Source organism: Actinia tenebrosa, unplaced genomic scaffold (genome assembly GCF_029948245.1).
Source record: "Actinia tenebrosa isolate PJP-AT-01 unplaced genomic scaffold, QUT_ActTen_1.0 PGA_scaffold4__44_contigs__length_22323623, whole genome shotgun sequence".
NCBI lineage: Eukaryota > Metazoa > Cnidaria > Anthozoa > Actiniaria > Actiniidae > Actinia > Actinia tenebrosa.
In genome coordinates this window covers 20,524,381-20,646,226 of record NW_028292581.1, presented here as the reverse complement: position 1 = coordinate 20,646,226, position 121,846 = coordinate 20,524,381, and the positions used below count along the sequence as shown (strand labels likewise).

Below are 121,846 nucleotides of genomic sequence, written 5' to 3'. Positions count from 1 at the left end.
ACACTCATTTTGTCTCTTCTTTTTTCTTTCCTCATTTCTTTTTAATTCTCTTCTCTTTATTTATTTTTATTTTTTCTAATATGCAGACAGAAGAAATGAAATATTCCATTTTTCTTTTCTTTTTATTTCTTCTTGTCACTTATTTCATCTTCTCTTTCCCATAGTTGTCTCCTTCACTCTTTTCTTGTCCTATCTAATCACTTCACATGCAAATGTATTGATTTCCCAATGAAAAGCCATCCACCCGTATGTATCGCCGCCCCCCACTCGCGCAAGGAGGGACACGTTCCCCCCTGAAAAAACTTTTGTTTCGGCACCAAAATTTAATTACTCCACGCGGAATTTCTGTGGATTGGACGAGAAAATGGTAATTCCCCCCTCTCCCCCTACAATCGAGACCTCGCTGCGCCCCTCTTTTATATAACACAGTACAGCTGATCCTTAAGTTGAATGACCATTTTATGCCATATTATACAAGTATTACTTGTATTATAAGTCTACGAAGTTTTACATTGTTTAGTTCTATATATATTGAAATTGTTATCTCTCGATGTAGCACTCAAGAATGACATCGAACAGTTCACCAATAAAAAAGATCTACAACTTTTTATTTTTACTTATTTTAGCTGAATACAGATGAAATAGTCCCAATTACGAATTATGCCATGCACCTGTTTAGTTAGGCGTCACGTGATTTTACTGATCCCCGTTAATTACCGTCAGAGTGGCGCGAAACAGTTGCCACTTGCAACTTGAGCACTTAACCTTCCAACTATTTGAATATTTTCTAAGCGTTTTCGAATAATTTTCACCCGTCCACACGTATGCGTTCGCGACAAGTGGAGCTTCAAAGTGGCGTATACTTCGGATAGGTGTGGACGGAAGGCCAGTTCACACACAAACACAAAAAACGTTTTAAAAATTATTCGGATACGTATGGGCGAGCCCTAATTCTTCGGGGGGCATAAACTTGAACAACACACATTATATTCTTGGCTTCACCTACGTCATCGAATATTGTTATCAGGACTTATATAGAACAAAACTTCTATAAGCCAAAAGAGAAACGAAAACCAAGCATCTCAACGGAAGAACTAGTTAAAAGAAGCTTTAGATACGGAGATACAAGCGATTGATTATACTCATAATTGAGATGAAATTATGGATCCGCCATCCGCCATCTTGGTATTTCATTGAGGGACACAAACATGGCGGCCAAATCGCGAAGGTCGAAAATCATGTTTATATTGAAACTTTAGTTTTTCAATACCAGTAATCATCAAAATGATGTTAACCATCATCTTCTAAATTTAAAACGTATTGCTTTAAATAAAATTCCCTACTTCTACTGCTTTAAAAATGCGTGACAGAATTGCGTTGATAAAGTCACGCATCACACCCTGTAACGTATCAAATTTTACACTACGGTAGCCAAATATTGAATCATAAGTGAAAACTATAGTCGATGACTGAGTGGATTCTTGCACAATATGACAGCAAATCGAACGATCATAAAATCACGTGACACTAGGTTAAGGTTCATTAACAAATATTCTATTCCAGGCTGCAGCAGGAAAATATTTTAGTTAACTTGACGAGTACTTAGATCTTGCCGAAAAGATCATCTATCATAGTGTCTTCTTTCTTGAAATGGGAATCGAACGACCTCTTGGAATGTGCTGAAATTAAAGGAAAGGACGAAAGGTTTTAGAAACTGCGGGAGATCTTGGATTTAAATCCTATTATTATTATTCTATGGTATTGTAATTATCACGATGGTATGATATAATCCTCATGATTAATGAAATGACAATAATGGGATTTAAATATTTAATAGTGGCATTTCCACAGAGTGGCTCTTATTCTACTGAAATACTCAAGTTTCGAATAGACCGTTTTCTCAAGGTTGCGTGCGCATCCAACTTGACGGGCCACAAAACTGAAAAACGCAAATTCAGTAAAATTGAGAAGCCAGTTTTATATTTAAAGAGAATAATCGATTTTATGAATTCTTATCGAAAAATATCTCATAGAAATGTATGATGATTCTCATAATAAAGCTCCTGTTCTGGTATCGTGGCCCATCAAGTTTCTTAAATTTGGATGTGCACTCTACCTTGAGAAAACGATCTATTCTCTGGTTTACAGTGTTATTGACGATTTCGTATGGAATTAATTTGAATATGTGTTGCAGTGAAGGTCAGTGGAATTTCAAAGTGTTTTTTTGTTTTTTTGTTGAAGTTGTGCATTCTTTACTTTACTGTTGGTATTTGTAAATATTTAGACACTGATACGAGGCTAACCCTGTATAAACGAGTCCGTGATAAAGGAACACAGCGGTATTTGAGTAATTTGAAAACGGTCTATTTGGTTAATATATTTGTACGGAGGAAGGAAAACCAAATAATCCGGAGAAAAACGCTCCAAGCACAGGAGAGAGCCAGTTAGAAACTCTACTCACATACAACACCGAGTTCGGGAATCAAAAACAGACCGCATTGGGACCCGGTAAATACATAAGTTGTTTTAAAGTTTCTGGACCCGGTACACCCACCGTGCTTCCCAAAACTTTGAACAAACTAGCTCAAAAATTGTACATACGTCTGGAGACTTTGTAGACAAAGATAGACTTGTCTCCACCAGCACACTTGACAGAGTTTCCTGGACACGGTTCAGTGCCTTTGATGCACTGGCTTGACTCGCCGTGTTTGTTGTACGTTGAGTGACCATCAGGTCCTCCCCAGCAAGTGGCTGAAATAGGAAAGGATTGTGTTACCAATACAAACAACGGTCTGCTTACCCCGAAATAACCAGTCAAAACCGAACAACAGCAAGCTAAATATAAATAAATAAATAATAATAATCCTATCGATAATTTTCTAAAAGGACTCTAAAGCTACTTCAGGGTCCAACCAGTCAAACCGACTGATAAAAAGAACGTAGCGTTACCATTATTATAGACTCCAAAAACTGAAAATCCTTTCTGTTTTGCAGCCCGAGCACACCGACACAGTAGACTAGGAAACTGTTTGTCCCATTCTTTAATCTCAAATACGTTTCCTCTGAAGACCCTGCTCGTAGGATCGATCTCGTTCTGTATCTCAACACCCAGCGCTCTTGAAGATGGGTTCTCAGCAAAGCATCCGAGAGGAGTTGTATTAAGTTCACAAGGCACTTCTAAAAACAAACAAAAAACAAAAATAAAATAAAACAGATTTATTTATTTGAGTTATTGTTGAATAACAGGGGCTTGGCGAAGGGGTGTGAGAGGGGGCGGCTGTCCTCCTCCCTCCAAATTCTTTCGGAAATTTTCGCGCCAAAACGCGTGTGCTCTCTGGGCTCCTCCAACTCTGGTACTCTCACTACGCCGCTGTTGAATATTGAGTTTTTACAAAGACGCTAGCGCTCTGTTGCAAATTAGATTCTGAATTCTAGTATTACCATTGCTTGGGTTCGAGAAACAAACCCTTGTTTAGGATAGTGAGACTAACTTATTCAGTACAGTAGTTGTTCTGGGAAATTCTTACCTGGACCAGAGAGGCGATAGACGTAGTTAGCGAACTGTTTTCCAGAGCAATATTTTTCGTAGGGTTTACAAGGTTCATAACACTTGTCGATACAGTTCTTAGACGATTTATCACGATCATACGTATAGTCGGCATTGTTGCCTGTCCAACATTCACCTATATGAGCCCAAAATAACATACAATTAGTGAAATAAATTCAATAAATGAAGTTTACAAGAATGACATAGATAGTATGTTCTTAATCTTTTGTTCTTCTTTTTTCTTTTCCTTTTTGTTTACTCATTCTTTTCTTTTTTTTCTCGATCAATCATTCATTCTTTATTCTTTCTTTTTCCACCTCTATCGGCTCTCTTTCTGGCTTCCATTTAACGGTTTCATCTTTCTTCTTTCTTTCACTCCACTTTTTCATTATTTCATTTCTTTAGTGTTTTTCTATCTATCAAAATGTTCTTTCTTTTTTTCCCCTTCTTTCTTCTTTCATCCTCATTTCCTTGCCATGGTTATATCTGTTTTCAATCTTTACTCTACTCATCTCTAGTTTTTACCATAATACTGAACGCCGAACGTGGTATGTCCAAGTGACTTGGCTTTCTTGGCACATCGGCAGGCTAGTTGAGGCATGTAAGTATCCCAGTTACGCCAGTCCAAAAGGACATGTGTGAAGATGTCGCCTCTGGTGGAGTCGACTCGATCTGTCAAGACGTAATTTGGGAATGGTCGTGCTCCTTTAATGTGGCGATCACTATAGCAACCAAGGCTCTCGATTGGGATATCGCAATCGGGAACTGCAAGACAAAGAAAAAGATTTAGACCATAAAAACAAACCTTGGCGACCTCTGACCTGATCTAAGTCAGGGCATGGCTAACTCACAGATCAAACAATGAAACAACCTCTGGACTGATCTAAGTCAGGGCACGGCTAACTCACAGATCAAACAATGAAACAACCTCTGGGCTGATTTAACTCAGGGCATGGCTAACTCACAGAGAGAACCCTGAAACAACCTCTGGGCTGATCTATGTCAGGGCATGGGTAACTCACAGATAGAACCCTGAAACAACCTCTGGGCTGATCTATGTCAGGGCATGGCTAACTCACAGATAGAACCCTGAAACAACCTCTGGGCTGATCTAAGTTAGGGCACGGGTAATTCTCATACTCATAGTAGATTCAGGAATTGGAAATTACCATGTTAGGTTCAGTTGCGAAGGGAATAAAAGCCAGAGAACAAGGAGAAAAACCCTTTGCCCATTTATATACGAAGGGATCACTTACTTTCAAGCTGAAATAAAATGGATTGTAAGCATATCTTTTGTTTTTACCTACCGATCTCATAGATAAAGTTAGTGAACTGTTGTCCAACACAGTGTCTACTGAAAGGAGAGCATGTCTTGTATTCATTTCCAGTACATTTCTTATTATCCGCCTTGCCAACTGCTTTGTAACTTTTAGCATCCGGGCCACTCCAACACTCACCTAAACACGACAAAATCATGGTAACCACCTTGTTAAAAATATCCATAAATATTATAAAATAGACCTAGTGTTATTCCCTAGAGTATCATTTCTGATAAGATGAGAAGACAAAGAATGTTATTTTCAAGGGAATGACACGTGTCTGAAATGGGAAAGCATTACGTCCGAGGAGCTCTATTGGTTGCCTAAATTCCCCAGCCAGGAGCTCTTGTTAAAAAGTTCAAAGATGCGCCCTTTACCCCTTAAACTATTAGACTTAATTATAACGTGTATTCAAAGCTACAGAGAACATAGAGAAGTCGAAACAGACGTAGAGATCCTGAGGATCGAACTGTGGACCTCTAGCTCCAAAGGCCGCGTACTAGCCAACTGAGCTACTCCTGCTTCTATACAGGAAAAGAAATGGCTACACTTGAAGAATAATTTATTTATAACCAGATGGTGAAGTACATAATTAGCTTACCAAAGAACTGTAGACCAAAAACCTTGTAACCAAGACTTTTAGCTTTAGCAGCACATCTACAAGCAAACCCAGCAATATAGTTATCCCAATCGTACCAGTCAATCATGCGGTGACCAAACACTTTACTGGTTACATCTCGTTCATTGAGGATCTCACGGGGGAGGGGTCTCTGACCGTCATCTTTGAAACAACCAACAGCTTTATACTGGATTTTACATTCAGAACATTTCCATTTGCCCTCAACCAGCACTGCAAAGATAGTCAGATTTATATTAGTTTATTTTATTTCAAAAAAAAAACAACAAAAACAACAACAACAAAAAAAAAAAAAACGCTAGATTAACGCCAACGACGTAAAAAAATACATTTGATTCGGGTTCTTGACTAGCTGATATTTTTGTTTACATTTAAGAAATTAACGAAATAAGAAATTTCTAAATGCTAATTAAATATAACGAGAGTTGATACTACTGGAGATACTGCGGTGAATTTGTAAAGGTCTTGGACTGATTCATTTACGTGCGGGCTAGCTGAATAATTTTTTTTTTTTTTTTTTTTTTTGTTTTGTTTTGTTGTTAAAACAAGAATAGAACTACAAGGGAAGGGGAAAAGAAAAGAAAAAGAAAACAAAGAAAAAGAATAAGAAAAAAATAGAATAGCAAAGAAAACAATGGAAAAGCAACATGAAATAGAAAGAGCGACTTTTGAAACGATTCTTAAAGTTGCATAATCTTGAATTAAACTAAACCACTATACCTACAAGAGAAAACTTATTTTACTCGATTGAAAAGATGATAAACACCTTGATGAATATTCATCCAAGCTACTGTGCGTGAAAGGGAGTGGATGGAATCAATAAGAAAGATTCCCAATATGAGATTTAGCACAATTGCCAGGCTTTTTGACCAAGAACAAAACAAAAGCGAAAAGAAAAGAAACCAGTATATGCAATTCTAATAATTAGTAATTGTACACGTTAACTGTAGATGATTATTCCCAATTACGAGAAAATATGTTATTTATTTCAATAATAGAATAAGAAGTGTCTAGTAGTGAGCCACTGGATTGGAGTTTGATTCACAGGAATTATCCTTCCCGTCCTAAGAAAAAGAGATTCAATAATTCAATTTATACCTTATATATAAAAGTGTTACTTATTATTGCACCAAAAATCTAATTGTTAGAATTAGCTCGACCTTTAGATATAGGTGTTTACAAATAATTAAATAAACAGAAGTTACTTCATGGCGGCAGTAAAATAAAATGAAATTAGGAGCCTTAAACGAGAGGATGTTGAAGAATAGGATTTAATTAATTAAGAAAGAAAGAAAGAAAGAAAGAAAGAAAGAAAGAAAGAAAGAAAGAAAGAAAGAAAGAAAGAAGAAAGAAAAGAAAAGTAAGGAAAAACGAGAAATACAAATTATCGGGTTGAAAAACTTTTGTTTGGAATATTGATTGATTAGTTGTAATGCGTGTAGCCTGACTTTTATTCTAATTCGATCTTTGGGCTTTCACCTAGTTTGGAGCCTAGCTCTGTTGTGATTGTCCCACGCTGTTATTAACAGCTAAAGCTAGTAGATTTTTTTAGGCCGGGTTTTTCTTTTCTTTTCTTTTCCTTTCTTCCTTTCTTCCTTTCTTCCTTTCTTCCTTTCTTCCTTTCTTCCTTTCTTCCTTTCTTCCTTTCTTTCTTTCTTTCTTTTTTTTCTTCCTTCCTTCCTTCCTTCCTTCCTTCCTTCCTTCCTTCCTTCCTTCCTTTCTATTCTTTTTTTTCACTGATAGGTAGATAAATACTTTGTTTTAAGCAGGATATCCCATTTAGAGGGGCCCTGTTTCATTTTATACTTCGATTTATTTTTAATATTTTGAGAATCTTTGAACCATTACAAGAGATCTAGAACATGCATTTTATTCAAAACCGTGAAACCACTAAGAGTGATTTAAATACATAGAGGAAAAATAATTTTTTCTTCTCTCGATCCATTTTTTTCTACTTATAAAATTTTTTTACTCTTTGTATGTAGCGCTTCTAATTTTTTCACACTAATTCCATAGTTTTTTGCCAATAAAATCTTTTTCCTCTTCGTATGAAGCACTACTAAATTGATGTATGCTTGATCTCCAATGAGAGAAAGGCGTGTCAAGTGGTCATACTCAAGTGATTGCATCAAAACAAAACACTTGAAAGCCAGTCGCTGCAAACGTCTTTCGCTTCGCGTCGTGGACTTGAGAACGAGCCACAGCAAAATTCTTCGCTTCGCTTCGTTGTTTGCGTGACGAGAGCGTCTGCTTAGGAGCATATTTAACTATCGTAGGAGGCTATGGCTCTATGAGGCTATGCGTTCGCTTCGCTTCGTGATCGTTTTGACAGAAACATCGAGAGCGTAGTAGCATATATTAGGCTATGGTTAGTGGCTTTCTACGCGTACCATCTAGATCAGAAACTGTTTTTTTTTAATGACATACGATATTATTTTGGGATAAAATCATTGCCCATGTATTAATTGTTCTTTTATGATAAGTGAAAACAACATCTCTCTGAATATTACAAGAAAGAAAGAAAGAAAAATGAAAAAAAAAATTGCTTTGTATTTGTTTATCTGTATACAAACTGGATGCAAATTATTTACCCTAACAACCAAACACAAGCTCTCAACTAAATGCACTAGGAGTGATTGCATACCAAACATGTAATGCAAATTTGCATTAGGGAAGAAACTAGATCTAAGCCATTTAGTATGCGAAATTCTTAGTGAGAAGCACGGGTGGCGAAGCGGTGAGAGAGGAAGCTCAATGGCAATGCCACCCGGGTTCGAGTCCTGCTGTGAGCGGTGTCATTTGTAAGTAGAGTTGTTTGTTGGTTCTCTCTCTTGTTCTTAGAGCATTTTCCGGTTTTCCTCCCTCCGCAAAATTAGGTGATTAAATGTCAGTCGAGTCCTTACTATATTAAAAATTGATAAAACATTCCAAAGTTTCGAAGTTAAAACGCCAGGAATTTAAAGCTTAAATCCCTTTTAGAGACAGTCTAATCTATCCTAGTCAAACAGTGAGCCTTCTTAATGCAGAAATATTTAGGCATTTGTCGCATATAAATCGCAACTACCTTGGAAACGAATAGGTATGATATTCTTCATATTTTCCATTCCAATTCTTTTTTAATCGACAGACGATAGAACACTTTAGATCTATAATGACTAACTGGAGAAAACCGAATGTTTTTTTTTTGGTTTGTGATTGAGATCTTCTCAACATTATGGGGCAAAAAAGTCAAGCAAATTTTAAGAAACTTGTCAAACAAAACAAAAACATACCTTGAGTGCTAGCAATGGCTAAAAACAACAAAGCGAAAATCTTGTGCATCTTCACTGCTCAAGTAATCTGTAAGCTGCAGGTCTATTATGCTTGACGAGGTTCGAGTTATACGGCGTCTTGTTTGAAGTGTAGGATCATAGCCTGGTTCGTATTCTTTTATACTCTTGTGGGTCACTAACTAAGTCTTTAACATATGCAAATCACTCCGCCCACAAATAACTCCATATATGCTTTTTTTTTAACCAATAAAAACTTTTGTTAACTCACTGAGGTGACGCTAAACAAAGCTTTGCAATTGGACAAAGCTCTAGCATGAGAGCATCAGAAGCAAACAAACGAACGACAGTTTGTAAATAATTATACTTAAGCAGTTCTTTGATAGTTCCCGACGAAAACCAATTCGTTATTCTTCGTTAACTTTTTGATTTTTTTTCTGTAAAATTGGACATGATCTTAATGACCCGCTATGGAAGCCACAATCCCTCTAATGAGAAAAGATTAGAGAAAATTAAAGCCGAGATGAATTTATCCTAATATCAAAGTGAATCTTTAATTAGTTAAATGTTGGTGCTGAATAATTAGATAGATACTGCCGACAAACCACGCTGCGGATCGTTAGTAACATCTAGATTGTTTAATTTGGTATCCTCTAACCTCTTAAAAATCATTGCAATGTGATGTAGATTGGCCACTTTATTGGTATAAAGAAACACCAGAAATTGAAATATTCAAGCAAAAACAAAACAAAAAGGAGAAGAAAAAAAAAAGGAGAGAAAAGAAAAAAGAAAAAAAAACAAAACAAATAGCAAAGTGTAGCAGAGTTTGCTTAACCTATTTCGAGGTGTTTTGATGTCGGATGAACCAATCTTTCTCTGTATGTCTTTACATACATTTGAAAGATATCGAAAAAAGTCAAAACAAAAAATGACCCAGTGATCTGTTTCAAGTATTCACGCAAGTCCATCACTGTATTGACTGTCCTAATAAGATATTAATGAGTTGAATTTGAGTTTGCAAGCACAAGAAGAGGAGGAGGAGGAAGAAGAAGAAGAAGAAGAAGAAGAAGAAGAAGAAGAAGAAGAAGAAGAAGAAGAAGAAGAAGACGAAGAAGAAGGGAAAACAATTTAGAACTAAGAAATAAAAAAAATTAATAATGAAAAATAAAAAAAGAAAGAACAAGAAAAAAAATAAGAATGACTTTCTTGATGCGATAAAATAATGTCTTTGCTGGACTCCCAGTAACAAAGCGACTTTTAACAGCCTTAACCAAAAGACTAATGAGAGAGATAACGCGTTCTATAAACTCACTACTCCTAAAGGAAAGTACAGCAAAAATGCATGATTACAAAAATAAACCAAGCCAACAAGAGTCGTATTGGTTTGATTTAAGCCCTTCAAATAAACGCTTTCAATTACTGTGATTTATTTAGATTAAGAAGTGTTAAATAAACAGCGGTTAGATAGCTGAAGATTCATTTATTATAACAATCCCTACCGCAGAGAAAGAAAATTAACGAGCAAATCAGCAGGACTTTGAGCCGGCATCACTTATCAAAAACAAAAACTCATAATCCAGAAAGGAACACCTAAACCCTTATCTTTATCCACTGTTATTTGCCTATTGATGTCGCGAAAGCCTTTATTATGAAGTAAGCACAATTCAATGTTGTCTGGCAAATGGTTAGTTATTGGACCTGGTTCACGGCGGCGGGAAAAGACAGTTGTCATGGTTGCAAGTTGAAAGCAAAGGAATCTTCCCTTGGATACGGAATAGATTGTTGACTGGGCCAATTACCAGGTGTGTAGTCAAATATTTAATCATCTCGGGGGAAAATGAAGATCGGTTAGGACAAAGAATGGTTACAAGTGCTGTAGTTGATCATGAAATGTATGCCTGAAATAGATAGCACATTTTTCATGCAAGAGAATATCAAGAACTACTGCAATATAACTAATGACGTTGATTATGGTCGAAGCCCTGACAGGCATGAATGCTTTGAAAAGTATCTAATTACCGAAATGCCGCGGTCACAATTAGCGAGAAAAGGAGAGCAAACTCAATCCAATGCATAATGTTTGAAATACATGTATTCCCCTGTATTGAACGAAAGGCTTTAGTCTCACTTTGCGTGACAGCTGCTTGTTAAAATTCATTTTCTCTTCCTCATTACACTTACTATTATTAGTCAAATATCATCGGTTAAGCTTAAGGTGTAAAATAAATAATTTGCAACAAGCCCACATGCAAGCGGGACTAATCACTGACTCGCTGCTTGTGTCAAATTAAACCATATCGTTTTTGTTTCACGAAGGGAATACTTATAATATGCTAAAAAAAACCTGCGGCCCTCGTTAAATGATCAAATTGGAATTTAGAAGTTGATTTTTTTTCTTTGGGCGTTCCATATACTTTTTCATATATCCTTTTATCAACCATTACTCTCCGTAACAGAATGATAGTTTCTTGGTTGTCGTGGCCATATGAAATCTGGAGCCAACCCAGACACGCGTTTCGCTAGTTTAACATCGCCCTGGGAGAAAAAACTTACAAAAGCGGTAGAAAAAGACCTATAAATTCTACCGAAAAACTTAAAAAACTTTTATTTTACAACCATCCCTCCCCGTACGGGGCTCTTCCGTGATTTTTACGGAGGGAGGAAAACCCGGTGAAAAATTCTCGTGGCACAGGAGAAAAACAGCACAGCCGGGGGTCGAACCCGAAACACAGCAGTGAAAATTACAAATACAATCAGGATTCTAAGGACCTCTATGATCACTTCAAGATCTTAAAGCGTTGCGAAGACAGACTGGAAAGTCTCAGTCGTATCCACAATCTTCCATACATCAGTTTACTGTTCAAATATACAAAGCATTCAAGCGAGAATGAACTTCGAGAATGAATTTCGTTGAATGCTTTACTTGACCAGTGAACCGATGTATGTAAAGTGGCGAATATCATATGCTCTTCATCAAAGAATTGGAGGCCTCACTGAATATTCAATCCAGCTTTGAAAGGATAACTAGACTGGGCACTGAATGTTAAATATAGCGTTGCAATCATAACTAGATGTTTGAATGCTTTCGTTTACGAGAAACTCTTTATCGTTTTTCCCATAAGACATTTTTTGTTGTAGTAACGATGCGACATTCTTAAAAACCTGAATTCGTAGCTTCTAAAAATACTCTTGATAATGATGCCCGGAGGCTTCGCAGAAACTTCGAGAAATCGAGTTGTCATAAACTTAATTATATTAACTCGTTCCTTGTGTCAAAATTGGAGAGAGCTTTAGACTGATTTAGGAAGGTTTGTTGACCCATAAAGCAGAAGTGAGTAACCTTGTTGACGATTTGATAACGAAAATAGACCGATCACGGCTTTGCTTGAGTGTCCACCAGACAATGGGTAGTTTTCCCAATGCAGTAGAATACAGAATGTCCACTGAACCAACAAACTCGAATTCATAAGATCATCAGAAAAAAATCTGTTAACATTTGGTCAGCTACGATTTCAAGCTCCACCCCTTGTGTGAGCCCATACAATTTTTTTCTCAAAAACACGGTTTTTAGATCTTTTCTCAAAATAATGACTATCTAGGCAAAAAAAAAAAAAAAAAGAAGTGGTTCAGTTAATTCAACTATTCAAGGACTGTATTATATGGTTGAGATTGAATTCTATTGCAAAAAACCACCGTACTTTTTGAGTTGAATGTACGCTGTTGGATGTATTTTACAAGAAAAAATGCATGACATAACCTGGGCCAAGCTAGAAAATCGTCTCTCTTTGAAACTAAACAGAACCTGTCAAAAAAACAGAAGTGGATTTGAAAACCCCGGGTTTTTCTGAACATTTTGGTATATAATTCATAGGAATTTGTTAAAATTTAGAACCATATTTTTGCTGATTTTATAAGCTCATACTATCTGTTGGCCTATACATTCGCCTCTTATGGTTTCTTAGGTTTCGTAGCCTCGAAAACACGCCAACTACTAGTTAGCGAAAGAACAGAAGATTTACGGGTCATTTAGGATGTTTTGTCACGCACTTTATTTGTGCTATATAACTTTACTTTTAAGAACAACCTTTTGCTTTGGAAAGAGAGAAAAAAGACCGAAAAGAGCAAATATTCCAAATGTATGGGCAACTTTTTCCAATGTTTTTGGGAAATTTCACCACATCCAATGCATTAAATCGATAAAACACTACATTTTCTACCTTAGTATCAAATAAAAAGGTTCCTCAGTTCTAATCATTCGAATTTATTTCTAAAATCTATGAAAAGGGTATGTTGTATGAAGAAAGCTGAATTTATTGGGATTTTTAGATTCTAAATTTAGGATTTTACGAAAATGTAGAATTGCCAAAAATTAACCTAGTGCTTTCATAAGGCCCTGGCTAAACGAGGAAACATGTCAGAAACATGTTTTCCTAAATGTTTCCTAAGGTGGTAAAACTGCCAGGAAACATCGGGTAACAATGTTTCCATGCGTCTTGGAAGCATGAAATGTTTCTGCCGCACAGCAAAAGCATTTTTTGCGTCTTGGAAGCAAAATTTGTTGCACGCAGCAATGTTTCGCATGTTGCTAAACTGGGAAACATCGAGGAAACATGCGCGCGGTAAACATGTTTCTGGAAATATACTTCCTCGTTTAGCCAGGGCCTAACTCAGCATCTGATCTATCACAGGCAACCCAACGGTCACGTGATATCTCACACTCACAATCACGATCATTGGTTGATAGCGAGCACAAAGGGGAAAGAATTTTGTTCGAATGTAAACAGCCGTTAGTGGGCAAGGATCGTTGCGTGACGACACTAATAACGGCTGCGGGAAAGACTACTATTCCACCTCAGTGAAGTCCGCAAACCTAGCGATAGTAGTGCAGTTTTCGTATGACTGTGAAAAGCTCAGTGCCGTAAGCGTGACGTGCCGTGACCGTGATGCTTTCTAGAATTTTAATTGGCTGATTTTTTTCACGCGCAATATGATTGGTCTAAAAGTGCCGTGATCTTGGCGTGACCGTGTGCGCGCCGTGTTTATGCCGTGTTCCGGGTATTTGATTGGATGGAGAGTAAATTCTAATGCAATGTGGTTTGTCTGGCGTATCCCTTGCTGAGTCACGACCGTGTTGAACTTTTCACAGTCATACGAAAACTACACTAGTACACTTGCATCGCTCCTCTCGCCTCTGGGGTCTCGCTTTCATTCTCAAACTCAACATCACATTTGAGTAGGGTTTGTTTGGTCTCTCCCTTGCTTCGACGGCTTTTCTCCAAACAGAACCTAGCACTATTAATTCCAACCACCATTTTAACCTAGTCCGAGAGGATATTTTACTTAAATCTCAATCTCATTTCCATATTAAAATTGTTCTTTTTTTGTGTGAATTCCATTCCCAGTTCCCTCCTCCAAAGGTCATTCTAGATTCGATGATATTCAAAGATTTTTGTCTTAAAATTGAAAATAGTGAAAATAAAAACATAGCGCACAAGTATTTTCATGATCAAGTGCATTTAGTCAAACTTTTGAATATTTAGATAAGTTTATCTTTAGATTTATATTTAGTTGACGTTATCTAAAATATATAGTAAGCACGAGCCAAACCAACGGTGCGGTGGGGGGTTTGAAGAGACAGTTGATTACATCTCACCGCTCACAGCCTTATTTTCAGACCGTGCCGGGTAGTTGAATAATTACCGCCAAAATTAAGTAGATCGAATTTTCGTATGGTAGGACTTTTTTCGGCCCTCTGTTTACACAAAAAATACTTTTTTTCAGAGGTACTTTTTTTTCGGACGTACTTTCTTTTCGGAGGTAAATTTTTTATAGTATACTACCAGCGTCCCTTGCGAGCCCTAATTCATTAACACAACAGACAAAATGGTGGACATTCGGGTTGTCTTCGCCCGAAGATTCAGGGAAGTGTCCTTGGAATTTCTAGATTCTTAGCTGAACCAACTATTGACTCAGAAACGATGGAAGTAATACAATTGCAGAGTAAGTCAATTACGCGAACATGCTTTCCGCCTTGCATCCCTTGGTTATATTTCCAAATCTGTAGTAAACAACTTACGGACAGTGCAGGCTGAGATGGCCTCTGTTGCTTTTACCTGCAACGATACTTATTACGAAGTATATGGTCAAATGGAAGAGGACGATTTAAATATGACATTACCAAAGCACAGTTGCTACAATTTATTGAAAGTGGTTGTAACGTTCCAGACATTGACCAATGGTGTGCCGCGAAGAACTATCGAACACCGTCTAAACAATGAATGTATTTCTATTGTAATCACTTACTCGGTTCCTTCGGACATGGAGTTAGATTGCTTAGTGAAAGAAATACGAAAAAAATATGAAACTCCGAAAATAAAGTACCTCCGAAAAAGAGTGCCTCCGAAAAAAAGTACCTCCGAAAAAAAAGTACCTCCGAAAAAAAAGTACCTCCGAAAAAAAAGTACCTCCGAAAAAAAAGTACCTCCGAAGAAAAAGTACCTCCGAAAAAAAAGTACCTCCGAAAAAAAGTACCTCCGAAAAAGAAAAAGGGCCTCCGAAAAAAAAAAAAAGTATCTGATAAAAGTGCACAAGAAAAATATTTTTTATTGTCTAAAAAAAGTCCCAACCATACGAAAATTTGAACTACTTAATTTTGGCGGTAATTACACAATAGTAAATAACTTATCTAATATAGGTGACGTCAATTCACTTCGAATAACGGTAGAGTTTGCGTGACTCGTTACATGACGTGCGATCTGTTTTTAGACTAGATCCGATTATATAAATTTCTACAATGAATGGAAGGAAAGATAAGATCTGAAGTTGATGTACTCAAGTGTTATTTTCGAGTGTTATTCAAAATTTAAGCGCCAAAATGCTCAAGTCTTAAAATCAAGATCATTTATTTTAGGCGCCGAAATCAAGAGCTTTCAAATGGCGCGAAAACAGAAACGTTTTGTGGCTTGGACATTCCTTTTCTTTTTCGTTTTTTAATGGTCTTTTCTTTTTCGTTTCTAATGGTCTTTTCTTTTTCGTTTTTAATGGTCTTAGGTTGTATTTCAAATAAATAAGTAACCTTTAAATGCAGTAGGTTTAATGTGCAGCTCTAGAATGATTGAAATAATTGTAAGGCGCCACAAACGACAAGTGCCGGTATTCTATGGATCACTAACATAAGATCTGACCGGATACGTGAAATTTGACATTTTTTTAAATAAATGAAAATCCAGTACACCGCGCAGGTAAATTTGTTAACTAAATGATATTTCGGCAAGTCGTTACTTGCATCTTCATGTAATGAAGAAATTAGTTACCTAAAGCTACAATGTCAACTAAACATGAATATAGATTTTACAGTTAAATAAAACCTTATTTCTGTACATGAGCATTAGAAAGTGAAAGTGTAGTGACTGCGAAGTATTCTTCTATTTAAGTCTAAAAGAACAACATTTACTTAAATAAAGAAAGCTCTAGCTTAGTGCTAGACTCAACTCGAATTATGGAAAAGGGCGCCAAGACAATGTTGTTTATAGAGGTTATAGTACAAGTATTGTATTTAGTCATACACGGCTTACCGGACAATATCATGAACAGACCAATGAAACTGTACAACATGTTGCTGTAAGAAGGTCGACACAGTAGAGGGTTGCAGCAGCTAGTCAGTGGACGGCAGGTTTTCTTAACCCTTTCTTCTAGGGGTAAATATGTCGAATAACCGACCTCCAAATTAAGATATCTTATTTATAGCTATCCTGATGTAACTGAATACCATGATGGACTGTTTTTTGTCAGTTTGACCCTCTTCTGTTTTGTTTCAAAGTGATACTCGTGTGCCATATGTACATTCCCGACATGTATTAGTGACCTTAGGAATGGACCATTCGATAATTGAGGGGGAGATTGCAGAAATTTATGCTGCAAGATATTTATTATTTTTAAACCACTCTGCACGCAAATTGTTTTGTGTTTGCTCGATATATCTTAACTGAAAGGAGAGGTTGCACTCCATTCTTTTTTTCGCAGGTAAAGTGCTTGCTCGATATTGTTTAGCATGGTTTAGGGATTCACGCAACCTCATCCACAATTATCTAATGTTCCGTCCCTTACCGAGTGAGAAGAGGTTGTAAAATATATACTAGAATTACTAAAAGCAATTAGATCTCAACAAAACAAGCTTGTTTGCAAGTATGAGAGGTGGGGAGGGGCGGAATTAGGGGGCGAGGGGAGGAGGATGGGTCAGCACCCTTTTAGTTTGCAGTTGGTCGTGTTCCCCGGGTTGGCAGTGATACAGCAGGCCATGTACCTGTTAGCTAAGACTCATATGTCCTTTCATATGCAACTGGTCGTGCTAAACGTACTTTTTATTGTTACTAGGCGATAGGTTTAACTAAAAGGAATTTAGTAGTGAGTGTAACATACCTCCGTGCTACTCAGAAGAATGTGACCGTTAAAGACTCAGTGGCTCAGTTAATGATTCAGGAGACAGTCTTATTTCTATACCAGCCACACTTGCTATGTGAAGGATTAAAGATTTTATACACCGAATCGAAATATGGCGACCAATTTGAATAACTATTGTTCTGCACTGACTAGCGACTGACTAGCCTCGTGTTCACGTGGAAACATAAAAGCATTTTCACATGTATGAGAGGCTAGTCAGTCGCTGGTCAGTGCAAAACAATAGTTACTCAAATTGGTCGCCATATATTGCCATGTCGCCATTGGTTCGGTGTATAGCTATTTTTCTGAGGTTTTTCTGTCTTTCTAAAGGCAAAGCTACCAAGACACTTCGCGAAATATAAAATAAAATATTTTCCCAAACGCCCAAAGTAGAATAAAACCCATGCTTAACTTCGTTCCAATTCATCTAAGCTATAAGTGAGTTATGATCAAACCGACCAAATGTACGCATGTTTTCTTTTTTCAAAAATGAAATATGATGTCATAAAATGAAATATGAGGTCATCACGCATATCAGTAAACTATCCATTTCACAACTTAGTTTTATGTATGAGCGTAAAATATAAGAAAAACGTTAACGTCTAAGAGGTTTTAACCAAGAGAAAATGAACTAAGAGAAGGAATCCGCGTGCCCCATCATGTGCACAATTTGATGCTATTTTTAGAATCATTGATGCTATTTTTAACTCGTTACCATACCCGCGCGATAATCAGGCTTCCCTTTAATGCCTCGTTTTAGGACACGAAAAGCGCCATATTTCGTTTCGTCCACGACAAAAACACAGGCTTTTGTTTACTGCAAGACTGGAAGCCGCCTACCCTTAAGAAATCAACCAATCAGGTTCTTCGCTTAAATTATCTCCAAGCTAAAAATAGCATCAAACTGTGCACATGATGGTTACAAGGCTATATAGGTAGGATTCCTTCTCTTAGTTCATATTCTCTTGGTTTTAACCCTTTCCATATAGCAACCGTGGCTGAATAGGTAAGACGACACTCTCCCTCTTCCTAATGTTGAGCTTGACGAAATATTTCAAGTATTAGTCAATTGCTATATTGGATATCCTATTCCTGGCAATCCGGACTTCGCTGAGTCACGAGTAAATCATTAACACCTTATTTTTATCTAAAATATTCCCGGAACTCAGATGAATATAATCAGTTCTGTAAACCATAACTAAGAATTTTCTCAGTTGAAACTCACCACTTTCATGGCTCTATCAGACAATGTCCAATTTGAAGTGATCAATCGCAAAGCTGAATTCTACAAACCTTTTCAAAACGATGAAGTACTGGCAATTGAAAGAAATATAAAAGATTCCGTGTCGAAGATTATCGCGAGAACGACGATAGAAGATCCCAGTTTTGAGTTCAAAGATGTCATTCTATCAGGAAGCATCGCTGAAGGACTCCAAGTTAGACATTACGATTTTGACTTTCTTCTTGTTTTGAAAACGAAGTTTGAACTAAAAGAAGATGACACTTTAAAGCCTGGTTTTGTGAACATAATCTTGGAACAGAAACTTGACCCGTTTAGGTTACGGAGAAGATTTTATCGAGCTTTGATGAAAGCGTTACGAAGCCTTCACCTCACCGACAACGTCCTTGTAACTCTCAAAAAAAAAGCAGTTTCGGTTAAACTGCAAATTGTCGATGACACGTTGGCCTGCTCACATACAGATGTCGACTTGGTACTCGCTCTTCAACCTCCTCTCTCATTTTGGCCGAGATGCTCAAAGAAATGGAAACTGGAAAGATCACTCCACAAAGGACTTCCGGCGGAAGTGATAGAAGAGATTGTAGCTAATGGTGTGTATTTTGTACCAAGGTACGAGTTCGTATCAGGCAAACAAGAACAATCTCACTGGCGTGTTTCGTTTTCAGCTGCTGAGAGTGTCATTATCAGGAAAATGACACTAGCCCAGAGAAGTGCGTTCAGAATGATGAAGGTGATCTTAGAAAGACAAACAAAAAAGAGCATCCAAGACAAAGAAACAGACGAATGGACTAAAAGCTTCGTTGATAAAATGACAACTACCTACCACATTAAAACCATTCTTCTTCACCTGAATGAAGATGCCTCGCTGTCTAAATTAGAAGAAAGACAATACTTGATTTGTATATTGAAAGCGTTACTGCACTCTCTCAAGACCATGCATCTGACACACTACTTTATTCCTGATATTAACCTTTACTCTGAATTGAAAGAGAATCCAGCATTTAGAAATTTTCCTGAGTTAGCGGAGATGTATAAATTTTCTATACAACAGTATGAAGAATTGCTAGAAAATTTGCCAGAGGATTTGTCAGAACTTAAGAATGAAGCAGAACCCGGCCGAATAGTGATATTAATTCCTCCACATGAGGAAGCATATGTCATGAACGATGAAAACCCTTATATAATTTCTTAAACAAGTTTATTTTAAGCATGCCTTTTTTGTGAGTCTAGGCTCTACCTCTCATTCGCACTTCAAAGCGGCCCATTTCTGTCCTGGGCTCTACTTCATATTGGGATGAGTCTGCTAGTAAACGTCAAACAGCATCGGAAAAAGAAAAAAAAAAAACCTCTTGATTCTAGAGATCACTGGTTGTTCGTGTAATCAATATATGAGGCCAGCGAGCACAGTCAAGTTCCCCGCGACATATAGTTTTTTTCCAAATTCAAGCATTGTAATTGGCTGGTACTAATGTTCTCAGTTGAGATTGGCTTGTAGTAGGTCAATTATTTTATGACTCTTATGATTGACAAATGCTGGTAATGTCGGTAAATGTTGGTTAATCTGAAGACTCGTTGTAGCCAGAAATCCCTAATTTCATTTGGGTTAGAGTCAATTTATTTCCGCATATTCAGCATATGCTCTAGGTTAACAATTATGCAAAGCTATATTGTCATCTGATCGTGAATATATCTACAGCGTAATAAACTCCAATTTCTGCATATGAGCGTTAGAGCTCTTACTGTTAGACTCTAAACTTGATTGAGGCAAAGGGCTTCAAGGCAATGTTGTTTATAGAACAGTACAGTCTCTGTTCTAGGTTTTGTCATCATCTTGTGTCAAGCTAAATAAATCATCGTCCATCACTGACCTTAAGAACTGATGGCTTAGGAATAAAAAATGTAGAAAAAATTTCCCAAAATCAAAAACGAATGACATAACAAACTGGGACATGTTCTCGGGAGGTCCGGGAAGGAGATGGGAGATGGGAGGGTTGGGAAAGGCCATGGAAGAATAAAAAATTAACCTTTCACGCACTTTTCTCCTAAATCATGTGTAATAACTTGCCCAATTCATCACAAGGTTTTTTGTAGCCGGTGGGGGGATCCTAAGAAGGGGGAGGAAAAAGATAAAAAAGTAGCAACTATTTTTGACGGGGGCATCATAAATAAAATATAGTGTCTCATAGGGAGGATCAGTGAAAATGTATGATGCTTCAAAAAAAATCCTCCCCTCCCCCTTCAGGCACAGGTAGCCCAAGCTTGGTTTCTGTGGTGTCCTGTTATAAGGAAATGTATGGAGATTCATCAAAACTTTCAATAAAATCATTGAAACGTGAAATAAAGCCTCGAAATTTTACCCGATCATTGAGAAATAGCACTTCTTTCGCTCTGCGTGGTTATTTTTTGAATTTAGCCCGTTTTAAGGATTTTTTCCCCCACCAGTAAGAAATAAGAGAAGGTTGGAAACTCGGGATCCAAAAGCGAGCCATCACGAGTCTTTGAAACCTCGTACGTCTTCGAATTTTCTTTCCAGCGCCAAATTTTAGTAATGACCCTTCTCTCACATCCCTATAGAACCGAGAAAGTCGCATTAGAGATTAGTCTTCGCGTCTTTAAGCCATGAAATTTGCCTGTATTCACATACTACCTCGCTTGTTCTGACCCGTACTTGGAGCTCACTGTACACCAGTTCAACGGATTTCTTTCGGCAACCGACCCGAGGTCACGCCGGAAGTCTTCGTATCGTAAATGCGGATTCGATTTGGATATCGTATTTCTTCGAAATTATAAATTAAATACTTTTGTATCTTAGGCTGTTAAAAAATACACCCACCATAATTTTCGAAATTATAAGTCATAAATACTTTCGTATCTTAGGCCGTTAAAAAATACACTCACCATAATTTTCGAAATCATAAGTTAGATACTTTTGTATCTTAGGCCGTTAAAAAATACACTCACCATATAATTTCGAAGAAATACGATATCCAAATCGAATCCGCATTTACGATACGAAGACTTCCGGCGTGACCTCGGGTCGGTTGCCGAAAGAAATCCGTTGAACTGGTGTACAGTGAGCTCCAAGTACGGGTCAGAACAAGCTAGGTAGTATGTGAATACAGGCAAATTTCATGGCTTAAAGACGCGAAGACTAATCTCTAATGCGACTTTCTCGGTTCTATAGGGATGTGAGAGAAGGGTCATTACTAAAATTTGGCGCTGGAAAGAAAATTCGAAGACGTACGAGGTTTCAAAGACTCGTGATGGCTCGCTTTTGGATCCTGAGTTTCCAACCTTCTCTTATTTCTTACTGGTGGGGAAAAAAATCCTTAAAACGGGCTAAATTCAAAAAATAACCACGCAGAGCGAAAGAAGTGCTATTTCTCAATGATCGGGTAAAATTTCGAGGCTTTATTTCACGTTTCAATGATTTTATTGAAAGTTTTGATGAATCTCCATACATTTCCTTATAACAGGACACCACAGAAACCAAGCTTGGGCTACCTGTGCTTCAGGCGATAAATAAAAATTTGTCTTAAATTTCACTTGGCCTGTTTGGACTGCCTGTGGTCTCAGAGGTCACATTCATGGCTAAATCAGACAAACTTCCTTTATTTCGAGTGCCCAATCGACAAACGGAATTCCACAAACCTTATGAAAAAGGTGAGTTATTGGATATTGAAAGAAAAGTGAAAGATTCTGTGTCGAAGATTCTCGAGAGAACGACGATAGAAGACCCTAGTTTTGAGTTCAAGGATGTGATTCTATCTGGAAGCATGGCCGAAGGACTCAAAGTTCGTCAGCTTAACGAATTTGACTTTCTTCTTGTTTTGAATACGAAGTTCGAAGTAAAAGAAGATGACACTTTACAGCCTGGGTTTGTGAACATTATTTCTGAAGAGAAACTTCATCCCTTTTCGTTACGAAGAAAATTTTATCGAGCTTTGATGAAAGCGTTACAAAACCTTGACCTCACCGACAAGGTCCTTGTAACTGTCAAAATACATGCAGTTTCGGTTAAACTGCGAATTGTCGATGACACGTTGTCCTGTTCGAATATAGATGTCGACTTGGTACTCGCTCTTCAACCTCCTCTCTCATTTTGGCCGAGGTGTTCAAAAACCTGGCAAGAAACATCAAGTCATAATGGACTTCCGGCGGAAGTGATAGAAGAGGTTATAGCTAATGGTGTGTATTTTGTACCAAGGTACGAATCAGGAAAACAAGAACCTCAATGGCGAGTTTCATTTTCTGTTGCTGAGAGTATCATTATGAGGCGGTTGACAGAAGGTCAGAGAAGTGCGTTCAGAGTGATGAAGGTGATCTTAGAAAGACAAAAGAAAAAGAGCATCGAAGACAAAGAAACAGGGAATCTAATTGAAAGCTTCGTTGATAAAATGACAACTACCTACCACATTAAAACCATTCTTCTTCACCTGAATGAAGATGCCTCGCTGTCTAAATTAGAAGAAAGACAATACTTGATTTGTATATTGAAAGCGTTACTGCACTCTCTCAAGACCATGCATCTGACACACTACTTTATTCCTGATATTAACCTTTATTCTGGTTTGAAAGAATTGCCTTCGGGTAAATTATGGTCTGGCTCGAGAGAGGAGATGTACAGATTTACTATACAACAGTATGAAGATTTGCTAGAAAACCTGCCAGAGGATTTGTCAGAACTTAAAAATGAAGCAGTACTCGGGAAAGTAGCTATAAGATTGAATGTTTTAACCTCTTGAGGAATTGTTTAGGAAGTTCTTAGTCACTACGGTAGTTAGTCTATACTTCGTTTTGTAAACACGCTTAGCACAACGTTTTTGAAACAAGAGAAACTTAATCGGCACCGTATCAAAAAGTCCGTAAGAATATTGACGTTACGGACGCGGTTAGTCAATAATTCTTATTAACTTCTTGTATTCAACACACCAACACAACCCCAACTAGTAACCACTAGTCATTCTTATTCACTTGTTGTATTCAACACACCAACACAGTCCCAACTACTAACCACTAGTCGACGTTATCAATTTACTCGACTTTTTTTTACATTTATAAGTATCTAACGAACCATCACTCGTTGAAGTGAGGGTTATATACATATAAAAAAGTGATAGATCTTTGCTCTACTTGACTTCAGGGTGGTCCGCACTTGAGAGGGACATCAAGAGTACCAGAACGGGACAAAACAATGGTCAAAACAATGGTCCAAAATAGGGACCCGATTTTATAAATTAAGGTGGTGGGTACCGGTACATACCCCCTCCCCCCTCAGAGACCTGTTCAAATGCTCGATACTGGGGCTCTGCGTAGTGGCAATTTCTATACACAATTATGTTTTTAGCATACATGTAGACAGACAGTCTATTCATTTCTGTGGTTTGGCTTTTAGTTTTGGAGATGTTTGAAAACAAAATCTAAGATTTCACTTCCAGAGGTGGTGGGTACCGGGTAACACCACCCCTCCCCCCTAAATCGGGTATCTTGAGATGACAATTGTTTTGCCCTCATCCCAAGAACCTCTGGAGCCGAGAGGAGATCACTTGTACATTTTCGTAGACCGTGTTAAGTTAGTGCACTAATCAATACATTGCCTGGCGTCAAGCCGAGAGAGGCTGTTACCTACCTTTTGATTCGCAACTGGCAAATATGAGAGTACAGTTTTCTGTATTTACGGTTCCCTCTTTAAATAAAGTGTTTGTTAGATCTGAAAAGCCTATAATGAGTTTTTAGTGTAGTTCTCTTGTTCTCTTTGTCTTTAGGTTTGTTTATAAGTGTTCCATAGCTTTTGTTTCACTCGTTTCAGTCTAAGTATTTTCGTCATTTAGTCTTGTCCCTTAGGAGCTTTCGTACGCCTTATATACGCCCTCTATGTAAATACTTAGTTAGTTGGTGCTCGCAGTTTCGTCCCTTCATACACAAATGTAAGTTATTCGTTTCCATAGTTCTTATCGTTTTACAGTTTAATGTTTCGTAGTTTTTCCTATTTGTCATACTTACTAAGTTATTTATCTATTAAATGTATTTATCCAGTCTTTACCGTACGCTCTGCGTATGTGTAAGAAATAAAATAAAGTATGGGACAAGCAGTGCCAACAGTGTTACTTACTTACTTACTATGACTTCCGCCCGGAAGAACACAAAAACTACGTCCCAGCCTCTCTCGGCTTGAAATCAGCCAACCAAGCACAGGTTTCCCGCAACACACTAATTTTTCAAATGCAGTCATTATGATTGGCTGGTATTGCTGTTATCAGGTTTGATTGGCTTGGGGTGGACCCTTACTATTTTCCACTCTTAAGTGTACAAATTCTCGTTGGTAAATCAGGAAATGTTGGTTATTTAGAAGACTCGTTGTAGCCGGACATTCCTCATTTCATGTGGGTTAGAGAGTCAATTTATTTCCGCATATTCAGCCTATGCTACCTATACTCGTCCATACATACATCTAAAGCCTCTTTGTTAAGGTCCTTTTGCTATTGATTGGTCAATGTAAACATTATAATCTTAATTAATTCTCCCTCACTTTCCCAACATCCCACGCGGAAACAAACAGAACTGAATGGAACTGATATCAAGGTTATTTGTCCAAGTCATTTATCCAGAAGTTTATTTTTTATGAAATATATATTATTGCGTGTTGCATATGTGTGATAAGAATTTATTCTGTAATCCAATAAAGAATAAAGTCAACATAAAACCCCTGCCATGCTGTGATATTTGGACTCCCAGTCATCAAAAACCATGCTGTTTGCTGCCAACGGACGGCGGATAACGGCGAATATTAAAGGTGAACCCTTATCGTCGACAGGTTATGCGCAATAGCGGTTTGTTGGTATTTGCCTGGGTGCGTGATTGGACCACATACTGTTGCTTGTGGGACGACTGTATATAAATTAACCCCGAAGTCAATCCTATATCATATAGCACAAGACGTCTTCTTAAAGGGAGCTCTTCAATTCTATAACTTAAACATGTAAGTATAAATACTACTGTTTTTTTTATATATTCTATATTTCTTGTAACACTTCTGATTCATTTCTTCAAATATCTTTAGCCGATAAAACCGGGTGACTTAAAAATAGTTCCCTTATTTCACTCGATAATAATATAGCCAAGTTCAATCCCGATTCCATCAAACAATTTTGGCAGTTTCTGGGTATTCTATCTGTCATATATTTAGTTTATAAATTGTTAAAATATCTGACCTTAAAAATTATTTGAATTTGAACGAAATTGAACGAAAACTAGAAATAGTTTAATTTTGATAAAAACAAAGTATCTTTTTGAAACCCAAGCTTGTTTAGCTTTCTTTCTTGACTCGCTACAATTTTCCCGCTTAGTTTAACCATTTATGTATCTTGGCTTAGAAAGAAGTAATTCTATCAAAGAGTGGACCAAAAAGGCACGTCTGTTGTTCAGTATTACAGCCTGTTTGCTTATCGGATTGGCACGCTGTTTATGAGATTCTTAACAGCTAGAATATCGCAAACCGATAAGGTTTAACAGCATCCGACTGTAGTTCCAACAGTGTGAGTCAGATCACGGCGCGAGTTTATAATCCTTCAATAGAACACAGTTGTTTACTTACATTACGTTCATTTATTTTATATATTTTTCTATGCCAGGATTTCGTTAAAACATTTTTTTAAATAAACCCTATTTTTCCCTTCATCTCGTGACCAATAGATCAAGGCAGTATGTGTGATAGTAAGGAAAGTCCACGAAAGGTTTTGCCTTTTTTGTGTTTTCAATTCCTCTCTTCGTGTGTGAGTTTTTAAGCTGGGTTTCATATTTCTTCAACTGGCTGAGTAATTTAATTCATGTATATATGTGTGCCATGAAATATTTGACGTCGAGCGATTTTGCATATTAGTTCACTATTGAAATTTGAAGTTCGACTAATGAAGTACTTTTCTGTAACCTGAAAAACGAGTGGGATAAAGTTTCCTTTTCTAAATATTTCATCCAAAAATGCCCGGTGACTATACAAGGCAACCATTCAGTTGCTTATTGTAAGTTGTATTCTTTGATTTTAGAAAGTCCTGTCGGAATCAAGGATGAAATCGTTGCTACACTTGGTGTTGGTGATAGGGTTGGCCAGCGTTCCACACGATCTCCAACAGTTTACCACACGATCTTTGGGGTCAGAGGATCACTCCCTTTCTCGAAACCATGGTAATAGTATTGGTGGTAATTCAATGAGTGTGCTAGTGGCTGGAGTATCGGCTGTACCTAAGAGATCTCAACGATCTAAATTGATCTTCCAAATATCGATCGATACCAGAGACCCCAAGAAAAAGAGCGGGGAAAAAAGAAAAGGTAATATATTCAGTAATGAGTTGAAAATATAATCAGATTGTAAAAATACAAATTCTGCTTTCTCAGCCATGTGATGGAAAGATGAAGTGAAGTCTGGTCCACTACACTAGTCAAAATCCATTGAAACCTTCAAAACGCTTGTCATTTCTTGAATAACAGTTTTTTTTGAATGGTTATGTTTGTAGGAAAGAAATCAGTACGTGCTAAACGCAGGAAAATACTCATCAACCGCAGAAGATCCAAAAGTAATCATCAAAAACAAATAGACAGACGTCGCAGTCACAGACATCATTACCATACTTTAAGAAAACAGTACATCAAAAAACTAAAAGGAACCTTGAAACACGGAAACCATTACCACAAACCACGGCTAAACAAAGGTTTTTTTAAAACATGTTGTCGAAGACTGGTTGGAAGGAAGGATGTTACGTTGAACAAGAGGAGATATGGTCGCAAAAGACCGTCACGTAGGCAGCCATCAAGAAGACACAGTCCTTTCATGAGAAACTCCAGGCGGAATCAACAGCATAGACGTCAAAATCATCGACGCAGAAAAACACCCATCCGTAGAAACAACCAGCATAAACGACCTGCATTGTCACGCCGTAACCAATGGCGACGACCAACGAAAGTACCTTGCAAGCATTCATCTGGGAGGAAGGGATATCAAAAGAAAGGACATCAAGCTAGAAAGATACCACGTCGCAGAAAAACTAGAAAGTCGAAGGCTGTCGAGGTTTGGGCCGTATGAGAAGAAGAATGATACTGACCGCCGTCAGTAAAAGTTGAACACTGTACAGATTCTTGAAATATATATTTAGATAATACGTATAACTTTCGCTCCTTCAAGGTCAGTGTCGGGCTAGGTCAAGAAAAAGTTGGAGGAGGGAGAGCAAGACAGCCCATTCGTACGTAGTCAAATGCAGTCTCATTTGTCTCGTCTTAATACAACTTCCAAAGAATGTTGTAGAAATAAGATGGCATTATATATCGCAAAGTGAGTAGGATTGAAAACAAATATAGAATGCTTGTATTGCATGAGTGATGAGTGCGGTACTGATTAGCAGCACCTACATGGTAATGGCTTGCCGTCGCTTTCACGCTTCAGTTCATCCAATCACCATGCGTAGCTACACGGCTACGGTAATATACGATAACATGTTGAAAACATAACGAATATTTTTTTATCATTAAAAAAAAAAAGTATTAATTTTGTCTAAATTGTCAGAAGAAATCATGGGAGTAGGGGGGGGGGGGGGTGCTATATATTTTAATAGATAGGAGTTGAGTTATTGTATATTTTGTAATAAGACTGCATATGTTACGAGTTATCATTTGTATCCTAAAATATGAGTTTATTTTGCTCTCAAGGAAAAGCATACATCGTTTATATGTGTTCATATATAACATGTATCATTATATGTTTTGTATAAAAATAAAAATCGTAAACTATATTATGATGTTCGCTGCGTGATTCACGGACGTAAAGAAAGAAAGACAGATATATTGGATAAGACATACAAAAGAACTGACAGACGGGGCGACCAATAGACCAACCCACCGGCCGTTTGTCTCGCAGACCGACACACAGACAGACAGAGAGAGAGAGAGAGAGAGAGAGAGAGAGAGAGAGAGAGAGAGAGAGAGAGAGAGAGAAGCAAGTGTAAAAGTATACTTTCTTTTAACAGCAACAAATTTTGTTTATTTACTGTATTCCCTACAATGTTGAAACTGTATACGCATGGAAATATATAATTAAACAAGGCAAGTAAAAAGGTAGGTAATGATTACATAAGAAATATAACAGAACCGCGCCGGCTGGGACCGAAAGAGGTTCTTCATTTACATGTAACATACGTACATTTCCCAGAACCTCTATACTTTTTGGGTTTAATATTTGTGCTCTCTTTAAAGACCGGATACCAATAATGCAATACTAAAAAATCATATGATATCAATACACAAAACCATTATCTTTTAACAAGGCCGCGTCCAAGAACATTGGAATCCATCTTTACCACCTGCCCAGGCCTAGACAGTTTCCATAGCAACAGAGTCGAATGTTTTTATCTCACCAGAAATTAAATTATACATAAAATTTTCGTTCACATGATTCTAGCTCGTCTCAAAACAAAACGCGACCGGCTTATGTGGGGAATTTATGAAGGTTGCTCGATTCTTAGCTTTTATTCGTGATAGCTTTATTTCTCGCTACAGGATCAGGTTTATTCACAGCGGCCTTATACTGTGGTGAGCGAGAACGCCGGTTAGGCTACCTTGTCAAGTGCAATTACTTCACTTTATATGTAAGTATCTTTAATAATCGTAAACTACTGAAGAAGCCATCAATTCATTTAAATGTCTAAACTAGAGGAATAATTTTACATTTGTGGCAGACATTCCTATTGCAATCCTAGAAGACTCGAACAGCTTCACTCAATAGTGAACTAGAACTGAACCACTGATCGACTGTCACTATAGTCCAGTTATTAATGTTTATGTAGTTAAGGAAATGAAGTTATCTCGTATATATGTAATTGTATAATGCACTTACTTCAAATGGAGCAGATTTTTCTATCATTATTAAATATTTTCTGTTAATTTTATTCGCGGATTGAACAACCAATTTGACGGCAAAATTACTAAACTTCTAGGAAGTGAAAAAATCCCCTTCTTTTGTCATCCATTACTACTTCTACAAATTCATTTCATTTTTTTGTAGGATAGGGAGGCCATAAACGACTCTGAAAAGTTTGTTTTCCAAAGATCATGGTTTGAAAAAAAAACAACAAAAAAACAAAAAAAACTAGCTGACGATTCAAAGTTTAATTCGTTTTCACTCCACTCCACTATGATAACGTTCAGTTGCTAAATTATGAAGATGGCTTCAGCTTTTTTTTAAAACTTATTTTACAAGCTCTACTTTACCTTTCTATTTGTTTTCTAAATTGTACTTGATATAGTTTTCCTGGTGTTTTGATATCGCCCTAACCGTTTCATATTTTCATTAAATCCTTTGAGCCCGGCAGGATGAAGTTAGTTGGAAACTACTAAATCCACGGATCCCTTGATCAATCCTTTAATCAATATTCCCGTTGATCAAGAAATTCGATTTTCTTCTTAAACAAGCTTAAGTTGTTTTTCTTTTTTATAAATGACAAAAAAGAGCACATTCTGGAATAATGTTTCAAACCCCTTGACAAGAACTTTAGTTTTCTTTGATGAATTTGTTCTTGCAAGTTTGCTTTTAATTTCTTGAAGTCGGTCTACCGCTTGAGTTTACCGCTTTTTGTTGACCAAAATTCATATTTTTGTACAAGATAAATTTGCTATTCTGTTAATTATCAACAGAACGACAATTTTCTTTGGCATTGTTTTGAGGTATTACCACGAAGGCGGTCCAATGTGTTTTGTAGCTTCAAAAAGCGCTGTGAAATGACCTATGAAGAGGATACATAATTAAAGCAGTTCGATAGTTTCCGCCTTTAGCACGTGATTTAAACGCACATTTGCACATTCATGCTTTCCACTAATGGCTGACTGTGTTGATTGGGTGTCAACGACCAATCAGTTAAGACAATACTCGCCCAAATGCCCAACAAATTATCACCTTTCTAAACTGCTCTAACTTCTGGAAGGTTTAAGAGTTTTAGCTGTTTAGTACGCTTTTTGTTGTTAATAATTTCATCTGTAAGAAGACTTTAACTTGTAGTCTATGACTGAAATTCTTGGCCAAAAATAGCCAAGAACTTTTTGCTCGCCGGCGTGTACATTGTTCGTCTGTATAGACAAGGATTCTTAACCGTTACATTGTTTGGTATGTTTACAGGAATGACTGATATAATTAAAGTGAAACAACTGGTTTTAAAGTAAAACAAACCGATTTTGTCAGGTGAAATATTGGAAGAATCCAACGAAGTGATGGCGACAGGGACATATATCATGGAACAACCAGAACAAGAACTCGAAGCTGCTAGAACTGACGAAAAGATCGATTATCAATCAGTAAATCCTACAGACCCGCAAAATAGCTCTCAAGATATATCATCATCAGATCCACCAATATCACCACAGCCCGAGCAGAGAAAGGTAGACTCTTAATCTATATATCTACTGCCATTGATTCTCAAAAAAAAAATCGAATGCCACCAAATAATACTGGGATACAAAAAAAAAAAAAAAAAAAAAAAAAAAAATCAATTATTATACGCCTACTTGCAAGAACGTTGTCATACGATATCAGAACATTCGTAATTTAGTGAGAAAGGAATACATTAAAAGACAAAAGAAAAAGTTCAGCTTCAGTGATCTTCTTTTGTTTTTTAATATAATTCCTTTCCCACTAAATCACTAATGTTCTATATTTTCGTATGACAACGTTGTTGCAAGTAGGTGTAATTGGTAACCGTAATATAGGGTTGTTCGTATTATAGAGGTCTGTTTATATCGATCAAGTTTATAGAATTGGTGACCTTAAAATACAGGTGTCCGTATTATAGAGGTCTGTTTATAATTCAATCAAGGAAATAATATAAAGTTTCCAAGAGTTTCTCTGTTCCCCTCTGTTCATTTAAAAAAGATTCTGATATTATCGTCATTAATATGAAACAGAACTCCTTCTTAGACAAATACCTGAGTGAGAGTTCAGAGGATGAAGAAGCTGATGAAGAAAGCGAGGCGGAGGAAAAACGAAAAAACGAACCAAGGAAAAGCAATAAGACGAAGAAGAATGAGGCGAGGAAGAGGTGCGATAGCTATATGTATAGAGAGATCTTCATTATGATTCGCAGGCTTCATTTCATCGCGGGAGGCATTTTCTCCGAAGCTCGCTCGCGGTACGCGACTGCCTCAGATCTAGAGTCCATCGAGCTAGCTTAGCCTAGTGGCCGTTTCCAGGAGTCGAAGTCGAGAACTACCTTACCTTTGGCCAGCAGCCCCTACCTTTGGCCAGGGACGCGGGAGGCGGGCCACTACGCCATCCTGCGCTGCCCCAATTTTTTAAGACGAGCTTATTATCTTTATATGAAATAATACATTATAGAGTTTTTTCATCCAAAGAAAGAAGAAAGAAAGAAAAAAGAAAGAAAAAAGGAAGAAAAAAGAAAGAAAAAAAAGAAAGAAGGGGAAACTTTTTTTTTTTAGTTAATTAAAAAAAAATTAAAATTAAAATTAAAAAAAAAAAATCTAACCACATTCTATTGTCTTTCTATTGTGCGCAAATATTCGTTTTGGTAACCATAGCAATACCAAGCAAGAAGAAAAAAATAACCAACGAAACAAACGAGTAAAAATAAAGAAAAAAGGTGATTCAAGTGAGAAGAAGATCGAAAAAGAAAAAGATATTGGAACAGAAATAAGACGATATACTACGGGACGTCAGCCGTCTACAAAATGGCAAAATCTTCGACTTTTTGAAGATGACAATGTCGAAAGGTATTACTATCACAGATATTATGCCAAATATTTGACAGTAATAAGTTCACTCTCTAGAAAGTACAAACGCGAGAGATGACAGAATCCTGTAGTATAGATTTGCAGAGCCGCAAATATGTACCTGTGACTGAACTGAACTCGCGGCGGCGAAGGATAAATCCGCCAATAATAATGATCCATCATTTCAACCAATCAGAACGCAGCTCAAAAACATCATTTACTATAAGGAAGAGAATAAATAGATTCTTATCATATGACCCGTATCTGCCCGGGCGCGAAAAAATATCGCTCTGTGATCCTCACGAGTACCCTAAATTTCATATTCCGGCTGCGTTACCATAGTGGTTGGTCATTATGGTGTAGTGGTTAACATATCGGACTGGAATACAGAAGATGTAGGTTCGATTTCCGCCAAGGACATTTGATTTTTTCTCTTATTCTCTCTATTAGAGTACAAAACATTGTGCAAAATTAGTAGACAATTAGTCAGTAACGTTTAAGTATTTTCTTTCGTATTAACAGTAAGACAAAGTCAGGGGAAAAAAAAATCGGTTAAAAAGCTATTTCTTTTGTCATGCATTATAAAAAAATAGGGGGACAAAAATAACCATATTTTGTTGTGGTGTTTTTAGTGATGAGGAAACGAAAAATAAACAAACTCCTACGAAGGCAAGAAGCGTCAGAACTGAAAGGTGTGTATGTATAGAAATAGTAATCTACTTTTAATCAAATCAAATGTCAATCCTATCGAACCAAACAATTTCTGGGCTTGTCTAAGTCAGGGGGGGGGGGGGGGGGGGGGGGGGGGGGGGGACTCGAGAAAGCGGAGGAAAAACTCTCAAATCAACGTAGAGACTACGTAACAGTTTTACTCACGCCAGTGTGACGCTGGCGTCCAGGGAAACAATAAGTAATGTTATGTTTTATTAGCTCTCATATATTTAATTTCAGATTCCTAACAACATATTTAGGCTCAGGTTCAACGTCGAACTTTACATGAGCATAACCTAATTGAAACAATGGATAACATGATGTCATTAGGTTCGGCTCATGTAAAGTTCGACGTTAGACATGAGTCTAAGTTAAGATTAAAACCGATGTTAAACGAATACTATTAATTAACCCGTTCAGTCGTAGGTATACTGTGATGTCCGAACGGAAGTCTGTCATTGGACGAGCCGATACAGAGAACAGTGAAAGCTCGACAGAAAGCCAGGAAGAAGATGATCGTGTCCTCGATGGAAAAATAGTAAGGGAAAAATAGATGGATGGATGGATTAATGGATAGATGGATGGATGGATGGACGGACGGACGGACGGACGGATGAAAAATCACAGAAGAAAATATTTACTATATAGGACAATCACTAAGTAATATTGTATCTATAGTGCGTATGATAATACTGCTTTTTTCCCTAGAATGCAGCCGATTTACCTTCAGAGTTCTGGCAGATTCAAAGAATGGTTAAGTTTCTCAAGGTAACAAGTTTACTCATGTTTAGTATGTAGGATCTCACTGATGTTCATTTTAATGAAACCTTGAATGAAACCTTTATTTAGAAATAAACAAAGCCAGGGTAGTCCCTTCAGAACTAATAAAAAGCTCTGCTATCAATGGGAGCCCTGGCATAAAATACAAGTAATAAAATACAAGAGTTCTTCTTCTTCTTCCTAATTCATTCTTCATGTCATCAGATAGGCAACCCAACCGCCACAGTGCTTTGTTTGTGTGCTCTCAAAGACTTTAATCTATCACTGGAGATGAGTCAAATGGCGATCCGTGAGGTAAACGGCCTGCGAGTACTGATCAACATCCTCAGGACAGAAAATCAGCGATGTAAGATTGGATCACTAAATATCTTATTGCCTCTCACGACAAACAGCAAATATAATATCAATATTATTATCAAGCTGGGTGGTAAGTGTCAACAGAGCTCGGAAATGATCTTAATAAATACTGTCTGTGAAGGAGGATGGACCTAGTGAGTGATGGGATGACCTCAATAAATACTGTCTGTGTAATATGAAGGAGGATAACACAACTCTTGGAATTGTTTTCTTATTAAAACGTCTTAGTCCCGCTTTGTAAGTTAATAACGCCAACAAAAGGAATTATGGAAATACAGATTCTAGTATTTGTGGAATCAAGACGGAATGAATGAAGTTGGCATTGGCTGTTGCAGAAAGCAGGGAAAGCCGGAGGGGAGGGAGGGTGTGGCATTGGTATTCAAGCTCAGTCACTACCAACAGGTTTTGTTGTTGCCGATGCAAAATAATAGGAATTCACCATTTTCCATACAACAGTTCACTGGTTAAACACAAAGCATTCAGTCGAGGTTGCAAGGTTCAAATTTGGATAATCCTTTGAAAGTACCTTGGTGCCTCGCTTGAGCGCTTTGAGTTTGACCAGTGAACCGATGTATGGAAAATGGTGAATAAAATGAACAGAAGACCAATAAATTAGCATGTTGTATAGGTTAGTGGTACTGACATGACGATATACTGTATAGGAGTCCCAATCATGGTGGATCTCGTCGCTAATGGCGGCAAAGAAGTACAAGGACTAGCAGCAGCCACTCTTGCTAACCTGGCCATGTCAAGCAGAGCGAGAAACATCTTGAGACGATGCGGAGGAATACAAAAAATGGTAAATAAGATGGATATAGAACATTTAGAGCTAACCCGTGACAGTTTATGGGAAGTGTATACGTGATGATTGCAAAAATCAGTGCTGTTTGATATTTTTTTACGAGAAACAAAAAGTTGATATTTCTGGCTACTAAGACGTTTTGTAAAATCATTTCGAAGATACAAAACATTATATTATGAATTTTATAGAATCCATATATACATACTAGCAATGCTAAACTACATAGTATCTTTCAGGTTAAACTCCTAAGATTACAAAACGAGCAAGCAAAAAACAATCCTTCAAAGTCTCAGGAACAGAAGAAGATGGATCTGGAAGTGTATCGTTGTGCTGCACTCGCTCTGTGGAGCTGCAGCAAGAGTAGATGCAGTAGAACAACCATATACAAAACAGGCAGTGTTCCATTACTAGCAAAACTCATTCAAATTGATCGAGAAGAAATCCTTATACCAGTAATTGGTCTTGTACAAGAATGTGCTATCGAGGTAACATGCCACAATCTTATGAATCTCAGGCTTATGTCTTAATCTTATGTCTCAAGGAGAGAGTCCGATAGACCTTACATGTTACAGTACCCTACGTCTATCTGGGGTTCAAAGTACAAATATAAATAAATAAATAAATAAATAAATAAATAAATAAATAAATAAATAAAGCTGACTGAAAGAAAACAATGTAGATCAAATTCGATTTGGAGAAAAGTGATTGGAATGCTCTAGTTAGTATTGATGATTTTGATATTTGTTTTTAACATATAGGCTCGTTTTCGTCATGCCTTCCTTCAAGAAAATATGATCGAGACAATCGTGCAACATCTTCAAACAGAAAATGAAGAACTTCAAACCTACTGCGCAAACGCAATATTCAAGGTAACACTAAATTTCCGCCGATTACTCACACTCTTCGCGTCCAAGCTATAGATCCCTTGCGTCTGATTCTCAAACAGCTCAATTTTAAAGGACAAAACAAAAAAAGTTTGATCTCCTGAGAATTGGAAACCGGACAAACCTATTGCTGTGTCCTCCAAATTGAGATGCATTCCGACGTGATGCTAGAGATCTATTCTTTGGGGGGTCTGGGTCGAAAAAGAGCTTATCAAAATTCTGCAGTATTCAAAAAGGCGTCTGACTTGAACTTGCTTCGAAAATTGAAGTTTAGACGCATTATGTATAATGCGTTAACGGACAACCCATCATTAGCTAAGTTGTCTGATCCAAATATGGTCTGGAATTAGTCGAAAAATACTGTAAATATTAAGAAAAAGCAATGATCCTAATAAACTTGACCACGATTAAAATGTCAAACTTTTTGGTTTAGTGTGCTGAAGACGAGGAGACGCGTAAGATTGTGAATCGATTCGGCGGCCTAAAGCCATTGGTAGCTCTTCTCTCACAATCAGGAAACAAGAAGTTATTGGCAGCTGTGACTGGTGCCGTATGGAAATGCTCCATTAGCACAGATAATGCTCAAAGGTTGGTGCATGGATGAATAACTGGAGATGTTTTGGGTTCAAACTCCCTGTTCTGATATAATTGATATTTGCTTGTTTTCTTGTTTTCCATGAACAGGTTTCTTGAAATGAACATTGTCGAAATTCTCCTGAAATATCTACAGGATCCTGAACAACAGCAGCCGGAAGACGTGAGTTCAGTATATACAGTGGCGGATCCAGGAATTTTTGAAGGGGGATGACTATTGCAAAGATTTTACCAGGAATGAGGAAGCTAGCCATCCCCTTCACCCCCCCTGGAGCTGCCCATGATATAATTAGCCCTATATGTTTTGAATTCAGAATTCGTAAAATACCACTGTACTATAGATTCATTTTCTCAGGGTTAGGCCTCGATTTTTTGCAGAATAGTTTTGTGTTCTAGTGAAGGTCCGTGGAATTTCAAAGTGTTGCTTTTGTTAAAGTTGTGCATTCTTTACTTTACCTTAGGTGTTTTGTGAATATTTTGACGTTAAAACGAGGCTAACGCTGCGTAAATGAATTTGTTGTCCGAGGAACACAGCACTATTTTACAGATTTGAAAAATGGTATATTATTGTCAATACAAGACAGCAACACACCAAGGGCAACGAGCAAAACTTTCCCCACCATAACTTCGCCAAAACGGACTTTTTCTCAAAGTCATATTTTCCCTTATGGGTAAAGGGTGTAGAGAAATTTTGAATGAATAGATAATTAACGGAGTTCCTGTGGTTTTGGCGGGAAATTTTTAGGTAAAACGCGCTTGCTTTTCAAACTCTGATTTTTTCGCTACACGATTCGGTAAGATGCATTTCTGATTTTCTTTCTAAAGAATTAAGATTTATTTTCGTAGACTTTATGTGATCATATTACAGTACTCATGCAATCATTCAAAGTGACTTTGATTTTCATATTTCAGGTTGAGATTCATATTGTTGGAGCTTTGGCAGAGCTTTCAAAGATCGATCTAGGTTGTCGAGAACTTCTTGCATGCAAAGGCTGCAAGACTCTTGTAAAACTATCCACAACACCTAATGAGAAACTCGTCGAACAAGTTTCAAGGGCCATTGCTGCCTCCTCAAAATACCGGGAATGCAGAGAGTGAGTAAATTTTATGTAAATGTCTTTATGTATACTTCTTAATAGAGGCTTTAACCATAACTTGAATAGAGGCTTTGATGCCGAAAAAAGATAAAAATATTTTGAAAAAAAAATTTTTTTGTTTTGAAATCATTTTTGCAAAGGGAGGAAAACTGGAGAACCTGCCGACAAAAACCCTCGAAGCACGGTAGAGAACCATTTACTAGTAGAAACACCCGCTCACATACGATATGAGAGGAACAAGCGTTCTCGTATTGACTCGGGTAAACATCAATGAAGGAAATGAGTCAAAATGACAAGTTTTTAATGAAACAACTAAAGCAGAGTAAAGCCACCGACACATGGTACAAGGCATTGCCGCAATGTAGCAGGCAATAGAGGTGTCGAGCAAATGCTGAAGTAGAAAAGGATCCTACTTCAGGCAACATTACCTGCAATTTTGGGTGCAATGTTGCACCGTGTGTCCAGGGCCTTAACACGAAGATTTGAACCCAAAGACCAAAAACGGAGTTGGAATCAATGTTTAACGAGTATAAATAACTCAAAGCTTCCATGATTGCTATCAAGAATTGATTACTAGTCTCTATCAGTGTGAGTCTTTATAAAACAAAATGCCACATATCCTTCCTTTTGTCAATGGTCCATTTAAAAATGCAGTTATTCATTTGGTGGTATTCCCTGTCATGTCTTCAATGTTCTCAGGGGAGTATCAATCACGAATGTACTACTGCACTGGACCTACACTAGCTTATGTTTCTTTTTGTAACCTTTGCTGCAAGGCAAGCTGTTTGAAAATTGCCTGTTTGGACCCACTGTGGCCCATTGTTATTATCGCACAAGACAAGTTGGCAAAAGCATTGCCTCTTGCGGTGAGAGCGCTTTGGACTGTCGATCGGATTCTATTGACCCCTTCATATGTTAATCAATTGTTTTTGGTTTCAGTCTCATTAATCATTTGGACGGGCTTCGATTACTTTGGTCTTTATTGAAATCAAATAACCCAAAGGTTGGTAAGCCTCGACATGACTAAATATGGTCAAATGTTGCGAACCTCTGGCCACGGGTGACAATCTTATCCGATGTCAAAATAGACAACCGGGCAAGCAACAGTAATGGTTGTATTCATTAATCATGATGGAACATTGGAGATCCACTTAACCTGAAATAGCCATGCACTGTTAACGATGGTGTGACAGAAACAATCTCCCAGATAAACAATTGTTCATTGATGAAGTAGTATGGGGCACTAGATCGTGCAAACGCGCCATGGGAGATCCCTCTACAACACATCAAGTTTCAAGCTTTATTACGAAAAAGAAAAAATACGAGTCAACACCATCCCGTAAATAGTAAACAGTACCTTATGTAGACGGGAGGTGATATATTACATTCTGAAATAAATATTTGAAAATTTACAATCGATAAAAAATGTATAGCAAATAACGAAGAAAATGAATATTAAGAATATTAGGATGAAATGTAAAAACTAACCCGTCCCTCCCTTCCTCAAAGAGTACCCTCCCTCGGGTTTGTGACAACAAAATTGAATAAAAACATATCATTGGTTCAAAACAATACTGATGGTTATCTGTGCGTCTCTAATTGCAGGTTGTATCAAGTGCTGCGTGGGGGATCTACGGTCTAACAGAGGATACTCCTGTAAGTCTTCTTCTAGCCATGTGATAAAAAGATGATGAACATTACTGAATGGTCGATTTGTATTTTTAGGACGCCTGGGAAAATGCTCGATCGTTTGTTGGAGGACTGGAACTCATTGTTAATTTATTGAAGTCAGATGACATTGAGGTAAACCTATGCCGTGATCTTGCTTGTTTTAGTTACTGTTTCAATTCTGAGAGGTCACTGTGGTCATTATTATCTTCGTATCGTATTCATCTCTCTTCTCTGTTTGTCTCCATTCCTTGATTCTACGTTTAATTTCATACACAGTTCTGGCCATACTTTGCTTTTTCTTTAAATCTATTTAGTTTGTCCAATCAAGTAGCCAGAGTAGTCTAGAACTGTGTTAGTGGCCTGGTCCGATATAGTCGATATCATGTACTTATTTTTTCATTTCATTTAGCAGCAAAGCAGCACTAGGCTTCCCAAAAAAAATCCGCGCTCTCACAAACACAGCTCTCTCTACTGCTTGCATAAGGTACCTTTTTTTGAAAGCAGTGCTCGACTAGTTTTGAAAAGAGCTGGCAAGTTGGTGTGAAAACATCTCTGACATAACTTGATTTGTTTTACTTATTTTTACGCCTGACAGGTTTTAACAAGTATTTGTGCTGCAATTTCCAACATTGCCAATGATTACGAGAATATTGGGGTTCTTCAAGATTATGGCGTGGTGCCATTACTTGCCAAAATGACTTCCATTGTATGATATTTTTCCTGTTATTATTATTATTATTATTACATTATCATCTTAAATATATCTTCCAAATAGATGTGGATTGGCCAATTACTCTTGACACATTATCCAACCGACATGGAGGCTGTTTCACCGTAATATATATATCTATCTAAAGGGATTTTGAGTTAATGTGATCATTCCAAGAATTGGTCTTGACACATTGGACTTGACACATCATAGCATAAAAGTAAATTTGATCACCGTTTCATTTAGCGCCAACTAAGAACTTTAGTTATACATATTGAAATTGTTAAAAAATATTGTCATAACGCTAAATTATGTGTATAATTTGTGTGTGTATAAATTGTTCAACGTCCCTGCGTACATATTGGTTACTGATTGTGTCCCAGTAGGCGCACTACTCACACTAAACACTCGCGCGCTACTTCTATAAGGCGTTTGCCATTTTCTCCGGTGCTGCCTTCTTCAACACACCAAAATGGGAAATAACATTTGTTACAATCATGTGTACAACGTTTTTTAATTGTTTGGAAATATCGATGGATCAAAAAGCATGGGTGGGGGGGTGGGGGGAAACAACTGTTCTCTCTGTTCTCGTTTTATCCCTTCTTTTTGCGAAGAGTATCATTAAGAAAAATCCCTAGTTGTGAATATAATCGGGGAACCTTTAAGAAACTTTGATTATTTGCACGTAAACTAGCATTTGGTAGCACATCAACAGGCACAAGCTCCGTTGCAAAAAACTTGCAAAAAAATTGTACATTCAAGGTAGCTCGGCGAGAAGGAATTTGCCAATACTAACATGATGATAATTTGTGATTTTATTATTGTAGAACGACATGGAATTGCGTCAACATCTTGCTGAAGCAATAGCAAGGTAAAGTTACTTCTTAGACAGACAGATAGACCGGTTGAGAAAATTAGGGTGGCCCTGTAACGTTGTAGAGACGAGACGTTTGTTCTCTTCTTTCAGGAGACTACGAATAAAATAAATGCTATCGTTAGCAGTGGGGTCGCTCTATCTTCATATTAACGAATCCTAGAAATAAGATTCCAATCTTTCCAAACTGTGAAACAGTACTACAGTTGTAGTTTAGCTGGTGCAAAATGTTTTTCCATTTTCAGAGAATGTGTCATTCCCTTGAGATTGAATCGACTGAATTCGTCTTTTGATTTCAGACCATGTGTATACAACTCTTTTTTCGAGTTGTATACATCATTTATGTCTTCTCATGCCTAACCGTTAAACAAAGAAATGATACTCTAGGGAATGACACGTAATGCAGCCAAATAAAGAGATCTATTATGTACTAATTGCATATATGTCATTGCAATTAGATGCAGTAAATGGGAAAATAACGCCCAAGAATTTTCCAAAGAAGGGGCTGTGGAAGCCATGGTTGAATACTTGTCTACTGACGATATGAACGTGAAGCGGTCTGCAGTCCGCGCACTACATCAGCTGGCCAAGAATGCCGATAGCTGCATAAAAATGCATGATAAGGGTGTGGTCAAGGTGCGTATTGTTTTCAATATAGTTTGTGTTGTCTAGAATAGATCCAGTCTAACTGTCAAAAAGTCGTTTATTTCTAGACCAGAGCTTTTCCAAGATAGACCTAACAGGGCTATAGCTATACGAGTACGTACGCTTGGTCGGATTTTAACCGTATCATTTTTTACCGCCAGAACCATTTTCGCTCTTGTAAAAAAATTTTAAACATTTTTTGAGAACATATTCTCGCACACAACAACAACGACAACAACTAAAAAAAAGATAAAGCCGGAACACTTTTTTAAAACGGGAAAACTGTCGAAATGATGGCTACAGCCCTATTTAATCCACGCACTGTTTAAACATTTCAGACAATGTATCATTCCTTTAACAAATTTTCAATGCCAAATCGTTTTTTAACAGCCGCTGGTCCAGATGGTGGGCTCAGATGACGAAGCTTTGCAGGAAGCTGCTGCCTCTCCAACATTAGAAAACTTGCTATGGCCAATGAAAAAGCAAGGGCAGATAATAAAGCGAGGACACCAGCAAGTGCTGAAGGAAGGGATAAAAGTACATCAGCAAAAAGTGAGCTCGATGGCAGTACGGCGTAAACGGAAATTAGTTATTATTTAATTAGCGACAAGCCTAAAAGCGATAGGTCGTTTCTCCCCTATTCCCATTGAATCCTATTTTCCCTGGGAAAAATAGACAAAAATGATCCCAGTTCCCATATTCACTAAGGGACCAGGAGAAGGAAAAAAATCTGTTGGCTTTTAGAATAACGTATATGGATTATGTGTGTTGTTGTCGAAATATTCACTATGTATGGCTTCTAGCAAAGCGAGTCTAGATAGAAACTATAGTTTTAAATGCACGCCATGCAGGCAACGCTCACAACGTCAAATCCCAGGTCCATATAAGGGAAAAAAAATTGACTTTGATAAATTGAACAAAATAACTTGTATCGAGTATACGTGTGTCGTTTTCAAAATACTCACTATATTTTCTAGCAAAGGTCAAAACTACATTCTGTGAATTGCACTGTACAAGAAACACTCAAAACATCTGTCAGGGTCCATACGATTTTTTCCACAGTTGATTTTGATAAATTAAACAAAACAACGAATATATGGTGTATGTGTTTTACTCACTATATCTTCTATAGTTCTGTAATGTTCGTCACTGCACAGGAAAGCTCACATTTGCACATTACTACAGCTAGGTGCCAATACGAGAACAAGCACACTTTTATTAAATGCTTCGATTCATAACTAGTTATGATCTTTTGAGAAGGCTTGAGGTATAGATCCGGCCTTTCATTGATTTCCTAGAGAAATTGTTCTGGGGACACAATAGGCCGTTTCTTTTTATGTAAAATGAAAACAAACAAACAAAAACATCCATTGTTTTGTCCCCCAGAACAATTCCTCTAGGGAGTCGGTGCAGGGGATCTATAGGTTAATTTAGTCCGAAGCTTGACGTTATCTGTATGTCCTCATTTTACAAACAAAAAAAAAAAAAATCATATATAACTAGTGGTCGAGTTTGCTTCTGATATAATGATTGGAATTGGTGGAAGAATGAGCAAACCAAGTGCGGTGACTGCGCACTTTCGATAAATACACTGATTATAAGAAAGTTTCAAAGTATCATTCAGACAAATCGGTCTGAGTTTGTGTTAAACCATTGAAGCGACATATGGAAAAGAATGTTAAATCGGGCAATCAATAGTCTCCTTTGCAAATGTTCTTATAGTGTCGCAAAGGAGACTAGGGTGAACACAGTAAATCCGTGAAACTTTAGTAATACTAAATAGCACAATTTCATGCAAATTCCATTGTTTTCTATTGTTTAACTAGCACTATTTTGTACTATTTAGTAATTAGTGTTTCACGGAATTACTGTGGTCACTCTAAACAATCCCTAGCAACCTCTTTTCTATGCTATAGTTCTGTGGAATACCAATGGTAAGGGAAAGGGCTGGGCAATGCATTTTTCAAAAACAACCAAGGACTGAACAAACAACTTTAATCACAAAGTAATTACAAAGCAATTATTTAAAAATAGTGAAATAGCTCGCAACATCGACCCCAACAAAAATCAGAACATGGTATTTGATACCACTTGAGTATACAACTGTAAAATACTTTAGAGGACTTCTTACGCAAAGACAGACAGACATAGATCATTCTGGGTGTTAACCCTGGTCGATTTGCGTTCTACAACTTTATTATACTGGCGCCGCCAAAACGCAGTTTTTAGAATATAACTGAAACACTACAATAACATTTCAGAATGAATTGTTTAACCAAATGAAAATCTTTCCGTTCTACCATCCAACTCGATTTGGTCCAAGATTAATCTTGGTCGAAACAGTGTGCGAGTAATTTCATGGTTAACTTAGCAAAATAGCGTTTTAAGAGTTTGTAATGCGCTAAAGTAACTTGGTGTAAGGAATAATAAAACGAGTTGAATGATAAACTTCTGATTATCTTGATCTTTTTGAGTTGAATTTCCTTGCATTTCCCTCTTTCAAATGTAATCGAAGAATGATATAGTATTCAGAAGCGGGTCCAAACTTTTGTCGCTCTCGAAGATGGTGTTCCACATTTCGGAGAAATTACCGAGTAGGATGAATGTGCAAAGTACTTGTTGAAACTTTTGTTAAATCCACCACTGAATACCATGCAATTAAAAAAAGGAATCAGAACTACGTCTACAATTGTATTACTACCATGTCGAATTGTTAAGAATTCCGACTATACCCAGCCCAAGGTTTTTTCAAATTCCAGCTGACTCTATGGAATGTTGACACGTACTCTAGATTCGGTAGTAATGCACTAAATATAAATTGTAATTCGTATAAAATAACAACAAAAGACATATTCTATTTAGCTTCATTTGATAGCTTACATAGTACTCTTTAAATGTTGGGAAACTGAAAAGTGAACTACCTGAAATTAAGATTCTACATTCAAACATATTTCGTGCATTTGCAACTAAATCTGGAGACTTGTAAACAAAATGACGTCACAACTTGTGCTAAATTTTCTTGAATTTCTAGAGAAATACGTTTTTGAAACGAATTTAACCGTGATATTCTTATTAATGACAATAAACTACACATTTTTGTTTAATATTAACATTTTTTCGCGTCATATGCACTTTAAGGTGCAAAAGAAATGGCCTCCATGTTGGTTGATACAGGCGGTGTGAATTTCTTCTCATAAAATTAAAGGATAAAAGAAATGACCACCGTGTTGTTTGCAGGAGAAGAGACAAGACCAAATCCTTTGATATTTAAAGTCATCCAACATGGCGGCTATGACGTCACATGCATGTAACAAGAAGCCAAAGAAAGATCGACCAACATAGCGGCCATAAAATCCCAGAAACAGCAGTTTAATACAGATTAGTGAATTCGTGAGGTCTCCCGTCTAAGCATGCCGAATAACTTAAGCTCACTAATCCGGTGAGGATTCGCTCTGAGGAATACTAGACAGATGACGTCAAAAATAAGTTATACAAAACAAGGAGCCCGCTTTTAATATTGTCTAGTACAAGCTACCAATAGCAATTATACTGAGCCGAGCCGGTCCTCAGTTTTCCTAGTAATCTACAGTGCAGTAAAGTAAGCTAACTTATCACTCTTATAAGTGACCGCTTTAAAAACATATAGAACATATATTACTACTGCTTATGATGCAGGATTTAGAATTTAGGGACTGTTTTCAGAACTTCACACTAGTTAGCGCTTTAGGGAATTGGTTTCGCGTGATGAAACCCTAAACAGATCACCAACATTTAAATATGCTGTAATTAATAAATATTTAAACTAACCATTTAAATAACTAGATTTACGTTCCTTTGTCTAGTGGCTTCTATGGGACCAACTACAAGTAATAGGTAGGGAAACAACAAGCCTTCTAGCACTGATAATGGGTTTGTAAGTCACAGAAGGGGTGAAAAAAGAAAGATTGGGATGGGAGAGCAACAGTCAGAGCCCAGCTCAAGACTGTTGACTGACCAATCGATTGACAGAATACACCAACCGTCTTCCTTCATCCTCTATAGAGAAACAACTTACATCCATGATCCGTAAATTGAAGGCTTGCTTTAACTAACCCTATCTTTTTTTCATGCATTTTCGAAAGACTTTCCAATGATGATTCCAATAACTGCTGTTACCCATTTCATGGATAATACAACTCGAACTCGAATTGAAAACCGGCCTTCAATCTATCTACCGGCTTTTTAAAACTTTATCGTTGATAATCAATCTACTTTCACTTGACTTGAGCAAAAGGAGTTGAACTACATTCAATAGAAGTTATACTTTTCAATCTATTAAAATATCTATTCATTTTATAAAAATAATTCAATTTCAAGAATGCCTTCCAAGAGAGATTCATATCAAAGCTAGTCTGATAATCGGCCGAATGGTTATATGTCTTATGTTAAAGTGCTTATAGGCCTTTACACAATATTTTCAGAATTGAGTCTTTATATAGTGAATAGTTGATTGTGAAAATAATTCGTCATTTGAATTTCGGATCTTTGAGATACGAAGGTTTATATTTCCAATATGTTATTGACTATGACGTAACATAAGGGATTTGAGTTATTTTGTGTCAACTTTTAATATTGAACGCTGGACATTTTTTGAAAACAAATTTGTAAGAACCTTTACGTGAGTCACGAGTAAAAGGGTGATGCTTTTAAAATATTGTATTCCAGAACGAGTGCAGTGTTGTATATTAAATGATCCCTTATGTTACGTCATAGTCATTAACATATTGGGAATATAAACCTTCGTATCTTAAAGACCCGACATTCAAATGACGAAATATTTTCACAATCAACTATCCACTATCTAAAGAATCAATTCTGAAAATATTGTGCAAAGGCTTATAAGCACTTTAATCGTTTCAGAACTACGGTCAAAAGTTAGATAAGCCATCTACTTTGTTTTCTGTCTAACAATCATACGGAGTAGTTCTAGCTTACTTGCACCTTGATAAATCCTATCTTTCAACTGCAAAATCTCCTTTTTCGCAACGTCAAATATTATATGATGATTAACATGAATATTCTAGATTTTTCCAAAATTTAGAGAAAACTGAATCGGTCATTCTAAATGATGTGTGAACTACAAAGGGTTCTTGTCACATTTTATCAAACACTATTCATCAATTTTGTTTTAAAGAATAGATTAAAGTGCTAGTCTTACGAAAATGACACCGTCCCTGGAAATTGTACCATATAAAACTAGATATGTAATATAGCTCACTGTCCAAATTCTTTTTCGATACAAGACTGGGAAGATGCTTTATTTAGCCAGTAAAGTTTGGCCGTTTGAGTCCGCCATTAAGCGATTGCGTTCCTGGCAACTTTTAGTGATTCGAAGGAAGTGACGTCATACGCGCAACCTTTCAAAATTCGCGGCTTTTCACAATGTGTAATTGCAACCAAATTTCGAATATTTTTGATTTAAAAACAAGCCTTAAGCCAAGTCATGCCTTCTTACAGAGAATGCTGTAGAGTCAGTGTGGATAAAAAGGATGCTAGTTGCGCGTATGACGTCACACATATATTAAAATGCAACGATAAAATCGCTGCTCACAGAAATGGCGGACGAGCTTTGAACAATTTTCGGAAGTAGAATTCAGACGGGAAAAGTTTCTTTTTCGAACCAATTATTGTTTATTGGTGAACATTATAACCTATTTGAGCATATAGAAAATCTGGGATTTTTTTTGCTTCATTAATATTTTCGTAAGACCAGCACTTTAAAGTCATCCGAATAAAACGGAATATTCTTCAGCTTCAGCTGTTGCATTTTATCCCTATCTAGTAAAACACAGTCGAATACTTTTTCAGTTCTTTAGATAAGACTCATTTCTATCGGTTTCTTTATTGTGCCACATATTTCGTGACACAGATACATGTATTCCAACAAACATAAGTCACCCACTGTTTCCGCTCGGTGGTCAGCTTTGCTGGAAGTCTATGCTGCAATTTCAACACTTAGCCTTTCTTCTTGATCTTGGGTAAACTGGTTATTGGCAGATCTTTCAAAGCAATTAGGCCGGTTCAATTCGTTTTTGGATTGGAAAGGCTATGGAATAATTACACAGAGCGAGTGTTAACAAATTTGAAAAGCAGTCCGCAATCAAGTGCATTACTAAGTGAAAAGCGTACAGTATTTAGTAAGTCTATGAACTATTGAAAGAATCCCCGTGCCACATCATGAGCACTTTGACTCTATTTTTAGAATCAGGGAGGCGTGGGTGGCGTAGCGGTGAGAGCGCTCGCCTCTCACCAATGCGATCCGGGTTCGAGTCCCGACGAGTTCGGTGTCGTATGTGAGTCGAGTCGTTCGTTAGTCCTCTCTCTTTTCATCAGTCTTCGATAAAGTTCTTGCAATTAGGCGTATATCAAAAAAGGAAATTAATGATTAAGAATAATAAATGAAAATTCCACTTTTTGATGCTTTTGATTTACATTGCTTTTGGCGTATTCTTTTTCGCGCCAAAATTTTGTCCGCCTTCCGTTACCAAGTGCTCGCACGCGCGCGTGCTTTTTCGCGCCAAAGTTTCCTTGCTGAGTAAGACGATTCAGGGGGGGAAATGGTTTTAAATCGTTTCAAATTACTTGTTGGTCGGTTTTTTGACAGAAATCATCTGTATTTGACCAAAATACCTGGGTAAGTAATCATTACATATATATATAATATACTAACAATATTCTTAAAAGTGTTTTTCTAGTCACTGAAGTTGTGAGAAAGATATATAAATGTTCTAAAACAAAGTTGCTCACCATGTTGTTGACGGATATGACTTCTTTAGGAGGGGACTGAAATAAAAGAAGCACTTTATAAACCTTGAATTCGATAAGATTGCTTAAAAAGCTCATATTGTGAGCAAAATAGGCTATTGAAACTTTAAGAAAGCGACAAAAGATATTTATTAGGTTAGCTTTTAATCTCAATAACATTTGTATGTACACTGTACTTTTGTACATACCTTTGGAATTACTTGTGTTATATCCTGAACACAAACAAACGCTCCATAATTTGCCGGACAAGTAAAATACCTTACACCATCAATACTTCCATTATTGTTTCCCACTAAAACGAAGACATATATTAGAAAAGTGTATATAAAATATAGGATGTCAAGCCGAATTAAAGCATTACTTCATAAGGACGCAAGAAAAAATTAAACAGTAATACAAAAAAAAAAAAAGTAAGTTTAGGTGTGATTAATCCTAACCTGGTGAGTTTAAATGAAGTCCGACATAATTAGACGTTCCACCCTTCAGTGGTCCAATGTAGTTAACATAACCTGTGGAAAAGCAGCATTTCCAATTTTAGTAAAATGGGATTTTTATCGATAAATACTATTTGTAAGCCTTTATTTCAATGTGATCAATGAAAAATACTGACCTTTTACCTCCCCTTGGACTACAACAAAATCTCCTATTTTAGGCAAAACCTTTGGCCTAAAATAGAAATTTAAAGATGGTTTTATATCAAAAATAGTAGTAGTTTACTTTATAACTAGTCTAAATTACAAATAACATCAAGTTAACATACATATGACCAACAGGTTTCTTGTCACAACTTGATTGATATTTATTCAATTGTAGTGGGACCAACTGATTCCCTGCACTTTGAGGTTTGCTGTCTGCACTTAGGATTGGTGGTGGTTCATTTGAAGGCATCTTGTAATAAAAAAAGTAAGTTCATTATATTTAATTACGTAAGTAGAGTTTGTTAGGTCTTTTTCTTGATTCAAGGGTTTTTTCTTATGGGTTCTCTGTTTTTCCCTGTCCACAAAACCTAACACACCAAGTTCAAATCCAATCTGTGAATAATAGACCCGCCCTGACTTACAGTACATGTAAATCACCCCAAAGGTTGTTTCAGGGTTCTTTCTGTGAGTTAGCCATGCCCTGACTTTAGATCCACCCAGAGGTTGTTTCTGAGTTTAATCTGTGTTCAATCTGTGATGAGCTAGCAATGTCTTGATAGGATCAGCCCAGCTCTAGGTGGTTTCATGGTATAAAATAAAGTTTACAATTTTATTAATGAAAAACTCTTATCTAATAAGAACTATGCAAAATAACTTACTGGGTATATCTTTGTTGGTGTTGATTGTCCAAATCCATTTCTTATCCTGTGTTTGACACAGCTACAAGAATGGTAATGTAAAATCACGAATTATTAATTACTTCTTGTGTGAAGGACTTTATTTCACTTGTTATTTAACATGCATGTCCAGTAAAATACATAATTTACAGTATATTCTACACACCTTTTAAGACTACAACTTTGGTCGTGATTTGGATTTTGATCCTTCTTTAAATGAGATGAAAAGCTTTGAGCTGTTTCTTTCTTTAAAGTCCTCTGTATAGGAAAAACAAAAATCGATTAAGATTATTATTGCATTATCATTAATATTATTATTAATTAATTTTCACATTCAAACAAAGTCTATCTGCCAAGAGTATAAGTATACTAACCTTTGAAATAGGACTTGCTTGGGGTGCACTGAAAATGTAAAGTATTTTATTTACATATTTTTGCATTTCCATAAGTGGGGTAAGAAAATGTTATTTACTACAATGAGGGTTTAAATTTTATTTCCTTCCCTAGCTTCCCTATACATGCAGCAATCCTTTAGCCTCCAGGCTAAACAAGAAAACATGTTTACTGTGCCTTTTCCTCAATGTTTCCCAGTTGCTTAGTTGATATTTATATTGCTATGTGCTAAACTTTTTAAACTTCTCCAGTTTGCTTTAATGATACATACATGGTGGACTCTGGTGACTTTCTATCCTTTTCTAGTTTGCTGCCTTTCACAACTTTATTATGACCTTGACTTTCATTCAATCCCAAATGGCTGACTTTTGAAGCTGGCTTCTGTGTGAACAAAAACAGTTTATTTTATAAAAGATGACAAAAAAAAAAAAAAGTAAAAATAGACAAATATATAGAACATCTGTGGTCACAGATGGAAATGTCTGTAAAAATGTAAAAAAAAAACCAAAACAAACAAAAACAAAAAAACAACAACAAACAAACCAAACAACAACAAAACAAAAACAAACAAACAAAAACAACCAAACAACAACAAAATACAAAAATCAAACACATCAATTGTTAAATATAAAGATATAGCTGCCACATGATAGACAGGTTTGTAAGCCCTTAACAGCTAATAAGCACTTACTTACACTTAAATTATGTTACCTACCTGGGAATGTCTCAATTGTGTTTTAAGAGCCTAAGAGGAAAACAAGTCACAAGAAATAAAAAATAGGTACTCTATGCTGGGTTATGACTGTTTCCAAGAGAAAAAACAGCCAAATTCCAAATAGAGTTAAGATTTTAATTTCATTTGGATTTTTGCCTTTTTCACATACATGTAAATAACAAACATGTAAATAACAAACATGATAAAACTACTTTTCTATTTAAGGGGCATTGTTAAATTAGGGGGATGAGTGTGTCACAGGTTGGAGAAGGGGGAAGGGGGGGGGGGGGGGGGATCCTGAAAACCTCTAAATTATGATGTAGGTGCTTTGTTTTACCTGATTTTCTGCTTTTACTGCATACAACTGATATTCAAGCTTTGATACATATTCTTTAGCTAAAATAATAACAATATTCATTGTTTATAATGCGCAAATTAACATGTTGTTGGAGGATGATCAAATGTGCAAACAAAAAATAAAATTAAACCCCCTGAAAAGAAACAATTTTTTTCAATAATCAAACTGCCATGTCACTCTAAGAATCCTATATTAGTAATGTTTTACCTTTCCTCAATTCTTGATCAACTGTGCTATTCTTCTCAGTAGGGTGGCTACAACCTAAATAGGAATGTAAAAATACATAATGCTAAGCATGTATTCAAACACTTGACAATAAGGAGTCATCCACTTGGCCATAGGACAAACACTAGCTAATTAGGAGCTTTTTTATTTCAATACACATCCCTACCATGGAGATTAGCCAGAATTGTTTTAGTAAGTGACTCCATCTACCAAAGGTAGCAAATTACAGTTTCATCACTGATTTAAACAACTGATAACCTGGTGGCCCTCAACTAATTAAATATAAATATAAATATAAATATGAATATAAAAATAAAAATAAAAATAAAAATAAAAATAAAAATAAAAATAAAAATAAAAATAAAAATAAAAATAAAAATAAAAATAAAAATAAAAATAAAAATAAAAATAAAAATAAAATATATGAATATGAATATGAAAATGAAAATGAAAAGGATTTAGCAGTGGCAGTTCCACAGAGTGTCTCTTTATCCACTAAAATTCCAATTGGAAGTTAGGAGTCAGTTTTTGAGGAAGGAGAAAATCTGGAGAACCCAGAAAACCCTCACAGGAGAGAACCAACAATCTTCTTTCAATCAACTCCTCTCACATGCAACACCGAGGCCAGTGGGACTTGAACATATGGTTGTATTGATAAGAGGCAAGTGCTCTTAACACTACGCTCTCACCACTAAGCCAATGGTGCTTCCCTTATAAATAAATACATAAAAAATCAAGGATAACACTCCTAATAACAAAAAAAAATCTTTTTTTATTTTCATTCTAAAATAATTATAATAGTGGCAAGTTAATTAATTTCTCTATCATTAACAAAAATTTAATACTAGTTTGAAATGTATTATACAAGAGCTAGTTCTCTATACTACAGCCTTAATATATAGAGCCAGTGCATTCAGATTTTAGTCAAGTCCCTCCCTGGCCCACTCTCATCCTATACCAGGATAATTCACCAAAGCTTAAAAAAAATTAATCACATAATGCTTAACTTAAGTTTTTGTATTCCCCTAAGTTGTAAATCAATTTTTTCAAATGCATACTAAAATGACCAGTCTCATATCGTAATTACGTATATATGTTTTAGTCACATTTACAAGACTCATGACTGTCTGCATGTGTTTTAGCAGGCAAAGACTTGTGCATGCATGAAGATATTCAAACAAATTAAAACTTGTCTCACCGTTATCGCTAAGGTTTATATACTCTTCAGTTGAAACACAAGCATCAGCACAAACAGTTGGTAATGATGAACTTCCCACACTACTTGCACTTGATTCCAACAATGTGAATGGCTGAAAGGCATACAAAAATAGGAAATATTTAAAACATAAAAAAAGGCATACAGACATAAAACAATCTTTTATCAATTTACAAACAAAGTATGAGCCATCAAACAATGGGTCATGTCTTTCTCTTGAGCATAATTTCTTTGTTGGCTGAAAATCTCAAGGAGTTCTGCCTTACTTTTTCTAATTACTGTAACCCATTTCTTAGTATTGGATATCAAATTGTTAACCCTCTGACTCCTACACGTCTGCTATGGCCAAAATCATCCTAAAAAATGCAACTTATTTGACAATTTCACCTTAAACAATTTCGAGCCCAAATAGCTGTCAAGATTCTTCACTAGTAAACAGAAAAAACTTTCAAAATACAAAAATACAAAGAAATATGCAAAATTCTAACAAAAAATCCTTGCAACGTTTTCAGAAAAACAAAAATCAAAAATTATTGTTTATCATCAAATATTTTTTCCTTCATATTTGTTATTTGGACTCAAATATATTGATTACACAGTAAAGTTTGGACCTAGCTCTTGGTTTAGTGTTTTCTTTGTCATCATTTTTTACATGGGAAATTCATGATATTTTCAACAAGGAATACAGCTGACAGCCTTTAATGTTTTTTAAAGTTTCGAGGCACTTGGTCCTACGAACGAAATATCAGCCTCAAAGCATTGAAAATGCCAAATAGGTCCTGGCTGTCCATCTATTTACAAGCTCACAGGATAATTGCGCAAACATTTTTCAAACCTACCAAGTACAAGATGTACCAACTTTTGACAATAAAATCACTTGCATACTTTATCATCATCATCATTATTATTATTATTCAGTTCTTTGAGATAATTAAGCTGTCCAACTGCTTAATGATTATCTCCAGCACCCCATAGATGGAAAAAATGGCATAAAATTGATTGATTTAGCTTTATTACCATAATTTTTCAAAGTTTATTTACAAGGTAATATTAAAACAGGTATTGGTAATATAGCTACTCAGAATAGCTAGACTAATCGAGCTGAGGAGCTGAAAAAAATTTTCCAGTTTTTTTTAATACCTCTAAATCAAGCTGCCATTGCTTCTTAGAAATGTTTCTTCTCTGGAATATCAAGCCAATGTTGAACTTTGTACCACATTTGCATAAGACACTGACAATGTCAATCCAAACATGGTTTTGCTAGGGCTTGCAGAAGGTTTATGTCCAGAAAAACAGTAAAAATGCTCAAAAATACCCAGGAGTCAAAGGGTTCATTTGAATATAACATAATATAGTATAAGTTTACACATGATTAAAGGGATTTGCATGGTTTGATTGGTCAGTAGACCAGTGATTATGAGGCAATAGTCATGCTTCAACAGGTGGTACTTAACATCAAGTCACCTTTGTTTGCGTGCCTCTGGTGGTTGAACTTGCAGACCCTCCAGATCCTGAATCAGTGGATGAGCAAGATGTACACTGATTGCTAGTTGTTGCAGTGCGTTTTGACTTTTGGGCCAAGAGGTTTAACTTCAGTTCCGTTTGCAATCTAATGAGAAAAAAAGAAATGAATAGAATATCAGGGCTTTGAAATAACAGCTGGTCATTGGCAATTTCTGACCAGAATTGGAACTTTGCCAGTCATTTGCCAGTCAGGTATGACCGAGCTAAAACTAACTTGGCTGGTGATCATGACTGGCAACTGACCAGTGATAATATTCCAAACCATGGAACATTATATATAAATCAGATAAACAAAAGTCAATATCACATGCTGCTGCCCTTGGTTTGATCTTTGAAAGGACTATCCTATTGTACTAGAAAAGCTTATTTTTTTATTGCTTTTGTTGGGGAAGTTTTTGAAGTTTTGACCCTCCATCTGGCTGATTGATAGTTTTAAAATATTTTTTAATGCTCCCCTCAAAATTAGTCTTTCCCATAGTTTATATTTTATTCTGATTCATTCTTATTTTGTTCTAAATGCACCTTTCACTAAATTGCATTTTTTCTTATGACTCACAAACAGGGTGTCTTGAATCTTGCTGGTTGAACTAACAAACAATGATTAAAAGCTTATCAATCACCTTCTGTCATCTGACATAGAGACTACATTGGCTATTTATATGAGGAAATGAACTGCTGATTTTCCATGTGGGATACTTTTAACAATGTGGATCCACTGTGCATGTGCACAATCGTACATAGTTTTATCTTCAGATCATTTATATTAAAAGAATCAAGAATCAATCCATTAACTATGGTCAAACCTTTTTTTGCTGATGTATTAAAGTAAACAGAAATGCTTAAATGTACAATTGTCAACATATTTAGATGTTTTCAAGACTCGTAGGTTGAACTGAATGCATCGAAAGAAGCACTTTTCATTAGAATTCAAAACGAGAGTCAGATTTCAAGCTCTGGGGGAGTTTATTCTCATAGAGAAAGGTGAAAGTCACAGCAGTATTCAGAAAAATAAATTCTCATAAAGTCGAGCAAAGTTTTATAAGAACAGTTGTATTTTCCCATGTGACTTCTTTAAGAAAATAATCAAAGATGGATGCAGATCGTAGAAAATTAGCAAAAGATGAAATAAACAACAATCCCAATAAAGTCTTGCAGAAAATTTGGCTAGTTTTGTTATCCAGATAAGCTGTTCTGAATAAAAAGTAGATTGATAGTCGGACATCACAAACAGCCGAAGCCAATGTTCTTGTATAAAATCTGCGAAGGTACAAATCTACACCATAGATGTCACTCGAGACAACTAACAAATTTGTTCTAATGAATAATCAGTTATTTACAGACTCAAATGACGACAAATTAAATAGCATTTCTAAACCAATTTCTGTAAAATATTCGCTTAGTTCAAATGTAAATAAATAGTTTCATGTAAAAACTTCAGGCAACAAATGGATTGTAAGCACTGTGACCCTTGAAAGTTAAGATAAGTAGTAACGTAATATGTATAATGCAACGTTTTTTGTGAGCAAAAAAGGCAAAAGAGTAACTTTATTTTAAAAACATATCAATCTTCAAGAAAAACATTTAGACACATATGATAAATACAATTTAAATGTACGTAAATACAAACAACTAAATTTTATCTGTCTGGTGAAAATATGTAATTATACTCAGAAAAATATTCTACAAAAAATGAATACAATCAAGCATTATTTGGGCTTTTGAGAGTCAATTGTTATTTTGGTGGTGCTTGGTTGACCCTTATGTCAAAACAGTGTATACAAATGTGCATTAGTTTTAGCTATTCAAGAAAACAAAACTCCTAATGTAGCTAGGTATGTGCAATGTATCACGTTTATCCACACACCACACCACAAATTGGAAGCTAGTGACCTTTGATTTGACTTTCTCTCATCAGTAGAATCCTGTCAATGAGAGGGTTGATATCTTGTTGCAGCTAAAGAAATATTAAATAATATACATATGTATATTAACACCCAATAGCAAATGCAAAGTAACCACACAATGTTATAAATGTCTCTTTTTAAAATGTGAATTAAATATATGTAACATTGATCAAAAATCTAAGGGCTAAGATATTAAAAATTGATGGCTATGCTACGTGAGGGAATGCTGACAAACAACACATCTGGAAATGGTTCTTGCAACCTTTGACCTTCAGCTAAGCTGTCTGAGCTGAACCATCTATTAAAAACTCAAAAAAGTACCAAGAGGTTCTATTAGATAATACCAGGAAAGAATTTTCCTGATTTCCAAATCAATAAGTAAATCACACACCTTGTGTACTAATTTAAAAAGATAAAGAAAGTTAGGAAAAGGTGTCCTTAACTTAAAATTTTGCTGATTCTGAACATACATGTTGAACCTTTTAGCTGAAAAGAGGTGTGCAATACAAGTTTCAGAAGGAATCGCAGGGTGTAACATCCCCAGCTCTGTAAAACCGCTTTGTACTTGTGCATCCAAAACTTGCATCATTAATGAGTTTTCAGGAGGAAATTGCGATGTGTCATTTAGGGACACACTGGAAGCTAAGGAAATATTAACTAACTACGCAACTTGATTTGATCAAATACATTCTTTTAGACCTGAAGATACATATATATATGTTATTTACCGGCCAAGAGGTCCGGATAGCGAAAACCTGTGCCCGAGGTCTTGAATATACTGACCGAGGCCGTTAGGCCGAGGCCCGTTATCAAGACCAAGGGCACAGTTTTTCCCTGTCCTGACTGAGTATATATGATGGTAAATAACTTATTTAATTTTCCCCCGCATTTTTTTACTTGTTTTTGTAATCATTTTGTTTTGATGTTTAACGGCAAAGGATACCGAACCCCAAGCGCGGGCAAATACTGACAAAATACCGCCCGCTCAAACAGCCAATCAGAACGCACGACTTTTCAGGATACCGAACCGGAAAAAAATAAAAAGGCACTATTTAATGAATCTCACTTGGTATCTAATGATTTACTGGAATTTTAGTTAAAAACAACACTGCACCACCCAGTTTTAGCAGCTTAAGTTTTTGAAATTGTTATCAGGAGCAATAATAATCATGCAGAAAACTAAATTCTGTTATTCAACTTACTTAACTATTCAGCTTAAAAGTCTGGCACTGTTCTTAGGATGCTATGGTGTGATGAAATAGAAAGTAAATAGGAGGGGCTGACTTTTAGTTGTCCTTTAACAAACGAAAGAAGCAATAGGATTGACAAGACAATAGAAACTAATGCCCTTGGAAGCAAGAAGATTCACATTTTGACAGTTCAAAATCTAGGGCTAATGAATTGTAAGCCAGGGCTTTGGTTGTCAAATATTTTGAGAGAAAACAGAACACTATATAATTCTTTAGCAGCACTTTGACCTGGAAAGTAGTGCATGTTGACATGCCTTCAAGGACACTTAAAACGTTATTTAAAAAAAGCAGATAAAAGCGATTCTTTTTTCCGCTTAACGTTCTTGTTTAATAGCTATCTATGTGAGGTTTCCAACTGTTTGGAGATTACTTGTGCTTCACAGCAACGTGCTAGACGGGATAAGCTGAAAAATAAGAAGCCTAGAACACCGTGCGCATCATTCGTTTATCACGTCTGATTGATTGAACTCCACAAGTGTATATACTGGGTATTACGAAAGCAATAAGTTATTGCGCTTTTACTCAAGAGGTTTTGCGTAATTTTAGAAAACTTGATATCTTGTTGTTCCTATTGTTGAAGGCAGACAGTGAAATCAGTGATGATATCAGCCGAAATCCTAGAAGTACAAAATTATTTACGAGCCGAGCTCTGCAATCACGCCAGTCTGAAGGTCACTCGAAAGGAATGTGGTATCACTAAAATAACCTTAAAAAATAGCTTAGGCATAATAAAACTATCAAATTCCAAGTGGAGGCATCCTTTACGTGAGTGGGCAGAACCAAATTTTTTTTGAAAAAAAAAATTAATAAGCGAAAGATCAAAACGGTTGCGTCTTGATTCTTATTTGTATTAAAGTGTTACTAGACTCATTAAATTTCGTTTCTTAATCCTTAGGTTTGTCTACTAATTTAATACCCCCCCAAAAAAACCCTTATGCTTTTTAGACTTTGATAAATTGGATGGTGATCAAGTGACCTCGATTCGAATCACACTTTCGAGATGGTATTTAGTTACTTGCACTAATGGACATGGTTAAAGCTGCGAGTCTTCTTTTGTTTCTGTACCAGCGTGCCCACAACAATAATTGTTAATGGTTGCTTTTAATAAAACGATACAAAACGCTCCAGTGATTCTTTTCAAATGACGTATTCTTTCGTTTATTACTAAATTTAATCAAAGCGCAAACTGCACAAGAGACGAGTCTTACGGGTGCAAAATTACACAATTATTCGCGTCTTATTGTCTATTCAAAGGAAATAAACGGCCTCAAATTTTACCCTTACTCCTTCAAATTTAACACGGTATCAGTCCAGTTAAATATACCAAAACATATATGAAAATATGAATCTCAATTCGAAAATTCGCCGGAGTTTAATTTTTTACTGGGTTTAATTATTCTAATAGACGCAAGGATAATCTACGTTGCGACTGAAAGCTTCCCAAAGGGGCAGCTTGCTAAAGATATTGCACAAACATCTCTCTTACCTTTCTTTATCTCTGAGAAGAGTAGCAAACTCGGTGCATAAAGAGACATATCCGCGTTTATTAGCCGCACGGACAACCATCGCTACAGCCCGAGCAGCAGTTTCTCTGTCTACATCACAGTCCACAAGATTGTAGATATTACTTCCATGACCATGTCCTGTGTTGGAAAGAAACACCCAAGATATGTATTTAAGAAAAACTAGATAAGGTTCCTTGTAACTAGATAAACGTTCTTGTGTTTAGTGGGCGGAAAGATCAACGAGCTGTAAAACCCACAAGCATTTTCGAAACCTAGACTTTCGCCCAGCAAACGATTTTTGTATAAATTAAATAATGCGTTCGTACCGTCTTTCGCCTTGGTCTTCGCAAGCCACTTGGGAGTTAATGAAGATGATGAGGAATTTAAAGTTGGAGAGTCTGTAGCAGCTACTTTGGGTCTTCGGGATGTTTTTCTGGTTGACTGACCGCTACCAGAATGTTCAGCACTACTACTACTTCCACTAGAATTACTGTTGGAGTCAGCCATATAGTTAGACATGCACGACTTGACACAGTTCTCTCAAACCAGACCTCTTGTAACAGCAGTTGTCGTCGAAATGAGCGTCGTGCATATCCAACACATTCACAAATGTACCAAGATGGTGTTAATGAAAAGATAATGAGTATTTGTGGAAGTACAAGAGCATTTTTAATGACTCCTTCCTTCTGCTTGCGCAGCACATCAAATGAGCAAATGCTAAGAATATGCGCCCGCGATATAAGCGACGTGCAGACGTAACCTGACCCCTCTTGTTTCCGTACAGACAATGGATCAGCCTGTCATGCCGGAACAAAATATAAAACCTTTCGGCCATTCTTTCGCTTCATTACGGTTCTGTCCTTCTATATCACTATGTGATTTTAAATTATGACCAAGAGTCATTTGGCCTTGTCAGTGCTTTATGCTTCACCCGCCATGTGCAGAATCCGCCCTTTAGTTTCACCATCCGCAGTTGTTTTTTGATAGTTTCGTTTATAAATACCTCATGGGGTTTTATTATTTTTTTGGTGTAGCAAAGAAACGGATGTTGCATGGGACTTCCAACAGTTACAAAGTTAAATCCAGGGAAAGTAGTAGTGTCTAGTTCCTACGAGGAAGCTGTTGGAACCGCAGGAGCTAAGGCATTCATTCACAGTGAACCGCCTGAATATTATAGACCCCCCTTCGTTATGTAACCAAACTAAAGGCAAGCATACGTCAGTAAAATGATTAAACTTTCAATACAGCATAAATAAAAAAATGAGAGAAACGAATAAAAAAATAAGCAGTATCGACTTATAGTAATTAATTTTTTTTACAAAACTTGGTTCTGAGCTAGTATTTCCACGGCGGCAAGAAAGAAGTCAGACCGCGAGTCTCGGAACCACCTCTACATTTTTCAAAACCGCTTGCCTATTTGTGAGTGCAAAATTAATAAATACGTATGTATGTATGTACCAGTACCATGTATCATAGTAATTATTTACTGAAAGAGAAAAAAAAAAAAAAAAAAAAAAAAAAAACCTTGCAAATCTTTCATAGTTAAAACTGTCTGCAGAAGATGAATCATAGATGAAAAACAGAAATTTGATGTAATAATCCCTATAGATGAACTCTGTGACCGGTGTATAGTCCGACTGCGACTATCGGACCTCGGGGTCCGCCCAGCGGCATGGAAGGCGCATTCCAGCTTGCCAACCGTGACGAGCGAAAATCAACAGTTAAATTTACCTCTGTTTTTTAAATTTGTTTTGTTTTCCCTTTATTTCTTTCCATTTCTTTTTTTTCCAGCTTCTTTCTTCAAAATTCTTTCTAGTGCCAGTCCCTTTTTAAATTTGTCCAAAAGCCAGGTTACAAGGCTTGTACAAAATGGCGGGTAAGTTTGTAACAATCATATGTTACATTTACGGATTTTATTTCTTTTATTTAGATATTTCATAACTATTAAAAGTTAAAATTACTCCTATTCTACCAGTATTGCTTATTGTAGATCGATTTTTTATTTGCTATTCGATATGTTTTGGACGTAGAGATTTAGAATTTTTTGCTCGTATGCCTATGACAGTAAATGATCGTTTTTATTCACTTTAGATGCAAGTGAAAAGGCTAGTAAAGCTTCCAAGAAAAACCAAAAGAGGTCGCAAAAAAGAACTGAAGCGAGGATAGAAAAAATCAAACAAGAAGGTGTTGTTGAGCAAATCTTTGAAGAGAAAGATCCTATCAAGGTCCTGAAGAAAAAACTCCAAGAAGCAAAAGATAACAAGGTACTGTATCTCATGCATGTTTGTTCAACACCTCAGCTTATTTATAGACCTATGAAATTCAATGAAATTAGCTTTTCTTTGTTTGTATTGGGACCCCCTTTCATAAATGACAGGAAAAAGGGCTTGGGACTTGAGATATTCAAACTGCCCCCCCCCCCCCCCCCCCCCACTTTTGCTTGGTTTATAAGTATTAAATCACAGCAGTAGGAGTAAGCACAGTTAATAAAGCATGTGTGATTTGTATCTTTTCTACAACGCATTAGACATTTTTTTAGTATAATCACCACCAGCAATAGCTGTCAAACTTATTTCTTGTTCCACGGGATCCTTCAGTATACCAGCCCAGGGGAGTGAAGGTAGGAAACACGATTACAAGGGGGTTATGAGATCGCAGGATAGGGAGGGGGAGGGGGGGTGTAAGATATGAACCTGGGAAGAACTGTTCCTTTTGTTTTTCCAATAAACCAGTTTCAAGTTCCAAATTAACTCAGTCTGTTTTTATTGATTACAGACTCATTTACACAGGGTTAGTCTTAATTTTGTGCAGAATATTCACATGTTCCAGTCATAGGCCCATTAAGTTTCAAAGTGTTAATATTATTGAAGTTATGCATTGTTTCCTTTGACATTGGTATTTGTGAATATTTTAAGCACTGATATAGGTCTAACCCTGTGTAAATGAGCCAGTAATTAAGGAACACTGTGGTAATTTGGGACTGGTCTATTTTTGTAATATTTTTGTTATTGCATTTGACCTGTGAGAAAGATTTTAAAAACCTATTTGAGAAGAGAATATAAAGATAAATAGATCAACATTATAACATTGAATTTTGTTTTTATGTATATTACATGTAGGATCACAAACTAGCTGCAGAACTGAGGCAACAATTATGGGTTGCACAGGATGAAGCTGCAGGTTTACTGTAAGTAAAATTTTCTATAATCATATGCCAAGTAAATATTCTGAAATGTCACAATTACAATATATAAAAAAATAATTATTTGTTTGGGCTTGTTCCAAGAATGGCATGAGCTGAAGCCGGAGGGATTATGGACCCCTTCACAGTTCCTCTAGCATTTTGAATGAATTATGATAATAAACATGGAGATCAAAAATAAGATGAACAGTCACTTGTTTCTTGATCTTGATTATAAGACATGGTAGTGTCTTTTGTCATCTTGGTTATCTGGACAAAAATTTGTACTTCAAGCTGTGCAAATTTTAGACCTGCAAAATTGAGGTCAAATTTTTGACTTTGCAGATTAAAAAAATGACCGGTACTGTCCAAACACATTTTCTGGTTAACATTTCATACAGCAAGCTGAATAAAAATTGAAAAGACCTGTGTGAACACCTTGTCCGGATATATATATATAGTTTGTAAAGCAAATGGCAGTATGCTTGGCACATGTTCACATGATCATATTGATCTGCAGTTCCGTGTAAACAGATGGTTCTTTTTATGCAACTAAAGAGACAGTATGTTCCATGTGCCATTAATGATATGTTACTACTAGTTGATCAAATTTTTGACCAGTTAAAAATTTGTCTGGTAACAAAAGAAGTCTGAAAATTGACTCACTTTTGTATTTCTATGATGATAGAATTCTCATTGTAAGCATATGTATATATTTTTATTATTTCATGAAACATAAATGAATTCTCATTGTGAGTATATGTACAAACAGTTGCCTTTTTTCGTGTTTCTTTGTATTTATATCAATCTGAGTCTTTTTTTTTTCTGTTGGGCTCAGCTTCCAAACATAAGTTTTATCAAACCATAAAACTATATCTAAAAAGAATAAGGTCAGGGTAACAGCTACAGTAAACAGCTACATAAATTCCAGTCTGATTATATAACCATTATGATGAGACAAACACATGAGTTGTACCATGTTTGCCCAGACACTTGCTGAATTATGATAACCAGTAGGATCTAAAATGGGTTAAAGTTTTTGTAATGAGATACTGGTATTGCAGTTTATTTCTATTGTGAAAAATGATATACATTGGCTTGGCTCTACACTTTGAATAACTCTTTTCAAGAAGAAAGGGTCCAAAATTTTGAATTTTACATTTTTTTATGTTTCATTATATTGGTTTTACTTAGTCTGTTTTTTTATTATTGCTTTAATTTGATTAAGTTTCAAATATATTTATTTTTATATATATTTATATTAAGAAAAAAAAGAGGTGTCTTTTTATGTGCTACCAATTTTCCAGACATTTCATCTGCCGGCATGCAGCTATTGGCTAACTCTGCTATATTTCAGCCTGTTTAATTGATTTAAGACAGCTTAACCTTATACTGAGATCACCACTATTTTTGTCACAAGAAAACGAAGAATTTTATTTGTCATGGCAGGTAATAATCCAGTCAATCCAAGGGAAAAAAAATCCATTCTCTTGCCAAATTCAAATAACTAATAGGACGTTTGCATGATGACGTCATTTGACTCCCACTACCAATATGCTTTGCGAATTTTCTTTCTTGTTTAAATTTGTATTCCCTCATGAGAATAGTAAGACAATTGGTGCTGATTAACTGAACAAAAGAAAGTGTGCAAGGGAGTCTGGTAGTAGAGGTCAATGACGCCATCGTGCAAACATCCTATTGTATATATTTGCATAATACTCATATAGTTCAAAAAAGTTCATTTAGTTCAGCTTTTTCTTAATCAAAGAAGTCCAATAATTGAATATTTTACAGGGTCTATTATTTTATTTTACACAAGGTTTAAAAAAGTCCAGTACAAAGTTATCAATGACTAGCACAGATATGCAAAATATAGAAGTCTGTAATATGAATTGTTTAAGGTGAAAATCTGCAAAACTGCAGTAAATAATTGTTTTTCAACTTGGAAATTTTTGAAGGTTACATGTAGCTTTGGTAGAACAACATATTTCCTGGTAAGCAGATGGTTATAGTTCCTTCTGCGCCTGGTTGTATGAAGAGTGGATAGCACCATCCAATGGATCAATCTTATCTCGTGGATAAATTTATTGGATAACAGGGCCTGGTTGTTCAAAAGGTGGATAGCAATAAAATTATTGGATAACAGCATCGTCTTATCCACATAATAAGGATTTATCTTTTTGGTAGCGCTTTCCACCCTTTGTACAACTGGGCTCTGTAGTGCTGGGCATCAAAGGGATGGGATAAAATAACCTCCCCATTCACTTCTTGTATGCTGTTTTACATTATATACTTAAATTGTTTATGAAACCAAATGTTCAACCTCTATGTTATTTTAAAACAAAAAAATTTAACATTTTCCGAGTATCGTGACGCTATTTTTTTTGGAATTCAGTGTAACTAAAAAAATTTTTTTCGCCTTCGAAAATCAGTCATTTGCACCAAAAACTGTCCGGCTCCGTCGCGCGGCCATAGGAGCATTTTGACGTCTCTGCGAGGACTCGTCGCGTTGGTTGTGTTGATATATTCATATTCTACTTACACTGTAATTGATGTCGGCGGAGTCAAAAAAGCGTGGAGGAAGATACTGTGTGGCTGGTGGGCCGGGTAACGTAAGCTGTAAAAACAGTGCTAGTACTCCAAACATGATGACTTTGTATGTATTTGCTTTAGAATATTATAATGTACTCTATCTACAGTGCTATTTTGTACAGTCTTTAGTACTCATAAAAACCGTAAAAAGCTTTCGAATATCAAGTCTGTAGTTATTTGAATGTGACTTGATGTGATTTGCTGCACGCTCTGTTGAGGGTAAAGGGTTAGCGTGTGGGGCCTGTGGTTTGCCCAAGGGTACTCTCAGTCTCTAAGGAAATGAATAAGGGAAACAATCAGCATTACTTTACACTGATAAAACTGTTTCCACTCACGTACCAGACTTGTGCTTCCTACCACAAATCTTTATATCCTTTCTTGAATAAGGGTAAGGGGAATAAATTTAATAAATAAATGAATATAAATAAATAAATAAACAAATAAAAAGGAAAATAAAAAAAGGAAAAAGAGAAAAAGAAAGCCAAACGGTACGAGAAATGTTTGATGATATACATGTTCATTGTATAATGACGTTAGTTCGGTTGTGATTTACTGCATACACTGAACTGTATCTTATTACTTGATCTGGCTTCAAAAATTGATGTGTGGTTACAGGCCATTTATAACGTCGTTTTTTGCTTCCCTTCAACTTTGCTCTCCGTTTACCGCAATGTTTCCTTTCAGTGATTGTAAAATAATGAGTGTATGCGAATAATGATGTTTTAATTTATAACGAGTGAATGCAGAATAAACTAAAGAAAGTACGTTGTAAAGTCTTGTGCATGGAAAATTTTTGTTTTATCCAACAATATTGTCTCTTGTAGAAATTCATGTTTTACCCAGAAATTTGTATTGCTCACTAGTTCTTTTTTCCCCCTTCTTTCTTTTTCTTTCTAAGAGCTACGGGGAAAAAGTTGCACGAGTGACAGTTAAAAAAAACTTGTGTATTTCGAATATATGGATGCGAGTCCATAAATATCTGATTCCAAGTTTAAGATACCGAGGTAGAAATGAGAAATGCTATGTCCTACTAACGAGGTTCGTAACGAAACTTGACGTCCCGGGCCCTGTTGTACGAAGGGTGTATAGCGCTATCCGATGAATAAATGGCCTTATTCAGTAGATAAGTCGATGCCGCCTACCAATAAATGTCTTTACTCACTGGATAAGATTTATTCGCCTTATAGTGCTATCCACTCTTCGTACAACTGGGCTCTCGACTCACCTGGCTTTGCCCCTTGACCGTCTAGTCCGAAATTAAAAATCTTGACATCAGATGAGTAATAGGTGACCGAGGTAGCCACGATTATCCTGTTGGTGAGTAGATTGGGTATGCCAACTATTTAGTTTGCTTTTCTGACAACATCTACCGTGTCTTTGCGTTCCTTAATTTTTGATGATGAACGATTCATTAATTGTTTGTAATTACTTAGACGAAAAAATGTCATCGCAAAATTACAGAATACACCTTTCTTTGTACCTAAAATAGGTCTCAATGGGGAGTCAACGTTAAGCCGGGCAACTCGTCTATTTTTGTCTCATGCACTTTGTAACAGGTCAAAGTGTCTAGAATCCTATTAAAATGTTCAAAACCCTGAAAGAAATGAATAGAATAACAATAGCGAATCAGGCTTTATTAAAGAAAAAGAAGAAGAAGCAAAAATGAAAGGGAGAGCAGAGAGAAAAACAGAGAGACAGAAATAGACACTGTAGCGATTAAGTGTCATCGTAAAAGAAGGATAATTTAAAGAACTAGTTCAGAAAGAAAAAAGAAAAAATGACGGAAAAAGAGAAAAAGAAAGAATGTAAGTAAGAAGAAAGAAAGAAAGAAAGAAAAATTGTAGCACATTTTTCAAAAAAGTTTAAGATCTGACATAACTATTTATTTTTAAAGTATGATAACAGATCGCCAATACACCAAAAGAAAGAAAAATAAGAAGTACCAACCAATTGTGCCTTTTTTGACAATTTTAGAGAATGCTAATAATAGTGTCATAATCTTCCAACCCGGCACCATACTGCGGCGCCCAAAAGAAATGGTTTTGCGTGCTTCGTGGAAAGGATAATCTAGCGAGACCCTGCCACCTCTGTTAGTAATGACCACAGTAATGGTGGCCATGGAGGTCACGAAGGACGTGCTGTTAACCTCCATAAATACGTGGCTTAAATCATACCGCACGAAATGAGCCATGGATATAACCATCTATAGACACATAAATCGGGATTTTTAAGATTATATATATTGAAAAACATAGGAAAAAAATATCCCAACCCCACCTCATTTAGCGCAAGCTAAAAACGCGTAAAACGTAAGCCCTGGGGGCAAGAAAGCTTAGAAACCAACGACGACGGTGATTGAAAATTAGAAAGTCAAGTCCTTCAGCGCACGACATCCCTTATGAAGCAAATAAATCTCAAAGTCGTAACGCTCATCCTTCCAGTTTTCTCTTCCAATTTTATTTCTTGTTTAGACATAAACGGGGGTACCTTGTCCAGGTAGACTGGGACATCATTTACTAAAGTATAGTGAAAGTGATGGTACTTTGAATGTCGTGACAATATTGACTCAAAGAGTGGTGTTCTGTTAGTGATTTATCGTCAGATGCGATGAGTCTATTCAAAGCTGAAAAATAGAATATTAGAAGTGTCTTACAGCCTTAGGCAAAGCTGCATATTTGACCTGTACAAAGTCGAGTGTGTTTGGTCAAATGTCTGGCCATCATTTACCAGTCAAGTGGTCATTCTTACTAGATATTTGTCGCATATTATAACGCGCTATTATGGCGGTCGTGCAGCTTACAATCATGAGTGACTTGTTAGTACATTAGTGTTTTGCCTCCAAATTGGGATAGCTGTTAAACCAGGAGACAATCCCCTACTCTTACACGAATAATTCAACAGGTTCTTTTATGTCCCCCATTTTACTGCAGGTCAGAAATGGTTAGGAGACGGGGCCAACGGTTTGAAGTTCTAACCATTTTCAGATGTAATTACAAAGGCAGCACCTTTTCATAAAGGTTCAAACGCACGGGTCCGGTTTTGCATTAGAATTCAAGACCGAGGGCCGCAGTTAAAAATGAAAAAGAAAAAAAAAAAGAAGTTTAAAACATCAACTAAGCCCTAAATTCCATTGTTTCGATGGAAAACACGAAATACTAAATTATATTGAATTCAGAGAGGTAGATTACTGTTGCTTTGTTTTTTTGGAAATAGAGTGCTTACGATATATCTGTGTAATTAAAAACCTATCCCGGGTTTATAATTCAGCCCCGTTCTCCCCTGTTGATATCAATTCCGCCTCCGGCTTTAAGAAATCTGGGCTTTCCGAAGAATTTTAAGAACCTACATCTAACATTGGATTTAGGGTGTGGTTGATTTTTAAAAGCCGATACCGAAGGCCCGGTTATTTTTATCGTCTTAAGTAGCTTTCTTGAAATCATCTCTCCCGCTAGCCACCTTTGCAGCCGTTCTTAGGGTCGTCTGCAAAGGAGGCTACTCTCCCGCTTGATTTGAGGGTTTTCATCCCTACGCAAAACCCAGCAAGCTAACTTGAACGAACATTGTTCGTGCGTAGCCTTTCTTCTCATTAGTTTAGTGCGCGAGGTCATCTAAAGCGAAATTAATATCGAGAAAACAAGTTTTTCTCTTCAAACTCGTTTAGCTTTAAAACAAAGTCAAAGGCCCCATTGTTCTTTGTCTTAAAATAAGATACTATCAAAATCTATAACATACGTGAATGAAAAAAATTCGTTTTTTAATTGTTCGAAGTAGCAGCAGTAAGGGGGACTCGCGGTCAATGTCAAAGATTTACGGGTTTTACAGGCGGTTTAAGGAAGGCGCCGGCAGCGGGAAATACCCGTGTTCCATTGTACGTTGCTGCTATGTTGGGAATATTTGTCTTATATATGCATGAATGTAAAAAGTTCACCAATGACTTCTGTATAATTTGCCTAAGATCCAAAGTTAGCATACCCAAGCCCAAGGGTTTCTGGTGTTGTGGTAAGAAAATGCAAATAGAAGACGACACGTCAGCACAGTGTTACGAGTGTGGTAAGAATATTCGTAATGCCGTACCAAATGCTACCAGAGAGCAGTATTACGCTAATGGAGGTCGTAAGAAAACACCTTATAAGAGAATAAAATACTTTAGGGACTGGATGAGTCATATCCAAGGTTATCGACCGGTATATTTAAACAACGAAGTAAGGAAGAAAATCATAGACCACTTAGAAGAGCCAACCCCACAAAGTCTACGGAAGACATTGAAAAAATTAAAATTAGGGAAATATTACAAAGCTATTCCCTACCTTTTGTCTGAAATTACCGGTAAGTCTATTCCTGAGGTTTCTGATATGACAAAAGCCGAGTGGATGTTTTGTCGGCTGGAAAAGGATATTCCTTATTATCCTGACGTAATTTACGAAATATTTTACAAAATAGACCCCAACCACCCCCTGTTAGAATGGATTCCGAGAAAATAAAAATGCAAAACTGGCGTTTATTTTGCCAGAAACCCCACTGGGGAATGCATCGCGCAGAACACCAAGCTATCCCCAGTGGGGTTTTTTGCATTTAGGGCTTACGGGGCTTATTTCATCCCGCGCCAGAGTCCCTCTAGTACATACACATATATCTTTCTTACGACCCACCAGAGGGTGAACTCCGGACAGCGTCCCGAGACACCCCCTGACTTTTCCAATCGCGAAACCCCCCATCGCGGGGTTGAATCGCACTTTCTATCTTTTCCACCCCTCCCCCCACGGTTGCTGTGAGTGTGGGGAGGCTTTTTTTTCACTCACAGCAACCGGTCCAAATGCGTCTACAGCGAGGCTTGAACTCGGGACTTTAGGCCTCCCCAGCTCCAAAGTCCCACGATCACAAGCGAACGCCAGACACATCTGGACGCTTATGTATGTGAAAAATATTATATTTAATCTGCATAATTTCTAGACTGACGTTCGATATGTAAATAGAATCCCGTCACGATATTTACTGAGCAAGCTTTCTTTGAAGCTCTTCTTTCGCTTCTTGGTAGATCTTTTTGCGAGATTCCTCGGAAAGATCTTTTACGACTGTTTTTTTATTCCTTATGCCCGTCTTTAATTTCTCGTATTTGTCTTCTTCGGCCAGAATAAGCGAGAATTCTACGTCGTCTATCTTTCTGTCACGCAAAGGCTTTGAGACAAGATCGGTAATTGTATTTACTTTAGCCCTTGACAGAGCTATTGTCGTGTCATGCTTGGATATCTTGCTTGACAACTGTTTCATAATACCCGTAGCAACAGCCGAAATAATACCACAGGCTGCCCCAACGCCGGCCAAAGGAACTCCAACGATTATTCCCGGTCCGGTAAGCGAAGTAGCAACGCCAGAGCCCGTTAACACAACGGATATGGATCCTGAAGTTATCGCAATCTTATGTAGCGTACTCCGGGCTCTAACGTACTTTTTTCGGACTTTTTCGTAGTGTTTTGTTTGCCCTTCCAAGTAAGCCAGGATTAAGTTCGCTTTATTAAGCCTGAAGTTTTTGGCATTCATTTCGTTAGGTCCCTCCCTAGGTAAATCAGGATAAAGTGGAGGTGCTGAAGGTATAACATCCATTATATATACTAATGTACGACGCTTTTGGGAATGATATTGAGGAGCAGCCACATCACGATAATCGAGATTACTGGAATTGGAGAGCATTTAGGAAGATGTTTCCGCATGCAGACCCTAGTAAGTTCGAAAGAAGACCCGATGGTATTTACTATAACGGCTCTAGGATGTACAGTAATGAGGATTTGAAACCTACGCCTCAGCTGAAGCATCCTAAACCCGTGCAAGGTTGGTCAAAGGAATTATTGCTTGGTACCAGTACTTATCCGATACCCGCGGTTCCATTTAATGAACATCCAAGCTTGGGCCTAACGTTGAACATGCGGATCTCTAACAACCATTCCTTTCCGTTAAAGGTGCGGGATATCTTTAAAAACGTGCCCATTGTTCATACCACTGCAAAAGAATCTCATGAATGGTTAAGTGGTCCTAACATGCGTTATTGGCCGCAGCAGTTGAACTTTGCGGTTTGGTGTGCCACCAGCGGATGTGGTGTAAGTGCAAACTTGATGAAGAATTCGATATTTATGTTTCACTTTCACTTCACGGTTAGAAGAATACTGCATGAAATGGGTGTTATTGCGCTGCCGGGAGATGCTGCGTTTTATCCTAGAGATAACAAATACGACGTTCCAGCCTATGACAGGCTTTGTAAGGAGTTCGGTGTTGTAGGGAAGGATTTTAGATGCACTGTCGGTGCTAACAATGGTCTAGGGCACATTTGGGCTTATTGGGGGATTGGTGGACACGAGCTAAGTGATAAGGAAGTTCATGCATTGAATCTACGATGGAACACTGGGTATCAAAGAAACTCACGACAGTAGCACCTTCTTTGAACCAAATGCTAAGACCACTAAGGAAGTTAGAGACGGACCTCTGTTCAAAGACGAGGGTGGTAAGTATGCAGGGGCCAATCCACTGATTATTAAGATTACCAACGACGAGCAAACGAAGCAATATCTTAATTTCATACCCCCAGAAGGTAAAGGACTAACTAGAGCCGGCCTTGCCCGTTTGAACCGCAGCATAGAAGCTTACGTGTATTCTATCCTTGGAGCTCAGGTAAATACCCGATCAAATATAATTGGAAATACCGGCGCCGCAGAAGAGACGCGAGCCGAAGCCTTGGTCTTATTCGAAAGTTCGATCTTGGAGGGCGACATTAGCAAGGGCGTACAGCGTTACCAACTAGCTATACAAAATTCTAAGGCGAGGTTGGACTATGCAGTAGCCCCGGGTTGTTGGTTAATGCCCAGTAATTTATCTATAAATACTGGCTCTGTAGTAGGATACAACGACAAACTTCAACGAGCTACTAAGGATATGAAGTTTGGGGTGAATGACGTGAACTCTGATACTACCAAGGGCATTCCCCATTTCGTGGAGAAGTCAAAAAAGTCACACGAAACGAAGCTACCCGTAGTTAAGAAACCATCAAAGAAGGTTATGCCTGCGATACCTGAGGAATATGACCATAACTTACTAAAGGTCGGCTTAGCAGCTGCAAGTATTGGTTTGGGCTATTATATATGGCGATGAACAATCCCTACGTAGCTGGAGTAGATTGTGTCTATACGACTTACACAGGCGAGAAAAAATACAACCAGGCATCTTGGGTTCATGTCACCCGAATGTCTGTGAATTTGAACTACTCAGGAAAGAAGTTAATCCTTTGTAGTATTTGCATTGGTACAAGCAGCCACGCCATCGTGGGCTTCAGGTTCCTGGATGACAATGGCATACTGCAGCCTATGCGCGCGAAGACGAACAACAGGGAGCCTGCGCATTTCTCCGTAGAGCCCAACCCCAGCAGTGCCGAAAATCATTCCGTTTGGACTTTCCACGTGGTTGCTGATTGCCACGGGAAGGTAAAGCTGCAGATAAGAGTAGACGATACGGGGAGCGTTTGCGTAAATAGCATAGAAAATCAGAGAGATACGGTTTATAATCACAAGACCATTAGCACTCTTACGGTAATGAGTCTCTAGAAGGGAATTTATTTCCTGAAATATGTGAATCCACACGCGAAGGAAGATTGGTTTCTTCATTATTTGGAGGAGAAGGAATACTTAGAACAGCATTGGTATGACACCGGGCTGTGGGTGAAGGTTGGGGGCCTGGGGTTGATCGTGTGTACTATTAGCATTAACACGGGGTATTCGTGCAATGCTGGGTTTAGGATCGTTGATGAGAATAACCATCCATTACTGCCTTACGGAAAAAAAGATAACAATAGGAACCCAGTCCATTTCTCGTCGGAGCCCCCACCGCAAAGCTCAGAGGACATAACGTCGATAACTTTTCATATGATAGCTAATTGCCAGTATGCGAAGCTTCAGGTTCTTCCCAATGACGTTGCCTACCTTCGAATAAATGGCCTTGGTCCTAGTTCCCCTAATGCTGCCTGGTGCCATAAACCCATTTCTACTATGAGTGTGCTGCCGCTAGTTCCGCATCATCAAGGCGGCGCGAATACTATCTTTACTTATCCCCAGTCGAGGACGCCTCGGATGCCTGACGACGATAAGCCACCAGTAATACACGAGGATAAGATTAAGCCTTCATCTTCTTCAGGAGTACCACTCCAATAGCGACAACCAAGATCCAAATGTTATTCCCCACGAACTTTAGCAGTTCTCCGCCGGCCCTAAGTGCCAAGGAAACAACCGAACCCAGCAGCCCAGGAAGACCGGCTGCCATCTTTTTTCCCAAGTCCGTTAGTCCCTTACCTAACTTGCTTACGCCCGCGCCCGTAGCCTTAAGCGTGGATAGGATAACTCCTACTACGCTCGAAATAGCAACCGCAAATGCCAGCGGAATACCATACTTCACCAGAGCTCTTTTTACCTTTTCCTTGGTGGTAAGCCCCAACTCCTTTTCCAGGTTGTCCTTTTGTGCCCGTAATTCCGCAAGGCGCACCTCAAGCGTTTCTACTTCCTTTTGAGCTGCTTCCCTTTCTTCCTCGGTACGAGTTTGGTCCTCGATTACTTCTTGCTGCCGATCTATTTGCCCCTCCAGGTCTTCGATGGCCTGATCTCTTTGCCGGATTTGTTCCTCCTTAGTATTGATTTCAGCCATTAACCGCCGCCTTTCCACCAAAGAGCCAGCTATGGTGGTTTGTAGGTTTTCGGTATCGTCTCTAATTAAGTCTAACTCTTGCAGGGCGAGGTTAAGAGCCCTTTGAGCCTGATTTCTTTCACGTCGAATTCGGGTTCTTTGGTCTACCAACTCGCTTATTTCTTGATTTTTAAATTCGACTTCCCTCCTATGTGCGTCGGCAAGCCGTTGGTTTTGCTTCATGTATTCTTCCTCCCTTTCTTCCAACGTTTCTCGCAGCGCCTCAACGGAGGCGCCTGAGCCTTTAGCCTCCTCCAGGTCCCTTTGCGCTTTATCTCTTTCACGCAGGGCTTTATCCAACTGGTTTCTCATTTTTACCATTCTTTCGTTACCGAACTTTTTTTCAGCATCGACAATTAGCTGAGTTTGCTTTGCGTATTCTTCCTCCCTTTCTTTTAACGTTCCTTGCAGCTCCTCAGCGCGTTTTTCTAGCGCGACCCTTTCATTCAGGGTTTCCAACCTTTCTAACATGCTTCTAGTGGCACGCTGGAAGCCTTTTAATCTTGAGACGTCACCCCTAACGTCACCATTTTCATCAAAGAGGGGTTGTGGTTTCGTCCAGCGGTCTTTGTCAGGAGATCTCAGGTCTTGAACGCTTATGAGGACTTTGTTTCCGCGTTCTGTGAGTTTTATGCCATCAGCATCAAGGTGGGAATAACGCTGTTCTAGCTCTCGGGTTGCCCACTCTACGGTTTCCCGCGCGGTTGCCTCCTCCGGCTGCTCCAAGTTTTGAAGTTCCAAGTACTCTGGGACGGGGCTGCCGCGGTTCCTTGATTCCCACATACGTCTTAAGGCGGCCTTAGCGCTTTTCCATCTACTACCATACTTGTTTTCTAAGGCTGCGTCGTAAACTAGGGGATCGGTTTCCGCACCTTGAGTCCATGCGTCAAATTCGTCGTCGTTAATGTCTACTTGACCTTCTTCGGTAAGGGGGTCAAAATCCGTTCCTTCTACTTCCATTATATATGATAACCTCAAAGTTAAATCCCAACGTATTACCTAAGCAGGTTGGCGGGCTGAAAGCAGAACGCACCTTTCACCGGGTCACATTCACGCCATCCAGCGCAAAGCCAGGGGAAACGCTGTACGTAGGCGTGCCCCGCCTAACGGATAACCTAGTGTTGGTTCCTGGCACCCTGGCGCTAAGGTTTGACCTAGCAATACAACCAATGGTAGCAAGTACGTTATCCCTTTGGACTTTGAAGTGATTACGAATCATGGCGTGTACTACCCCAGACAGTTATCCGAGTTACAGTTTGAAGTAACATTGGCGGACACTACGAACGTCATAGGAGGCATGGACAGCGCAATTAGTGGAGCCGTGGATCCCTATTCCATCACCAACTTAGAGCTGCAGTATGAGACCGTGTACAGCGAAGAACTGGCCCGTAGCGCTGGCATGGAATACAGCTCCGGCAAGGCATTCCTTTACGACCACGTGGTGATGTATAAGACGTTCAGCTTCCTGGATAAGACGGATGAGGTTATTAACCAAAGCATTAACCTCCCCCGAAGAAGTCTCACGGGGCTGATGTTGGTGTTTGCTAAGCCCTATGAGGCCGGTAAGCGCGACTCCGAAGCCTTTTACAACCCCAACATTACTAACGTCGGCGTGAATATTAACGGGGTTCCAAACAAGGTCTACTCGCAGGGAATAAAGCCTGCAGACGTGTACAGAGAAGTAAAGCGTAAGTTTGGCGACCAAATTAGCCCCGAGGAATTCTTTAAGGATAAGTATGCGCTGTGGATTGATATGCGCACCATTAACGACGAAGACCTGCATGGTCAGGGTTTACGTCTAGTAAATACGCAGGATGGCATAACATTGGAGATCAAGCGCACCAAAAACGCCAGTGCCGGCGACGGCGACAAGATAAACTGCTACGTCTTCGTCGTGTCTGACGCGCAACTGAGCGTGGAAATGAATCAGCTAAAGAGCGTTGCCTACTAGGCTCGCGTTCCTTGAGCCAAGCGAAAGGATAAAAAATATTCCTTACGTATAATATGCTTCGCGTATTTGAAAACAACGACACCAAACTGCAATGCATAGTGCAAGGCGACAAACTGTACTTTAAAGCAAAGGAAGTGGCGGCTGCGTTGAATTACGAGAACACCAAGAAGGCTATTAGAGACCACGTTTCTGAGAAGTACCAGAAAAGATGGGCTGACGTGCAAGGGGTCCCAAACCGTTCCCCTTCTACTATTCACCCACATTCCGTGTTTATCTCCGAGCCTGGGTTGTACGAACTGATATTTAGCTCTAAGCTACCCAAAGCTGTGGAGTTTCGTGATTGGGTCTTCGAGGAAGTCCTTCCTACGCTAAGGAAAACAGGTAAATATGCAATAGAAAAGCGGTTTGACGGTCCAAACAAGTTGGTATTTAAGATCGAAAATGAATTCGACCTGCATAAAAAGGTAGTGGACTACATTCGCAGGTTTTACCCCCAAATGCTCGTGACCCCTGGTCTAGGCGAACTGCAGGACGGCGACGGTAAACGCATAAAGTGCTGGCAGAAAGGATATCAACGGGGGCAACCCGACCTGCTTATCCTGAATGCGCACACCCATTACCGCGGCTTCTGCATCGAGCTGAAGACACCTAAAGGCAACGGGGTATTATCCGAGGATCAACGCCGCCTCTTACAGAGGTATGAAGAAAACGGTTATAAGGTAATGATTAGCAGCGACTACGATGTCATTTGCAGGGAGATCACGGAGTATGCACAAGGAATTCGCCTGCCATGTAGGTGGTGCTGCAAGCGCTTTAAAAGCGCGCAGACCCTGGCAACGCATTTGAGAATATTCCATAGGTATAATGGATAAGGATAAATTTAACGAGTTAAAGTTCATACAAACGCACTGGCGCGATTTGGTGGTGGGGGAAATCTACGAGATAAAGAATTACGTGGTCTTCGAAGACATCGACCGCCTGCGTTTGGTCTTAAAGAATAAAAAAAGAACATACACCCTTTGGGCGCCCGATAGGATAAGGTACGCCATCGAAGGGCAGGATGTTACCCACGTTATGAGTCATGGTAAAAAGGATGGCAGGTGGGTATTTGATGTAGTCAAGTATGAGCCTGAGAGTCCTCTGCATAATTAGCTTACTAGTGCGTCTGCTAAAGTCCGCCGCGCTTTAGGATCCGCGGAGCACCAATGACCAACGAAGGATCCTTCCAGGAATACCTTGCCGCAATGAAGGCAGGTGTATTTTTTACGCGGTGCAGGAGTGGGCGGCTTGGGGATTTCAGGCGTAATGCAATCAGCTGGTAGTTCGCATGTAATACAGTCCATATATTGAAAGGGCGATCAGGAATCCTCCAAAGAATGCGGCTGCGTAGGCTAGCATATACCTTTAAAAGGGGTCCTTATTTTTCTTGTTGTTTTGTTAAATGTTGATCCCTAACAAACAACAAGAAAAATAAAGTCGTATCTTGAGACTCTTTGCACAAACCCTGCTTTACTATTAAAGGCCCCAAGAAATGCTATTTCGTATCATATATTTCAAAGAGTGTCTCAGAATGTTGACGTTTAGGTTAAATCTTTGTTAAGACACCCCGGAAACTATTTCAAAGAGTGTCTCAGAATGTTGACGTTTAGGTTAAATCTTTGTTAAGACAGTTGAAGATATGTTCCTCTTCTCTAACACAACCACGACGATCGCACTCCTGCCTCCAATACTCCCTTTTAGTCCACGGAACGCCTTCGGCGCGTTCAAAAGAGGGGAAAGTACGGACTATCTTCTTATGGTAATCTATGCGATTCCTTAAGTAATCCTCTTTATGCGGGCAGCGACACATCAAATCCGCACATTGGTAGCAATCCACGCCTTCCAAGTCGTAAGCGCGGGAGAGAAATCGATAATTCACTTCATGCGTTCTCCGGTGCGTCTGTAAACGTTGACGACTACTAAGTATCTTATTACAGAAACTACACTGTCTGGTTCGATTACAGACGCCCCTTTTCAGATGCTGCTGCATTTCAAAGGGGTTGAGGAATTCCTTATTACAGTCCTTACAAAGCCCACAAATGCGTTTATCCTGATGTTGTTGCATCTTTTGAACGGTGCTGAATTCCTTACCGCAATCCTTACAAGCGCGGCTAAGGGGTTTCTTTGTACAAACGCCGCGACGAACATGGTATTGCAGTCTTTGTTTGGTGCTGAACACCTTTTTACACATCAAACAGTCCATATATACTTAACAGTATCTTAGCCTCCATTTAACATCCTTAACAAAGATTTAACCTTATTGTCAACATTCTGAGACACTTTTTAAATAGTTTCCACATATACTTAACAAAGATTTAACCTTATTGTCAACATTCTGAGGCATTTTTTGGAATAGCTTATGGGCGACTTAACAAAGATTTAACCTTATTGTCAACATTCTGAGACACTTTTTAAATAGTTTCCACATATACTTAACAAAGATTTAACCTTATTGTCAACATTCTGAGGCATTTTTTGGAATAGCTTATGGGCGACTTAACAAAGATTTAACCTTATTGTCAACATTCTAAGACACTTTTTAAATAGTTTCCACATATACTTAACAAAGATTTAACCTTATTGTCAACATTCTGAGGCATTTTTTGGAATAGCTTATGGGCGACTTAACAAAGATTTAACCTTATTGTTAACATTCTAAGACACTTTTTAAATTGTTTCCAGGCATCCTTAACAAAGATTTAACCTTATTGTTAACATTCTAAGACACTTTTTAAATTGTTTCCAGGCATCCTTAACAAAGATTTAACCTTATTGTCAACATTCTACAGGGGATATCGCATGAAGTCCTTAACGGACTCCTTCGCCCACGTTGCCATCGTCAGCAGGGCACCAAACCTTTCCGCGCGCTTCAAACCGCACATTTCATCGTACAACTCCTGCACGCGCTCTTTTAACTTGTCTATCTCCTCCCTTTGCATTTCTATGGTGTCTCTTTATCTTTTGCGTCGGCGACAATTCTTTGCACTGCTTCCACTGGCTCCATATATATCAGGGAACAAGTTCCCTTCGAAAGAAGGGATATAAATGAACCCAAATCACATGCCTTGTAACGCTCTGATAGTAGGACCCACCGGCTGCGGAAAGACACAGTTCATCGTGGAGCAGCTATTAGGACCCTTTAGATACCGCTTCGACTACATCGTGCTGCTCTGCCCCACCTACGTGAATAACCGCACCTGGACGGGCGTAGGAGTGAAAGATGACGACTTCTTCGTAGATATCTTAGACCCCAACGAGTTATCCAGCCATCTTAAGTTCTGGCACAAACAATTCCCTAAAGATACGCAAACACTCCTCATATTGGATGACATCGCCTGCGGGGACGACGTAAAAAGACGCACCTCAGAATTAGTGAAGCTCGCCTTTAGCGGCAGACACGACAATATCAGCGTTTGGTTGCTCTCGCAGCAGCTTACCAGTGTCTCTAAGCCCTTCAGGGAAAACATAGGTTCACTTGTCGTATTTTATACGCCGAGCAAGTCTGACCTGGAAACCATCTTAAGCGACTACGGCGGTGAGATATCCAAGGAACAGTTGCATGAATACATGCGGCATTTAAAGACGCACCAACATTCCAAGATGATCTTCTCTTTGAGGTTTCCGTATTCCATAAAGATATATGGACATTGAGCAGCTCTTAGATGAAGTCCCCACGCAGTTAGATGAAAGTAACCTCAAGGAACAACTTAACATCCTTGTGTCTTCTGGGAAGTGTAAAGAAATGATAGGCAAGGAACTTACCCATGAGCAGGTTAATAAGCTGTCAGAAGATGAAGTCAAGAAGTTCCATAAGAGGTACGAGGCTGCCCTTGCAAGTAAGACCACGGACGCCGTAGCAGACTCCGCTATCCGACTTGCAACTAAATTGCTTGGACTTGCGCTGCCCATAGACGACGTGGAGCAACTGCGGAAGGACATAAGCGAGGACTATGTCATCGCCCAAGAACTTAAGATAACCTGCGGGTGGTTGTCTTTGAAGTGCGGTAAGTTAATGGCAGTCGCCTCTGCGGCACTTCACGTAGCTCAGCACGTCGACTTGAAGGAGGTACTGGTGTCTTGGAAGGACTTCAAGAAGGACAGAGAAGTCGAAAAGGTCTTCCAGGCGGCACTTGCTGAGGTACCTGATCAAGTCGCCTCAAGTACTTAGTTAAGTCATCCCTAAGTACTTGGTCAGGTCGCGCCCAGGTTATTTCCAAGTCGTCCTTAAGTACTTACTTAAGTCATTCTCAAGTACTTATCAAGTCCTTCAAGTCCTTAGATATAAATGAGTGAACCAGAGTTGAAGGTAGAGCAGCCCCAAGAGGAGCAGAAAATTACCAAGGGTAAATCTCCAGGCAGAGTCGCCGCCAGAAAGAAGCTCGCGGAGATGAACAGGAAGAACAAAGCAAAGAAAGAAGAAAAGGTGGAGGAAAAAGAAGAGGAATCCTTTATTAATCCTGGGTACGTCATCGGCGCGTTAGGAGTTGCTATAGCAGCAGGCAGCCTCTACTTACAATGGTGGGCTACGAAGCCAAAAGTAGAACCCCCAACATATCACACACCCGTGACGCCTCAACCCGCACCTAAAAGTAGGATCCCCGTAATGGGGGATCCTACTATCTACTATCTACTATCTAAATCTTCTCACTCTGTAATATAATGCCGACCGCGTTGTTAAAAACTGTTGAAGAAGCAGCTATCATTACTTCCATCGTTGTGGGTATTGGTTGGGTAGGTAAGAAAGTGCTCAAAGAAGACTTTACTGAAGACCCAAGCAAGAGCTTCGCTAATTTTGCTAAGATGACCGCTGCCGTTGGCGGGGCTATCATGGTAAAGGATTACCTACGGAAGGAAAAGTACCTACCTACGGTGTGAAAATCCCTGTGATTTTCTAATATATATGGCTAGCGTGGTCGCAGGTGGAGTTATTGCAGCCTTAGCATTCACTGGAGCTAATTATGGTGGTCAATATTTGGATAGATTAGTTAGAGGTGATCGCAGCGGAGAATTGGCCGCCGAAAGGAAGAGACACGACTTAGCGCTGGAGAAATATCAGCGAGACGTGGCAGCTTGGAATGAAAAAAGACAAGCTTACAGGGATTGGTTGGACAAGAACTACCAAGACAAGATGCAGGCGGATAAGAACTTCGAAAACACAGACTACGCCTTCAAACTTTATGCGCAAGCACACCCCGCGGCATTAACGGGGTTGAAAAGGCCTCAGTTCAAGAATTACTACCAGCCTTCTAAGAAACAAAAAGATAGTGAGCTGGTCTTTGTAGGAGTCGCAGGGCTGGCGGGAGGCGTGGCTTTGGCGTATCTAATATAATGATCGTCTTTTTGGAAAGCGACAAGAATGACTTTACCACATACTTGAATCCTCCCATCAAAGCCCATAAGGTTAGGCTGGTTAGTTGTTCTTTGTACAATTCTTGGTATAATTTAGTCAATGCCTTGGTCACCGTACTTAAGGCACCCGGCAAATATCAAGGCGAAATGCTACCCGATGGACATTACACGCCAATCACCCTTGCTAAGGAGCTCGCCAAGCGCGGTTATACTCTCACCACGGGATTGCCGCACGAAATGACCCTCAAACATAATATGCCAAACTATTCAGTAACTTTTGGAAAGTCTGACCCATTGGGATCTTTATTATGTGCCTCAGGCAAGACAATTACCGACACAGCCATACCCGTGAAATGGAAAGTCGCATCCTCTTACGAAGTCTATTGCGACTTGGTCCATAGTTACAACAATGGAGAAAAGTCTTCTCTTATGTCCAAGTTTCTGCCCAAAGGTAATCCATTTGACCTGGTAGAATACACTCCCATTTCTTTAAGCTATGACTTGTCCAATTTGGTAGAAAACATAAACATCACCATTAAAGTGGACGGAAAGACGGTGGATTTCAACGGACGTAAGATCAATCTCGTTTTGGAATTCATATAATGGGCCGCGTAGAGGACAAACTCAAAAGGATTTACTATGGGCCTGAAGGCTATTGGAAAGGAGCGTCGGCCATCAAGAAACTCGCGACCGCGGCCAGGGTATCAGAAGAAACGGCTAAGAACTGGCTAAGAAAACAAACCCTCTGGCAGGTTTATCTTCCCGTGCCCAAGTACATTCCCAGGCCCAGCTTTACCGTAAATACCCCTAATGAAGTTCATCAGGCGGATTTGCTTTTCTTACCGCACGACAAGGTGAGAAGAAAGACCTATAAATACGCTTTGACCGTAGTTGATATCGCAAGCAGATACAAGGACGCCGAACCCATAACCAGCAAGGATTCTGGGGAAGTCGCAGAAGCCCTAGGTAGGATTTATAAGCGCGTCTTGAAATGGCCTAAGCTGCTGCAAGTGGATGCGGGGACAGAGTTCATGGGCGTGGTTACTAAGACCCTGAAAGACCACGACACTAAGATTAGGAGAGCCGAAGCTGAGTACCACAGGGTCAGAGCATCGTTGAAAGATTCAATAAGACCCTGGCCGAGCGTCTCTTTGGATACCAGTATTGGAAAGAGCTGGAAGATCCCTCCAAACGCAACAGGGAATGGACTCAGAGGCTCCCCCAGGTCGTCGCGGCTTTGAACAACGAGGCGGCCAGGACTACAGGAATGAAACCCAAGGATGCCATAAAAAAGAAACACGTGGAGCACAAATCCTACGTCAGAAGTTCAAGGGCGGTCGGACTGAAGGAAAAAAAGCTACCCCGCGACATAGTGGTCAGATACCTCTATCAGCCGGGGGAACTCGAAGGTGGCAGTAAGAGAGCCACGGATCCTAACTGGTCCCTGGAAACGTATGAGATTTCGAAGTCCGTCACCAAGGAAGGGCAACCCGTGTTGTATTACCTAGATGGCCCAAGTCGTGGATTCGTCAAGGAAGAGCTGCTCATAGTCCCCAAAGACTCAGAGTAGTGCTGCTCCACACGCCCGATTGCACTCTAGGCATGTCAGTCTTACGTTGCCTCTGCAATGCCCGCGTTTGTTATTTATACGATCTACGGAGAACTGCTGATCGTCATTTGGGTCAAACCTCCATAGTAGAGGTATGTTACATTTGGCACACCTTGCCCCTTTCTTATAGACGTCGTCCACGCATAGGTCGAACGTCATATTTTTTTCTTCGTCGTGTCTTTTGTAGTGAAGGAGTTTCTTAGCAATGTTTTCTTTGGCTACGTTCTCTGGCGTCTTATCGTAGCGCAATTGCGGACCCCAGGCTCTTTTTAACTGCTTGGCATATTCTACGCGGCTTACGGCGGTGTAGATAAGGTTGCTCCAACACAGCCGCTGGTCTATGATCCATAAGGTTTCTTTTATGGTAAGCCCTTGCGCGCTGTGGACTGTCATGCAATAGCCTAAGCGCCAATCTGGATGGGAGGTTATTTTTTCCACCTTTTCTATGGGTACCCAGGCTTTGTCATGCGTTACCGCGTTCTGCAGTTGGATGTCGGTACCAGGTACGCAGACGTCTCTTTTTTGCATGCGGGTGTCGTGGGGTTTGTAGCAAACAGGTACGGGATGCGTAGGGAAGCGCTCTTGGTGTATATTTAGCAAATCCTTTTGTATGCGAGACTGTGCTGCGCGTTTGCTGCTCAGCACCAGATCCTTTGGATGCCATGTGTAAAGGAAGTCCTCGTATTTCTTCGCTCGTACACGTTTGCGCAGTGTCTTGCATTGGTCGGCGTCACTAAGGCCCCTTAATTCCGCTTTCAGGTTTCTTATTTGATCCTTGCTGCGGTAGTCGGCGTTAATTTCCTCCGCATGGTCTACGAATTCTTTCAGCCATTCGTAGGGCATCTCTCCGGCTATTGGAGGAGGCTGGCAGGGATCTCCGGCGAATATCACTTGACACTTCCCGCGGAGGAATTCTACGAACTCCTGCAGGATTTCCAAAGGTACGGTGCAAATCTCATCCCAAAGTATTACCGGTGGTATGTCGTGGATAGCTTCCGGTACCCACTTTTGGCCATTCCAACGAAAGAAGCTGTGGTACGTTTGAGCGTCGTAACCCATTTCGCAGAGTTCTCTTTCCAAACGATGCGTTGGCGTTAGCACCTTTACTTTTGGGAATAACTGCAGTACGCGCGTCGTCTTACCGCTGCCTCCCGTACCGTAAAGGTAAGAGAAGCGTTGGTAAGAGATTGGGTCCGCAACTGAAGGTAGAGGCTCTTTGGTAGGCGTTACGGTGCCCTGGGTGTGCTCGCCGTGATATTCTACGCGGCCTCTCCAAGCTTTGATCTCTTCGTCTTTGACGCGCCATTGGCCACTTTCCGCTAACTCGTCTTCTGTGTAGAATTCTTTCATCTTTTCTAAGACGTGCGGTTTCACGTACAAAGAATCCGTGGCTACACGCGGAATGTCTTCTTTGTCGAACCGCAGCAGCATCGCAAGAAGGTTAATGTGCGCGTAGGCTAACATGCTGGCACGCAGATGGTAATACTGCGGTCGATGGTCCTGGTAGTAACACAAAGCATTCCACTTACGTTCTTTTTGCTCGGCTTCTATGAACTAGTCCCACTTCTCCACGGACACCATGGTTCCTTGGTCATGGGCGCGCTTGATGAGGAAGCTTAGTTCGCCTTCGTCCGTTATCAAGCGACGCTGCATATGTTTTTCTCCCTCCTTAGCGCCCTGGGTGAATTTACCTATGACAATCCTCGCGGTGGGGTTATGCTCTGGTAACCATTTGGTAAAGGCGCTGTGACAAAGTATGGCTTCATGCGCTGTGTATTCGAGCAGCTTACGCTCTTCAAAGAACTTCAATAAGGGCACCGGTATCCATTCCTTCTCCTGCAGGTGCTTTCCGTACCACGCATAGATTATTGGATGCAGGCCCGACGCTAATTTCCAAGAGGTCAATCGTACAAACCCCGTTGCCGGGGAGTCGTAGTGACCATCTAGAGACACACGGAAGAATTGGGAGTCTGGATGTCCGTAACGGTCGTAATATTCCTTACAATCTCCTAGACCTTTAAAGCTTGCAGGGTAACAGTGTTTCATATCCAAAGACACGTATTGGTCTTCGTCGTATTCCATGTTCCACAGACCACCGTGACCGTGTTCTACACAGGCTTTGGCTATGTCTCCAAACTCTTTTGGGGTAGGTTTCCATCCATTTCTTTTCTTTGCGGCTAAGAAGTCCAAGCTGCGACTGCTAAGGACCTCGTCAGAGAAGTCTTCCCCTAAGGTCTCACAGGCGCTTCGAATGCGCTGTTGTTCAATTTCGGGTCGATACAAAGTGCCGTCTTGCGTCATAAACTGACTTCCTTCTGAATCCATCAACCAAATGGAATTCTCATGGATTAACTCTGCCAATGGAGAATTCTTATAGACCTTCGTTTCCTTCTTTCTTGGGAACCGCAGTTCGCGCCAGGCGTGCCCATTGTGCTGGTAGATGACTATAGGCGCACCACGGCCCCCATATTTGTGTGTTCCGGAGTAAATAAAGCCGTCGGTGATATCTTTCACATGGATTCGCCTCTCCAGCGCCGTTTCTAACTTCTTGATGTTGTCTATCGACCCTCCGGTCCTATTAGTATCTTTTTCCCATTTCCTGATGGCTTCTCTTCTCTTTAAAGTCAGTTTACCGCCCCGAGAGGAGTCTTCAAAGAACTCTCTTACTAACTTCCCTACGCAATTACCGGGATGTCGCATCGGTTTCAACTTCTTAACGTCTGGCGTCTTTATCTTGTACGCACCGTAAATGACTACGGTAACAGGGTAAGCAACCTCGTAGAACAGCATGTCTATTCCTACCAATGCTCCCGGGCGTGTGTTTTCGTTTAAGACAAACAGGTCCTTCTTACCAGACGCCCTGATAGGATTGCGCCCCTTTTCTATCATCCACTCGCCGTCTAAATACTTTATGAACGTTAGCTCCAACCGGTAGTTACCTTCGGGTATTAAGTTAATTATTCTTTCAGCCCTTTCTTCTGTCATCGTCTCGTCCGTATCTCCCTCCATAAATGTTGTGAAGGCAAAGTCAGCATCCAGGCGATCCAACACCTGAGTTCGCAGTCGGCGCACAGTTTTATTTCGAATGCTTGTGATGGTGTCCATCTATATGTAAAGGATATCTTAACCTCCGTTTGCGATATCTTTGATTCCCAACACAGCAGCAATAAGGACTTGTCGCGCAGGTATTTCCCGCTGCCGGCGCCTTCCTTAAACCGCCTGTAAAACCCGTAAATCTTTGACATTGACCGCGAGTCCCCCTTACTGCTGCTGAAGTATTACGCAATGCATTTACTACTATTTTTGCAACAACAGCAAATTGAACGACTTTAAATCGAAGTACAATCTTTTAAATAATAAATTTATAATCAAATTATTATCTCTTTCAGTGTGCCAGATTCAGAAAAGCAAAAGGTCCAGCTACACAACCACATAACAAAACTGCCCAGTGGTTCTGAGACAAACTCGCGTCTGACAATGTTTCAAGGCACTCAAGATATATTAAATCAGTCTGGACCGGAGACGGGTGGCTTATCGCCATCAGAAAAACGGTTAAGAAATCTAAAGAAAAAGCTTCAACAGATACATACTTTAAAAGAGAAACAATTGAAGGGAGAGAAGCTAGAGAATACACAGGTATTGTGTAATAATAGTTATTTCAAAAAAGGTTGGCGAAGGTTATGTTCCTGCTTACTAAATTGAAAAAAGTATTTATTAATATCATGTTCATTTGTAGACTTGCTCCAAGTCTCGTTCGTGATTTTTTCCGTTGGCGAATCGTCGAATTCAAATTTCGGCATTTCGGGTTCCGACAGATTTCCGAAGGGAATGGCCGGGAAAAAAAAAATGAAAATTACCTTTGGAAATCTGTCGGAACCCGAAGTGCCGAAATTTGAATTCGACGACTCGCCAGCGGAAAAAAATAACGAGCGAGACTTGGAGCAGGTCTAGTTCATTTGTAAATAATGTAAGCACAGAAGAAATTATGCCGGAAAAAACATGCAGACAAAGTTTGGGAAAATTGCCCTATTTCACTATGACGTCACTGCTTGTTTATGTGGGGGAGAGTGGGGGATAGAATCGCCAAATCCAATAGAAAATTCAACAAAATTTGCTACTAGTGAAACAGTTTAATCTAAAATGGCCTGGTTTTCAGATATAATATGTGTTAATATGTACTAAAGAATATTCTGAGCGTTTGCTGGCTATTCTACTTCTCTTCGTGGGATTGATACGGGTTTTAGAACAATTTTCGGTGAATTTGCGTTGATTTGACCCCCTCCGACGACCATGATCCTTTGCGTTTAAACAATAGATTGTTTTGATGTGACGTCATAGTGAAATAGGCCAAATGTATGTTGTCAATTATGGAACTCCCTTACCAGCAGAAATTAAGCAATGTGACTCTACTGCTACTTTTAAAATTAAGCTAAAGACATTCCTATTTTAGAATCATATAACTAAGTTTACATCATTTGACTAATTATGGACACTATTGGATAATTATTAGTGCCTGGACACTATGGACAATTGTTATGGACACTATTTATCCCTTTATATATTCTTTTATATAGAAGCATTTTATTGATTTTTATGATACATAATTCTTTTATATATTTTTTATATTTTTATACTATAAAATGTATAAAGCATTGAGACTTTTGTAAATATGCGTTGTTAAGAATTATTATTATTATTATTATTATTATTATTATTATTGCGGCTTATTATTGCCTTCCCTTTAACCTACCTTGCATGGTAATTGTGCTAAAGAATATATTTTATTTATTCATAGATTGAAAAAGTTAAAGCAGAAGACTCGATCTTAGAAGAAATCAAGGAGTTAGAATCAATCTTGACAGGCACGTCATTATAGCGTCTTCTCTTTTCGCCATGGAAAACATACTCATTTCATTTTCATTCACAATCACAGACAGTTCGTATTGTACATGTATATGCACTCAATTGCAAAATCATTGTCAGATTCAAAAAACAAAGAAGATAGAAACTGAGATCCAAATGGTACATGGGAAGTACGCTAGATATCTAGTGATACAACTCGTGCAAGGTGGAGGCTTTCCACACATGTTAAATATCGACTGCGTATCTCAAATGAATATCAGATGACAAATATGATATTTACCAGAATATACCTTTCGATCTCAGATTGTATGTTATATGTTTTGAATAACAATTACAATGACAGTGGTTTTGCAATTGAGTGTAAAAAGGAAGCGATTGTAATATGCGTACGATCTTTTATAGATACTTTATAGCTTTGATAACAATGAACACTATCGTGGTAGATCATCGTAGTAATTAGAACTAGTGCACTGTATATGAATATTTAACTTGTGCTAATAAATAAACGAATATTGTACACGTGAAACTTTCTGTCACCCGCCTGAACTAACGAGAATAAACGAACAAGGACGCTTTAGACGATAAAACGTTTTTAATTTGAAATAAACAAAGACAACAAAAATGACGGTACAATATGGATGGATATGGGGATTAGGCCCTAAAAAGAGATCGAAGTCTATGATGAGACGAAGCAAGTTTCCACGTTTTGGTGAACCGTTAATAAAAGAGTACTTGCGGGTTTTTCTTTTTTCTTTCTTTTCCTTTCTTTCCTTTCTTGTACAATTTTTTTGCGTAATTCATGGATACATGTTGGAGGCTGGGGTAAGGTGTGAATGGGTTGTCAACAGCCCCTTTCCTTTATCCCATATAGTGACTGGGTCGACTTGGTCACTATTAAAAAAACGATTCCTTTTTCATTTCTTAGATAAACATCACGGAGAAATAAACAAATACGCATGTTTTTAAAAGACGTCTGTTACCGAATAGCGCGAGTCGATTTGAAATGCTTAAGATAAGAATAAGAAATGTCATATTCATGCATGACAGAAGGAGCTAGTAATTCCTGGCCAAGACATATCCGTTTAGTATCTGTGCCGTATGATACACATATATGTAATACGATACATATAATATTGGTTGGAATTACAGGTATTTTTTTTTAATACCAATATTGCGTTATTTACTCCAACATGTTCTTTATAGCCAGGGGGTCTGCAATGTCAAGAAGAGAACAATTAGTTCTGATATAAGATTAAAATCGGCAAATTGTGAGATTGGGAAGGCGTAACATTCTTTATTTCTTTCTTGCCCTGGTTTAGGTACTTAAATAATAATTAATAATAATAATAATTTATTAAATTTGTATAGCGCAAAACTCAATTGGGGTATTTTCATTTGCGCTGAAATAATAACTTTAATATTTAAAACGAGCATATTCCATTTGTATGTATGCTAACATGCGAGCAGATCATGATCATATAGTATTTATTAATCATACGGAGAACAACAGATCATTTAACTTTGGGCGGCTGTTTTTCTTCTTCAGACCAGGTCATGACCATTTTCTTTAACATAACTTTTTTTTTTTTACAGTGAGAAGACAAATCAGCATTTGTTTAACTCAAACTGCATTAACTCGTAAAATAGGCGCAGTCTAATTCAATTATTGATGTCGTCATATATGTAACAGTACTTACATTTTGTCAGACAGCGCGGTCCAATAAAGCCAAATGTACACGCGCAGACTCCTGGGCGAAGACATCGACCACCGTTGAAACAGTTTTCTTCACATAAAGCTAAAAATTGGTTGATTATTTGTAAGTTAATATGCACTAATTTTATTATTGAAGACATAGAACATATTTGATGGAAATGTCACTTGTTGACAAAAGCTGGATACTAAACAGAGCAATGACGAAGATTACGAGACTAGGACAAGTGGTTTGAGTATCATGCGTCATTGTTAGACTCAAAAATACGCACTCTTTCCTCTACAGACGTGCCAAAGACGAAAATTACCCCGCCGCTCTCTGTCTAAGAACCTCCTCGCAGCATTTTCGAGAGTAATTTGGAGACAAAATTATAACATTCTATTCCTATGATATCCCTTTGATTATTGTATCGTTCTCCAAATTCAGCTTTTCTGGGAATTACTGCGAAAGAAAACTTAAACTCTACTACACGAAAGGACTGCTCTTCTTATAAGTGGCTCATGATAAATGCTTGAAGTTATTGAAAGGTTTGACTAGAAGAGACAAGAATGACGATATAACATTGACATACCCTTTTCGCACATTTTCCCATAATATCCAGACGGACATGTACATTTGTTAGGGCTTACACACCGGCCGTTATTTAAACAGGGGAATAAACAAACTGGTTTTTCACATCTATTTCCCAGCCATTTAGTGTTGCAAAGGCAGACATTTGGCATGATGCACTTGCCACCATTGAGACACGACCTTTGACAGACGGGTACTTGACATCGAGCACCAATGTACCATCTTGGGCATCTGCACTTGTTATTAGTTAAGCACGTACCGCCATTCAAGCATGCAGGGGAACAAGGAGCTGAAATAAAAGGAGGTGGTCAGCCAGCTTATCTGAGAAAAATGTTAGCCAATCAGAATCGGAAAAAAAGGGAAAACTGGGTCGACATTTTCCTCTTGAAATTAGGGATTTTAAGGCCAACAAATGAAAAAAACCTCAGTTTTGTAGTGACGTCATTTCGACCATTATGGTCGAATCCTCAAGTCTCTAATACGCATAGTATATATATAACATCTTTATTACATCTAAAAGTAACGAGTATTATATGATCATTTGCTCACTAAGTAACGCCTGAACTTCGCTATTTTTAACGTATTGCTTCTGTCCTCGATTGAATTATTTTTCACTTGCCATTTATGGTTTAAAATGACCGTTTGACTTTTCCTTCTTTCTTCCCAAAAATAAAAACGAAGTTAGCTTTCAGATGACTCACCTATATTTATTTGACATCTCAGTCCAGCGAATCCTGGCAAACAAGAGCATATCCGAGGCCCAATACAAGTCCCACCGTTTAAACACTTGACTATACAGTTCATGCGTTGACAAAATCTGCCACTAAAACCATGTCTGCATTGACACCTGTTTGGGGCAATACATCTTCCTCCATTACGACAAGAAGGATTGCATATGTAGTCCAAGCACGATGTCCCACCGAAACCTTTCCGACATCGACAAATATCTGGTTTTATACAAGTTCCTCCATAAAAACAGCCATTGCTACAGAAGGGTTTCTTGCAACCCATACCATAGTATCCTAAAGGACACCTACACGTGTATGGAGCGATACACACCATACCACTGGGGCAATTAAATGGGCACATACTTAAACATTTGAGTCCGTTGCCTCGAAATCCAATAGGACAAGGTCCACATTTAAATCCTGGAGATGTAGCTTTGTTGTAGCATCTGACTGATGGAAAGCAAGGGTTTGGCTCACACATGTCTAGTTCTGGGAATGTAAATGTTAAGCAGTAATGATATAAAATAAACAGAATTAAAAACAAAGGGGATGTAGCTTGCACTAGTCTCTCCTCTCTGGAGCCACGGGTTCGATTCCTGAACTCGGCATTTCATATAAGAGAGTTACTGGATGTCTCTCTTGTTTTCTCGGGTTTTTTTCAACCAAACATCGAACGTAACCAACTACTCCAAGTTTATTTTACACAGTGGTTGACAGACAGCGCAATAAGTCTTTTCATAGTTTAAGAATCGATTCCACTGCGCATGCGATTTTATCCCGAATTCCTCACCTTCTTTTGTTTAAACCTTCTTTTGTTCTTAATTAAACAAAAGAAGGTGAGAAATTTGGGATAAAATCGCATGCGCAGTGGAATCGATTCTTAAACTATGAAAAGGCTTATAGCAGCGCTTGTTATTTACAGCACATACCAAATTACAACTTTAAAATTCATTTTGAAAGCTATAACCTACTTGTACACTGGAAGCCATTTCCCGTCATTCCTTGAGGACAGTTTCCACAAATGTGCTTCCCATCAGAAACCACGCACCGAACACCTGGAAAGCACGAAAGCATTTTACACCTCGAGCTGTTAACGTTTTTCTCCGCGTTTATCCTTACACAGTTTATACCATTTCCAGAATACATAGATGGACATGAACCACATTTGAAGTTTCCAAGAGTATTGATACAGGTCACATTATCGAAACAAGGACTGCGTAAACACTCGTCTATATCTTTTTCGCAGAATTTTCCAGTTATTCCTGGACGACATACACAAGTAAAAGTATTATTCTGTGAAGAGCATGAACCATACTGGCAAGGTTGAGATTGACAGGGGTCAATTATTTTTTCACAAAGCGAGCCAGTGTAAAGATGATTGCAGTTGCATGTAAATGACCCTACAAGTCCTATACAATGTCCATTCTTGCAGGGATTCGACTGACACATGTCAATCAAAGTCTCACATGTTCTTCCAGTGTACCCTTTGGTGCAGTTACATGTAAATGACCCCACGTGTCCAACACAATGTCCATTCTTGCAGGGATTCGACTGACACATGTCAATCAAAGTCTCACATGTTCTTCCAGTGTATCCTTCGGTGCAGTTGCATGTAAATGACCCCACGTGTCCTATACAATGTCCATTCTTGCAGGGATTTGTTTGACACATGTCAATCAAAGTCTCACATGTTCTTCCAGTGTATCCTTCGGTGCAGTTGCATATAAATGACCCTACAAGTCCTATACAATGTCCATTCTTGCAGGGATTCGACTGACACATGTCAATCAAAGACTCACAAGTTTTTCCAGTGTACCCTCTGTTACAGTTACAAAGATAGCTGTCGATCATATTAATGCATTTTCCGTGGATGCACAGCGTCGTAAGACAAAGATCCAATTTCTTTTCACAGAATTTACCAGAGTATCCCTTATTGCATAAGCATGTATAGTTCGCACCTTTTACTACACATTTTCCATGAATACACAGATTGCCCTTACAAACATCCATTTGAGTTTCACATAAAGGCCCTGTGTATCCAGTTTTACAATTGCAATAATATGGTGACCTGTTACTTGGAATATTGCTTCTTGGAATATTGCTATAGTTTGCTATGCATGCTCCATTCTTACAGGGATTTGTAAGACATGGATCTATCGGGGAATCACAGGCATCTCCAGTATATCCCTGTTGGCACACGCAAGAAAACGATGTTGAATTTTCAGAACATTTTCCATGGTGACAGGGATTCGACTGACAGAAAGTTGAACTTTTGTCGCAAATTGTTCCATAGAAGCCAGAAAAACACCGGCACTCAAAGGTATTATTTAAATTTACACACCTTCCATGGTGACAGGGGTTACTTTCACATGGATCTGCAAACAAAGTGCAATTTTTACCTTTGTAGCCTTTAAAACATTTACAATCGTAACCATTCCATAGTCGCGAACAGTGACCGTTAACACAAGGGCTGGGGACACAATACTCCTTTTTATGGCATCGGATCCCAATAAACCCTTTCTTACAAGTGCACTTGAATCCGTATCCAGTGTTGATACACAAACCATTAGCGCAAGGTTTAAACTTACAAAAATCAATAGGTATATTGCATAGCAACCCCTTATACCCAAATGCACATAGACAAGAAAAAGACGTTATCATATTCATGCAATTTCCATTAACACAAGGATTAGACTTACATTGATTGATGGTTTTGCTACAATTTAGACCTTCATATCCTGGTAGACAGTGGCATAAGTAACCACTTGGTATGTTGGTACAGTTTCCATGGATACATGGATTTGAGTGACAGTAATCAATCGTGATGTTGCAGGTGCTTCCAGTAAAGCCTTCCTCGCACAAGCACCTGAAACCACTCTTAGTCGAAGTACAATTTCCATTGGCACAAGGATTTGCTTCACAGTAATTGATGGTCTTGTTGCAGTATAAGCCTTCATAACCTGGGAAACAGTTGCACAGAAACCCACTTGGTATGTTGGTACAGTTTCCTTGATTGCATGGATTTGAGTGACAGTAGTTAATCGTCGTGTTACAGGTGCTTCCAGTAAAGCCTTTCTTGCATAAACACTTGAAGCTATTCTTAGTTGACGTACAGTTTCCATTAACACACGGATTATACGCACATTCAGAAACAGTTTCGTTACATGTTTTTCCTATAAATCCTTTAAAACATTGACATTCATATGTATCATTAATTGCTCGACACGACCCGTTAACACATGAATTAGATGCACAAAGATCATCGTGTATCTTGGTTGAACAATTAACTCCTATGTATCCAGTATGGCATCTACAGTAATAGCCATCGGGGAGAGTGTTGCAAGTGCCATAGATACATGGACTTGGACTACAGTAATCGATAGATTCATTGCAAGTTGAACCTTTATAACCAGCTCCACATACACAAGTAAATGTCTCATTATTCTTTTGACAAATTCCATGGTTACATGTGGTGAGTTCACAAGGATTAGAATCTTTTATATCACATTTGGTTCCTTTAAAACCAGTTAAACAATTACAAGTTACGCCATTTTTATTTTTGACACATGTTCCATTTGCGCACATTGAACGACATTTGTCTATTTCGGACTTGCAGAGCTTTCCTGAACACTCACATCTAAATCCTTTTTTCATCGCTGTGCATTTCCCTACCTTGTCCGTCGTATTTTTGGGTTCTGTATTTTGAATGCTCGTAGAATTCGTAGAAGTAAGGCCTTTAGTGTGAATATCTTTGTCTTTTATGGCAATCTCACTTTCACATAGGTGTCCAGTAAAACTGGAATCACAGTTACATTTAAATAAGTCTCCTATGACAATACATTTTCCATGCATACAGGGATTTGGCGAACATAAATAAATGCGTTCTTGGCAGAGATGTCCTGTGTAACCCTCAGGGCAAACGCATTTGAAACTATTATTATTTTCTGTGCATTTGCCACGTATACATGGATTGTTGGAACAACGTTTCTGTGCCTCTTCACAGTAGACACCAGAGTAACCTTCATCACAGAAACACTTGAAATGCTCCCCAACATTTACACAAGCTCCATGCCTACACGGACTGGATAGGCATGCGCTTAATGGCTGGTTGCAAAGAGGTCCTTTGAATCCTTTTTCACATTGGCAAACGAAGCCAGAACGATCACTGTTTTCGCGACAAGTTCCATGAATGCAGGGATTCGAAGTGCAAATAAAAACTTTTCTGTCACAATTTGCTCCAGTGTAACCTTCCTGACACAAACAACGTACTCCAAAGCTAGTATTGTGTATGCATACACCATTAATGCAGAGGTTGGGAAGACACGTTGATAACGGAGTATCACAAGCAATACCAGTATATCCAGGATTACATGAACATTGGAAGTCTGTCCCATTGGATGTTTCTATACAAGTACCATTTCTACAAGGGTTGGAATGACACGATGATAACGGAGTATCACAAGCAATACCAGTATATCCAGGATTACATGAACATTGGAAGTCTGTCCCATTGGATGTTTCTATACAAGTGCCATTTCTACAAGGGTTTTTAAAGCAAGGTGTCACTTGTGAGCTGCACTTGTTTCCTGTGTATCCAGGCAGGCAATTACAAGTGTACGAACTATTTTTCGTCTTCATACAAACACCATGATGACACTCTGTGCACCTACGTTTCTCATCACAATTCTTTCCACTGTATCCCTTATCGCACAAACACGCGTAAGTATTGTTGAAGTAATTAACACAAGTGCCGTGAATGCAAGAACCTTGCGAGCAGTTCCCTTCATTGCAGTTTGGTATCACTGTCCATGCATGATGACTTTGTTCTGGTTGACATTGATGACAAGGAGAAAAAGACAGCGCATCACCCTTTTTATAACATATCTTATTGATAAGGCAAGTCGTATTCTGTAACAAAGAATTTAAGTGTTGTTAGGGCATTTCATTTATCTTATCTATGGTAAAAGTGAAGCATCTTTTTTTTTTTAAATTAGGAGTTCCTTCAGTTGAAGTTAGCTCATAATTGTCAACGATGAGCCATCCCTCCCATCAGTGTTGAAGGGTTTTGATTTAAGATTCTAAGATATATTTATATGGGATAAGCAGATGTCGAGTCTAGTGGCACTCTTAACTAACTAAGCTTAACACTATACAAACGAAGCTTAGCAACGAATAAATAAAGCCTTGTCTTTCAAAAGTTAGGAAAAAATTAGAAAGAGCTCACCCTCGTTAACTCTAATTTTAAAAACAATACAAAACTGTTGGAGAACTCTTACTAACCTTAATGAAGCATATTCGGTTTTCAGCTTTACATTCAATGCAGGCTCCATCGTAAACAATAAAACTGGTAGGTTTACTCCACAAGCGACCGTCATTTGATACTCGCACTTGGTAGCCCCTCAGGGCTTGGTATTTGTCCTCCATACTTCTAAGAATACTAGGAATGGAACAAAACACTCCACGGTAACTTTGGAAGGAGGCCTTTGAGAGAAATGTCTCCTTTTGAAATCCAGCTCTTCTGGTGTTTCTAAACTTAACAAAAAGAAGCAAGAGGACTTATCTGTAGTTGTTTACACTGAGAATCTAGAGAGCAACCAATGACAACTTATAAATATTAAATAGGCGCTTTTCAGGATTGCATTATCTTGCTGCCACTACTAGAAATGCTTATTGCCTGGTGAGAAAAGCAAGTAGTTTAAGTATATGATGCCAACCTACGGCCAATATTCAATTCCACCAGGACCTTATGTCTGATAAGATTCATACTTACTGTCATAGCGCGAAAGGAACATTCGAGTTTCCCTTCATTATAGAATCCTTTCCCGGAAACCAGAAATCTGGAGCAGAAAAAATGCCTAGAATCGCAACTCCTTTTGTGATGATCGTTAAATACTTCTGGGGGTTTCTTGAGAGGTATGGAACAGTCTTCTGCAGCGGACCCTGAAGAAAACCAAAGACACCTAATTTGAGGTATGTTTACATATATAACATATTAGATTAATCAGTATAAGTATTTGAGTTTTTTTTTTTTTTTTCTTTTCTTTTCTTTTTTTGAGACTTTCAAGAGAGATCGAATTAGGCAAATACTTTTAAAGTATTTGACTTGTTGAGTTTAGTCTTGCTGCATTCCTAAGAAAGTACTTGCAAAATGCGACGTGTACAACCAATACAATCAATACAAAAGATAAATTTAATATATATATATATATGTATATTGGCATATAGTTTAACCAAAACAAAAATTACGAGAATTTGTAACATATTTCACTTCTCGTAATTTTGTTTTTTCAAGAAAAACTAGCAGTTACCTTGTTCACACACACATGTTCCCTTTTGACATCTACCATGGCCACTGCATTGATTAGGACAAAAGGCTTCAAGAATACGGGATGGAGGGGAAGGCATCCCATAGTTATTCATTTGCCACTGACTGGCATTTTTGATAACTGCTTCTTCGCAGATGTTTTCCATGACGTTGAGAGAGGCTTGACCAAAAGAGGAAACCCCTGTATTCTAAGTTAAGGTTAATAAACTTGGAGTCACAATGGCGTACCAATAGTTATCGAATTTTCTTTGGAATATTTTGCCTACTGTTTTGCAATTCATTTCTTGACGCAGAAAATCAATCGAGTCATACGACTTTGAATTAACCACAGCGGTCATGTTGATTGTGATAGCGCCGTCTCTCTCGTTTTTCACTGAAAGACGGTGAACTCAAAGCCCGCTGTGATTGGTCCAAAATATTTGGCGAACTCAGTACCATGGCATTGCCTTGTGCCGTGCCATTTTAGTTTCTAATTTATCAGGCGAAATAAAGACTTCCGCTACATCTTAAAGATAGTATACTAAGCGTGTAGGAAAGATTTTTTACGTACCTTTATATCTTGAAAACAAATAGTCAAGAGCATCTCCATGACAGGCTTTCCTATGATTTTCCCACAAACATTGAATAAGACTGTTAGTTCTATGTTCCTCTTACAAAAACTTGTGATTGAAAGATAATCTATGAATGAAATGTCTTGGGAATACTTTCTTTCCATTCTGTGGTGAGTCGTTCTGCTATGTGAGAAGTATGCTAGATCATAGATTTGTATAGGCATGCGCAATTGTGACCTCTGGAGTGCCTGTTGACTTAGAATCCTCGTTGTTATTGGCCATTCAAAAGTCAGACTAGGTCGTTTGATGTGGCTTTTTTCCTGGCAGGTTGAAATACAGTTCATAGTGTTTTCATCACAGCTACTCTTTCCCTCCATGACTTTGCTTATACTACAATAACACGATGTCGAAGGAGAACCAACTTTTGGTATGTCCATTGATTCGGGGATATATTCAAATAAACTCTCCTTATACTCAATTCTGAAAGAAAAAATGAAACCAGAAATGGTTGAAGATAAGATGAAGAACTTTTGCCGGACCACAAAAGGGACACCGTAACACTCCAACGTTTACCAAAAATCAAAGGTGTAATAGTGGCGATCGCAATCAGTTACTCTGTAAGAGAGATCTAGTATTAATCGATTTACCTCCAAGCAGCAGTTTCATTTCTTGGTAACTCATTAGGAAATTGCTTTCTTTTGTTGCTGCTGATATCTGGAGTGATCACTGCGCATAGTCCTGCAGCTCGTCTATAGTCTTGTCCAGGTGATTGCACATAAATGTTGATGCCCCACTCGAAAACATCAACACGTACATTGGAACCCGATGGAAAGTAAATCTGTAAAACAAATCCAAAACAGTTAATATAAACATGGCCTTGAACATGGGTGTTAAAAGTGTCCCTGTTTGCCCGTGGTCGAAGTACAGTGTCTTAATGGTGTCAATAGACCTCTCGCAAAGTTTCGGAATGCAGCTCAATTTGGACAAGATAAGAATAGGTTTTCCAGTTCTCAGGAGAAAAAAATTTGGTTTTGGCCTCCAAATCGAACTCTTTTGATGTCACATGCAAGGGGCTTATAGAATCATTATTTTCTTTAGCTATTTTCGTCATGATAAATAAGCTTTTTATGGTAATAGAGAATGCAACATGCAAGCATCCGGCCGTTTAATTGCATAAATTGCAGCAAAAAGCGGAAAATCGCACATCATTAATTAATTCATTTTGCCAAATTCAATTACAGCTTTCATTTTAATTCTACCAAGTTAAATTACCGCTATTGTAAAAGATGACTGAACAGTGTAGAGATGACTGTTCAAAATAAATGATACTTACAGTAAAGCGTTTTCCATGGTTGGCTTCTGTAATTTCAATTCCTTCTCTTAACGGTAGAAAAGAACGTACATGCATATGCAAAGTGCTTTCCATGAACTCGCCATCACACATATCCATGACAACCACGTCATTCAATTCACGTATTGCAACTCCACAAGTACAGAATAATGGCTTTTCTTGTGACGTGTTGCAAAGCCACATTTGGACATGAACCTGTTAAAGGATAACGGTGTTGACACATATGAATTCATCTGTAATGTAAAATATGCATTAAACAACTCGAGCTCTTAGAGCGTGTTCACATCTGGTTTCTCAACACGATGCACGAAGGTAGATTTCTTGCTTGGCACTAAAGTGAACGCTTTTAGTTACCTCGAATTTGCGGTCAAGACTATTGTAGAGAACAAAAGGTCCAGAATCAGAAAGATGGTAAAACCTGGAAAATGAAAAAGCTTTGATAAAAAGATGGGAACCAACAAACAACATTTGAAATCGAACAACAATAACTGGGGAAGAATGGGTGCCTCGCGTTGCTAATGTGCCACAAGTGTCTGCAAATAAATCTAATCGATTCCTGGAAAGCTGGTTCTGCCGTCTGCTTCGAAATCTATTTTTCCTTTTTTGACAAAAATAAGATACCAAGAGAAACTGGAACGCGGAGGGCGACAGGTTTGGCAGTTATAGGTTAATTAATTTTTATTGAGTTTAATAATATTTGATTATTTTTTATTAATATTTTATTAATAGAATCAGCTGTGAAATCATTAAGCAGTTTAAGGCAAAAAAGAAAAGAAAAATACATAATATGATAATGATAAACTAAGTAGAAACAAAACTCACTTGCCATTAAGTGTTTTTAAGTACGAATTGGAAAACATCTGGCATCTTGAAGTTGGAAGATCTTGACTCAGGACCTGAAAAAAATCAAGCTCATGAAAACAATTAAATAAAGTACTGTCGTTTGTTTAAACGAGAAACGAGTAAGGGTGATTTGTGTTTACTACTATGTATTAAAGTTAACTATTATTTCAAGGGCGAAGGGAAATCGTTCCAAGGCGTTTTCGTTGCTTGAAAAACAAGTTGCTTGAGAAACAAGTGGTCTCTGCTCGTAAAACAATTCTCGCAATTATGCAAGCTCAGCTGTTTTAGAAATAAGACGACAATATCTATAAAAAGATATTACATATTATCCAAATCGTGTTGAGTTTGAGTTCATTTATATGAATATTCTTCCATGTCTTTGGTTAATAAAGGTATCGGACAGACAGGTGGCATGACGAGAGCTGCCTAGTCCCGCCACAGAGTGGCATGGGTTCGAGCAGCAGAACCCGTCACCAAAATTCAAGTAAAGCTTTAAATAGGCAGGATTCCGTACTCAGAGCAGTGAAATATATGAGATGAAATATTTCTGGTGTATCACACAGCCTTTCTCAGTCAGGATGTGTCCACACGACTCAAGCCACATTCCTTTGGGTAAAGTTGATTATGGCTTCCTTCCTGTGCTCCTAGTGTTTTATTCCTGTTCCTACTTTCTTCTTCCCCGGTATTCGCAAAAATCGAATCTAAATTCCACTTGGGTCGAAATAGTCCTGAACCTCTGATAGACGACGCAATTAATATGAACATTACAATACTTACGAACACATCAGGCGGGTCATGTAGCTGCCACACAGAAACTTTTCCTTCAACCGGAGCTGTAATGATTCGAAAGCTACGATCACCGTCTCTCATGAAGTCAGATATAGCTTTAACTTGAACAACGTGTCTTCCACAGTGTCCATCCTGACATGGAATGGAAGGGAAGACCACCTCACACGAGGAAAGAACGATATCATTCATGTTTCCCAATGGATCATCTGGTGTTACATCTGAAGAAGTGAAAAGCTAGGTTACCCGTTCAATACGCCTAATAGGGACCTTAAGCTGCAGGACGGCAACGTAGTCGACAACGTCGGCGAAATTGAGGCGCTTCAACCTTCTATTGTATTATTATTTCGTGTTTACCTAGGATCGTACTCAATAAGCATCCCGTTTTAGAGTGAAATGACGTCTGTTGGGAGGGCTTTACTTATAACGAAAATCAGCAAAGATAAGCTTTTGGCGTAGCCGTTCTCTTTATTACGTAAAAATAGGACATTTCATGTCTTACTTTCAGCATAAGGCGGCAATGTTTCACACAGTATTTCGTACATTCCAACGAGTATCTATTGAATATCTCAATTAGTGCTATTTTACGGTTGCCGTCGTCGTCGTCGTTGCCGTCCTGCAGCTTAAGGTCCCTAATATCTACCGGTGAGAACAGGCACTGTACTTACCAACAGGAAGTGCGTATAGAGGTATTCGTAGAGAACAGTTCGAATAGTCATCAGGACACACAACAGGAACAGTCGTAGTAAAAGTTAATTCCCATTCCTTTTGATCTTCTTGGATTATAAGATAATTAGGCTCTACCTGATTGATTGATAAATAAAATAATCTTTCAACGCTGTAAGTCCAACGGGTCGGGTCGCTGGTTCGAGCCGTGCGGTCGCCACATGAGAATTGAATTTGTTTGATGTGTTGTTCTCTCCTATGCTACGAGGGTTTCTCCGGGTTCTCCAGTTTCCTCCCTCCGTAAAAATCAACATGTGAGTTGAACGTTGTATGCATAGAATATTGTGCGTCAGTGTCAGTGCGTGTGAGCGATAAGTGTCCCCAATTAGTGCGAAAGCGCTAAAACGATTAGACACTAATAGAATGAAATAAAATAAATTAAATTTAAAAAAATATATTTAAAAATGTAAATTTAGCTCACGCTAGTTTTTAGCTAGTTATCTCTTAAAAATGTAAATTGTTTTATTACTTATAAAAAATGGGGGAACACCGAGTGGCGTGCGTCGCTGATCGCGAGCTATGAGGCATTGGGTCGCGAGATCGATGCTCGAAGGCGCCAAAGCAAAGGAAAAAGCACACCCTAAGCGAAGGCGCTAGCGAAGCCTATCCTCGTCGATCCGCTCGCATCGCCCTCCAAAGGAGCTGAACCTACTCCATCGCCTACTCCATCTCGACCCGACTCAGCTAACTCGGCACATACAGCTCAGCTAGCCTATCCCTCAATCGAATTCACCTCATCCACGATCGCATCCAGCTTGGCTAATCTATCCTTTAATTAAAATTCATATTTTTATGATATTTTCGATCAAGCATTGATCTTTTCAATCAAGCGATGAAATAAAGCTATTAGTGTAAGTAGTCCAGGCGCGGTGGAATGGATCACGATGGCGTGTCAAAATATTTTATTCTAGTTCTCTTCTAGTCTCGCTAGCTCATTGAGAAAGTATTTTTCAGTTTAGCTGAAAGTTTTTTATTACGGTAAGAACGTACCTTGATTCCGATGTAGAATTCTTCACTTGATTTACCTGGACTGATGAACCGAGGGGTTTCCGTGTAAAATGCGCTGACTTCACAAGACACCTGAAGACAAAAGTATAGGTGTATCACGGTGATATTCTACACGCTGATTGGCTACAAGCTGCATAATTCAAGATGGCGGCCGCTTATGCACATGAAATGTTGCGTGACAAGTTGGACGAGTGATGAAAAACGAGCAACAAATCTACGTTGATCTACGTTCTAATTTTCGCAACAAGTTTTCCCAACCTGCAACAAAAGATTTTGTTGCGTGACAAGCTGGATAGATAGGGTGTAAAACAATCAACATTGTTTTCGAACTTGCACCGCAACAATATTGCGCGACAAGTTGGACGTTTTTGTGTCTCGTATTTCAGCGCCTTAAGCAAATCACGCAACTATTTTGGGGTGGTTTCGGAGGGAGGTGGAGTGGGGGACTGTTGTTTACCTACCGTATCGCCCATGTTAAAGTCTGCATTATCATAATCGATAACCACGTGACTCTCAGTTGTCTTCTGTCGTAGTAAGACTAATCGTCCGGAGTTTCCACCAATAAAATGCATCACCTTGAACCACGTGACAATGAACTGAATAGGATATTGCCCTGTGTCTTCCACTTCAAAGGTACACTTCAAATTGACAGACGAGCTGGCTTTGAGTTTGTCTGAGGGAATGACTGGTGTGATAGATGGTAGTGTAGCGAGGGTTGGATATGCTCCGCGTACTAAATAAAAAGATTAAGATGAAGGAAATAAGTGACATGTATTGCATCACATGCATTTACTTTTGGACATGAAACACGGCCATAATAAATTAACAGACCGCTTTGCAGTACGTCGGAATGCACCACAATTTGGAGGACATAACAATACGTTTCCAATTCTCATGAGAAGGAAATTCTTTCGTTTTGTCCTCCAGGTCAAGCTACATTGACGTCACATGCAAGGTGTCTACAGGCAAAATGCCCTTCTTCACATAAATTTGTATTCGGATATGAGCGTCATACTAATCATTTCAAACCAACTAACCAATGATATACGAATTGATAATGTGACTCGTACCTTTGCAGTTGGGAGCATATCCTATCTTGAACGGCCCACAAGGAATACGAACTCCTGAAATAGGGATACGTGGTCAACATATCATTGATAGAATAAGATCATATACGTTAAGGCCCTCGTCAAATAATACATGATCTAGGGTACTATATGGTAATGACGTCATCAGCAGGATATCACAAGTACTTTATTAGAGCTATCATTTTCTTTCATCAGATTTAATGGAATAACTACACAGATAAGTCACGTGACCACCACAGAGACTCACACCACGTGGTTACCTGTTGCGCAATAGCTGACATGACATTCATCTGTTTCTTTCAAATGATAAACCAGGAATTCTCCACAGTGAGTGACATTGACAGGCATCTCCCACAAGCAGCAGATGCGGTTGTTTCCAGATGTCTTCCATGCCACGCACACTGTCCCTGACTTATCTTGACCGAACTCTGGCTTTGATGCAGGCTTCATCCAGATTTGAAACTGTGTTCCACACGTGTTTACAGGTGGGCATTCTGTAGGCAGCTCAGCAGGAAGTCCTTCTAACTCTAGTTTATACCAGGATCTGGACAGACGATTGTCGCACAAGGGATTGGTAGGGTCTAATGTGTTGATTACGTTACGCATTGGGTTATCGATTACCTTGTATCCAGACGGCTTACATTGTGGCTTATCTGGGTGGAAATTGAATCAGAACACTAATAAATACCAAGAAATACCAAGTACCAACGCTAATGAATTCCAAGTTTAATACTTGTTTCTGATTGGTTGATTGACAGTTATTTTTTTCTTAATCCGTACGCGCGTTAGCGTTACTAGCAATTTGGTATCTGTTTACTTCGATTCAGAAACGCGTATTTTATGTAGATGTGTTATCAAAAGGAAATACCACCTTAATTCTCGAATAATTCGTGGTATTAAGCTACATTTCTTCAAATGCGAGCTGTATTTTTCGTTAATTCTTCTCGGACGGTGGTATTTCCTATACAAATTAACTACGTTACGCATTCAGTTATCAATGACCTTGCATCCAGACGGCTCAATTACACAGTGGCTTATCAAGAGGGGCTGGGCGAGGGACTGAATCAAATTCCTGTTCCCTGTAGATCAGTACATGGCTAGATGCTTCACTTTGACGCCTTTTCACATATTAACTTGGTAAGTTAGGGAAGGTCAACTGATATTTGAGAAATATAACTGACGAGTTCGAATCTGAAATTGATCTGTTGCTCGCTCTCGTGTGTTAAGGTGGGAACTAGTGTGTGATTAACTTATTGGTTAATCCATCAATAGTTTATTTGCACCAAGGTAAAATTATTGTAATTACCTACTACGTTTTTAAAATGCATACGATATCTCAGAAAACGACGAGAATGTATACTTTATTTTTTTTTAGTTTGAGTTCGGTTAAAAAGAATAACACAGATTATCCCCCCCCCCCCCCCCCCCACTTAGCAAAGACAGTGCCACACAAAAAACTCACGCTATAACATAATTGATAAAATACCATAATAACATGCGTTGCGATAACCTAGGTACTCCATGACCCTGGAAAACACTATTTCCTTTCTTCACCTCATTCAAACACCGTTATGTACAAAGTGCATCCAGGTGCTATATAGATTAGCAAAGATAAGTGATTTTGGACGGGCATAAACCTTGAATACGAACACATCCCGTGGTCCTATCTCAACAGAACTTCTAAATATATCCGAAAAAAAAATGCTTACTTAACTACTCGTATTTTAAAACTTTATTTCAAATACCTTAACATTACCAAGTCTCCCCCGCAAACCGCCGTTCTTAGTGTATGCGGGGGAGACTAAACGTTATTAGACTGAGTAGGAATATTAAAATAACGGCATATTTTTCTTGTGTTTATTATCATATGTTAAAAGAATGGAGTAAGGCGATACTCAATCAGGTTAGATCAACATAGGCGTCCCTTAGCACCGTCGGACTGCAAGAAAGTATTCGCGTGAGATTGCTTCGCGTGAAACTGCTTCGCGTTGATTGTCGAACCGGTAAAAATTAAAAAAAGACTAATTTATCGCATGCTGGGCAGGCCTACTAGTTAGGTGTAATCTTGTTTGACTCTAGCTAGTTAACAACACGCAAAATGTCTTCTTATGATTCTTTTTTGTCCTTCTTCCTCCATCTCCATCCATCCATTTTCCATTTTCCATCGGTAAATTGGTCATTTTCCAGCTCAAAAATATTTACTTACTTTGATACTTACGTGATTTTGAAAGGGTGTGTCAGAAATATATATCAGGTCATTCCATTATCATAACGATATCCATCTGACGTCGGGTTAATCTCTTGCATTTGTCTCGCTAGACATTTTACCAACGCATCATCCAATTACCGTCGTCAGTATCATGAATATCTGTACATCAGCTGTGATGCGGTCAGTAATAAAGACTAAAAGAAAACAGATCTCGCATATCACGCTGAAATAACACTAGAAACATCGATACAAGAGCGCGCATACATATGCTATACTACCAAAACAAGTCGGATGACATCGACAGTGAAGCATATGTTAGATAATGAGTTTTATGTTTAAATATAAAATATATGCCTGCACAAGGGATGGGTGGGTCTGCTGTACAAGCTATACTTTAAATATGTAACAAAAGATTTCCAGCTGTATAGTGAATCATAGATAAGCTAATCATTGCGGCAAATTGATTTGTTAACGAGTATTTCGGTTGTACCTAATGTTTAGAACTGTCGAATGTAAAACGTAAAGAAAAAAGATCGAATGTTCGCTTGTGATTAACTGCGGTTATTTGCGACACTCGATGGCTGACCAGCTAGTGAGATATGGACAGAGAGAAATAGTTCAGAATCATTGACAAAACTATGGTATAAAACAAAATTGGATTTGACCTGATTTGATTAGATAAATTGGAAAAGGATCGATCAACAAGAATGGAACATCGATAAGCTTCTAAAACTGTTGCATTTCATAAAAATATCTAGAAGACTCTAGTCCAACACGTGAACTGACCAGAAAACCCACAGAATTGTGATTCCATAATGTTTAGCTGGTATGAAATTAGAATATATCTAATGCACAGTGAATGATTAAGTTATTGTCTAAAGGATTCAATAACCCAGGTGAATGAGTGATTCCATGTAAGCTTACCTGTGATCTTAATACGATTAATTAGCCATTGTAGAATATCGGAGCCTAATCTAGTATACACAGCTTGCTTCTTGTCAAGTGCACAGCTTCGTCCCCAAGAAAATACCCCAAGAAGCTTGGAAATATTTTTGTCTTGAGCAACTAATGGGCTTCCACCATCAACACTGCAGGCTAGGCCCTCTGAGCATATCATGTTCGAGGTCACCACTCCGTTGTAGTTTGTCGTGTCGTTACAGATATTTGTGAATGTTAGTGATACAAGATCAGAATGTAGAACCGGGAAGGGGTTCCTGGTACCTGATTTGTGCCCCCATCCCGTCACTGTCAGCGTCCCATAGTACCGGTCATAATTGGTGTCATTCAAGTCGGGTAAAACAAGCCCGCGTGACATCATGTTTGTCTTGCTTACTTTCGACAAGATCGGCTCTCTTACTAAAAACAAGATGGCCAAATCACCATCTAAGGTCTTGTCATTGAATTTAGGGTAGATGATGACCTCAAGAACAGGAATCATATCTTCTCCGGCACTTTGAACATCTGCATGGTGGTTACCGATTCGTACTAAGAGGGGTGTCTCAAGGTTGGCGAATCCATCATCGCTTCGAACTCTCATTACTCGGAATTTAGGCAGTGAATCTTGTTCTGAGTCCTGCGAAAAACACGAGGCGGCTGTAACAACCCAACGTCCATGAACCAACGCACCACTACAGCGTACAGTTGGTATAAACACATGCCATGGTGCTTGGTTTTCCTTGACTGGAAGACTTGGTCGATTGAGATAACGCTTAATAATTCTTGCGATTGGTTTGGAGTTAACACACTCGACCCTTCCATGTATTATCAGGTGAGCAGGGAAGATTAACAACACAAGGAGAAGTGGTATAGATGTCATGGCCTACGAAAACTACCCAAGAAGACTCAGCCTTAGTACAGCAACACGTGCTATATGGTGAGTTGCGATACAATCGGTTGGTTAAGAATCGACTAACACATGCAGTGAAGTTAAGTACGGCATCCACGCTGAGTGGATAATTAACAGTACATCACGGAAAGTGCATATATATAGCGAACATCTTGAGTCATACTACCGGATGTTAGCCCTCATGTCATGTAACACTAAGGGGACCGCTTTCTCAGTAACGACATACTCTGTTATCACTATATATGTCACGCAATCCTAAGGATCCGTTTTGTAATGGTTTCTTTCGACGCTTCCTAATCATCACTTGTATTCGTGCAAATTAAATTAAATCAATGATAATCTAGTGGAAGTTCACACTTTCTTGCCATAGAATATTCATTTAGGGTTCGAAGCTCCACGCACAAGGGTTTGATTCATATTTAGTTGATTGTCCTACCAGTTTCGATTTTCTTACATTTACCATACCATGATTTACTTTAAAGCGTTAAAACAAAGACGTAAATGTAAAAACAAAAACCAAAAAATGAAAAAACAAAATACGAAAAGTCAAAAAGAAAATCCGAGAGCGTAGACTATGAGCCTTTGTGCTGCTTTCAGGAGGACAAAAGTAAACTTTCAAAATTTCAAGCATTTTCACTTTCGTCTAGCTAATGAATTCATAAATGTTGAAAACTTTAAAACACTGATTCTTTTCTTTCCTTTATTCTTTTCTTTCCTTTTTCTCTTTTAGCCATTCAGAAATCTAATTTTCACTTTACTAAGCTTGAGGGTATAAGACGATCTACAGGGAATGTTGCAAACTTTGTTGTTTTCCGACAATTGGTTACTGAACATGAACTTTTTTTTAATGTGGTTAAATGTAATTTAGGCAAAGTTAGACTCGAGGTCAGTGACATCTCGCAGTAACGGTATCCCGACGCATACCCCTATCTTCCGCTGTCATCGCATTTATTACCTCACGCTATCGTTGATCGACTCAGCTAGCAAGTTGCTTATAGCATGTCGCAATCTATTCTAGTCGATCTCTGTGGCCTGTCTGAGATATGGATCATAGCTATCATTACGAAATACGATAAGACGCTACACACGTGATCACGCTAGTTTAATGCCAACCACGCGAACCTTTACTCGCCATCGCTATCGCTAGCACTCGCTATACGACGCTATTACGCTACAACACGAGTTTAATTTTCCCGCCCGCCATCCCTACCACTGGTACAGGTAAGTAGAGGTAAGTATTCCATTGACTGATCGCGGTCAATGTGACAGGTGTTCGGTGGGTGGTGACAGGGTGACAGGGTGACCATGGTTACCGCTAATTTGTGCCTGGCTCCGCCCATCCCACCGAATAAGCACCTAACGCCAAGCTCATCATTAACGGTAAGTTTAACAGTGCGGACAATTGAACCATGAACACTTCAAGGTTTTTTTGACATTTTTTACTAACTATCCAATCACAGCTCTCTGTAGAAACAAAGGAATCTAACATTTTTAGGCGCCATCCAATCACAACAAAAGCAAATCGCAAAAATCTTTGTATTATTTTTATCTCACTCCGTGTGAACTAATGAACTGCTAGTCTGTCGCACAAAGTGCAAACTTTCAGTAATTTACAGAATTAAAACAAAAATATGGCTCATTGACGAAGTAGCTGTTATGAAATAATTGATACACTTTATATCGTAGGGAAAGAAGAAAGGAATATATCAAACCTTTATTTCAACATTAGTCATTTTATGATCAATAACAGGTCGACAGGCAACTAAGCTGACATCAACGAACGGGTGCTATTTCTGCTGGTTTTTTTGATCACTAAAAAACGTCGGAAAAATTCATGTTAGTGAATTTTGTGTGGTAAAAAAAATCGAGTTCCCTTTTATATGGTCTGAACTCTTATCGAACATGAAAGGATGGCGTCAACATATGATCCAAACTCTACAATTGCAGTGAGCCTACTCGCTGTGCTTGTGGTTCCACTTGAGTTTGGATCATATGTTCGGACGCCATTCCATGTTCGATAAGAGTACAGACCATAGAAAAAGGACCTCGATTTGCTTATTAGTAAGAAGCGTTTGATAGAAATATAGTTTAAATATATATATATATATATATAATTTAAAGATTCACCCTAAGGTAGGTGTGATTAGTCTCCTTCGCATCCGTTTTTAGTGTCGGTCGTCACGCAACACTCCCTCCCCACAAACGGCTGCTTGCATTCGAGCTACATTCCTTTCTCATTGTTTGAAGGGAGCGTTGCGTGACGACCCACACTAAAAACGGTTGCGAGGGAGACTACCCAAGATCCCAACCCCTAAAATATAATTGAATTAACTATTTAAAAAAACCAACCCGCCGAAAAAGACAAATACATATATAAGTATAATAAAAGCTACAAGAAATCAACATGAGCAAATAGTAAATGCATTAACTTTACGACATTTTACGTCAATTATTATGAACTGTACAACCAATCTAATAAAACACATATAATGATGGCCAGGAATTTTATGCGATATTCTTAATATATGGAGTTTCACATCTTAGGCATAAATAAACTTATTCCCATACGGATTGTTAGATCTGAAAAGCCTATAATGAGTTTTTAGTGTAGTTCTCTTTGTCTTAGGTTTGTTTATAAGTGTTCCATAGCTTTTGTTTCACCCGTTTCAGTCTAAGTATTTTCGTCATTTTTTTGTCATTTAGTCTTGTCCCTTAGGAGCTTTTGTACGCCTTATGTACGCCCTCTATGTAAATACTTAGTTAGTTGGTGCTCGCAGTTCGTCCCTTCATACACAAATGTAAGTTATTCGTTTCCATAGTTCTTATCGTTTTACAGTTTAATGTTTCGTAGTTTTTCCTATTTGTCATACTTACTGAGTTATTTATCTATTTAATATATTTGTCTAGTCTTTACCGTACGCTTTGCGTATGTGTATGGAATAAAAATCAAGTATGGGACTCACAGTGCCAACACGGATATTTTATATCGAACTGTTTACCGCCGACTTTCTTCAGATTATTATTTTCACTGAAGTTTCATGTTTACAACGGAATATCAAAGTTGCATACGTGAGAAACAGAGAATTCCATATACTCCGTGGTCAGTGATATCTATTACTTCAAAGTCTGATTAAAAACGAAATTCTCTCAAAAACCTTGAATCTGAATCCATAAATCGCAGTTTATTATTATTAATATTTTATTGTGCTAAACATTGAAATTATGTTTTTGATAAACTTTTACGTGTGTTTGTCTCATTCACTTTCACTGGTGGCCTTTCTGAACTCACATTATATTCATTAATTATTATACGAAAGGAACACCTAAAATCTAGTAACTCGTTGTCTTTTTTGGAGTTGAATAAAATCATTGTATTATCCAGACTTTATAGTAGTGGAGTAAAAATATACTCTAAGTAGTATACACAGTAGAATAAATTTAACAAGACAATCTTTTGTCATTACCGATATTCATCCTTTATTATGTGTTTTTCACAAGCAATTTATTAAACGGGCTTCCTGTGGAATGCCCGAAGTTACACTGTTATTTCTTTTGATTACCCAAAAGCCCAATCCCCTTTTAGCGCTTTTTGATAACGGCTTCTAAGTTTAATTTAAATTATTTTATTTTATTTAGATTGGGATACCATTGTGAATAACTATTGTCCCGGACTGACTAGCATCGTTTTCACATGTATTGTAGACTACTCAGTCCAGGACATAGCTATGCAAATTGGTTGCCATTTTGCCATTTGGTGTATAGACTTAGTAATTTTTTTTTTCTTTTCCGGTGAGCAGTTGGTATCCAACGTGAGAGAAAGTGGAAGCTCACACTTTCTCACCAAAGTACTATTTCAGGGTTCGGAGCTCCACGCACAAAAGTAGCGGGGTTTGAGTCATCTTTAGGTGATTGTACTGGTCTAGCAGTTTCGCTATTCTTGCATTGATCATGCCAGGATTTACTTTTCGTACGTGGAAATAGTTTCCGAAAGTAGTGGTTCAAGAACGCCATTCTTATTGGATAGTACTTGCTGGTCATGGCAGGGGTTTTCTGGAATTTCAGGAAAGTTTTGTTGCATGTTTCGAAAGCATCCCACTCCACTCCCTTTACGGGGCTAGGACTATTAGGGTTACCAGATTTAGCGAAATTTGTGAATAGAGTCACCATCTTCATACTGACAGCTCTGTCATCATCATCAAAGCGCAGGTTCGTTTTGGGTGATTTTAGTAACGGTAAACCAAACTTGTAGGCAGTTGTATCTTCATGCGTCACTCCCTTCCATGGTTCTCTTGTAAGTTTACGAGAGCGATGGGCGAACTCAAACATGTAAGTTGTAGAACGATGATGACTATGGAAGGATAAGACATCATGGGTTGGCGCAATAACCATGTAGTCACTTAACATATCTATGTAATTCTTTTCATATGCTTCAGAACTTTCCAAGTCATCCCAAGGCGTGTACTGGGACGCAAGAGCGTCAAAAGCAATAGGCGCCTCCTGCTTGGAAAAATTTAAGATAGCCGGGGTAAAAAGCCTTTTATCCATGTTGTTTCTGTAGTCGGCAATATTGTTTATATTCGGTTTAGCAGTGAACATATTTGTTCCTTCGTTGCTGACAAAACCCGACATCAGTGGAAGCTTATGGAATTCCCCTTTTTCCAATAACTTTCTAGGTTCATCTAGTAGGAAGTAATTGTCAACGAATGGCTGTATACTATTTGGATCTTTGTTGATTTTAATGATATCGCTTCTGGATGAGTTTCGTAAGCAATGGAGGGTTAATTGTGAGTTTTGTCTTTCGCAGCCTAAACCTTTAATAAAAGTCTTGCTGGCTTTTAAAACACTAGCTTTTGGTTTGGAGGCAAAAGGAGTTAAGGCAACGCCGCTGACAGCTATTCCACGATGGAACAGATTCTTGGACAGAGATGATAAATAATGTAATGAGACACTCGATCCTCCTGCGCTTTCACCAAGGAGAGTGACGCTACTTTTATTTCCACAAAAACCATCAATATTGTCTCGAATCCATTTAAGGGCCTCTATTTGGTCGAGTAGACCCAAATTCCCCGGTGCTTCTGAGTCCCCCGTGCTAAAGAACCCAAACGCTCCGAGTCTGTACTGGATGGTAACAAGAACAACACCTTGTGTTGGAAGATACTCGCCTGGGGATATATCACGAATAGGGGTGCCTGAAAAATAGCTTCCTCCATGAATATGGACCATCACTGGATATTTCCTCGTGCACTTCGTACTTGGAGTATAGATGTTCAGAAAAAGACAATCTTCGCTCATATTTTCACTAACGTTAAACCCAGGCCAGGCCAATTTCATTGAATCAAGGTAAGCTTTATTATCCAATATTTGGAAACATATTGGTCGGTAGTATGTGGCGTCATAGTCGTTTGGCCTTTTGTTCATAAGAGGTAGTGGGACTTTGAAACGAAGACATCCTGTTGGCTTTTGAGCATATGGAATACCCAAGAACTTGTACACGGTCTTCGTTTGTCCATTGTGTAATTGAACAGCCTCTTCTTTCCCAAGTACATCACCTTGTTGTGTTGAGACTCTTATCGGTGTTACAGACGCGAGTAAAACATGATGATACAGGAGAGAAAGGAAGAGAAAGATGTACAACGCTGACATCGTTGTGTAGCCAATGTAAGTCCTGCTGACAGGTGATATTCTCTGATACTGTCTGGTGAATGTGTCTCAGTTTTATGTCCCACCAAACAACGTGTGAGGTGACTATGACAAACAAATAGCTCTCATCGTTAACTTTGACTAAACGACCTGTTCATTCATTTGTTTTACATGAACGAATCCTGAGTTTTTGTGAAGGTAATGCAAAATTTATGTCAACATTGCCGTCGTTGTTAGAAACCTGAGAGACTGGAAAAAAAAAAACATTTCGCGATTTTGTTTTCATTGCACATTGGTGACTCGGGGTGTAAGGATCATTGAAAAAAATATCCTTCATTTAAAGGAACACACTTACATCTATAAAGTAGCAATAAATTATGCGTTCGCTGTGTGTAATGAAATAGAGAGAATAAGAGAAAAATACCAAGTGCCCTTGACACTTACATCTATCTTTGAAATGAAATATGTACTTTTTTACTTTCGTTTTTCTACTTCTCAGTTTTCCATGTTCTTCGCTTTAGATTTCTCATAATCCTTTGTTAGTTTGAAATATGATCTGACATCAACATTATCAACATTCAAGAGACTTATAATAAAATAAAAACAGTCCAGCCTAGCTTGGCATATATTGCTGGTCTATATCGAAATTATGACATGATATTAATATTATATATATATATGCGTTCTTCCCCTTTCTTATATTTATCATTTTCCTTATGAATTTTCTCTTTTTATGTATATTATGATACATTATAGTTTTTCTTACATTTCTTTGTTTGTATATAGTATGTATTTTACGATACCGGCTTTTAGCTGATTGGGCCACCCTGTTTAAATAAAGATTCCATAATCATAACCATGACCTTTACACGTTCTTTCTAGCTTCTTTTTTTCAAGCCTATACCCGTAAATTTAAGGTAAAAAAGTCGGAACGATGGGACTCGAGCAAAGTGACACTTCAGCACCTGCTGAACTAAACGAACACAAAAAAAACAAACGAACGTCTTTTCTTTTCTTTTCCTTTCTTGTATTTCTTTCAAGCCTACCCGTTAACGGAGTGCAAAAAACAAAACTGAACAAAAACAAAACAAAACAAAAAAACCAATAACAACAACAACAACAAAGACAACAACGACAAACAAACAAACAAAAAACTGGAAAGTATAAACTGTAAGGCCTAAAGAAACACTTGATAAAAACTAAAGTAACACTTCTACACCTGCTTAGCTAGAAAAATTCCATTCTCGGTCACTCGTCCGTCAAGTTTGGCTAAGACACGCATTTCATCCTTGGTCACCCGTCCCTCAAGTTTGGCTAAGACACGCATTCCATCCTTGGTCACCCGTCCGTCAAGTTTGGCTAGTAAGACACGCATTCTATCAACAACAAGTATCTTTATTACCAATTTACATATATACATATATATATATATCAAATTAAGCTTTACAATAGTATTATTTAACCAAGATTCAGGTAATAGCTGTTCAGTATAGCAAGCTAATCGAGCTGAGCAGCCGTTAACTGTTTTTAACACATTGATAAGGTCCATCCTTGGTCACCCGTCCGTTAAGTTTTGGTTCTCCTTTTTTTCCCTAACGCTTTTCGTTCAATGACTGGTAGCATTTTTTGAAATAAGGAAACGCAAAGAAAAGTTTTAAACAAAACTTATATATAGTAGATCAACAACTGAAACTGTAAACATTTTTCACTGCATGATCAGCCACATCCTTAAACATAAACTCAATTTGTTTTTGAGTTCAACAGGAGAATGAGAAAGAAACTTTAGCACCGTGAAAACGTATAACCTTTCGAACGTTATTCTGTTGGATCCAGAAGAGCAAAAGAGCCAATTTTGAGAAGACAAAGGACTAACGTCCAATTAAATTTGCTAATTTAAAGAATCCTAGTCAACTACAATGCACTGCGCCCCTGTGTTATGTTTACTTCGTTCGCCTACATCGTTCTCGAAGCTCTTGCCTACACCGATGGACTACAATTTCTGCAAATTCACTATATCAATGTCCTCAAGTTCCTCAAATTTCCTTCCTTAAATTCCACAGCAAGTAGGTTGAATTTTTCAGAGCGATTCTCTTTGTCATCACAACACACATCACAACTTTCAAAAATCTACCTTATATTCTTTGCCAAAATTTCTCAAATCTCTTGAAAAGGTTTAAACCAAGAGTTCTAATTACACGTTGTAACAGTACAACAGTATATCTATAAAGAGCACTAAACTAATATAGCTGCATGAAGATGGTAGAGCATCGGTAGTACAATTCCGAAGGTCGTGGGTTCGATTCCCAGCGAGGTCGGAAATTAATTTTTCCGAATTTAACTTCCAAGGGCTTTCGCCCGGGATAACCTCGTTCCCAAGCACTATAACTTATCTATATTTCTATATCTTCATGTATTTCATAAGTGCTATGCGGTCTTGATATAGCTGCAGTTCTTTTATCAGCTTTTTCAGATTATTTTCGTTTACGAGGGCAGGCAATTCAAACATTTCTGATTGTTTGTTCCACATGTTTCGTCTGCAAGACATATATGATGCATATGATATGTTCTTGTTAGGGACATCGTCACTTCTCCATCTAGTTTTCTACGTCAGTCAAACAATGCAAGCACATACACATCAACACACGTCGTCCCTTCATTATTTTCTTCGTTAGAATTAGTCAGGTCTTCACCGAACCAAATGCGATACTCCTGGCCAGCGGCTACCACCAGGGGGTTTGTAAAGTTCTTAAAAATGAGCTCTGCAGAATTATAATTGGAGTAGGGCAGAAGGTATCCTAGTGCGTTATGATAATCTATGAATTCATCTTGGGGAAGGATCCTGTGGTCGTTGCTGTTGGTTATGATGGTGTAAAGATGTTTATCGATAGCAGAACCCCATTTGCTTCGTTGTTCTTTCTCCCCACTAAGCGCCACGAACCCAGATACATATACAAGCTTGATTCCTTTAACTGTTCCACTTTGATTGATATAAAAACGGCCAAATGATGAGTATTTTGCTCCAAAGCAAACAGGACTCGCGTTAATCTTGTGCCATTTATCTACCAAGATGAGAAAATCATACATCAGTGGATGAATGGATGAATGGATGGATGGATGGATGGATGGATGGATGGATGGATGGATGGATGGATGGATGGATGGATGGATGGATGGATGGATGGATGGATGGATGGATGGATAGATGGATAGATGGATGGATGGTTGTTTAACTTATCATTACCATAGTACACTGTCACCAAAATAAATCACATGTTCAAATCATAACCAGACTTACATGTCTCGTTACAAAGTTTACCCTTGAATCCCTTCGGGCAGTGGCACTGGAAGTCATCGTACTCAAGGACTTCACATGTTCCTCCATTTAGACACTTGTTGGCCACACATACTTCCTGGAATATTAGGACAAACATTTCAGTCAACATATTCCCTATTTCCAATTTTCCATGATAAATGGCGGCAAAAAGGCTGTGCAATTAACGTACAAGAATAAAGATGGAAGACAGTCTGCATTAAATATAGGAAGAGACAGTTATTAGAAAAATTGCTTTCATGTTCTTATTAGTTCAGCTTCGTAAATATTCTAAATCATGAATCAGTTAGTTTGGTTATCTTTAAGGGACCGTCGTAATTGTCCAGATCTGTAAAGTCTTGCCTCTCTTTTTCTTGTAATTTATCTTAATAAGATCCAGAATTCATCAATTCATCTGTTATTCGGCATCAAAATGTGATTTGTGATTTTGATTTCAAATTTGTTTGGGTGGCCTTGGTTAATGTAGTCGCACTTTAATCTTGCAGCTCAACATGTACAACAATTAGACCAATATGTGTTATGACGTTATTGGTGTAATTGTTTTGGAGTAATATGAACAACGAAATGTATGTATGAATATATATTTGTACTGCGGTCGTAATGTATCAAATTGAAGTAATCCTCGCAGTATGTCAAGCAACTTATGGAGCTGCAAATTGAAAGAGTCAGAAAAAATTCTGAGTCTTGAAAGGGAACAACGAAATGTAGCCCAACATGTACAATATAGGGGAACAATTAGATGTTGTTGGTTAATTGTTTTGGAGTTTAATAGTTATATATAACAACCAAATGCAGCCCCAACACGTACAATATAGGGATATATGGAACAAGTACTGAGACCAATAGTTGCAGTGGTGATGTTACGTTGTTGAGTGCGTAAAAGAGAGTGTGTAAAATATTCCAATATTTAATGAAGGTAAATTCCCTGCTAGCAGAGTCTCCCTCGTTGACGATTCTTGGCAGAGATAATAGGAGACTCTACCGGTCTAGGCCGTTTTATTCAGAATTTGTTTTAATCACAATACAGCGAATTTTATTTCACAGGAATGACGTATTTAGCCAAGAGTTATCTATCTTATTGCCCTCAGGGTTTGATGTGTGCATGCATGAGTTAGCCGTGTGAGCTAGATCTTTTAAAGGGCCACTTGGACGAAAATCGCTCCAAAATTAAAACTCTTTCATTCGAGCTGGAACTTTGCTGAAATAATCTAGAATACAGTAAGAACCACCCACTGGAATATCTTTTTGATATTCGAAAGGAAAGGGCCAAAATTTTACGATTTATTTTCGTCCGCCATTAATTTCTTTGAATCACAGAATTCGACTCAAGAAGACTGGCACGAGTACTTATGACGTCATTTACTCAACCCAAACCAAAACATTGGTGGGTAATGTATGTGCCATGTTCGTAAAACTCGGTTTATTTGGTTTATTCAGAAAATATATAATGTTTCATTCGGTTTCCTAACTACTATATGACCAAATAATGTCTAGGCGCTGAAATTTTTCAGTTTCAATAATACTGACGATCATAATTCGAAAATTTCAATACATCTCGGCACGCCAAGAATCACAACAAAGTAGGACGCATGGACGAGATTCTAGCGGTTCCATCGCGCGAAGTGACTGAGATATTCGGGATTTATTCGAATCATTTTAAGGATAACAATTTTTCAAGGCATATTTACATACGAGGGCAAAGAGCAACCCCACAATTTGTGTCCGCGAGACATCCGACACAATGAAAGAAAAATCTACGAGCTGAGTGACAGACGCCGCTGTCGCGCGAGTAATAAATAAGAAACCTTTGACATGTTCTATTACAAAGATGATATTAGATAATCGTATGTTTGTACCTATTCAATGCATAATAAACATTTTGAAGCAAATAATAACCGTTCTGTAGTAAATCAACTAGGAGAATTACGAGCTCACATTCTAAATTGTTCGGCACGTAGATCTAAGTATATTGTCACAAATCTTTATATCACAACGCAGAATTCAAAAGGCAATCGGTTGTTTTCATAACATCAATCACTATTAGATTACATTGAAACTTCAAATTTAAGATCTTTATATCATGGACAGTACGTAGCAAATACAAATAATGAAATGAACGTAAGGAATTTTTATGAAAACCTCTTCCCAAGCATTGCTTCTTCTTCTAGTTCGGCTTCATCTTCATACATTATAACTTATGGTTCTAACTCTTCAGGATTGACAAAGCGAGCGTCCAAAGGAGTTTCCATCATATTTGAAGAGGTATCAAAGGTTTTAAAAAAGTCTGTTTAGAGATTCTTTTCACGATAACGCGTTTAAAACATCAAATAAACTTCAGGTAATCTAACAAGAAATGTATAGTCAAAACGACGCTAACATGACGGTGTTGAGTAAATGACGTCACAGCGTAAAACTGCTGTACATAATGACTCGTTGGCCGTGACACAAAGAAATTAATGGCGGACGAAAATAAATCGTAAAATTTTGGCCCTTCCCTTTCGAATATTAGAAAGATATTTCAGTGAGAGGTTCTTAATGTGTTCAAGATTATTTCAGCAAAGTTTCAGCTCGAATGAAAGAGTTTTAATTTTGGAACGATTTTCGTCCAAGTGGCCCTTTAAAAGTATGAAATGCGGAGCGCGAAGCCGGGGGTACTTACCGTCACTCGAGTATAGTGATGATAGTCTTGAGAGGCTTTTATAAGGCCAGAATATTCGTTCCCCGTCCAATTTGTCAGCAGCTGACATTCGTACAAACCATCTTTGTCAGGCCTGTCAGCTATGTTCAGTGATAAACAAGAAGGTACACCACCACAACTCCAACAACACTGAAAAATATCCAGTACTGTAATGCTTTGAATGATGTCGCCATCGAGTCTGAAGAAAGGCATTTTGGCGAAGAAAGATTCGGAAGATTCAACGACGCTGGAACTTTTGAAAACGAGAAAAACTTGCAGTAAATAAAGAACCTTGAATTTAGTGAAACTTTTGCAGACCATTCTTATCTTCTTTCTTTCTCTGTGCTTTCAGTAACTTTGGAGGCACAACCACAGCGAGAACCAACACGACACTGGCCGAAATCGATCCGTCACTACAAGATGAAGCAGTATATGAAAAAAAAAAAAAAAAAAAAAAAAAAAAAAAAATCTCATCCGTTTTTAATATAATCCCAAAGTACTTAGCAGGTCATATCTTTAATGAACGTTCTCTCAGGTTAATGTTGTGTTGATTATAATATCAATGGGCTTAAGCAGAAAAGACGTTGATATGAATGAGATCAAAGAAATAATTTCCTTTCATAGGGGCGGTATGTGGTACCAATAACCTGATATTTTCGAAAACGTTTAGTGTTCCCGCCAAGTAAGTAAGCTGCGCCTACAATAACCGTAAATAATTTTTTTCTAAACGCTCTCCCGGGTAGAAGATTTAGTAAGTAAATAAGAAAATAAGTAAGTAAGAAAGTAAGTTTTCGTCCTTCCACGTGCTAAAATTTTTCCTCGGTGAAAGATTTCAAAGTAAAGTATTTACAATAATTTTATGCTATTTGCTTCAACAATCAAGCACAACCTTCAAGCACTGCCAAGTGCTTATTCGTAGAGGATTTTTCAGGCATTTTGACAGTCTCTCAAGAGATTTTTTTTAGAAAGAACCACCTGTTATGGCTTATCGAATGAATTTTGTGTTGACATCTCAAAACCTCCATTCGTTCAAAGTAAAGCATCGCGTATTTTATAAACTGTGAGTAAGTTAATCTTATAATATTTTGTAACTACCGTATGTCCTATAACCTTATATGTTTTATTTATGCTTATTAAATTCTCAATTTCCTGTATGTTCGTGTTGATTTATTGCTCTGTTTTATCTAAAAAATAACACTTGAGTTGGTATTCTCTTCAGTGGCACTGCTCTTTAGGGCACTACTGAAAACCACGTTTAGTGAGTAGGTTTCCCTCATTAAAGATTATCAAAAGTGGTTTTTGTATACCAGATCGAATATAGCTTCATTAGTTACATAAACCCTTTTATTAAAAGAAAACCGAAGCCAAAATACACAAACAAAGATTGTTCTAGTTGATGTGGCAAAATACTTGGACGCTAGAGAAAATAATCACTTGTATCTGATGGTCTTTCAATAACAGCAAAACCTCTGTAAAAACATTTAAAGTGTGTAGACAGCTTCTTATTCAATATTCTCAGCATGGATTCTACATGAAGTGAATAGCTAGTTGAATTGCAAAATATCCAGCTAAATTGAGTGGTCTTTAAGTTATGAATAATATAGAACATTAATTTAAGTCTCGGCATGATTTTTTTTAGGAACGTGCTATAGTGCACAAAACCAAGCCATCTCTATAATGAATAATTAATGATATCCGCGATTAATGACAGAAACAAATATGGCGACATATTCAGGAATGAATGACAGCTTTTTTAACGTGGTCATAAAGATGGTGGATAGTTATGACATGACTACTGTTTAGCCCAACAGAACATATAAGTTAAACTGCTAGAGATCTTCGTTGTCAGTAGAAGTGAGGATTGTCATTTCTATCACTGATAAATGGTTATTAAAGCCACAAAAGCCAGTATTTCAAAATCATTATTGCTGTCATATATTAGTAATAGACTTCAGTCTTTGAATGACAGGACACCTGAATATAGATAACATAACACAACTGGAAAATAAACTACTCACGATGTAGGCTTGGCCGCTTGAAAGGTAATCATAACTAGATAAAAGAAAGAAAATACAGAAAACATCAAGAATATGTGAAAATATATGTAATTTATTTTCCGTCGAACAAGCAGGAAGTCTCACGCGCCGAGTAAGAGGCTCGTTGTTCAAGCTATAATATGTAACTTGTAAATTTCACTTCTTCATATGCTATCTTTTCAAAACTTTTAAACTAAGGTGTATATTTATCTTTGTGTATTAAAAACCCACCATGATTAGCTATGCTTATTGCGGGCTAGCTCCTTATTGCAATTAGATTACTGTTTGTTAATATCATTTAATAATGACACGACATGCTTTCAACCGTAAGTTTGATTCCAAGATGAAAATATCGTGGGCGGATATTGGAGCGAGGTAAACTGAATAGAAACGAAGATATTCCAAACATATTCTCCGATTCTCATTGAACAAAGAAGCCACTTAAATCTCAAATAAAAAGGATAATTCTATTTACTATTAGGATGTCATTTACTATCTATTATTTATTTATTTATTATAAATACTTTTATTTTTAGTCATTTATTTATTCTTATTCATATTTTTAAGTTTTAATTTTTTATATTATAGTATTTTTATTATTACTATTGTTTCCGATTTTTTCAATAAGATTATTATCATTATTATTATTATTATTATTATTATTATTATTATCTTTATTTACAATTTGCTTCAATTTGGCTCACAAAATTCTTAGTTTACCCAGTCCAATCCATGGGCCTTGTGAAAAGAAGAATATATTTACAATACGAGCTGGAATTAAAATAAAAGATAAAATAAATCAATTAAAAGAGAAAAAAGAAATCAAGAATTATTATTATGGCAAGTTTTATTTGTCTGTATATATCATGTTTACATTGACCAGCGGACTCAGTCTAGGCTGGTTAAGTTCATCATTTTTTGCAATCCTTTCTTCAGTTTATGCATATTCATAGAACTTCTTGACTATATTAACGTTCTGGCTTAAAATCCATTTCTGGCATCGTTCTATAAGAAAGTTCACTTCCCTATCTGTATTTGTAATTGTTCTTAGGTCTTTTCTTAGCTGTTCGTGATGTCCTGCGAGAAAGTCAAACACTATGTTAATCTGATTTACACTTGAGCTTTTGCACTCTCTTTTGATGCCTGCGCGTAGTTCCGTGTATTTTTCTTGTTTTTCAACAGTTCTCTCCGCAACCTTACCAACTTGACAAACTGTGCCTTCAAATAGTGTCCAAGCATTAGTTTCTTTATCTTCTACAACTATGTCGGGTTTATTGGCACTGTTTTCTGGAGCTTTCTCAAGTTGAAAGGGTACATTCTAGTATATTTTTGCCTTTTCATTTTGAAGTACTGCTGATGGTAGACTTTGTTGGTACCATGGCTTTCCATTGTCGCTTTCCTGAAAGTTGTACTTTTCCAGCAAACAGTGGTATATCGGTCTCAGCATTCTCTCGTGTCTGGCTGTGTAAAGGCTTTGGGCGATCTTTGAGCAGCCACTCAGTACATGTGTTGTTCATTCTGTAGCCATATGGCACATTCTGCATTTGGTGTCTGTGATGGTCATCTGTGCTTTGCTTT

At 38.2% G+C, this 121,846-nt stretch overlaps 10 protein-coding genes across 11 annotated transcripts; 5 read left to right on the top strand and 5 right to left on the bottom strand.

The window, feature by feature from the left end:
- Nucleotides 1–579: 579 nt before the first annotated feature.
- Nucleotides 580–8,931, bottom strand: LOC116287487 (uncharacterized). Its single transcript, XM_031694171.2, has 8 exons — nt 8,776–8,931; nt 5,468–5,716; nt 4,855–5,004; nt 4,073–4,312; nt 3,528–3,683; nt 2,950–3,177; nt 2,602–2,751; nt 580–1,679 (listed from the first exon to the last, which is right to left on the bottom strand). The coding sequence occupies exons 1-8, from the start codon at nt 8,822–8,824 to the stop codon at nt 1,603–1,605; spliced, it is 1,299 nt and encodes a 432-aa protein (XP_031550031.1). The 5' UTR covers nt 8,825–8,931; the 3' UTR covers nt 580–1,602.
- Nucleotides 8,932–18,443: 9,512 nt separating this feature from the next.
- On the top strand, nt 18,444–19,643 carry LOC116287612 (cyclic GMP-AMP synthase-like). Its single transcript, XM_089036875.1, has one exon. The coding sequence runs from the start codon at nt 18,444–18,446 to the stop codon at nt 19,641–19,643; it is 1,200 nt and encodes a 399-aa protein (XP_088893001.1).
- A 2,385-nt stretch (nt 19,644–22,028) lies between these two features.
- On the top strand, nt 22,029–24,168 carry LOC116287623 (cyclic GMP-AMP synthase-like). The gene has a single exon (XM_031694310.2). It carries the CDS (start codon nt 22,039–22,041, stop codon nt 23,194–23,196), a length of 1,158 nt encoding a protein of 385 aa, XP_031550170.1. The 5' UTR covers nt 22,029–22,038; the 3' UTR covers nt 23,197–24,168.
- A 1,176-nt stretch (nt 24,169–25,344) lies between these two features.
- LOC116287332 (uncharacterized) lies at nt 25,345–28,019 on the top strand. The gene is made up of 3 exons (XM_031694003.2): nt 25,345–25,430; nt 26,494–26,776; nt 26,962–28,019. Exons 2-3 carry the CDS (start codon nt 26,515–26,517, stop codon nt 27,525–27,527), a joined length of 828 nt encoding a protein of 275 aa, XP_031549863.2. The 5' UTR covers nt 25,345–25,430; nt 26,494–26,514; the 3' UTR covers nt 27,528–28,019.
- A 910-nt stretch (nt 28,020–28,929) lies between these two features.
- Nucleotides 28,930–42,428, top strand: LOC116287447 (outer dynein arm-docking complex subunit 2). Its single transcript, XM_089037013.1, is given in 22 exon segments — nt 28,930–29,082; nt 30,606–30,865; nt 31,388–31,521; nt 32,018–32,209; nt 32,842–32,901; nt 33,341–33,458; nt 33,629–33,688; nt 33,905–34,127; nt 34,720–34,856; nt 35,096–35,344; nt 35,618–35,728; nt 36,177–36,331; nt 36,428–36,500; nt 37,250–37,431; nt 38,374–38,437; nt 39,040–39,090; nt 39,160–39,237; nt 39,701–39,811; nt 40,642–40,685; nt 41,147–41,324; nt 41,724–41,769; nt 41,772–42,428. Coding segments are annotated over 21 exon segments (2,574 nt in total). The 5' UTR covers nt 28,930–29,082; nt 30,606–30,697; the 3' UTR covers nt 41,912–42,428.
- Nucleotides 42,429–43,314: 886 nt separating this feature from the next.
- LOC116287361 (uncharacterized) lies at nt 43,315–59,269 on the bottom strand. Its single transcript, XM_031694037.2, has 17 exons — nt 58,869–59,269; nt 58,524–58,680; nt 53,824–53,968; nt 52,342–52,453; nt 51,126–51,179; nt 50,898–50,956; nt 50,561–50,590; nt 50,117–50,226; nt 49,827–49,854; nt 49,619–49,710; nt 49,435–49,495; nt 48,898–49,025; nt 48,748–48,803; nt 48,575–48,646; nt 48,326–48,429; nt 48,120–48,155; nt 43,315–47,418 (listed from the first exon to the last, which is right to left on the bottom strand). The coding sequence occupies exons 1-17, from the start codon at nt 59,059–59,061 to the stop codon at nt 47,308–47,310; spliced, it is 1,548 nt and encodes a 515-aa protein (XP_031549897.1). The 5' UTR covers nt 59,062–59,269; the 3' UTR covers nt 43,315–47,307.
- Nucleotides 59,270–60,314: 1,045 nt separating this feature from the next.
- On the top strand, nt 60,315–87,428 carry LOC116287370 (uncharacterized). Of its 2 annotated transcripts, XM_031694044.2 has the most exons (5): nt 60,315–60,418; nt 60,634–60,806; nt 61,662–61,729; nt 85,368–85,614; nt 86,774–87,428. In XM_031694044.2, exons 1-5 carry the CDS (start codon nt 60,412–60,414, stop codon nt 86,852–86,854), a joined length of 576 nt encoding a protein of 191 aa, XP_031549904.1. In that variant the 5' UTR covers nt 60,315–60,411; the 3' UTR covers nt 86,855–87,428. The 2 variants fall into 2 exon arrangements, with proteins under 2 accessions (XP_031549904.1, XP_088893148.1); XM_089037022.1 differs by lacking the exons at nt 60,315–60,418; nt 60,634–60,806; nt 61,662–61,729 and adding an exon at nt 75,820–76,081.
- LOC116287435 (uncharacterized) lies at nt 87,421–106,554 on the bottom strand. Its single transcript, XM_089036874.1, has 20 exons — nt 105,663–106,554; nt 102,790–103,182; nt 102,512–102,565; nt 101,903–102,174; nt 101,424–101,513; nt 100,376–100,511; nt 99,699–99,928; nt 98,901–98,974; nt 98,433–98,496; nt 98,061–98,273; nt 97,375–97,565; nt 96,727–97,207; nt 96,160–96,364; nt 95,566–95,791; nt 95,132–95,378; nt 90,823–94,759; nt 89,825–90,340; nt 89,125–89,412; nt 88,539–88,637; nt 87,421–88,053 (listed from the first exon to the last, which is right to left on the bottom strand). Exons 1-20 carry the CDS (start codon nt 106,552–106,554, stop codon nt 88,022–88,024), a joined length of 8,640 nt encoding a protein of 2,879 aa, XP_088893000.1. The 3' UTR covers nt 87,421–88,021.
- Nucleotides 106,555–110,036: 3,482 nt separating this feature from the next.
- LOC116287350 (acetylcholinesterase-like) lies at nt 110,037–112,327 on the bottom strand. Its single transcript, XM_031694025.2, has one exon. It carries the CDS (start codon nt 112,225–112,227, stop codon nt 110,422–110,424), a length of 1,806 nt encoding a protein of 601 aa, XP_031549885.2. The 5' UTR covers nt 112,228–112,327; the 3' UTR covers nt 110,037–110,421.
- Nucleotides 112,328–113,598: 1,271 nt separating this feature from the next.
- Nucleotides 113,599–118,666, bottom strand: LOC116287654 (uncharacterized). Its single transcript, XM_031694343.2, has 3 exons — nt 118,215–118,666; nt 115,520–115,634; nt 113,599–115,283 (listed from the first exon to the last, which is right to left on the bottom strand). Exons 1-3 carry the CDS (start codon nt 118,551–118,553, stop codon nt 114,832–114,834), a joined length of 906 nt encoding a protein of 301 aa, XP_031550203.2. The 5' UTR covers nt 118,554–118,666; the 3' UTR covers nt 113,599–114,831.
- Between the last annotated feature and the right edge of the window lie 3,180 nt (nt 118,667–121,846).

Excerpts from the sequence above, each read along its gene's own strand:
- LOC116287487 (XM_031694171.2), bottom strand. The coding sequence starts at position 8,824 with ATGCACAAGATTTTCGCTTTGTTGTTTTTAGCCATTGCTAGCACTCAA. Across the intron at positions 3,684-4,072 it reads GTTCGGCGTTCAGTATTATG|GTGAATGTTGGACAGGCAAC; the intron begins GTAAAAACTAGA and ends GGGCTCATATAG. Across the intron at positions 1,680-2,601 it reads TGTCTACAAAGTCTCCAGAC|CACATTCCAAGAGGTCGTTC; the intron begins GTATGTACAATT and ends CTTTAATTTCAG.
- LOC116287612 (XM_089036875.1), top strand. The coding sequence starts at position 18,444 with ATGGCTCTATCAGACAATGTCCAATTTGAAGTGATCAATCGCAAAGCT.
- LOC116287623 (XM_031694310.2), top strand. The coding sequence starts at position 22,039 with ATGGCTAAATCAGACAAACTTCCTTTATTTCGAGTGCCCAATCGACAA.
- LOC116287332 (XM_031694003.2), top strand. The coding sequence starts at position 26,515 with ATGAAATCGTTGCTACACTTGGTGTTGGTGATAGGGTTGGCCAGCGTT. Across the intron at positions 26,777-26,961 it reads GAGCGGGGAAAAAAGAAAAG|GAAAGAAATCAGTACGTGCT; the intron begins GTAATATATTCA and ends TTATGTTTGTAG.
- LOC116287361 (XM_031694037.2), bottom strand. The coding sequence starts at position 59,061 with ATGTCTAACTATATGGCTGACTCCAACAGTAATTCTAGTGGAAGTAGT. Across the intron at positions 53,969-58,523 it reads CTTCTCAGAGATAAAGAAAG|ATTGCAAACGGAACTGAAGT; the intron begins GTAAGAGAGATG and ends TTTTCTCATTAG. Across the intron at positions 52,454-53,823 it reads CCAGAGGCACGCAAACAAAG|CCATTCACATTGTTGGAATC; the intron begins GTGACTTGATGT and ends TATGCCTTTCAG.
- LOC116287370 (XM_031694044.2), top strand. Across the intron at positions 60,807-61,661 it reads AAGAAGCAAAAGATAACAAG|GATCACAAACTAGCTGCAGA; the intron begins GTACTGTATCTC and ends TATTACATGTAG. Across the intron at positions 85,615-86,773 it reads AGAAGCTAGAGAATACACAG|ATTGAAAAAGTTAAAGCAGA; the intron begins GTATTGTGTAAT and ends ATTTATTCATAG.
- LOC116287435 (XM_089036874.1), bottom strand. The coding sequence starts at position 106,554 with ATGACATCTATACCACTTCTCCTTGTGTTGTTAATCTTCCCTGCTCAC. Across the intron at positions 96,365-96,726 it reads TTTGTTTTCAAGATATAAAG|AATACAGGGGTTTCCTCTTT; the intron begins GTACGTAAAAAA and ends ACCTTAACTTAG. Across the intron at positions 90,341-90,822 it reads AAATGGCTTCCAGTGTACAA|AACTAGACATGTGTGAGCCA; the intron begins GTAGGTTATAGC and ends TTACATTCCCAG.
- LOC116287350 (XM_031694025.2), bottom strand. The coding sequence starts at position 112,227 with ATGTCAGCGTTGTACATCTTTCTCTTCCTTTCTCTCCTGTATCATCAT.
- LOC116287654 (XM_031694343.2), bottom strand. The coding sequence starts at position 118,553 with ATGGTCTGCAAAAGTTTCACTAAATTCAAGGTTCTTTATTTACTGCAA. Across the intron at positions 115,635-118,214 it reads ATCACTATACTCGAGTGACG|GAAGTATGTGTGGCCAACAA; the intron begins GTAAGTACCCCC and ends CTAATATTCCAG. Across the intron at positions 115,284-115,519 it reads TAAACTTTGTAACGAGACAT|ATAAATGGCACAAGATTAAC; the intron begins GTAAGTCTGGTT and ends TCATCTTGGTAG.